We start from the raw sequence: 121896 nt of genomic DNA on the forward strand, positions 1-121896 counted from the left end.
TATTATAGTAATGTAGTATTGTTATAGTAATGTAGTATTATAGTAATATAGTATTATTATAGTAATGTAGTATTGATATAGTAATGTAGTATTATTATAGTAATGTAGTATTGTTATAAAAATGTAGTATTATAGTAATGTAGTATTGTTATAGTAATGTAGTGTTATTATAGTAATGTAGAATTGTTATAGCAATGTAGTATTACTATAGTTATGTAGTATTTTTATAGTACTGTAGTATTGTTATAGTTATGTAGTATTATAGTAGAGTAGAATTATTATAGTAATATAGTATTATTATTGTACTGTAGTATTGTTATAGTTATGTAGTATTATTATTATAGTAGTGTAGTATTGTTATAGTAATGTAGTATTGTTATAGTAATGTAGTATTATTATTATTATAGTAATGTAGTATTGTTATAGTAATGTAGTATTATAGTAATATAGTATTATTATAGTAATGTAGTATTGATATAGTAATGTAGTATTATTATAGTAATGTAGTATTGTTATAAAAATGTAGTATTATAGTAATGTAGTATTGTTATAGTAATGTAGTATTATAGTAGTGTAGTATTATTGTAGTATTGTTATAGTAGTGTAGTAGTGTTATAATAATGTAGTTTTATTATAGTAATGTAGTATTATAGTAATGTAGTATTGTTATAGTTATGTATTATTGTTATAGTAGTGTAGTAGTGTTATAGTAATGTAGTTTTATTATAGTAATGTAGTATTATAGTAATGTAGTATTATTGTAGTAATATAGTATTGTTATAGTAATGTAGTATTATTATAGTAATGTAGTAATGTTATAGTAATGTCTTATTATTATAGTACTGTAGTATTGTTATAGTTCTGTATTATTATTATTATTATTATAGTAGTGTAGTATTATTATAGTAATGTATTATTGTAGTATTGTTATAGTACTGTAGTACTGTAGTATTGTTATAGTAATGTAGCATTGTTATAGTACTGTAGTAGTATTATTATAGTAATGTAGTATTGTTATATTAATGTAGTATTATAGTATTATAGTAATGTAGTATTGTTATAGTAATGTAGTATTATAGTAGTGTAGTATTTTTATAGTAATGTAGTATTGTAGTATTGTTATAGTAATGTAGTAGTATTATTATAGTAATGTAGTATTGTTATAGTAATGTAGTATTGTTATAGTAATGTAGTATTATAGTAGTGTAGTATTATTATAGTAATGTAGTATTGTTATAGAAGTGTAGTAGTGTTATAGTAATGTAGTTTTATTATAGTAATGTAGTATTATAGTAATGTAGTATTGTTATAGTTATGTATTATTGTTATAGTAGTGTAGTAGTGTTATAGTAATGTAGTTTTATTATAGTAATGTAGTATTATAGTAATGTAGTATTATAGTAATATAGTATTGTTATAGTAATGTAGTATTATTATAGTAATGTAGTAATGTTATAGTAATGTTGTATTATTATAGTAATTTAGTATTATTATAGTAATGTAGTATTAGGCCTCATTTACACGAGCGTGTGCGTTTTGCGCGCGCAAAAAACGCTGCGTTTTGCGCGCGCAAAAGGCACTTGGCAGCTCCGTGTGTCATCCGTGTATGATGCGCGGCTGCGTGATTTTCGCGCAGCCGCCATCATATTGATGAGGCTAGTCGACGCCCGTCACTGTCCAAGGTGCTGAAAGAGTTAACTGATCGGCAGTAACTATTTCAGCACCCTCGACAGTGAATGCCGAACACAATATACACCAACCTGTGAATAAAAAAAGACTTTCATACTTACCAAGAACTTCCTGCTTCCCCCAGTCCGGGCTCCCGGCCGTTGCCTTGGTGACGCGTCCCTCTCTTGTCATCCGGCCCCACCTCCCAGGATGACGCCGCAGTCCATGAGACCGCTGCAGCCTGTGATTGGCTGCAGCCTGTGCTTGGCCTGTGATTGGCTGCAGCCTGTGCTTGGCCTGTGATTGGCTGCAGCTGTCACTTTGACTGAACTGTCATCCCGGGAGGTCGGACCGGAGTTATCGGTAAGTCAGAACGTCTTTTTTTTTTTACAGGTTCATGGATTTTCGGAGCGGAAGTCACTGTCCATGGTGCTGAACCAGTTTAACGCTTTCAGCACCGTGGACAGTGACTGTCTCCTGACGTCGCGTACCCGAACATTTTTTACCGGTTTCGGTCAAAACGAGTTTGGCCGAACCCGGTGAAGTTCGGGGCGCTCATCTCGAATTTGACACTCCGTTTGGATGTTTGTAAACAGAAAAGCACGTGGTGCTTTTCTGTTTACATTCAGGAGTTTGACAGCTCTTGCGCGAATCACGCAGTTCGCACGGAAGTGCTTCCGTGCGGCATGCGTGGTTTTCACGCACCCATTGACTTCAATGGGTGCGTGAGTGCGCGAAAAACGCACGATTATAGAACATGTCGTGAGTTTTTTTCTGCGCACACGCAATGAGCGCAATTCACGCATCGTCTAAACAGCCCCATTGACTAATATAGGTGCGTACGACATGCGTGCAAAGCACGCGCGTCGCACGCGCGTATAATACGTTCGTGTAAATGAGGCCTTATGGTAAGGTAGTATTGTTATAGTAATGTAGTATTGTTATAGTAATGTAGTTTTATTATAGTAATGTAGTATTGTTATAGTAATGTAGTAGTATTATAGTAATGTAGTATTGTTATAGTGATGTAGTATTATTATAGTAATGTAGTATTATTATAGTAATGTAGTATTGTTATAGTGATGTAGTATTATTATAGTAATGTAGTATTATAGTAATGTAGTATTATTATAGTAATGTAGTATTGTTGTAGTAATGTAGTATTGTTGTAGTAGTAGTTCAACTTCACATTTTTTCAATGTGCGGCCCTTTTCCCTGCCGAGTTTGAGACCCCTGCACTAGACCATACATTCTCAGACATTTATGACAACTTGTACTGCAACTTGGTATTTACAAGCTGATTCATGACTTTCTGGACAGTCATTGCTCAGTGTATTTTTAGCCTAAACACATGCAAGAAATAAGAGTTTTGAAATGCACTTTGCTCCTGATGAAACTGGAATAAAAACAGCAAAAGCAAACAATATAACGCCAAAGTCTCAGAATAACAGTTTGGTCAGAAATAGACATTTTCCTGAATTGGGGTCAAGTCACTTCTAAATCTGTAGACATTGCTAGTTTACAGCTGGAACCATGGGAATTACTGTCCTGACAATGACTCAGAAATCACAAGACTTTTGCAAACGGAGTGGCTCTGCCCCTGTCGCGAGGCAGCCTACAACCGCGGCGGCACCATCTACGACACTACTGTGAACTAGGCTGTTAAAGAGGCTCGGTCATGACATTATAAGTGCCCTATCTCCTACATAAGGAGATCGGCGCTATAATGTAGGTGACAGCAGTGCTTTTTATTTAAAAAAACGATCTGTTTTCACCACTTTATTAGTGATTTTAGATTTATGCTAATGAGTTGCTTAATGCCCAAGGGGGCGTGTTTTTACTTTAGACCAAGTGGGCGTTGTACAGGGGAGTGTATGACGCTGACCAATCAGTAACCAATCAGCGTCATGCACTTCTCTCCATTCATTTCCTCAGCGCATAGGGATCCTGCTAGATCCTTATGTGCTGTCTTATACTGACTCATTAACAATACTGAAGTGTTTAGACAGTGAATAGACATTCCACGGGATGTCTATTCACAATCTCTGCACTTCGTTACTCTGTCTGTGGTAGTTACAGCAGAGGACGCGTAATCTCGCGAGCTTACGCTGTAAATGACAGGTTACAACGAGATCACGCTTTCTCTGCTGTAACTACCATAGAAACAGTAACGAAGTGCAGAGATTGTGAATAGACATCCCGTGGAATGTCTATTCACTGTCTAAACACTTCAGTATTGTTAATGTGTTAGTATAAGACAGCACATACTGATCTAGCAGGATCCCTATGCGCTGAGTAAATGAATGGAGAGGAGTGTATGACGCTGATTGGTCAGCGTCATACACTCCCCTGTACAACGCCCACTTGGTCTAAAGTAAAAATACGCCCACTTGGGCATTAAGCAACTCATTACCATAAACCAAAATCGCTCCTAACGTTGTGAAAATAGATTGGTTTTTTTAATAAAAAGCACTGCTGTCATCTACATTACAGCGCCCATCTCCTTATGTAGCAGATAGGGCACTTATAATGTGGGGACAGAGCCTCTTTAATGGCTGTGCATTATTGCTGGTAAAATGGCCCTTACCTGCAAAATTGAGCGGTTATCAATTAATACACCCTTTATGGCTGCACAATTTTGCAGGAAAGGGGCGTAAAGGTTTGGACTTACGCTGACAACCAGGTTATTGGAATAAATGTATTAAGGTAAGTAACCATTTCAGGGATGCAGTTGATAAATTTGTGTTGGAGGAGCCTGCGTAGCACGGACATACCGTTAATTTTTTTTGTCATTTGAGCTGAGATTGGGACTACAGAGTTCCTTCATCCCCTGAATTGTTGTCATGTGATCAGCTAAATTCCTTGACAGTGACCAGAAATGGAAATAATTAGTTTCTAGTCACTAAAATCTTTAAAAATGTAGCTTAATTAAATATTATATTAGAGGGAAAAAAAAGTTTTTGTTTTCTGGCTTTTATATTTATACCAGACTTTGGACAAAGGTGGGGTTCATCAATAGTCCATCAATGTTAAAGCCCCGGAGAACCCATTTAAATCAATATTTTGCTTTGGTTTATGTATTAGACCCCCAGTCATAATAGAAGTACAGTAATTTCCGCTAATATACTGATGATCTGTTTGTCATATCTGAGACAGCGTTCTGAAAACAATCTATGGATTACTTTGTTTACAAAACCAAAAAGTTTGAGGCATAATCTCAATGATATCTGAATATTTGACAGTGCTCTTTATAAATATTTGTGTAGGGAAACAGTATGTCACTTTGTTAGGATCCAGACCGTAAAAAGAAATAAATAAATTGTATAAGTGTAAATAAATAAACATATATATATATATACAAATATATAAACACAGAATATATATATATATATATACACAGTATATATATATATATATATATATATATACATATATACATATATATCCTCTGTGTAAGACCATATGATGCGGCCCTTTTATTGCCAAAGGTGAAATCATCTTTTTTACTGTCTGTTGTGTGTCATAAAGAAGTGGCGTGAGTCATACACCAGCATAGATACCACTCTGTAGCAGGTTGGTGCTTATATTTTCTGTAGCAACATTCAAATTCTAGATACAATTTTTTGAAAGTTACCAGTCGTGGTCATAATGCGTTTTTTGCCGCAATTCATGGCCAAATCGTGCCATTTCGCGGCGATTTAGTTAAAATCGCGGTAAACCGATTTGCATTTTGACCGCGATGTGAGAATTTAGCCTTAATGAAGTCAATGAGCAAAATAACAGCTGTACCTGTCTGCAGGGTGTGGAATATTTAAAGAGGCTCTGTCACCAGATTTTCAAACCCCTATCTCCTATTGCAGCAGATCGGCGCTGTAATGTAGATAAGAGTAACGTTTTTTTGTTTTTTTTTAAACGAGCATTTTTGGCCAAGTTATGACCATTTTTATATTTATGCAAATGAGGCTTTCTAAAGTACAACTGGGCGTGTTTAAAGTTAAAGTACAACTGGGCGTGTATTGTGTGTACATCTGGGCGTTTTTACTTCTTTTACTAGCTGGGCGTTGTGAATAGAAGTGTATGATGCTGACGAATCGGCATCATCCACTTCTCTTCGTTAACACCCAGCTTCTGGCAGTCCACAGACACACAGCCTGTTCTCGAGAGATCACGCTGTGACGTCACTTCCTGCCCCAGGTCCTGCATCGTGTCGGACGAGCGAGGACACATCGGCACCAGAGGCTACATTTGCAGGTAAGTCGATGTAGCTACTTACCTGCAAACGCTGATGCTGCTTTAGAATCAACTGTAGCCTCTGGTGCCGATGTGTCCTCGCTCGTCCGACACGATGCAGGACCTGGGGCATAAAGTGACGTCACAGCGTGATCTCTCGAGAACACGCTGTGTCTGTGCACTGCCAGAAGCTGGGCGTTGTGAAGAGAAGTGGATGATGCTGATTCGTCAGCATCATACACTTCTATTCACAACGCCCAGCTAGTAAAAGAAGTAAAAACGCCCAGATGTACATACACAATACACGCCCAGTTGTACTTTTACTGTAAACACGCCCAGTTGTACTTTAGAAAGCCTCATTTGCATAAATATAAAAATGGTCATAACTTGGCCAAAAATGCTTGTTTTTAAAAAAACAAAACGTTACTTTTATCTACATTGCAGCGCCGATCTGCTGCAATAGGAGATAGGGGTTGCAAAATCTGGTGACAGAGCATCTTTAACTGTATAAGAGTGCTAAACGTAGATAGAACAGTGGTTATGTTATGCCTAAAGCAGGGCTAGATGGGCAAATTCATGACACAGGGATTATATGATTGGTGTTCTTTGTATCCCTGTGTCATGCACTACCCCCTCAGGCCCTGCACTAGGTAGAACAGTATATTGCCGTAGTGTTCCTTTAAAAATCTCTGTTGCATTTGTCTATTGTACATAGCCATTAGATTTAGGTATGAGCGCAATTGACTAAACACACATCTAGTCTGGGAACTATATTTATCTGAAATAAGTGATAAGGTGTTAGCTTTGTTAGTTCTAGCTAATGAGCTAAAATTTCCAATATTTAAATTTAGAAGACTGAAGTGCGGAGGATCCCAACCACTTAAATCCCATTCAACTGTGGTAGATGAGTAGGAACCATACCTTTTATATGCTACATTAAAATACGGTCCCAAGATTATAATCTTAAAAACATGCTTAGGGAGCTCCGCAGTGTAGGGGCATCGTGCCTGTATACCTCTGCCTCTAGAGCTGCACTGGCCGGACATCCTACTACCCACCACTTTGATAACATAAACATTGTGATTCTTAAGTTATTTTACCACTGAATGACAAAATAAATGAATTAGTAAAAGTAACATTTTTACTAACATATGGTATCAGCTTGCTTGTCAGTGCTCATGGTGCACTAGAACTCTTTATAGACCTCTGTAGTTAGTATCAGGGCTCGTCATGATTCTCCACATTATTTATTTCCTCCTAGCTCTCCTTCCTCAAAGCAATGTCTGATATCCCCGTGTTTCTGAATAATTATACTATAAATAACTGCATATTGTCTTTGGACATGTTATCGTGATGAGAACATTGTTACTTTATGAAAGCAAGCTGCTATCCCTTGATGTCATGTATGCTTACTTTCCTGGTTATTGTTATGTTATGTGCATGAGCTAATTTCCTAGAAACTGACAGAAATGTGATGCTTGATTCTTTGTAGGAAGTTGCTACATTGTACGACTGGAGATTTATATTGCAGACCTAATTTAAAGGTAATATATTCTTTTAGGAAAAAGCAAAACATGGATATTGTTATTTTGCTTTAGCTGTTTTGAGAAAATGTAATTTTTATTAATAGAAAAAAATAATCAGTAAATAAAGGGTAAAAAAAAAAGTGAATATAAATATTGGCTTTCTTAAAAAAGATTTAAAAAAAGGCATTCTCATCAGGCAATGAAGAAGATACATTATTACAGGTACTGTGGTGGGAGATGCACTCTGTCTAATGTATGGGTAGACAATTTAGTTCCAAGGAAAATTAATCTGCTTCAAAATATGTTTTGCTGCCCTTACACATACCAAGAATCTGAAGAGTGAGCAAATGAAAGGCGAAAAATATGCGACATGCTTCTGCATATTTTACGCATTTTTGTTTTTATTAGCCCCAACACTCCTGAGTATAAAAGCTACAGAGGTTTCCTTTCCATATACCCTCTTAGGGCATATAGATGTCATAGGGGGGTCCTTATGCGCTTCAATTGAGGGCCGCTCTGGAAGAGCAGCTCCCACTCTAGCAGACTTGAGCATCTGAATGACTGCCATGTAATACTACATTTCCCCTGCAGTGGGCATTACAGGGGAAACACTTGGCTGTCCCTTCCCATATGAAAGGGGTTGTCTGTGGTTGGAGTATATGCCAGGCTCCAGTGCCTCCTTATTCATAGATGACCCTATAAGAACCTAACCTGTGCTTGCCTTTTATTCTGCGCTTGTCTCTGCATCTGACATGCAGCTCTCATGTCCACACGTCAGATGTAGAAACTGATGTCATTGCCAACGTCAACCACTGTAAAGGGACCAGGAAGCAGACTTCATTTCATGCCAGCTTCCCTAATTTAGCTGAATCGAAGGAAATCTGAATAAGGCCTCGTTCACATCTGCTTTCAGATTTCCGTTGTTCTGCTCTTTTAGAGGAGCAGAACAACTGAAAGCTCCAGTTCCGTTACTCGATGAACACCATTGACTTTAATGGGTTCTATCGGGTATTCATCGCGTGTATGGGGTTTTACCGGAATATTGTTTCTGGCAATATTGGCCGGATCGGTGACGGAGGCCCATAACGGAGCTTTCAACGCAGATGTGAGCGAGGCCTAAGCGCTACCAGAATTTTTGGCAATATAGAAGAAATTTGGAGGGTATTTACACATTTTGAATTACGGAGCGCATTTGAAGGACGGTTAGTTTATCTAGAGGTTGCTATCTGCTCTTTTACCAGTTTCACCAACTAATTCTGATATTGTTGTGTTTAGGACGGCTGGTGCTGCAATTTATCTGATCTTACTGCCGTGAGGAAGTGTTTAATGTGCCTCTTCCTGAATGGTGAAATAGGGTCTGACATCTTAGAAAGGAGAATCTGGGCTGGTTTGTTAGATACAGAAATGTTTATGACCCTGTCTAACATAATATAACTTTCTCATAGGAAGGGAGTAGAGTTATTCCCACCAGACACAAAGCATTTTGTCTTAATACATCGCTTTAGTTTCTGGCTATATACCATGCAGAGCTACACTCTACAGACCAATGTATTGGGACACCTACACATTACACCTACAGGAGCTTCTATGATGTTCCATTCTAAATCCATGGGAATTAATATGGAGTTGTTCCCCCTTGCAGCTAAAACAGCTTCCACTCTTTAGAGAAGGCTTTCTACAAGATTTTAGAGTGTGTCTGAATTTTTTGCCATTCTTCCAGAAGAGCATTTGTGAGGTCAGACACTAATGTTGGACGAGAGGGCCTGGCTCGCAATCTCCGTTCTAGTTCATTCCAAAAGTGTTCAATGGGGTTGAGGTCAGGGCTCTGTGCGGGCCAGTCCAGTTCTTCCACACCAAACTCACCCACCCATGCCTTTATGGACCTGGCTTTGTGCACTGGGGCACAGTCATGGTGGAATAGAAAAGGGTCTTCCCCAAACTGTTTACACAAAGTTGGAAGCATACAATTGTCCAAAATGTCTTGGTATGCTGAAGAATTTAGATTTCCCTTCACTGGAGCTAAGGGGCCTAGACCAAACCCTGAAAAACAACCCCATAGCAGTATCCCTCCTCCACCAAACTTTACTGGGCCACTAAAGCTAGACCTAGCAACTTATATAGGTCAACAGTTCTTGCCATATACATCTCAGTTTTTATAATGTATATACAGTATATTACTTTTATTTAATCTCTATTATTGATAAGCTATCACGTGTGTGTTATGGACCTGCAACCATAAAGGACTCATCAACATATGACTTTGTGCTATCTATACTGAGATCTGAACAGCGGGCATACTACACTACACTAGAGCACGGTTCTCTCACCATTTTCTCTATACAGTTATACCATATCAGACACTATCTGACGTCTCCTGCGGCACCCATTCACAACATTTATGCTGTCCATACATTTACAATACCTGTTGGCCTAAACACGCGACAGTTATTACTCCGGACTCCCCCATACACATCATGCATGCTCAGCCCCTGTGTATGATACAAACTTTTTATAATTGCTCTGATCTTGATACGCCTTCTCTAGTCACGTTTGCTCATAGGCCTCAATCCTAAAATCAAAAGTAGTCAGGTTTTGGTATTTAAATACCTCTTGTATGTGATCAGTACCTGTTCGGCCCTGTTCACACTTTTCAAACTTCAAGTTTTTTGCAGAAAAAAATATTTCTTGGAAGACCTTTAGGAATTTTGTGGTAGATTTTGAACTGCCTGCGCTTTTTTCTGTGGTTAGCACCTGCGGCCATTGAAGCTAATGCAAGGACTGCGGGCAAAGAACTCCACAGAAAACGCTCGGAAACTAGCGCCGCGGGTTTTTCCCTTCCCCATTGATTCAATGGGAGGTCAGAGGCGGAAACGGTGGCAAGAAAGGACATGCCCCGTTTTTATCCCACAAGCGGACAAAAGCGGCCCAGGAAACACCTCTGCCTCCTATTGAAATTAATGAGCGGGCAATTGTGCCCATTTTTTAGCGGAAAAAAACTCTGTGTGAACAAACCCTTAGGCTGGGTTCACACGACCTATTTTCAGACGTAAACGAGGCGTATTATGCCTCGCTTTACGTCTGAAAATAGGGCTACAATACGTCGGCAAACATCTGCCCATTCATTTGAATGGGTTTGCCGACGTACTGTGCAGACGACCTGTTATTTACGCGTCGTCGTTTGACAGCTGTCAAAAGACGACGCGTAAAAATACAGCCTCTTCAAAAGAAGTGCAGGATACTTCTTTGGACGTTTCTGGAGCTGTTTTCTCATAGACTCCAATGAAAACAGCTCCAAAAACGGACGTAAAAAACGCTGCGAAAACGGCGCGAAAAACGCCACGAAAAATGCGAGTTGGTCAAAAAACGTCTGAAAAGCAGGGTCTGTTTTCCCTTGAAAACAGCTCTGGATTTTCAGACGTTTTTGGTCACTACGTGTGCACATACCCTTAGGGTATGTGCACACACAAAATCAGAAACGTCTGAAAATATGGGAGCTGTTTTCAAAGGAAAACAGCTCCTGATTTTAATCCGTTTTTTTTAGCAACTCACGTTTTTTGCTGCGTTTTTTACGGCCGTTTTTGGAGCGTTTTTTCCATAGAGAATGAAAAACAGCTCCAAAAACGGCTCAAGAAGTGACACTGAACTTTTTCCGTTTTGAAAAACGGCCACGTAAAAATGCGGCCCGTCGGAACAGAACGTAGTTTTTCCGATTGAAATCAATGGGCAGATGTTTGGAGGCGTTTTGCTTCCGATTTTTTTTAGCCGTTTTTCGGTCAGTTACAGCCTGAAAAACGTCCAAAAATAACCAGGGTGCCCATCCCTTCTCATGTGATTGAATCTGAGAGGGGACTGCGTGCGAGTGTGAGGAGATTACTGGTTTGCTCGGCTCGCTCAGGTATTTATGTGCAAAAAATCCGGCGTTTTGCGTGTGCAAAAGGCACTTAACAGCTCCGTGTGTCAGCCCTGTATGATGCGCGGCTGCTGATTTTCGAGCAGCCGCCATCATTATGACACTCCGTTTGGATGTTTGTAAACAGAATAGCACGTGGTGCTTTTCTGTTTACATTCATAGTTTGACAGCTGTTGCGCGAATCACGCTCGTCCCACGGAAGTGCTTCCATGTGGCATGCGTGATTTTCACACACCCATTGACTTCAATAGGTGCGTGATGCGCGAACAACGCAGAAATATAGGACATGTCGTGAGTTTTACGCAACGGACTCACGTTGCGCAAAAATCACGGACTGTCTGCACGGCCCTATAGACTAACATAGGTCCGTACGACACGCGTGAAAATCACGCACATTGCAGGGACGTATATCACGTTTGTGTATATAAGCCCTTAGGTATTCATGAGTATCCGGAGATGGAGCCCAGGCTCGCCACAACCCACCCTGGTCTCTTCCCTGCTTTGTTTGTCTCCTATGCTATTCTTTCCTTTTCTTCCTTGTGTCTACTCTGAGTGGTTCTTGCTCCCTGTGATGGTGCTCCCATGCTTTGGCCATTGCATCTCAGGTTATATAGGACGTTGACGTATTGCACATTGTTTGGTTCTCCTCACCATTTCCCTTTCCGTCTTACTCCTTCCCATTGTGATGCCCAGATGGCTGTAGTGTTGGGGGCTCTTCATGGGTTGTGATGTTTACCCTTTTTGTTTGGGCTGCGCCCTATTTGCCATGTTATATTATGGGGACACATTTTCTATGTATGTTTTTGTATGTGTTTGCATTAAAACTAATAAAAAACTTTGAATTGGAAAAAAAAAAAAAATAACCAGGGTGAACATACCCTAAGGCCTTATTCAGACGAACGGGAAATACGTCCGTGCAACGCGCATGATTTTCACGCGCGTTGCATGGACCTATAATAGTCTATTGGGCCGTGCAGGCATGTCCGTGATTTTTACTCAGCGTGAGTCCGCTGAAAAAAAGTCACGACATGTCCGTCCTTTGGGCGTTTTTCGCGCATCACGCACCCATTGAAGTCAATGGGTGCGTGAAAACCACGCATGTCGCACGGAAGCACTTCCGTGCGAACAGCGTGATTCGCCCAACAGCTGTCAAAAGGATGAATGAAAACAGAAAAGCACCATGTGCTTTTCTGTTTACAAACATCCAAACGGAGTGTCATAATGATGGCGGCTGCGCGAAAAGCACTCAGCCGCGCATCATACGCTGATGACACACGGAGCTGTTAAGTGCCTTTTGCGCAGGCAAAACGCCACATTTTTGCGTGCGCAAAAACGCCTCGCTCGTTTGAATCCAGCCTAAGGGTTAGAGTATCCCAGGACGTGTAAGCAGCTCTGTCTTGAGGTTATCTGTCTATTTATACATTGGAATAGATTCAGGATTTTACTACAACAGAGCCACTGGATTTCTTCTCTCTTTGCCAAGTATTGCATTTAGGACCCAACCCCTCCTCTGAGCACTGCCCGTGGGACTGGTTGCTTTTCCATTTGTTTCCTTAGATGCCGTGTTTGCTAATGCGCCTGGAATTAGTGGAGTGTTGTTGAGTGATCATTTCCATTTGGAACGATGCATTCCAGACATTCCAAGAAAATATAATGTATTATACTTATCTGATGATTTGTCAATAAAAAGTAAAAATTGTCATTATATATTGCATCCTGTGTAGTTAGTTGCTCTAGGAACTACTTTCATTGTAATTATTTAGGCTGTGGTTTAATTTAGGCTGTGGTCACACCTATTTTTATTCGTTCCATCGTGTTATAGGTGACTATGGTTATCTTCATTCTCCGTTTTTCTATCAGTTGTCCCAGTTCTTTAATGGAATGACAAAACATTTTTCACCAGTGAGGCTAATTGGAAAAACAGTCTATCAACTTAGTTTTCCCACTAAGGGACAACTAATGATCTAGCCACCAGATAGGTCATCAGTTCATGATCTGTGGGGGTCCAACACCCAGACCCCGCACAGTTACGCTGCTGTGTCTGCCTCCAGCATGTACGTCCGCTATGTGCTGTACGGAGTCAACTTCCGGCTCAGTACATAGCATAATGTGCTATAACATCCAGTGCTCGCAGGCCACCGGAGCGGCTGATCAGTGCGCGGTCCGGGTGTCGGGCTCACGCCAATGATATACTGATGACCTATACGGTGGATAAGTCATCAGTTGTTTGGTAGTGGACAACCCCTTTAAATTAAGGGTAGCCAGACGGAGCAGCCACTGTATGTCTGCGATGCACCCGAAAACCGCAGTATTGCTCCAGTTTTTGAAGGTAAAACTTATATCTACCTGCAAAAACGTGCAGTTATTAACAATCATTCAAAAACCATGCTAATTTACGTTAAAACCTCAGCCAGGCAGGGGCAGCTACAAGTGTCCCTACCGTAATGGGGCAACAGATGGAATAAAAAAAATAAAATAGAGCAATCTGTCATTTTGATCCTTCATTCTATTTATATTTAAAAAAAAAAAAACCTCACCCAACTTCTTATCACTTGCATTAGGGTATGTTCACACGTTTTAACAGATTACATCTGAAATTACGGCGCTGTTTTCAGGCGAAAACAGCTCCTGAATTAGACGTTTTTGCAAATAGTCACATTTTTCGCGGCGTCCATTACGGATGTAATTGGAGCCGTTTTTCAATGGAGTCAATGAAAAACGGCTCCAAAAACATCCAAAGAAGTGACATGCACTTTTTTGAAGCGGGCGTCTTTTTACGCGCTGTCTTTTGACAGCGGCGCATAAGGGTATGTTCACACGGCCTATTTTCGGCTGTTTCACAGGCCGTAAATGCCCGAAAAAAATCAGAAGACTATTGAAAAAAGCTCCAAAAACGGCCGTAAAAAACGCGAATAGGAACAAAAAACTTCTGAAAATCAGGAGCCGTTTTCTATTGAAAACAGCTCTGTATTTTGAGACATTTTCGAATCTGCGTGTGAACATACCCTAAAATTACACCTCGTCTGAACAGAACATCGTAAAACCCATTGCAAGCAATGGGCAGATGTTTGTAGGCGTAATGGAGAAGTTTTTTCAGGCGTAATTCGAGGCATAAAACGCCCGAATTACGTCTGAAAATAGGCCGTGCGAACATACCCTTAGGTTCTGTAGGTGCACAGACTGACACATGATTTGCTAGATTACATTTTTTATGATCTGATCTAAGAGGACAGCTCATAAATTGAGGATGCCTAGCAAAGTTAGCTTACAGAATGATGCTTGGCACTTAAAGGGTATGTTCACACGGCGAGGGTCCGTAACGGCTGAAATTACGGGGATGTTTCAGCCTGAAAACATCCCCGTAATTTCAGCCGTACCGACATGTGCAGGCGCTTGAACGCCGCGTCAATTACGGCCGTAATTAGCGCTGCTATTCATTGGAGTCAATGAATAGCGGCTCCAATTACGGCCAAAGAAGTGACAGGTCACTTCTTCTACGCGGGCGTCTATTTACGCGCCGTCATTTGACAGCGGCGCGTAAATATACGCCTCGTGTGAACAGACAAACGTCTGCCCATTGCTTTCAATGGGCAGATGTTTGTCAGCGCTATTGAGGCGCTATTTTCAGACGTAATTCGGGGCCAAAACGCCCGAATTACGTCCGTAAATAGGCCGTGTGAACATACCCAAAGGGTTATTCCCATCTCAGACATATGGCATACCCACAAGATATGCCATAAGGGTTCTGATAGATGTGGGTCCCAGTTCTGGGACCTATACCTATTTCAAGAACCAGGGTCGTCGACCCTGTCCTACCCCTGACAAGGACGATGCATTTAGGAGGAAACTCAGAGGCCAGGTGTACGGAAACAGCCTAATTTACGATGTGATGGGAATACCCCTTTAAAAAGGTACTTTCCAACAATGGAAAAACTTTTAAATGAACCGAACCAGTCAATTACTCACCACAGTAAGCGGTCAATTAGGCCTGACATACTGCATCTCATGTGCATTGCAGAGACTTGTACATACAGAATCTATGATTCCAATGTTTTTTTCTGATATTTTCTTTAGGTTATTTGCCTTTTTGGGATTATATAGAATAAAAAAAAAAAAGCTGTAGTGTTTCCAATATACAAGTAAGGTTTGACAGTAGACACCTGGTTGGTTACCATCACCTACACTGCTATATTGATTGTATTCGTTTACAGCTCCTGCACACAACAGAGATCAGGCTGTGAAAAACTATCCGAGTGTCGACCAGATTTCCCGGCCCAACCATGGTGCAGGCGAACGGGACTCCTGGCATCAGACATTTTATGATGCTAGGAGTGTCTGCTTCCCAATGGAACTGCTGTTCAGTACTGAACAAAACAATACAATACATAACAGCAGTTCAGTGGGGAGGCAGAGACTCTTAGCGTCATAAGGCGGGATTCACACGAACGGGTCGTTCCCGAGCCCGAGTGCCGGCCGGTAAAATCGGCCATTCTGCCCGGCCGGTTTGCATAAAGTTTTGCATCCGTGCCGGGCCGGGCAGATCCGGACAGTGACATCAGCGGCAACTCCTGAAGGGGAATCCCCATGTGTTGGGGGATTCCGCTTCATGAGTTTCCCCTGATGTCACTGCCCAGATATGGACAGAGACATCAAGCGCTCTGTCCAGGAGCGGAATCCCCGAAAACACGGGGATTCCGCTCCTTCAAGGAGCTAAAGTGCGGCTAGCACATAGCAGAGCGGGGAGATACCTCCCCGCTCTGCTATAGTGGCGTCGCTACGGTAGTAGCAGCCGCAGCAGCAGCTGCAGCTGCTAGCGGCGCCATCGAAGGTGTCGCCGGGCCAGGGTGCTTTTCAAGCAGGGGAAGGGAGCCAGCGCAGCGCTCCCTTCCACCTGCTGTACACCCCGGCCCTGCCACACAGTGTACAGCGATGCCATTCGTCAGAATGGCATCAACTCCTCCTCCTCACATGCACTCTGCGCTGTGAGGAGGAGATAGAGCGCAAGCGCCGGGAAACCCGGCCATCACTCGGAACACATTCCGGTGATGGCCGTGTATTACCCGGCCCCATAGACTTCTATGGGAGCTGGGCGGCCGGGTACCCGGGCGAAGATAGAGCATGTCCTATTTTTTGACGGCCGGATTTCCCAGCCGTCAAAAAATCGGTCGTGTGAATAGCCCCATTAGGGGTCTATTATTCCTAATGCAGCCGGGTGCCGGCCGATTTATAAACGGCCGGCACCCGGCCGGGAAACCCTGCCGTGTGAATGAGGCCTTAATGTCTATGATGCCAGAAGTCCCGTTCACCTGTACTGTGGTCGGGCCGGGAAATCCAGCCGACACTCAGACCGTTTTTCATGGCCTGATCTCGGTCGTGTGCAAGAGCTGTTAGACTATGTTCACACGGTTAACAAAACACGGCTGAAAATACGGAGCTGTTTTCAAGCCAAAACCGATTCTGATTTTCAGCCGTTTTTTAATCAAACTACAATTTTTCACTGCGTTTTTTTACGGCCGTTTTTCTATTGAGTCAATGAAAAATGGCTCAGGAAGTGACATGCACTTCTTTTTACGGGGCGTCTTTTGAAAATTAGTAAAAAAAAAACGCCTCGTCGGAACAGAGCGCCGTATTTCCCATTGAAATCAATGGGCAGATGTTTGTAGGCGTTCTGCTCCCGATTTTTGAATAGCCCGTGTGAACATAGCCTCAGACTCTATTCACATGACAGGGTACGGGTGTCGGCCGATAAACGTTTTGCATCCGTTGCGCTTCAGTTAACGGCAGATTGTGACCAGTTTTGCATCAGTTTTTCTCTCTCCGTTTTAAAAACAGATGAATTTCATTTGTCACATTTTTGGGTCCTAACCCTCTAAAAAAAAACACCCACAGGAAAGTCACACGATCGCCCAGTCACCATTTTCTCTTGCTTTCAGAGTAGAGAGTTTTGTCTGATCCCTCAGCTCCTTTGCATTAGTTTCTGGCATTTTCTCTGCTATTTTTTTTTTTTTTACTTACTACCGCGTCCTCACAACCATTGAACCGTGTACTGCAGCTTTGGCTGATTTCTCGGCAATTCGGACAGCAATCGCAGATGTTAATGCCTTCTGTAGATAGCGCCTGCCGTTGATGACACCCCCCCCCCCTGTAGCAGCGGAATCCCTCTGGCCGGGCATTCCGCTTCAGGAGTTGCCCCTGATGTCACTGCCCATATATGGATCGGGCTCATTCCACAAAAAATACACTCCTCACTTCACATATTTCAGTTGCCAACTTTATTTGATAACGTTGAGAAAATGAAATAAATATCCAACGCAGAGATGAAAGAAAACATTTATTGAGTCAATGTCAATACTTCTCTGTAATATCTACAAGCCAACACTGAACTGACTTTATTCAAGAATGAACACAATGTACAAAAAGTATGCTTTGTTATAAAAATATGTAAATTATTTACTTCTTATTCTCTTGATCAAAGAATGTGAAAATATTTTTTGATAAACCTGCTCTTCAGACAGATTGGTAGTAGGATGATAAAAAGCATGGCGTCTAATCCTGGCACAGTCTTCTGCCTTTCACAGAACAGTGTGTAATACCACACAATACTGAATGTATTACAACAGTTTACCAGGCTTTTGGATGTTTCACAACAGTGTAGCCAATTTGGTTGGGTGAGGTCCACTCCCCGCAGGCAGATATCTGAAGTATGAATCCCACCACTGCTTGTTCATAAGGTACTTTGATCTAGCAGGTGTATTGCAATATATTCACATTATTCATCTCCACACTCTGATAAGCCATCTATTGTGACACTTCACGGACAGGGTATGCTCGTCATACTAGTTATTATACAGAACATTTTGGCTTCATGGTTCGACAGGCATTCAGTCAGACTTACATTTACATCCCATTTATCCAATACTGTGTGTGACGGGGAGCTTAAAACTAGCCTGACATGATAGAGTCACGCTACCACCAAGCTACAACCCTTACATGATCTGAACACGGGACCAAACAACATGTATATCTGTAAACAGTGCAATATCAAAATATCTATCTTTACAATGTGTAAAAGACATACACGATTTGGAACCTGAGCAAGAGACATTTTACAGACACCGTATAAAGACACCGTCTAAAGACACCCTGTATATTAAAAGCCATTTTACCTTTTTCTTTGCCCTGGGATTTTCTCAACCACAGAGCAGCAGTCTACAATCTTATAGCTTCTAAGAAATTAAAGTGGTCCCACATGTTCTTGAAGGAGAATTCTCAAAAAGGCAATGTAAAATCCACTTTAGAGTGAAAATAGGAGAAAAAATATTTACCATTGGGGCGGAGTAAATCTTAAAGATCCAAGCACCACTGTCCACCTGGACCCAATGACCAGGCTTCGGAGATGCGATGGGAAGAACGGATGTGGATCAGTATGAAGAGGAGCGGTCTATATCCTAACTTCTGCTAAACTGGACATTGAAGTGGATCATGATTTTCACATCCATTAGAGTACCCCATGAGAAAGCGGACAGAGTGGGAGCTTAGAATTGGAAGCATTTTTACAAGGATCAGCAGAAAAGCTACAGCGCACCTTTAGGAAAGGATTTCTCAGCCTCCGGTGATGGAATACCACTTTTCACATTTGGAGAACACTATAAAATGCTTTGACATTGCCCTTTAAAGAATTCTCCTCTAAAGAACTCCAGCTATGTTTGTTAACTTAAATTAGCTTTTCTTCACACGAGGCAGAACCATGTTGGATACCCTTTGTTTTCAAAGTACCCATGTCCGTGGTAGAGACAGAGCAATTCCACCCGATTAGGTGTTATCACATTGATGAAAAAACATAAAAACGCTCTAGTTTTTACTGCGGTTTGCCATTAAACGACACACTCTCGAACCAATAATAAAACAGAGCAAAAGACCCTGCCACCAGAGCTGACCACATCAGATCTTAAAAAGACCCGCATGGTCAACTTTTTTACTACAGAAATGATAGTGGCACATATTGTTGATGTACCACCAGCACCTCCACACCCGGCATTTTGCAGAAGTTGACATTGTTCTATAAGCGATCTAAGGAAACAAATAGGGTCCAGATCAGGGATTATGATGTAATCATTTGGCAAACATTAAAATGTAAACATTGCCTAGACTAAAGTGGTTGTCCATTTTTAACACCTTTGGTGATCCATACTGTCATATGTGCTCCAACTATCACCGTGACAGATTATGCAATGTAAAACAACACCGGGTGGAAATGCTCTTTGAACGGATCATTTAACCATCTTTGAATTGAATCACTCTTGTGGGTGGTAACATTTTTATTTTATTTTTTAAAAACATTAGATGGACTTCCTTTCTTCAGGTCAAACCGCTTGTAAATGATGTGAACTATTAGAATTATAAATCTACAAGTTATATTATATTCTCATTTATAGATTTCTATATTTCAAAATTATAATCCTCTTCTTCCATCCACAGATGTTTGATTATTATGCGTGTGATTACTCCTGGGAGGGCATAATGTTAATATTGATCAGCACGTCACAGGTTTCCATGGCTAATGTATTATATTAAGAATATTTTTGAGTTTCTAGAGCGTGTGGCTTAATTCAGAGGTCTGCAAACTAGAGTAATTTGCCACCGGTTGCATGACAGACCATGCTGGTAGTTGTTCAAACGGTAGCCCCAGCCTAGTCCAGAGGGATTTTTGCCTGTACATCATATCATGTTATGGGATTCTTGCATGTAGTCCGACATGCACTAGTGGCCACCTAACTTTAGGCAGGTAAATGGGTAGGAAAGCAGGAATGGTGATTCTAGTAATTCTTTAGAACAGACAAAAGCACCAACACAACACTTTATAGGTTACTACACTGGTTTACAATCTCGAGGTCAGATCTTCCAAATAAATAGAGTGAACATTTACAACAGAATTCCTTATAATTGGAAGCGTTTTATTATTACTTATTAATAATATTATTATCATCATCATCCTTAGCGAGATCAGTTTGGGATAAACCTAAAGTGATATAGCTATACAAGGAGTCTTTACACGCATTTACTCCTGTTGCTTTAGGAGGACATTTGGCAGATACAAGTATCATCATCTTCAGCAACAGACAGTTTCCCGTTTCTAGGCCCAGCATAGGGCCACTGTACAAAGCAACATTACATAGCATGCAAGTCATCTACTTCACTGACAGTCCAAATTTCAATAAGCATTGTGCTTGACGGTCCGAGGCCTTTTCAACATCCATGAGAATAGGCCTGCATCTAGCAAATATTAACTAAAGAAAAACAACCCCCCCCCCCCAAAAAAAAAGCAGGAGCGAAAAGTATGTGGATCTGTAAAGGAAAATGATGTTGTTGCTATTTATTTTGGCGTGGACCAAATGCCCTTTTGCACTTGGCAAGACAGTCGGCACAGGTATCATCTTTTCCACGTGGGAGCACAAATGCATCATCTTGCACACAATGAAGAACACAGAAAGCAGTCACCGATGCAAAATGAGGGTGGTAAAGACAAAAGGGAGGGAGAAGTTAAGAACCATCCAGAAGACCCTAGAAAGAAAAAAATAGATGGGTTAATATTAGAAATAGGGCCTGATTGCTGTTGGTCTGGTTACTTATCGGTCACTAAGAGCAGAGCACCAGTGAAGCGTTTTACAATTGTACTATTCATTTCACACAAAGAAATAATTTGACCTCACAGAAAAGTCTGTAGTGGGTTTAAAATATACTCTCTAGGGCTTCATTCACATCTGCGTCGGGGTTCCGTTCGAGCTTTCCGTCAGGGGAACCCATGAACGGAATCCAAACGGAAACAAACGAAAACCATAGGTTTCCGCTTGTATCACAATTGATTTCAATGGTGACGGATCCGGTGCAAATGGTTTCCGTTTGTCCCTGTTGTGTAAAAGGCTGCGTCGCTTTGACAGAATGAATAGCGCAGTCGACTACGGTATTGATTCTGTAAAAATGACGGAACTCTTACAAAACGGTGGAAAACAGAAACCATTTGCACCAGATCTGTCACCATTAAAATCAATGGTGATGCAAACCTATGGTTTTCGTTTGTTTCAGTTTGGATTCCGTTCATGGGTCACCCTGACTGAACGCTCCGACGGAACCCTTGAATGGAGCCCTGATGCAGATGTGAACGAAGCCTAAGGCAATAAGTTGCATAGCTATTACAGCAGACCTGTCGTCATACTATGCTGCCCTATTTAAGGGACAGGTCCTCTGTGGGAGGAGACGGGGGAGCACTCCCCTCATAAATACACTGGATTCTGCGTTAGACTCTATTAGCCATACGACATCGTTTTTTTTGTTGTTGTTGTTCCTTTTGATCTATCAATACTGAGGACCTGACCCTTAAGCAGGGCAGCATAGTATGACGGCAGGTCTGCTTTAATATCTATGCAACGTATTGCCTTAGAAAGTTTATTTTAAACGCACTACAGACTTTTGTGTGAGGTCAAACTATTTCTGTGCGTGAAACGAATAGTACAATTGCACAATGCTTAATTGGTTCTCTGCTCTTAGTGACCGTTTTTGCTTTTTAAATCTGGAAAAACATTTTTTTTTTTTTAAAACCCTAAAACACACTTCTTTGCAGTTCAAAATTGAAAAATAAGAGACAAATATATTTACCTTAAATTTGTGTTGACGGCGCTGGACACCAGGATCCCCAGTAACTTTCTGCTGCAATGGTGATCTCACTATTGACAACACGTCACCACTTAGTCCAGTGGTAGGCTGCCACGGTCATGTGGTGCTGGACAATACATTAGTGCGCTACAAGGATTACAGGAAGCGGTGGGGGACCTTGGTGACCAGCGTTGTGTGAACGGCACCATATTTAAAAAATATATTAGGACTGTTCTTTTACATTCTAACTGGTTGCCGACCGCCGGCTGTATATAAACTGCCGGCGGTTGAGGTCCTTAAAGTGTAGCTAAACATTTGACAAACTTCTGACATGTCATAGTGACATGTCAGAAGTTTGGATTGGTGGGTGTCTGAGCACGGAGACCCTCACGAAACGATAGAATGAAGCAGCTGTGAGTGCTCAGCCGCTTCGTTTATTGGGCTTTTCCCGGAAAGCCGATGTATCGGAGTACGGGCTCATAGACTTTGTATTGAGTCCGTACACTGATACATTTATTTCCGGAAAAAGCCGAACAGACACGAAGCGGCTGAGCGCTCACACGAGTGCTTCAGCTGCTTCGTTCTAGCAATTGGTGGGGGTCACAGTGCTCAGACCTCCACCAATCCAAACTACTGACATGTCACTGACATGTCAGAAGTTTGTTAAACATTTAGCTACACTTTAAAACCTGCGCCATAGTGCATCTACGGCGTGGGTCTTAGCTGGCTGCCTGAGCAATTAGGCAGCTGAATGTCGGTTGCCCAACAGTCAGTGACTGCCGGGACCCTGAAGAGAAGATAGAAATCAGCTTTCATTGTTTCTATCTTCTCTGTTCTTTTGTACACAGCGATAAAGGAGTATAAAAAAATAAAAGTAAAATAAGGTGCAAATAAAATAAATACACAAAATACCCACCCAATAAAAACGTTCCCCATACCAATCGTTGTCGTAACGCTAGCCCTGACCCAATTACCCTAAAATACACATGTAAATATTAAAATTTACTGTAGACCATGACGATAACAAATAAAAGGTCTATTTTAGGGTAAAACTACCAGAAAAAAATAGCTGAATAGTAAAAAAAAGCATATTTTTTCACTTATTTTCAAACTATAAAAGGAAAATTCGAAAATCGCAAAAAGGATGCGTATAAAAAAAAAAAAAAAAAAGAAGAAACCTGCATGGTCTACGAAAAAAATGTCAAAAATCACATCGCTAGCCCAACAAATAAAAAAAGCTATAGCCGTTTAACGAACGCAAGCTAAAAATGGCTAAACTATGTCTGGTCCTGAAGGCTCAAATAGCCTTGAACCGGTTTAAGAGGTTCTGTCACTAGTTTAGTAATGTCCAACCTCCTAACTAATATAATAGGCGCTGTCACACTGATAATGCTACCGTTGTGTCCTAAAACGATTATTTGAAAAGTTATGAGCTTATTTCTAAATATGCAAATGAGCCTATACTAGCCAAAGGGGCGGTAACGCTGTTCTCTCTCTGTGGGGGATAATTTTGTCTGTATGACATTGTCCAGAGTCATACAGCTTCTGCCCTTCCTGCACAGCGTTATGTCAGCTTCAATCGTGAGATCACAATGTTTGCACAACTCCGGCCGCAGGTACTTCAACACATCGACTCGGCGCTCATGCAGGAAGACGGTGTTCCTGGATGAGCGATGTGGCGATGTGTTGAAGGACCTGCAGCCGGAAGTGTAAACACAGCATGCAGGGAAGGGGAGAAGCTGTAGGACGCCGATTGGACAGCGTTATACAGAAAAATAATAACGCTGCCCGGAGAGAGAACAGCGTTACCGCCCCTTTGGCTAGTATAGCCTCATTTGCAAACTTAGAAAAAAAGCTCATAACTTTTAAAATAATAAACGTTTTGGGACATTACTAAACTAGGGACAGATCCTCTAAGCCACTTTCAAATGTTTCAACCGGGGTTACATATTTTTCTCAGTTCACTTTCATTGACGATACATTAATGTTACACATACTGACCAAATAATACTAAGGTTATCCTGCTTTTGTATCTACAAGCTGCATCTGGACATTCGCGGACATGTTGCCACTGTAACCGCCCTTTGACTGCATTTGGTTTTGGATAGAACTCACCTGTAATATCAAAAATAAAACCATTACAGAGATCAGAAATTACACCTGAAATTACTGCAGAATCCTTTACAGTCCAATCCTCATGAAATGGTTAAACCTCAGACACAGGGGGTTCTGGCTTCTGCTCCAAGACATACTACCAATCCTATAATGCTTTGTGCACTAAATCTGTGCAGAAGAAAAAATAATGCAATTCTTTTATGATATTAATATTTGCTTAGCGACCAGAGCATTGGTTAAGAACAATAATAGAAAGCATAATAAGGCTCTGTTCACATCTGCGTTGGAGACTCCTTTAACCCCTTAATGACCGGGCCATTTTGCACGTTAATGACCAAGGATTATTTTTTGTTTTTCCACGGTCGCATTCCAAGAGTCGTAACTCTTTTTTTATTCCGTCGACATAGCCGTATAAGGGCTTGTTTTTTCCGGGACGAGTTGTATTTTGTAATTGTACCATTTTTAGATGCTTATAACATATTGATTAACTTTTATTAACTTTATTTTAGGAGAGAATTGAAAATAAGCAGCTATTCCAGCATTAATTTTCACGTTATAAATTTACGCCGTTTACTATGCAGCGTAAATAACATGTTAACTTTATTCTATGGGTCGGCACGATTACAGGGATACCAAATGTGTAAAGGTTTTATATGTTTTTTCTACGTTTGCACAATAAAAAGCCTTTTAGAAAAAAATTACTTGTTTTTGCATCGCCGCGTTCCAAGAGGCGTAATTTTTTTATTTTTCCGTCGATGTGGCCGTACGTGGGATTGATTTTTGCGGGACAATGTGTAGTTTTCATTAGTACTATTTTGGGGTACATAGGACTTATAGATGAACTTTTATTTTATTTTTTATGGGGGGAATGGGAGAAAAGAGAGAATTTTGCCGTTGTTTTTTGCGTTTTCTTTGGACGCCGTTCATCCGGCGGTTTAATTAATGTGTTCATTTTATTGGTCAAGTTGTTACGATCGCGGGGATACCATATATGTGTATGTGTGATTTGTTTTGACCGTTTTATTAAATAAAACCACTTTTTGGGGCAAAAAAGTAGTTTTATTTGACTTTGACTGTAATTTTTTTTATTTTTTTTTTCACAAACTTTATTTAACGGTTTTACTTTTTTTTTTTTAGTCCCACCAGGGGACTTCACTATGCGATATGCCGATCGCATATATAATGCTTTGGTATACTTCGTATACCAAAGCATTATTGCCTGTCAGTGTAAAACTGACAGGCAACCTGTTAGGTCATGCCTCTGGCATCGCCTAACAGGCAGATGCTGAAGACAGACCTGGGGGTCTTTGTTAGACCCCCGGCTGTCATGGAAACCCGACGGCGACCCGCGATTTGTTTGCGGGGGCGCCGATCGGGAGACAGAGGGAGTTCCCCCCTCTGTCAAACACATCAAAAGCCGCTGTCACTGTTGACAGCGGCATTTAATGGGTTAAACTGCCGGAATCGGCGCGTGCTTCGATTCCGGCAGTTGCAGCAGGAGCCAGGCTGTGTATAACAGCCGTGCTCCTGCCGCTGATCGCTTGGGTAAACTGTCAGTACCCGCGCGATCACAGGACGGATATATCCGTCCTCCTGCGCGAACTAGCAGCTGCTGAGGACGGATATATCCGTCCTTCGGCGTTAAGGGGTTAAAGGGCCTCGCAGATTCCACCGAAAATATTTGCTGCGCTATTATTTATGGTAAATCCAAGGACACCTCTACGAAAACCCATTAAACTCGAAGCCTTAGTCACAACTCTAGTGGTTCACACATTCTTGTAACTGGCTTAGAATACATTTATGACAGAGACCAGCACCAAATGTCTGAAAGATTTATCAATTACACCGAAGTCATTTTACAACTTCTAGGTGATGTCGTACAGCGCACGAAGTAGAAATAAGATCCGCAGATCTATTCTAGTACATTGTTAAGTGCTGTGCGATCTACTCCTTTGTCCATTGTTGGTAGTATGTCTATATGGGATGGCAATACTGTGATCATTTACACCACCGTTCAAAAGTTTAGGGTCACTTAGAAATGTCCTTATTTTTGCAAGAAAAGCAGTTTTTTTCAATGAAGATAACATTAAATTAATCAGAAATACACTCTATACATTGTTAATGTGCTAAATGACTATTCTAGCTGCAAACGTCTGGTTTTTAATGCAATATCTACATAGGTGTATAGAGGCCCATTTCCAGCAACCATCACTCCAGTGTTCTAATGGTACATTGTGTTTGCTAACTGTGTTAGAAGGCTAATGGATGATTAGAAAACACTTGAAAACCCTTGTGCAATTATGTTAGCACCGCTGTAAACAGTTTTGCTGTTTAGAGGAGCTATAAAACGGACCTTCCTTTGAGCTAGTTGAGAATCTGGAGCATTACATTTGTGGGTTCGATTAAACTCTCAAAATGGATAGAAAAAGAGAGCTTTCATGTGAAACTCGACAGTCTATTCTTGTTCTTAGAAATGAAGGCTATTCCATGCGAGAAATTGCCAAGAAACTGAAGATTTCCTACAGTGTGTACTACTCCCTTCAGAGGACAGAAAACAGGCTGTAACCAGAGTAGAAAGAGAAGTGGGAGGCCCCACTGCACGACTGAGCAACAAGACAAGTACATTAGAGTCTCTAGTTTGAGAAATAGACGCCTCACAGGTCCTCAACTGGCAGCTTCATTAAATAGTACCCGCAAAACGCCAGTGTCAACGTCTACAGTAAAGAGGCGACTCCGGGATGCTGGCCTTCAGGGCAGAGTGGCAAAGAAAAAGCCATATCTGAGACTGGCTAATAAAAGGAAAAGATTAATATGGGCAAAAGCACACAGACATTGGACAGAGGAAGATTGGAAAAAAGTGTTATGGACAGACGAATCGAAGTTTGAGGTGTTTGGATCACACAGAAGAACATTTGTGAGACGCAGAACAACTGAAAAGATGCTGGAAGAGTGCCTGACGCCATCTGTCAAGCATGGTGGAGGTAATCTGATGGTCTGGGTTTGCTTTGGTGCTGGTAAAGTGGGAGATTTGTACAAGGTAAAAGGGATTTTGAATAAGGAAGGCTATCACTCCATTTTGCAACGCCATGCCATACCCTGTGGACAGCGCTTGATTGGAGCCAATTTCATCCTACAACAGGACAATGACCCAAAGCACACCTCCAAATTATGCAAGAACTATTTAGGGAAGAAGCAGGCAGCTGGTATTCTATCTGTAATGGAGTGGCCAGCGCAGTCACCAGATCTCAACCCCATAGAGCTGTTGTGGGAGCAGCTTGACCGTATGGTACGCAAGAAGTGCTCATCAAGCCAATCCAACTTGTGGGAGGGGCTTCTGGAAGCATGGGGTGAAATTTCTCCCGAATACCTCAGCAAATTAACAGCTAGAATGCCAAAGGTCTGCAATGCTGTAATTGCTGCAAATGGAGCATTCTTTGACGAAAGCAAAGTTTGAAGGAGAAAATTATGATTTCAAATAAAAATCATTATTTCTAACCTTGTCAATGTCTTGACTATATTTTCTAGTCATTTTGCAACTCATTTGATAAATATAAGTGTGAGTTTTCATGGAAAACACAATATTGTCTGGGTGACCCCAAACTAGTGGTAGTGTATATTATAGTGCACAATGTTATTGGGCTGGGAGGAGGGTGGGTAATGACCATAGGGATGTTTTTTTTATGTTGTGTTAAATACCATTTTGTATATGAAAAATTTTCAATAAAACCATTTAATTAAAATAAATGGGATATGCAGAATCCTGTATGGTTTTCTTATGAATTTTTTTTTTTTTACCAAGTAGTAAATAGGATTTTTAACAATCCCATGGTCACAATTCGGTGTGGTAGTGTTTTTTTTTTTCTACCCTTTGAATTTTTCCATATTCATTTTAAGTCCTTGCGCCGCAGCCATTTGTTGTTTTTTTCGTTTTCTCCTCCCCACCTTCCAAACACCATAACTTTTTTATTTTTCTGTCAACGTAGCCAATTAGAGCTTGTTTTTTGCGGGATGAGTTTTTATGCTCACCATTTAAAAAAAACAACTTTATTTCCAAACTAAACATTATTCTGCAGGTCAATACTATTATGGCTTTTTTTTTTTTTTTATAGATTTCGCAAAGTTCAAGGACCCATAACTTCTTTTATTTCACAAATGGATGGAGCGGTATTAATTGTTCAGACTTTTACGGACACAGCGTCACCCATCTTGTTAGCTTTTTTAAGAAAAAATTGCATTGCTTTAGGGAAAAAAATGGGGGTACATTTTGTAGAATTTTATGTTTTTTTTTTTTTAACAAGCTGGTACAATACACTGCAATATATCGTTATCTATCTATGTATTGCAGTGTATTGTGCTATTTGCCAGCTCCTATTAACCCATTAGTGACCACCCCATAGTGTTTTTACAGCGGCCACTAACGAGCTTTATTCCGATGCAATAGCCTTTTTACGGCGTTGCATCAGAATAAATAAACAGAGCAGGGAGCCGTTAAATCTCCCTGCTCTCAGCTGCCAGATGTAGCTGAGAGCTGGGGGCATCCCTGCTCCAACGGGTGAGATCGATATTAGTATCAATCTCACCCGTTTAACCCCCTTAGCGAGCACCGCATCTGAGTTGTTTTGGAGAGAGGGAGGGAGCTCCCGCTCATCCCACCGACACCCGGTGATAAGATCGCTGAGTGTCTGTGTCTCCGATGGCAGCCGGGGGCCTAATAGAGGCCCCCAGGTCCACCTGTAGTGTATGCCTAATAGGTCATGCCTCTGGTAGCTGAGAGCAGGGAGATTTAACGGCTCCCTGCTCAGTTTACTTATTCCAATAGATGCGCCGTAAAAAGGCCTATGCATCGGAATAAAGCCCATTAGTGGCTGCAGTAAAAACACTATGGGGCGGTCACTAACGGGTTAAAAACGAGATATTGAACATTTAGTAGAGACCTTTTCAAAGAAAGTTATCAGTGTAATTCCACTTCCAATAGAAGTATCTAATAAATAAATACTTTGCTTCACCGATTTTGTGCTAATTTTCTATTTCAGGTTTATATATATATATATATATATATATATATATATATATATATATATATATATATGCTCTCCTGTCAGACATTTGACCTAAGCTTAGCTCTGTCATCTGAGCTCCTACAATGCACTTCTCCATGGTAACTATAAACCAGAAAAATTAAGAATTTTGTGTTATAAACCGGACTGTGGAGTCGGAGTCAGTTTTTGGAAAAGTCAGAAAAAAAAATGTACAGTTTCCAACTCCGACTGAAAATAAAAAGATTAAATAATGATAAAATTGCATTAATTTAGAACAGGCATAGTTTGTTGCATAGGAGTTTAGGAAAGTTGACATTTTAATCATATTAATCTAAGGCTCCTATTTATAAAAAAAAAAACAGAGCTAACTAGGATGTTCTAGCAGCAATAGAAAATCGACTATCAGCTTCCCATTGTTCTCTCCTCTCCTTTAGACTAAGTATCTTCATGCTGCTGCTCCAAGGCCTCTTTGGTAAAAATGTCTGAATCTGTGTTGCCCATGCGCAGTAGTCAAGTTCCTTCTCTGAAGACCAGGGGAGGAAGTTCAGTACTGGACGCAGGGCCGTTTTAACACTTTGCTGGGCCCAGTGCAAAAGTTTTATAAGGAGACACCCTCTTGAACAGACTGGAGTGCTGAGGGTTAATATTCTCTTTATTCCCAGAGATCAGGCTGCACGGAGGAACGTGAATACTAGGGCTGTGCTGTAGTGTTCTGTACTTATCACGCGACTTGCCACTCTGCTGTGCTATCCTTCTCCTAAATCCTCTTTCCCCTCGGAGCCCAGCCAATACACTCATCTGGTGTGGCACCGCTACGCCGCGTCAGCACTGGGATCAGAAGAAGCAGATTCTGTGCTCCTCCCTGGGTCCGATGCAGGTGCATCGTATGATCTAGGGTTATAGGATCCCTGACTGGGCATTCTGCAGTCATCTCAGAACTGCTATAGAGAGCAGGAAGACAGTCTTAAGGCAAGTACCGAATATAGCAGAACACTTTTTAAAAGTTTATTTTATTCCCAGTCAGACTGGCTGAGTCGAAGTCTGAGTTGGAGTGGGACAATTGGAAAAAAAAAAAAAAGGGAGTAGTAAATAAGGAATCCCATCTTTCACATTTTTGGCATATCTACAGGATATATCATAAATGCATAAAAGGGTGCGGGTCTCACCTCCCCCAGTGGTTATCACCGAGAAGGTGCTTTGTCTGGCCATTCACGAATGGATGGGCCACGTCCACCAGATCCCAAGCCACTTTGTGAGAGCATAGACGGGGGTTCATTGACGGGCTGTCATCCATCACTCTCAATAGGTGTGAGGTCCCATATGTGAGAACTCCATATATCAGACATTTGTGGGAAACCCCTTTAACACTGAACAGATTTGACAGAGGTGGACTTAGAGGATATTCGGTATACAACACCCAATTGTCAAAGCAAGGAATGTGAGGAGTAGAATATCCAGATTGACAAGGAAGTTCAATCATCCAAGTTTAGTAAGAAACTCTTGTGCACAAAGCGGTCATTTTTTTTTTTTTGGTGATCATTTTCAGACAGGTTTACTTACTGAATTCATTCCACTAAATACATCCCCTGATCCTACATGTGCAGTATGAACAAAATTTGTTGGTTCTCCTATCATGCTTCTGTCGATACGCCGCCTCCTTTTCTGAAATGAAAAAAAAAAATGGCAGTTATATATTTACACTGCACAGATCTTAACGTATGATTGTCTATGGAAACATATAAAACACAGTCACAAGCGGTGTAGTCCGCACACACCCAGAACGCTCTATGCCCATGTAACACTACAGTTCACAGTGCCAACTCTAGTGAAGAGGTCCTCATAGTACATTGGTTTAGGTTGTATTCTTCTATCGGCTAATAATGAACGTCCCAAGCCGCTTTCCTGCAGTTACAGTCAGCAGAATGCGGGTGTCATTTAGGGACGCCTAATCTTCCGAAAATGTGGCTTCTGCTTAGCACTCCTATTGGATTGCCTTTCCACGGTCATACTCTAATACAATTATTACTTCAGCTCTTATAGGGTGAGATTCTGATAATAACACTACATTTGGTAACAAGTTAGAAATGGTAGTGTACATTGTATACATGTCATTGCTGGATTTTGTTTTCCCATCACCTTCATACATGAGCGGCAATGTGTACACACTAGATAGGAGGCTCAGCGTTCACGTGATTAAGGAAACAAAAACGGTATAAGGATGTCCTGTTACACCAGATTAAATAAACTTGCTGGGGTCACAGAAAGTTAAAAACTCCTGCATAGTGCCAGATAACACGACCAGGCGGTAATGCAGAGAGCAGCGCCTAATAATAGCACTTTACACAGGAGGAAGACTACAACCGTCCAACAGAACTGAATGCAGGGTTATTATTAAGAAAATACTAAGACGTATGGACGAGCCACTTTGCAACTCCTCTGACCTCAAGCCATGGCCAAGACCAGAGTAATTGGTTGCTTATAGTATTTTAGGCAGTGTTTGCATAGCAAATAAACCGTCTCAAAGCTTTAGGGTGTAGTCACACGTGGCAGATATTGTTGCAGGAATATCTGCAATATATAATCTGTTCTATTCATCTGAAGCTTGCAGAAATCCATACACCTGCTGCAGAAACAACCCTATTCAGATGTAAAACAGACCGCAGAGAAGGTAAAACCATGTCATTCCCCATTTCTGCCAGCATTACTAATAACCCAGGCTTTCCCACCTTATTCAGTCATAGAATATCACAAGGATATGCCATGACTCTCCGACCCGTGAGACCCCCACCTGTCACTAGGAAAAAGGGTGTTCGGCAGTAATAAAACTGGATTTATGTGGAATTCACTTGAATGGTGAGAGAAATGCAGAAGGGGCTGCAGCTCCATTCTATAAAGTAACCTTGGGTCAGCTATGTGGAGATTAGTTTGCTGCATACCTTCCGTCTCTTTGTAATTACAGAAGCCTAAAATTTATTAATGAGCCTCAAAAACAGTCCGGACATCTTAAAGGGGTTGTCCACCTTCTGACAAGTGATGACCTATCCCCCGGATAGTATGTCATCGGTGCGGGTCTGACACCCGGACCCCGCACTGATAAGCCGATCTGGTGGCCTGCGGGCACAGGATGTTGTGGCACATAATGCTATGTACGTAGCCCGGAAGCAGTTGGCTCCGTACATAGCATAGCGGCCGTGCCGCAGAACTGCAGGTCTGCTCCGATTTACTTGAATAGGAGCAGAGCTACAGTAATACAGCTCGGCCGCTATTCCGTGGCCAGAGACAACTGCTTCTGGCTTGTACGCCGGGTGCACCGGACCAGCTGATCTATGCAGGGTTCGGGTGTCGGACCCCCACAGATCATGTACTGATGACCTATCCGGCCATCAGTTGTCAGAAGCTGGAAAACCCCTTTAAAAAGCATACTTGAATTTCCAAAAGAAAAAATCTTCCAAGTATGACTAATAAACATATGTAAATATAATGTTGAGCATGAAATACAATATGACAAGGCCCACCAGGACTGCAGACATCCATATTAATGTTCTTAGGTCACAGTACACAGTAACACTTCATACCAGAGCATAGCATCATTATGGAATAAATAATCAACCCGACAAGAATTCATACCAGCTGATCACTGCTGGCATCCTCCTCCTCCGCTTTTCAACCATACTGTTCGGGTCCATTCACACGTTGCAGTGCATTTAGAGTCGCATTGAAAAAAACGCATCTGTAAACCGCATGTGGTTTTACTGCAATTTGGTGTTTTTCGTTGCCGCTGCATTTTATTTGCGTCGCAACCACGTGGAAAAATGCACCAAATCGCTGTAAAAATGCATGCGTTTTACGATACGGTTTTAGTCAGGCAGCAACGTGTGAATGGACCCTTAGCCTGGGTTTACAATAGTTGCAATAGTGTGCTGCGCAGCCAAAAACGGTCTAGCAAAACTGGAAGATTGCTACAGTTTAAGGCCCCCATGCACACAACCGTAAAATTTGTCTGTAATTGCGGACCGTAATTACGAACTAATTCCCTTCTATTGACAACGGACACCTTCCCGTATATTGGGGAAGGTGTCCGGGCTGCAGAAAGCCTCCGCAAAAGATAGGACATGTCCTATCTTTTGCTTTTTATGGACCGTGCTCCCATACTTTATATGGGAGCACGGGCCGAAAATACAGGCGGCTGTCCGCGGCCGCCAAAGGCCGGCTATGCTCGAAATCGTGGACCGTATTTACGGGAACGGCCGTGTGCATGCGGCCTAAGGTCTCATTCACACGACCGTAAGGGTTTTTACGGTCCACAAACGCTGATGTACATCCGTAGCCGTCCGCAAAGGCGGAAGCGCCCATAGACTTTTTCCGTGTTTCACCTGAAAAAAAAATGTGTGTTTTTCTGAGTCATTTCTTTTTAAAGGGTAACTAAACTTTCAGAAAACTCCCCCCCCCCCCAAACAGATCGCTAAAACTAAGCGGCAGAAGCGCTTTGAAGTTTCTGATCGGCTTTTCTCAGTAAGCGGATGTAATGGTGTACGGGCCCATAGACTTTCTATGGAGTCCGAACACCGTTATATCGGCTTCGCGAGAAAAGTCAATCAGAAACTAAAGCAGCTCAGCAGTTTATTTTAGCGATCGGTGGGGTCTCAGTGCTCGGAACCCAACCAATCAACACTTTTGACATGTCAGAAGTTTTATGAAAGTTTAGTTAGCCTTTAAAGCTTCAGAATGTAAGAACACCGTCCAACGTATATAGTTCTCAGAAATAAGGAAAAAAAAAAGATAGCATTACCACTGTGGATGTATTTACGAGAGTGAAAATGACTGGTAAATACACCATAACCACTGGATTCTATTTGGGTGTAGAAAAGTCACCTGAATGGAGTTACACAATCCACAAAATATTCCCACAATATCACACCAGCCCCCAGGTAACATTGAATCAATACAAAAGCCTTGTGAATGGATATAGCAGAGGTAGTGTAGACGGAAGACCGTCTCTAGAAATGAAGTCTATAAAGTGAATGTCCATTTTGATAGTAACGGCAACGTTTTCTCATTTTACTATGGCTATGCATGGGATTTTGGAGCTCTGTATTCGAAAAACTGAGTTCTGACCAATATAAAAGTTTATTAAAATGTTATTCATCACAAAACGTTGGACTTAAAAATGACGGTGTTAAAAAGGTGCACATTCACTTTAAGAGAAATTATAGGAGTCACAATACAGGAGCAACTCCCATATTACACTACATTTCCACATGGGCGCTTAAAATCCCCACAATGGTTTATAGAGACAGTTGCTCTGGAGAACCTACCAGGTTCAGCTCGTAGATTTCACTGTAAACTGTGTAATGCTTCATTTTCCCTGGCGTGTCAGAGCTGGGATACGCATCTATCAGACATTTATGGCTATCCCAGAAATATTTAAGTTGGGAGTACCCCTTTAAATATAGAAAACGCCCTTAGATTGGTCACTGATAAAGCTGCAGGTTGCAGTCTGGAAGAGCAACGGAGAACATTTTAAATGCCAATGTAAGAAATTTCTGCAAAAGTAAATCTGCACTTTAAAATATGTAAGTTATATTCCAGAGCAGCATGGCGGGCCTGAAGGAGCTGCCAGGAGCGAGCTGTCTGCACGCTTGTAAATCTTCACCCGGATTTTATAAAAGGACCCGTTTTGGCATTGTCACTAAATCTGTTGGCATTTAGTATTGCAGAGCTCTGATACTTAGAGGAAACTTACGGAAAGAAGTCGGTGGTGTATGAATAGTTTGATATTTTTCCATTTCTGTTACTTTTCATTTCAGAGCCAACGCCTTAACACAACATCCTCTTCCTTTTTATTACATTGCTGGTCTCAGCGGCTAACCTGGTCATCCCTCCGGCCCACTTCAATAGGTATAGTACTTCTAGTAAGCATATATACAGGGACACAAAATTAGGAGTTTCACAAAGATGGCTATATCATGGATGGACAAAGGCCGGGTAGCAAATGGTGACCGGGTGTGCTTTCCAACATTCTACTTAATCCCAGCGCTGAATGCATGGAGTGGGACTGTTACGAACAACATCCAGCTCCATCGCTCCCAGTAAAGGTGGTCTCAGACCATGCTCCCTAGGCAGAGGGAATACAGCAGATGTCCGGTGAGGACAGCGCTGTATATGACCTCTGCCACTGATCTGTTATAGATATTAATGCATGAATAAGAAGCTTCATGCAGCAGATGCCAGCAGAGGGCACATTACAGGAGTGTGCGAGAGGGGAGTATCCTGGGGAAGGCGGGCCAGGTGTGTGTGTTCGTGGGGAGGGCCGCTTCTGTGACCACTGGTGGAAATGGGCGAGATGCTGCTTTGACAACTTGGGGAATAAATGAGTCACTGCTTTGAGAGGGGAGAAGGGAGGCATTGCTGCGACAAGTGAGGGAAGGGACACAGCTGTAACTACTAGAAACGGTGGTGTCACTGGTGGGAAAACGGAGATGTGGGGTAAGGCACATTTGGGGTCCATTACTGTAAGGCCCTCTGCACACTGCACAAAAATGCTGTAGAATTTCCGTGCAGAAAATCTGCAGAGGATGACTTTCCAGCCATGGGGATGAGATTTGAACAAATTTCATCCACATGTTGCGATACATATTCCACACGAATATCAGAGCATGCTGCGGATGTTCACAGCAGATTCCACCCTTTCAATGTAGAAGGGGTGAAATCGCGACAAAATCTGTCACATGTATGGGTACCCTTATCCCTTATGACTGGGGACAGAGAACTAACAATGCTAAGGCTAGTGTTGGGCAGACATTGTGATGACTATTATAAAACATTGCGGACGACTCTGTAGGGTTACTGCTATGTAGGAGAAGCAAAGTGACATGTAAGCCCAGGTTCTCTAATCCCAACTGTACTGTCCCCTCTCTCTCGGCCAATATTCAGACTGGTTTCAACAGTGTAGAGCAGTATCAATTTTACTTTCTACCCCTCTTTCTGATCCTATTGGTTTTTCAAAAGAAGCGGTGCACACCTAACCCAATGCCATCGAGGTGCATCAACTAAGCCTTAAAGCGTTTTCCGCCTCCTAGACCCATAGTTCCAATAAAAATCTTAAAGAAAACATATTAAAGGGATATCATAATAAAAATTCACTTATAAAAATTGTATTATTGAAGTTTCTTCCTTTAGAAGAATGAGCAATTCATGCAACGATAGGAAAGGTTTTAAATTTCCTGCCATTGCAATGCTGGCACCACTATCACCAGACTACAGGCACAGTTTAGGTACACCTCATTTTTTGCCAGTGAAAATATCTGTGACAAGATAGACGATCAGGCCTATTTGGACCTTAATGACCAAGCATTCTTTAGTTTTTCATCGTCGCAAGCCATAACGTGCTTATTTTTCCGTTGATGCAGCCAAATGTGGGCTTGTTTTTTGTGGAACGAGATTTAGTTTTCATTGGTACCATTTTGGGGAACACTAGACTTCTTCATTAACTTTTCTTGTTTTTTTTTATTGTGGGGTGGAATGGGAAAAAAGCAATTCGGCCATGGTTTCTTGCATTTTGTTTTTTTGCATGCTGTTCACGCTGTGGTTTAAATAACAAGTTAACCTTATTGTTCGCTGTGATAGAATTTATTTTTTTGACACTTTTATAAAATGAAAACCATATTTTTTTTTTTTTTTTTACTTTGTTTAATTTACTTTTTAGTCCAAGTAGAGGAATTCACAAAGCGATAATGTTTGGTATACTTCGTAAACCAAGGCATTACTGCCTGTCAATGTAAAACTGACAGGCAGTCTATTAGGCCATGCATTTGTAACGATCAAAATGGCGTACATGCAGCGTCAGACTGGCCCACCGGAGGATCCTCCGGTGGGCCCAGGCAGTGAGCTACTTTTATCCGGCAGCGGAGCAGAGAGATATTCTCTCCTTGCCCCGCTGCTTACTCTCGTAGGTAGGTCGTCTATAGCAGCCATAGCGGCTGCTACGGGGTCCGCAGCATGAGGAGACCCACGCCGCCTGGCACAGAAATTTTATGTGCCGGGCAGCACGGGCCCCCTCATGCCCGGTGTCTTCGCTATAGTATAGGCTGCAGGCAACATTAGGCCTGCAGCCTATAAGCCGCTGGGACTGAGTCCCTGCGCAGGCGGCGTGATGATGTGATTGCATCACGCTGGCCTATGAAACCTGAGACGGTGTAGCGCCACGTCAGTCATGGGAACGGGGCTAGGTAAGTACAATATTTTTTATTGGGGGGTGGCGCTATCTACAAGAGAAGGGGCAGTGTGTGGCTCTATCTACAAGAGAAGGGGCAGTGTGTGGCACTATCTACAAGAGAAGGGGCAATGTGTGGCACTATCTACAAGAGAAGGGGCAGTGTGTGGCTCTATCTACAAGAGAAGGGGCAGTGTGTGGCACTATCTACAAGAGAAGGGGCAGTGTGTGGCACTATCTACAAGAGAAGGGGCAATGTGTGGCACTATCTACAAGAGAAGGGGCAGTGTGTGGCTCTATCTACAAGAGAAGGGGCAGTTTGTGGCACTATCTACAAGAGAAGGGGCAGTGTGTGGCTCTATCTACAAGAGAAGGGGCAGTTTGTGGCACTATCTACAAGAGAAGGGGCAGTGTGTGGCACTATCTACAAGAGAAGGGGCAGTGTGTGGCACTATCTACAAGAGAAGGGGCAATGTGTGGCACTATCTACAAGATAAGGGGCGGTGTGTGGCACTATCATTATTGTGGGGCCAGAAGGGGGTACTATTATAGTGTGGGGCATGGAGGGGGCATTATTTACATCTTTGGCACTATAGATGGTGAGGGTTTTTTGGGGGGTGGCGCTATCTACAAGAGAAGGGTCAGTGTGTGGCACTATCTACAAGAGAAGGGGCAGTGTGTGGCACTATCATTACTGTGGGGCCTAAAGGGTGTACTATTATAGTGTGGGGCATGGAGGGGGCATTATTTCCATCTTTGGCACTATAGATGGTGAGGGTATTGTAGAGGGTGGAGAGGTGCTACAAAAGCGAGAAGCCAAAGATGTTTGTGTTTCAAATTCTGCAGAGGCGATTTGTAGTTGGGAGAAGGCGCCAGGGCAATCTGGGCCGGACGAAGAAGAAAAGGAAAAAAGTGAGCGACTCCAATCTGAGATGGATTCACTGGTAAGTCACTGGATTTCACTGTATTGTATTAAAGGAGTTTTCCCATCTTAGACATTTATGGCATATGCACAGGAAACACCAAAAATGTCTGATAGATGTGGGTCCCAGCTCTCGTACCCACAGATATATCTAGAACTGACCGCAGAATTGTTTTTCGGGCTTAATGCTCACTGCGGGAAAAAGCGGTTGAAAAAACGAAAAAAAAAACACTACTGATACTTACCCCATTCTTTGTAGTCATGGTGACGCGTTCCTCTGTTGTCCTCGCAGTCTAGCCTCCTGTAATGCTGCAGCAGTCACATGGGATAAAAAGTCATGGGATGGAGAGCAGAACGAAGCGCCGCTATGACAACGCCCGGTGGTAATTATGAGCTTTTTTTATTCATTTTAAAACGACAAAAAGTTTTTTTTTTCCAATTTCCTAAGTTGAGATTTTTGCTGCGGAATTGCAGCTTTTCCACATGCAAAAATTGCAAAATGTTCTATTTGTTGTGGCTTCTACCTCCCCCATTGAATTCAATGAGGAAAACCTGCAATAGAAAAGTAGCGATTCTGGAGCATGAATGGAGTTGGATTAAAAAAAACGCACTTCAGGTCAATTTATGAACGGTTTTTTTCGGCAGAACTTTCACGCAGCGGGTGGATGAGACTTGTTTAAATCTCATCCACTCTGCTGCTACTGTATTACGCTGCAGATTTTCCGCAATTTAATCCGTTGCGGAAAATCTGCAGTGTTTACGCCACATGTGAACTTACCCTTAGATATTTTTCGAGATGCCTGACGAGGGCTGTGGATTTGCGTGAAAAGGAGTGTGGTCCGATGGAAAGGGCAAGGCTTAAAATGTGACACCAAGCTCCAAAAAACTGGTATAACCTAAGCCATCTAATAGGTGGTATAAGGAAGAGAAAAGGGTCTAGCAACATGCGTCAAATTTCACATACCACGTGCACCACTTCGACAAGGCAGTCAGAAAATGCCCCAAATTGATCAAAGTTTATGCTCTCTAAAACCAAAACCGTATTTGTCCATCTGCCCCATTGTCTATTTGGAGTCTGGAGTCATTTCCTGTTTCATGCAGCTGTCCCCCCCCCCCCCCCCATGCTTTACACTGCATCTCCACCCACTAAGAATGGCTGCTGTATAGAAGATTAAGCCTATTAAAAACAAAGCAAGTAGTCTGTGAATGGAAAAGCAATTTCTTTTACAATAGTATTACAATAATTATAAACTACAGGCAACTAAACCATAAGTGGGAAGAAAAAAAAAAAGGTAAAAAAATGATATGAGCAAAAGAAGTTCTTAAACACGTAGAATGATCTCAAACATTTTTGGGGTAACTATTAAGTTTAGCTTCATTTTTCTATTAATCGGTCTTCTACTAACTGCGACAAACCTGGCCTGATGTAAATGAATGGCGGAGATTAAGCTGCAGGAGTAGTTCATCAATACCTTTTCCTTCCCAATAGTCAAGACTCCGTTTTTTGTGGCGGATGTTTTTTTTTTTGGTGGGATAGCTATTGGGAAAGGTGGTGGTCATTTTTAGCCCTGCAATCATAGGCAATACGACCAATACGACATGATATGGGCAACTTTAGAACAAAGTGTCCAATGCACACAATGATTTTATGGACTAGCACGGTTCCTCTGCTTTACACAACTCTGTTCACTCATTTTTATTATTAATAACCAGACCATCTTCATACCACCCATGTAGCAGGTGTTCGTGGTGTTTGCAGTACTCATACAGCTGGTGGAAATTTACTGCAAACATTTTGCCGGAGGTTTGTCCGCTGCCCTTTTTATGCCACTGGTGAGGCATGTCCTGAAGACCTGATACACAACGTGCGCATAGGATGTTCTTTTATACATTGAAAAACAGAAAATGGGCCAGCAGAGGTAACGTGAGAAAACGAGATGTGTCGTTGACCTTGTGCAGAGGTATTTCCTCCTACAGGAGGTTCTGCTAGAAGAGACCACGCTCATAAGCACTGCTGCCAAAGATAAAAAGGATATACTTTTACAGAAGAGTTTCTATTACCACATGACAATGTTTTTCCAAGGTTAATAGCGGAACATAATTCACCATGCTTTCCCAGTGAGCCGTCACATGCAGGAATCTATCCGCAGTGACTGCTTTAGTTCCTCCGGCCGAGTTCTATAGGTGGTTCATTCACTAAACCGGTAGTAGTAACGCTTTGCTTATGAAATCTACTACTCCATGGAAGACGCACACTATTTGACATATCGTGTAAAATAGACATTGAGAAATACCTGTGATGTAATCCTAATAAATAAAATGTGGAAGCTACTTACAGGCTGCGGTTGTTCTGCAATGCAGCAGTTGAAACACAACCAGAATTCACTCATTGCTAATAGTCCAAAAGTTATAGTGCAGACAAAATGGTGAGAGTCCCGCTCTACAACCCCAGCGGAAAGTACTTGGGGTAGCTACGTGAATCCGATAAAAACGAGTAAATATCCGACACGATGTCAGGTGCTCTGCGAAGCCGTATCCTCAGAGAGTTGCGCCTGCATCGAGGAGAGTTCCCTTTTCACTGCGCAGATGGAAACCTAAACAAACCAAAAAAACATTCGTCAATATAAAAGTTAATCAGCATTTTTTCTGTCAAGTATTGAGATAGACGGGCAATGTGAAGTTCAAAATCTCTAAATTCTTGAGGGAAACTCAAACAAATGGAATGGACAAGATTGATCATAGTACCTGAACATCAGTAAATGGACAATGTCACACAACAAAAATCACATCAGTGAGGATTATCAGGTTTTATTTATAAGGGCACATGTTAATGGCGTTCTCCACTTTGGACAATTCCTACTTGTCGCTTGACAATAAAGTGTAATGTCACAAAGTGTCCCCCTGCTGGGACCCTCAGCATTTAAGCTGTAATTTGTAGAGAAACCTAGCAGAAAGCATTTAATTTCTCAGCAGCGCCACCACAGGGCAAAGTAAGCATTACACAGTGCCCATTCAAATCAATGGGTCGTCTGTGTAAAGCAGGACTGGACAGGTCCTGCAGGGCGAGAAACGCTCGTTGTAACCACTCTCCACTCTGGCCCATATAACTCAGAATTCCCTAATCGGGTAGATTTATTTAATTTTTGCTATTGCTTATATAGTGCCAACATATCCCACAGCGCTGTACAGAAGTTGTCATCACTCATAATCTGAATTCTCTATCCGTATGTTTTTGACGTATATGAAAATGGGTTTAAGTCCTTTAACCCCTTCCCGACATTTGACGTAGCCACACGCCAAAATCGGGTAGGGGAAGTATGGAGCGGGCTCACGGAGTGACCCCGCTCCAAACGATCCCGCTCGTTTAAGTCGTTAAATGCTGTGGTCAATAGCGACCTCAGCATTTAAATCGTTAGAAAGAGGGGGGCGACCCCCTCTAAACAGGTCATCGGCGCCCCCCTGCAATGCAATCGCAGGGGGGGGGGCGATGGATGCTATGGCTGCCTGGGGGCCTAATGAAGGCCCCCAGGTCCGCCATCTTTGTGCACCTATTAAGCACCAGGGCTTAATATTTGCCTGTCAGAATCACGATATACTGCAATACATTAGTATTGCAGTATATCGTGCAATCGATCTAACGATCGCTGGTTGAAGTCCCCTAGGGGGACTAATAAAAAATGTAAAAAAAGTAAAAATGAGTTAAAGTTTTTTTTCCGCTTACTAGAGCATAGTAAAAAAAAATATAAATAAACATAATTGGTATCACTGTGTCCGTAAAAGTCTGAACTATTACAATATATCATTATTTAACCCACACGGTGAACGCCGTAAAAAATTAATAAATTGTAAAATGCCAGAATCTCTATTTTTTGGTCACCCAATCTCCCACAAAAAATGAAATAAAAAGTGATCAAACCTTCGCATTTACATCAAAATGGTATTATTAAAAACGACAGCTTATCCCGCAAAAAATAAGCCCTCATACCACTTAATCGACGGAAAAATAAAAAAGTTATGGCTCTCGGAATTTGGCGACACAAAATACATTTTCTTTTTTACACTTAGGTTTTTACTTGCAAAAGTAGTAAAATATAGAAAAAACTATATATATTTGGCATCGCCGTAATCGTATTGACCCACAGAATAAAGTTAACATGTTGTTTTAATTGCACAGTAAATTCCGTAAAAACGGCACGCAAAAAACCATGGAGGAATCGCTGTTTTTTCATTTTCTACCCCACAAATAATTTTTTTCCTGTTTCCTAGTACATTATACGGCAAAATAAATGGTGCTACGAAAAACTACAACTCGTCCTGTAAAATCAAGCCCTCATAGGACTATATCGACGGAAAAATAAAGACGTTATGGCTTCTGGGAGGTGGGGAGGAAAAAACGAAAATGAAAATCTGAAAAAGGGCTGCGGCGGGAAGGGGTTAAAATTATTGTTGGAGGACCCTAATGGAGACTTTCCTTCTATTACTAGATGCCAGAGCGGCATCACAAGTGGTTTATGGCTCTGGAGAACCATTGGCATAGGACCTGAAGTCTGATAGAAAAGTTGCCCAAAATAGAGAAGTGGCTACACAAACTGCTGTAAATTTCACGACAAAACTAAAGCAAATAATAATAATAATAATAAAATCATCCGTGTTCTAGAGACCAGCAGATATGAAACCACTGCTGTATTTTATAGGGTGAAGATATGAACACACAGCACAAACCCATGTGGCTTGTAGTGGGTAACCTCACCGGATAAAGTATGCTGGATTCCCATGCGTGTGGCACTGGTACAGTTTTGCTATAAAAGAGCTGAAGTGACCTGATGTAACCCCATGTTTGCAGCCAAATTTTTACGTTACAACAGTGAAATGCGCTATGAAATACCAAGGTTAAAATCAATTGATCATTACCAAGGAGAAATCATCTTTAATTGTTCCACATTTCATACCTCACTGCGCAAATAATAATAACCCTTCAGATTACCAAGAATGAACTATGCAGTCAAGTTCACACACACACACAGATTTGATGAAGTTTTTGGCTCCGTTTTTTAAGCCAACGCCAGAAGTGAATCCATAAGGAAGGAAAGGTATAAAGAGAAGACAGAAACATCTTTCTTTTGTGTCTTCTCCTGTGCTTGGGTCAAAAAAACTGAGCCAAAAACAGCATCAAAACGGTGTGTGTGATCCTGGCCCTACATAGATTCACTTGTCACATGTTAGTGGTAGGTTACTAAACTCTGAAGACATTAATCCAGCAAGGAATTTCTAAAGTTTACAGAATTGTGAACGCAGCTCTGGACTACAAGGGTAAGAAAAGACATGGCGGCTATTTTTCACTGCGGGGTTACATGCAGATTTTGCGGCGGAATTGCCAGAATGAGAATGCGATGGATTTGAAAATCTGCAGCATGACTGAATTCCGTGCAGATTTTTTTTGTGCTACATGTGTATGGGGTTTTGAAAATCTCATCCACATGTATTGTACTGTAATATTTTTGGTGCAGAATCCACAATTCTGCCATATCTGGACTCACCCTTATACATAGTGGACTTTAAGGCTATGTTCACACGGAGTATTTTGGGGGAGGAATATCTGCCTCAAAATTCCGTTTGGAACTTTGAGGCAGATATTCCTCTCCCTGCACGCCGATTTTCGCGGCAATTATCGCGCCGTTTTTCGCCCGCGGCCATTGAGCGCCGCGGGCATAAAACAGCGAGAAATACGCTTTCTCCTGCCTCCCATTGAAGTCAATGGGAGGTCAGAGGCGGAAGCGCCCGAAGATAGGGCATGTCGCTTTTTCCCGCGAGGCAGTTTTACTGCTCGCGGGAAAAAGACGCCGACGCCTCCCATTGAAATCAATGGGAGGCGTTCTCGGGCCGTTTCTGCTGAGTTTTGCGACGCGGTTTCCGCGTCAAAAAACTCGGCAAAATACCCCGTGTGAACATAGCCTAACAAGACCAAAGCATGATAAGTAAGGCTTCGTTCACGTCTGCGCAAGGGCTCCGTTCCGTCTTAGCTTTCCGCTGGAACAGAGCCCTGACTAACACAAACTGAAACCAAAGGTTTCCGTTTCCATCATCATTGATTTCAATGGGGACTGATCCGGCGCCAATTGTTTTAGTTTTCTCCGTTGTGCAAGGGTTCCGTCATTTTGACGCGATGAATAGCGTAGTCAATAGCGGTATTGATTCTGTCAAAACAACGGAGACAAACTGAAACCATTGGCACTGGACCCGTCAACATTGAAAACTTCCGACGGAACGTAGCCCTGACGCAGAGGTGAATATAGCCTAATACAATTTATTAACCAAGCGCAAGTTTGGTAGTAGATCATATCTAGCTATCCACATGCACACGTGTATATACACTCACACACACACTGTAAATTGGCGTTCATGGGTGGACATACACTATTTTTTAAAAAAAAGTTAGCTCATGTCAAGAAATCAATGTAGATTTCAATGCTGAATACCACCACCTATGCTCCTCACCAGTGAGTGGCAGCCTTGTTGGACAAAGCAGAGTCCAGACAGCTAAACTGGAACTGCTTATGGGAGAAAGTGCAAGCAGAGACTTCAAGTCAACACTAGTTCAGGCTTGCAGAGTGCCTTAAAACTAAGAGGAGAGAGAAGAGAGAAGAGAGAAGAGAGAAGAGAGAAGAGAGAAGAGAGAAGAGAGAAGGGAGAAGAGAGAAGAGAGAAGAGAGAAGAGAGAAGAGAGAAGAGAGAAGAGAGAAGAGAGAAGAGAGAAGAGAGAAGGGAAGAGAGAAGAGAAGAGAGAGAGAAGAGAGAGAGAGAAGAGAAGAGGAGAGAGAAGAGAGAGAGAAGAGAGAAGAGAAGAGAGAAGAGAGAGGAGAGAGGAGAGAGGAGAGAGGAGAGAGGAGAGAGAGAATCACAATGACACCAAAAAAGGTTACAAATGGACACAGATAGGTCAGAAACGCTGATGAAGGAGAGTGAGCAGGTGCATTAAATAATAATACCCACTCGTCTTGAGGGGAGTGTCGTGTGGTGCATGGGATGTGTAGTAAAAAATAATAAATGAATAGTGTATGTGCAAGTGATAATAATAGGGGTGAAATATAGGGGGCAGTAATGCGTAAAGTGCATAAAGGTAAATGAATAACGGGGTGCCAGTGTGTGAAACATGGAGGGATACCCGTCTCCCTCTCCTTCATCAGCGTTTCTCACCTGGTTGTGTCCATTTGTAAGTAAGGCCTTTTTCTGTGTTTTTGTGTTATATGTCCCCTTGTTTTTATCTGTTTGGTTTGTGTATCAGGAACATTAACCCCTTAATGACCGGGCCATTTTGCACATTAACCCCTTCCCGCTCCTTGACGTACTATTACGTCATGGCAGCTCTATCGTTCGCGCTCCATGCCGTAATAGTACGTCTTGCAGTTAGAACAGCGGTGCGCGCGCCCGGCGCGTTCATGCGCTGTGATAGCTGCTGTTTCTGACAGCAGGCTATCACGGCATAATGGGACGGGACCATTTACTATGGTCCCGCCTCGCCGATCGCCGCTATTGGCTAGTCAGTGAGTAACTAGCCAATAGCAGCGATCGGTCTCATTCAGCACAGCAGTGCTCGAGCCCGGCGTTCCTGAGCTGTGATAGCTGCTGTTTCTGACAGCATGCTATCACAGCATAATGGGCCGGGACCATTTACTATGGTCCCGCCTCGCCGATCGCCGCTATTGGCTAGTCAGTGAGTAACTAGCCAATAGCAGCGATCATTCTCGTCACTTCCTCTCTCTGACCTCACATCCTGCTGCAACCGCCCTGAACGCCCTGTTGGAGTTAGCGAGGCGTTGAGATCGGTTGTGAGCAGAGAGTCAGAGAGAAAAGAAGTGAAAAAAAGTGAAAAAAAGTTTCTAAAACAACGTTTTTTTTGCTTCCCACCACCCCATCCACTACCCACTCCTGTTCCCTTCCTCTTTGAGTTCTACCCACGTTTTTTGGTCAGTGATCTCCTATCACTGACCACTTTTCAGTCTTCAGGACCACATTTCTTGGTCCCTGGGGATTTTTTTTTCATTTTTTTCTATATAAAACATAAAACAAAAAAAAAAATATAAAAAGAAAAAAAAGGAACAAAAAAAAATAGTTAGTTTAGCCAATTTTGAAAATTTAACTGGTTAGTTTAGTATTAGGGTTAGTTAGTGTCAGGGAACCGTCAAAAAGCGTAGTTAGGTATAGTGTCAGGGAATTTAGCGTCAGGAATCGGTCACCGTAGATAGGCTTAGCGTTAGGGATCCATCACCGTAGTTAGGTTTAGCGTCAGGGAAGCTCGGAATAATTAGATAGGTTTAGTGTCAGGCACCCGTCACCGTAGTTAGGTTTAGTGTCAGGGAAGCTTGAAATAATCTAGATAGGTTTAGTGTCAGGGAATCGTCGCCGTAGTTAGGTTTAGCGTTAGGGAAGTCCACATAAAATTTAGTTAGGTTTAGTGTTAGGAACCCTCGCCCTAGTTAGCTTTAGTGTCAGGGAAGTCCACTTGCTCTCTAAAAACAAAACACACATTTGTGCTAGTTGTGCTATCCTATTGCTCCCAGTTAGGGATTTATTTTTTTGCAGTATATAAATTTTGTCTTCGCACAACAAGCATGTCCCAACGGACATTTACTGCTGAAGAGGCGTATGCATTTCTGGCCTCCGACACAGACTCGTCGGATGGCGATACACTATTTTATTTGTCTACCTCCTCATCCAGCGATGAAGAGGAGGGACCCCCTAGGAGACGCCCCAGGACCACCACCATAGTAGAAATCCCTGAGAGAAGTGACCCCACAACAAGTGATACCCCTGAGCGAAGTGACCCCATTTGGACGCCCACACCAGACCATTATGAACCCCAAATCCCTGAGTACACGGGCAGCCCAGGCATCAAATTTAACACGGCAGGGTTCAGTGAGATGGACTTTTTCAAGTTCTTCTTCACTGATAACTTTATAGAGCTAATGGTCACCCAGACTAATTTATATGCCCAACAGTATATCACCAAGAACCCCAACTCATTTTATGCCCAATCCCAGAGGTGGACTCCTGTAAACGCAGCAGAGTTGGGCAAGTTCTGGGGACTGCTCTTGAACATGGGGCTTCTAAAAAAGCCATCCATTAGGACCTACTGGAGCACGGACATCCTATACCACACCCCGATGTACCGTATGGCCATGTCCAGGATGCGTTATGAGGCAATACTTCGCTTCCTACATTATGCCGATAATGAGCAGTGCCCACCCCGAGATGACCCCAGTTTTGACCGTTTATATAAACTGAGACCCCTATTAGACCATTTCAGTGCCCGGTTTGCCCAAGCATACACCCCCGAGAAGTGTATTTCCATTGATGAGTCCCTGGTACATTTTAAAGGGAGGCTTCAATTCCGCCAATACCTGCCAAGTAAGAGGGCAAGGTATGGCGTGAAGTTGTATAAGCTGTGCGAGAGTGCATCAGGGTATACATATAAATTCAGGATATATGAAGGGAAGGACAGCAGTATTCAGCCCCCAGAATGCCCCCCCTTACTGGGAATTAACGCAAAAATTGTGTGGGATTTGGTGCACCCACTGCTGGACCAGGGTTACCACCTCTACCTGGATAATTTTTATACCAGCGTCCCGCTCTTCAAGTGCCTCGCTTCCAGAAGGACTGCGGCATGCGGCACTGCTAGAAAAAATCTTAGAGGCCTCCCTAAAACACTGCTTGGGCAAACACTCAGAAGGGGTGAGAGCAGGGCACATTCTAGTAGCAACATATTGTGTGTCAAGTACAAGGACAAGAGAGATGTCCTTGTATTGACAACAATACATGGCCACACCAGTACCCATGTACCTGTACGAGGTACCAGTACAGAGACCCCCAAACCAGATTGCATCCTGGACTACAATAGGTACATGGGAGGGGTGGACTTGTCAGATCAAGTCCTGAAGCCCTACAGCGCTACGCGGAAATCGAGGGTGTGGTATAAGAAGCTGGCCGTGCACATCATACAGATGGCATTGTACAATGCGTACGTGCTACGTCGATGTGCAGGCCAGAGGGGAACTTTCCTGGAATTTCAAGAGGTGGTTATAAAGAACCTAATTTTTGGCGACCAGGAAGGAGGGGCACCCAGTACTTCTGGAAGCGAGGCCACACGCATCGTACCAGGGCAACACTTTCCAGGAGAAGTTCCCCAAACTGGCAAGAAGGGAAAAAGTCAAAAGAGGTGCAAAGTGTGCTATAAGAGGGGGATAAGGAAGGACACAACATACCAATGCGACACGTGTCCCGAAAAACCAGGGCTCTGTATGAAAGATTGTTTTAAAATTTACCATACATCCCTTGATTTTTAATTTACCCTGATGCACTCCGCACAGCTTATCCCCCTCATCTTTCCCTTTTGAGCCCTGCCATGTGCCCAAGCAGCAAATAACAGCCACATGTAGGGTATTGCCGTACCCGGGAGAACCCACATTACAATTTATGGGGTGTATGTCTCCGGTGGCACATGCTGGGCACAATATATCGGACACTGAAATGACATATATGTATAGGAAATTGCAAATCTCACTTTGCACCATCTACTGCGCATTACCTTTTACACAATAACTGTTGGGTCAAAATGCTCACTACACTCTAGATGAATGTCTTAAGGGGTGTAGTTTTTAAAATGGGTTCACTTCTCGGGGGTTTCAACTGTACTGGTACCTCAGGGGTTCTGCCTACATGACTTAGCACCAGAAAAGCTCCAGTAGGCTAAATGGTGGTCCTTCCCTTCTGAGCCCTGTCGTGTGCCCAGGCAGCTAATAACAGCCACATGTAGGGTATTGCCGTACCCGGGAGAACCCACATTACAATTTATGGGGTGTATGTCTCCAGTGGCACATGCTGGGCACAATATATCAGACACTGAAATGGCATATATGCATAGGAAATTGCAAATCTCACTTTGCACCATCTGCTGCGCATTACCTTTTACACAATAACTGTGGGGTCAAAATGCTCACTACACCACTAGATGAATGTCTTAAGGGGTGTAGTTTTTAAAATGGGGTCACTTCTCGGGGGTTTCAACTGTACTGGTACCTCAGGGGTTCTGCCTACATGACTTAGCACCAGAAAAGCTCCAGTAGGCTAAATGGTGGTCCTTCCCTTCTGAGCCCTGTCGTGTGCCCAGGCAGCTAATAACAGCCACATGTAGGGTATTGCCGTACCCGGGAGAACCCACTTTACAATTTATGGGGTGTATGTCTCCAGTGGCACATGCTGGGCACAATATATCAGACACTGAAATGGCATATATGCATAGGAAATTGCAAATCTCACTTTGCACCATCTGCTGCGCATTACCTTTTACACAATAACTGTGGGGTCAAAATGCTCACTACACCACTAGATGAATGTCTTAAGGGGTGTAGTTTTTAAAATGGGGTCACTTCTCGGGGGTTTCAACTGTACTGGTACCTCAGGGGTTCTGCCTACATGACTTAGCACCAGAAAAGCTCCAGTAGGCTAAATGGTGGTCCTTCCCTTCTGAGCCCTGTCGTGTGCCCAGGCAGCTAATAACAGCCACATGTAGGGTATTGCCGTACCCGGGAGAACCCACTTTACAATTTATGGGGTGTATGTCTCCAGTGGCACATGCTGGGCACAATATATCAGACACTGAAATGGCATATATGCATAGGAAATTGCAAATCTCACTTTGCACCATCTGCTGCGCATTACCTTTTACACAATAACTGTGGGGTCAAAATGCTCACTACACCACTAGATGAATGTCTTAAGGGGTGTAGTTTTTAAAATGGGGTCACTTCTCGGGGGTTTCAACTGTACTGGTACCTCAGGGGTTCTGCCTACATGACTTAGCACCAGAAAAGCTCCAGTAGGCTAAATGGTGGTCCTTCCCTTCTGAGCCCTGTCGTGTGCCCAGGCAGCTAATAACAGCCACATGTAGGGTATTGCCGTACCCGGGAGAACCCACTTTACAATTTATGGGGTGTATGTCTCCAGTGGCACATGCTGGGCACAATATATCAGACACTGAAATGGCATATATGCATAGGAAATTGCAAATCTCACTTTGCACCATCTGCTGCGCATTACCTTTTACACAATAACTGTGGGGTCAAAATGCTCACTACACCACTAGATGAATGTCTTAAGGGGTGTAGTTTTTAAAATGGGGTCACTTCTCGGGGGTTTCAACTGTACTGGTACCTCAGGGGTTCTGCCTACATGACTTAGCACCAGAAAAGCTCCAGTAGGCTAAATGGTGGTCCTTCCCTTCTGAGCCCTGTCGTGTGCCCAGGCAGCTAATAACAGCCACATGTAGGGTATTGCCGTACCCGGGAGAACCCACTTTACAATTTATGGGGTGTATGTCTCCAGTGGCACATGCTGGGCACAATATATCAGACACTGAAATGGCATATATGCATAGGAAATTGCAAATCTCACTTTGCACCATCTGCTGCGCATTACCTTTTACACAATAACTGTGGGGTCAAAATGCTCACTACACCACTAGATGAATGTCTTAAGGGGTGTAGTTTTTAAAATGGGGTCACTTCTCGGGGGTTTTAACTGTACTGGTACCTCAGGGGCTTCTGCATACATGACTTAGCACAAGAAAAGCTCCAGTAGGCCAAATGGTGGTCCTTTCCTTCTGAGTCCTGCCATGGGCCCAAACATCAGTTTATCACCACAAATGGGGTATTGCCGCACTCAGGACAAATTGGGCAACAAAATGGGGTGTTTTATTCCTTGTGAAAATAAGAAATTTTGAACAAAAATTACATCTTAATGGAAAAAAATATCATTTTTTTAATTCACAGCCCAATTCAAATAGGTGCTGTGAAAAAACGGTGTGGTCAAAATGATAACAACAACCATAAATGAATTCCTTGAGGGGTCTAGTTTCCAAAATGGGGTCACTTCTGGTGGGTTTCCATTGCTTTCATACCTCTGGGGCTCTGCAAATGCGACATGGAACCCGAAAACCAATCCAGCAAAATCTGGACTCCAACAAACACATAGCGCTCCTTTCCTTCTGAGTCCTCCCATGGGCCCAAACGGCAGTTTATCACCACAAATGGGGTATTGCCGCACTAAGGACAAATTGGGCAACAAAATGGGGTGTTTTATTCCTTGTGAAAATAAGAAATTTTGAACAAAAATTACATCTTAATGGAAAAAATATCATTTTTTTAATTTCACAGCCCAATTCAAATAGGTGCTGTGAAAAAACGGTGTGGTCAAAATGATAACAACAACCATAAATGAATTCCTTGAGGTGTCTAGTTTCCAAAATGGGGTCACTTCTGGTGGGTTTCCATTGCTTTCATACCTCAACACCTCTTCAAACCTGGCATGCTGCCTAAAATATATTCTAATAAAAAAGAGGCCTCAAAATGCACTAGGTGCTCCTTTGTTTCTGAGGCTTGTGTTTTATTCCACGAGCGCACTAGAGCCACATGTGGGACATTTCTAAAAACTGCAGAATCTGGACAATACATATTTAGTAGTATTTCTCTGGTAAAATCTTCTGTGTTACAGAAAAAAATGGAATAATATTGAAATTCAGCAAGAAAAATGAAATTTGCAAATTTCACCTCCACATTGCTTTAATTCCTGTGAAATGCCTGAAGGGTTAAAAAACTTTCTAAATGCTGTTTTGAATACTTTGAGGGGTCTAGTTTTTAAAATGGGGTGTTTTATGGGGGTTTCTAATACATAGGCCCCTCAAAGCCACTTCAGAACTCAAGAGGTACCTTAAAAAAAAGGCTTTTGAAATTTTCTTAAAAATATGAGAAATTGCTGTTTATGTTCTAAGCCTTGTAACGTCCAAGAAAAATAAAAGAATGTTAAAAAAACGATGCCAATCTAAAGTAGACATATGGGAAATGTGAACTAGTAACTATTTTGGGTGGTATAACCGTCTGTTTTACAAGCAGATGCATTTAAATTCTGAAAAATGCAATTTTTTCAAAATTTTCTCTAAATTTTGCAATTTTTCACCAATAAACACTGAATATATCGACCAAATTTTACCACGAACATGAAGCCCAAAGTGTCACGAGAAAACAATCTCAGAATCGCTTGGATAGGTTTAAGCATTCCGACGTTATTACCACATAAAGTGAAATATGTCAGATTTGAAAAATGGGCTCTGAGCCTTAAGGCCCAAACTAGGCTGCGTCCTTAAGGGGTTAATGACCAAGGATTATTTTTTGTTTTTTCATGGTCTCATTCCAAGAGTCGTAATTTTTTTTTTATTCCGTCGACATAGCCGTATAAGGGCTTGTTTTTTGCGCGACGAGTTGTATTTTGTAATTGTACAATTTTTAGATGCTTATAACATATCGATTAACTTTTATTAACTTTATTTTAGGAGAGAATTGAAAATAAGTAGCTATTCCAGCATTGATTTTCACGTTACAAATTTATGCCGTTTACTATGCAGCATAAATAACATGTTAACTTTATTCTATGGGTCGGCACGATTACGGGGATACCAAATATGTAAACGTTTTATATGTTTTCCTACGTTTGCACAATAAAAAGCCTTTTAGAAAAAAATTACTTGATTTTGCATCGCCGCATTCCAAGAGCCGTAACGTTTTTATTTTTCTGTCGATGTGGCCGTATGTGGGCTTGATTTTTGCGGGCCAATGTGTAGTTTTCATTAGTACTATTTTGGGGAACATAGGACTTATAGATTAATTTTTATTTAATTTTTTATCGGGGGAATGGGAGAAAAGAGCGAATTTTGCCGTGGTTTTTTGTGTTTTTTTTGGACGCCTTTCATCCGGCGGTTTAATTAATGTGTTCATTTTAATGGTCACGTTTTTACGATCGCGGGGATACCATATATGTGTATGTGTGATTTGTTTTGACACTTTTACTAAATAAAACCACTTTTTGGGCAAAAAAAGTAGTTTTATTTGATTTTCACTGTAATTTTTAATTTTTTTTTTCCACCAACTTTATTTAACTGATTGACATTTTTTTTTTTAGTCCCACCAGGGGACTTCACTATGCGATGTGCCGATCGCATATATAATGCTTTGGTATACTTAGTATACCAAAGCATTATTGCCTGTCAGTGTAAAACTGACAGGCAATCTATTAGGTCATGCCTCCGACATCGCCTAACAGGCAGATGCTGAAGACAGACCTGGTGGTCTTTGTTAGACCGCCGCTGCCATGGAAACCCGACGGCGACCCGCGGTTTCTTTGCGGGGGCGCCGATGGGGTGACAGAGGGAGCTCCCTCCCTCTGTCAAACACATTAGATGCCGCTGTCACTATTGAGCGCGCTTCAATTCCGGCAGTTGCAGCAGGAGCCAGGCTGTGTAGAACAGCCGTGCTCCTGCCGCTGATCGCGTGGGTACCCGCGCCATCACAGGACGGATATATCCGTCCTCCTGCGCGAACTAGCAGCTGCTGAGGACTGATATATCCGTCCTTCGGCGTTAAGAGGTTAAGTTCCAGTTAGGGACTCGCAAGACTGGGGATCCTTGTCGTGGATTGCGAGCTTGCGTCCTTTTGGCCAAAATGATTACTAATACCCCAGGTATTTTTCATTCTTATTTATATTCGCTTCTCTTGGACACAGCCGGGTCTTTGATGCTGGGAGAGTATGGTGTGTTGTCGTTTGGCTTAGCAAGCAGGGTAGCCTGCTCTATCAACTATCAAGGCGTCACAAATAGGCTTTTACCTGGCTATACACGTTGTGCCTCATGATGTACACACTATCCCTCCATGTTTCACACACTTGCACCCCATTATCCATTTATATATGCACTTTACTCATTACTGCCCTCTATATTTCACTTAGAATATTATCACTTGCACATACACTATTCATTTATTATTTTTTACTACACATTTTATGCACCACACGCCACTCCCCTCAAGACTAGTGGGAGTGGCTATTATTATTTAAAGCACCTGCTCGCTCTCCTTCATCAGCGTTTCTGACCTGTCTGTCCATTTGTAAGTATGGCCTTTTTCGGTGTTTTTGTATATATGTCCCCTTGTGTTTATCGGTTTGGATAATAGATCACAATGGCTAAATTATTCTATTTCGTAGGAACAGCTTTCTGTGGAACTTCGGAACATGCATATTCACTTTGTAAACCAATGAGCAGGGCTATGCCCTCCCAGCTAATATAAAGAACTATAATAAGTCTCGTTGACATCTCACCCACTAACTGGCATTCTGTGATGCCAGTAAGCACATGCACTGAATCCGCACGAGCCACCTCAGGCTATACAGAGCGACATTCACACCCCATAAGAATATGAATAAGACAGACAGGAGGTACATAAAAGAAGCTTACGCCACGTATTGTGTGACAAAGATTGCACGATGATCTGTTCTCATCAGCCATCATTTAATGGGGTCTTCTATTGACAGATCTGCTTTCATAGAAAAGATGAAACATTCCCCATGTATTTTACACTTTGTGCACTAAATATCAAAGTACATCGAAATGTATGACTAAGAAAAAAAAACAATATAGTTCTAACTTGTGACAGCTGCTTCAAACAAACAGGCTATATGTACAGTGTGAACTGAACACACAACACACCCTGGATTCGCCCATTACTGGAAATTCAATAACTCTTACAGAACCATATTGCCAAGGGCCAAGGTAATGACAATCTGCCCCTTTTTTCTCAAACCAACAACAATCTAGAGTAAGGAACAAAAGTATCTATTATAAAAGCAGATCTAAGGTTTTATTTGTCGTAGATAAAACAGGGAAACGCCACAAAAAAAAATCAAAGTAACGCTGAAAATTCTTCAAGCTTCTCTGCTATTAGAGAAAAGTCCCTGGATCCACAAGGGCTTCACGGAAATATGAACTGCTTGGATTTCACCTTCTCTGCAGGTTATTTCTTGTTAAGAATTGTCAGACAATTAGAATTATTGGACGTCATAAAAGGACTTTGAATATAAACTCTTCTGCCTTTTATTAAAAAGTAGTAGTAGCAGCAGCAGCTTCCCCAGGCCTAATACACTGGACAGCATTCCTGTGGTGTACTCTTTTTATGAAGTTTGCCCCCCTCATGTGTCGCGTTTAACCCGTTGATGAGCGCCCACCGTCTATTGACGTCAGGCGGTGCAGGGGCTTCGTCTACAGCGATGTCTTTTTTTGCATCGCTGTAGAGGCAGCTGATGAGCACCCTGTGAGCGCTCGTCCTTTAAGCAGGAGTTGTAACTAACAGCTCCTGATCTTAGAGCAGCCTCCTGAACACAGCTGGGGGTCGGAAAACATTCCAACCCCAGCTGTTTAACCCTTTGATCGTTGCGGTCCGTGACCACGGCGTCATCAATAGGAACGCCCCTCTTCGATCGAGTCACTGGTATTCCGGTGACGTGATCGAAGACCAAGGAATCCCTCTGCAGTTGGCCGTGGGGAACTAGAAAGGACCCCAGGGCAGCCTGTTCAGTTTACCTGCTGTTAGGTCGCACTATGTGCTGCCCTAACAGAAGCCTGTGTCATAGTGACACAGTATAATGTATTAGCATACAGGAGTATGCGAATACAATATAAGTAAAAAATAAAAGTTTTAAATAAAGTTATCCCTTCATGGCATTAAAAAAAAACAACAAAAAAAAAAAGTTAGGATTTTGCATTCATATATATTTTATTGCCCATACATTACATAAAAACAAAGAGACTACACATATTCGGCATCAACACGACCGTAATAACCTGAAGAATTAATTTAACAGGTTAATTAGCGTGAAACATGAACTGGATCAAAAGCGATCGCTGCATCTAGATGGCTTCTAGCTGGTCGGCTACCCTGCAACAGTCGCAGGGATGCCATGGCAACTGGAGGCCTAACAATTACATAAGCTTTTTAGGCCCTGATGGGGGCCCGATGCGGGTCCTAAAAGGCTTGCTATCAGGGCCAAGAAGATGGTGCAGGCTTAGAAGCTGAGCCATCAGCCGCGGTTGTCAGCTGTTTGTCACAGCTGACACCCTGCTGTAACGGCCAGGACCGGAGCTGGCCTCCGATCTGGCCGATTAACCCCTAAGATGCAGCAATCAAAAGCGATCGCTGCATCTAGGTGGTTAGATCGCACCCGATGGTTGCTATGGCAACTATCGGCACCCACGGGGTTGCCGATGGCTGCTCTGCCCTAGCAATTTCCTCCTGGTCTGCCTCATAGGCTTGCTGTAAGTGAATAGCTGACAGCTCTAATACACTGCACTATGTAGGTAGTGCAGTGTATTAAAATAACTATCAGGGAAAAAAAAAAAGTACAAAGTTAATAAAAAAAACAAAAAAGAAATAACGCCTATTTCCCCATAATAAGTAATTTATTATAGGAAAAAACTGAGCACATTTAAAAAAAAGTACACATATCTGGTATCGCCGCTTCCGTAATGACCCGAACTATAAAAATATCACATTATTTTACCCACACTGAACAGCGTAAAAAAAAAACAAAAAAAAACACAATTCCAGAATCGCTGTTTTTTGATCACCACCCCTCCCAAAACAATAAAAAAAAGTGATCAAAAAGTCACGTGTACTCCAAAATAGTACTAATAAAAACTACAGCCCGTCCCGCAAAAACAAGGCCTCCCACAGTTTTGACGAAAAAAAGAAAAAAAGTTATGACTCAGAATATGGTGGCACAAAAAAAAAATTTTAAAAAAACAAAACTTGATTTTATTGTGCAAACGCCAAAAAAAAAAGCTATATATATATATATATATATATATATATAGCAGAATAAAAGTAAAATGTAATTTATAGCACATGGTAAACGTTGAAAAAATAAATGCTTTGAGGGGTGTAGTGTCCAAAATGGGGTCACTTCTCAGGTTTTCCACGGTAGTCTGATACAGAAGGGAGCTCTGCAAATACAAAATGGCGCCCGAACACCAATCCAGAAAAATATGTGCTCTAAAAGCCAAAAGGCGCTCCTTCCATTTTGAGCTCTGCCATGTGCCCAAACAGCAGTTTAGGGCCACACATGGGGTATTGCTGTACTCGGGAGAAATTGAGTAACAAATTGTGTGTTTTTTTTTATCCTATTACCCCTTGTGAAAATAAAAAGTTTGGAGCTAAAACTACATATGTTTGCAAAAAATGATTTTTTTTAATTTTCACTACCTAATTCTAATAAAATATTTGAGCCACCTCCGGGGTTAAAATGCTCACTACACGCCTAGATGAATGCCCTGAGGGGTATAGTTTCCAAAATGGAATCACTTCTCAGGAGGTTTCTACTGTACTGGTACCTCAGGGACTCTGCAAATGCGACATGGCGCCCAAAAACCAATCAAGCAAAATCTGCATGCCAAGTAGAACTCCTGCCATTCTGAGCCCTGCAGTGTGTCAACACTGCAATTTATGACAACACACGGGGTATTGCCGTACTCAGGAGAAATTGCATTACAAGCGTTGGGTGCTTTTTCTCCTTTTTTCCTTGTGAAAATGAAAAAATGTAACATTTTAGTGAACAAAAATGTAGATATTAATTTTCACTGCCTAATTCCAATAAATTTTGCAAAAAAATTGTAGGTTCAAAATGTTCACTATACCGCTAGATGAATTCCTTGTCGGGTGCGTTCTTTAAAAAACAATGCCAACAAAGTAGACATATGGTAATTTTTTTAAATGTCTTATAAGCAAATACAAATACATAAAAAATAGATTAGAAAAATGCAAAATTTTTGCAAATTTTCCCTGAATTTTGGTGTTTTTCACAAATAAACACAGACTTTAATCAACCAAATTTTACACACTAACAAAGTACAATGTGTCACGAGAAGACAATCTCAGAATCGCTTGGATACATAAAAGCATTCCCAAGTTATCACCACATAAAAGGAAACGTCAGATTTGAAAAAATTGGCTGTGTCCTTAAAGAGGCTCTGTCACCACATTATAAGTGCCCTATCTCCTACATAAGGAGATGGGCGCTATAATGTAGGTGACAGCAGTGCTTTTTATTTAAAAAAAACTATCTGTTTTAAACCACTTTATGAGCGATTTTAGATTTATGCTAATGAGTTGCTTAAGGCCCAAGTGGGCATGTTTTTACTTTAGATCAAGTGGGCGTTGTACAGAGGAGTGTATGATGCTGACCATGTGCTGTCTTATACTAACACATTAACAATACTGAAGTGTTTAGACAGTGAATAGACATTCCACGGGATATCTATTCACAATCTCTGCACTTCGTTAGTCTGTCTGTGGTAGTTACAGCAGAGGAAGCGTAATCTCGCGAGATTACGCTGTAGATGACAGGTTACAACGAGATTACGCTTCCTCTGCTGTAACTACCACAGAAACAGTAACGAAGTGCAGAGATTGTGAATAGACATCCCGTGGAATGTCTATTCACGGTCTAAACACTTCAGTATTGTTAATGTGTTAGGGTATGTGCACACGTAGTGACCAAAAACGTCTGAAAATCCAGAGCTGTTTTCAAGGGAAAACAGACCCTGCTTTTCAGACGTTTTTTGACCAACTCGCATTTTTCGCGCCGTTTTCTACGTCCGTTTTTGGAGCCGTTTTCATTGGAGTCTATGAGAAAACAGCTCCAAAAACGTCCAAAGAAGTGTCCTGCACTTCTTTTGACGAGGCTGTATTTTTACGCGTCGTCGTTTGACAGCTGTCAAACGACGACGCGTAAATAACAGGTCGTCTGCACAGTACGTCGGCAAACCCATTCAAATGAATGGGCAGTTGTTTGCCGACGTATTGTAGCCCTATTTTCAGACGTAAAACGAGGCATAATACGCCTCGTTTACGTCTGAAAATAGGTCGTGTGAACCCAGCCTTAGTATAAGACAGCACATACTGATCTCAAAGGATCCCTATGCGCTGACTAAATGAATGGAGAGGAGTGCATGATGCGGATTGGTCAGCGTCATGCACTCCTCTGTACAACGGCCACTTGGTCTAAAGTAAAAACAAGCCCACTTGGGCATTAAGACACTCATTAGCATAAATCTAAAATCGCTAATAAAGTGATTTAAAACAGATCGTTTTTTTTAAATAAAAAGCACTGCTGTCACCTACATTATAGCGCCCATCTCCTTATGTAGGAGACAGGGCACTTATAATGTGGTGACAGAGCCTCTTTAAAGAGGCTCTGTCACCAGATTTTGCAACCCCTATCTGCTATTGCAGCAGATAGGCGCTGCAATGTAGATTACAGTAACGTTTTTATTTTAAAAAAACGAGCATTTTTGGCCAAGTTATGACCATTTTTGTATTTATGCAAATGAGGCTTGCAAAAGTACAACTGGGCGTGTTGAAAAGTAAAAGTACAACTGGGCGTGTATTATGTGCGTACATCGGGGCGTGTTTACTACTTTTACTAGCTGGGCGTTGTGTATAGAAGTGTCATCCACTTCTCTTCACAACGCCCAGCTTCTGGCAGTGCAGACACAGCCGTGTTCTCCAGAGATCACGCTGTGACGTCACTCACAGGTCCTGCATCGTGTCAGACGAGCGAGGACACATCGGCACCAGAGGCTACAGTTGATTCTGCAGCAGCATCGGCGTTTGCAGGTAAGTCGATGTAGCTACTTACCTGCAAACGCTGATGCTGCTGCAGAATCAACTGTAGCCTCTGGTGCCGACACGATGCAGGACCTGTGAGTGACGTCACAGCGTGATCTGGCAGAAGCTGGGCGTTCTGAAGAGAAGTGGATGATACTTCTCATCAGAACGCCCAGCTAGTAAAAGTAGTAAACACGCCCCGATGTAGGCACATAATACACGCCCACTTGGAATTTTACTTTTCAACACGCCCAGTTGTACTTTTGCAAGCCTCATTTGCATAAATACGAAAATGGTCATAACTTGGCCAAAAATTCTCGTTTTTTAAAAATAAAAACGTTACTGTAATCTACATTGCAGCGCCGATCTGCTGCAATAGCAGATAGGGGTTGCAAAATCTGGTGACAGAGCCTCTTTAAGGTCAAAACAGGCTGCGTCCTGAAGGGGTTAATGTAGAGGACAACAACATAGGAAGAAATGTAGAGAATAGGGAAATGTGTTTATGTTGTGTCAATCTATGTTGTGGTTCACTTGTATTTAGTAGGTCATTATATGCTACATTTTATTTTTTTCCATTTTTTCTTCTCATGCAATACACATCTGTCCAAAAGTAATATTACTGTTAATTTACACCAGATATCCATAGACACATTTTTAGGTCTATAGACATACCCCCCTCCCTGCCGCAGTGAAAAAAAAAAAAAGATCATGTTACAAAAAGTTATTTTCTTGTTAATAGGCAAAAAATTACTCCAAGGATTCCCACTTTTCCAAAAATGTCTTTAGATGTTAGGCCCCATGCACACGACTGTAAAAAAAAAAATCTCCATAATTGCGGTCCGTAATACGGTCTGCAATTACGGACCCATTCAGTTCTATTGGCCGTGGACGCCTTTCCGTATCGCTACGGATAGGTGTCCGTGCTGTAGACGTGTACCTCAAAAGATAGAACATGTCCTATCTTTTGCGTTTTACGGACGGTGCTCCCATACTTTGTATGGGAGGAAGGGCCGAAAATGTGGGCTGCGGCCGTCGACGGCCGGCCATGCCCACAGTCACGGGCCGTGATTAAGGGCACGGACATGTGCATGAGGCCTTATATGCTACATTCACACGAGCGTAGCAGATTTACTCCGTCTGGCCAGGCTGTGATAGGCTCTCCCACTCATAAGCCTGCCATCCTGAGTGGTGGAAGATGGAGTCAGTCTCACAGACATAGAAGCAGGTGCAGACTGATTACCTATGGGCGCGGATACAGAAGCTGTGCCTGGCAGATCCTTTACAACATGCAGTGAGTTTCACGCAACAGACTCACATGTGTGAATAGCCCCATTGGAATCAATGGGGCCTTGTGCTGTGCATTGTTTCAACGCACAGCACACGGATCAGATTCACGTCCGCGTGAATGGGCCCTAAGACACATTCAATTCTATTTGAAGGACTGCAACTTATATTAAAGGAGTTATCCAGAATTAGAAAAACATGGCTGCTTTCTTCCAGAAACAGCGCCACACTTGTCCATGGATTGTATCTGATATTGAAGCAAATTACGCGGAGTAGTAATGACACTCACAACCAGTGGACACGTGTGGCGCAGTGTTTGGCAGAAAGCAGCCATGTTCTTCTAATTCTGGTATAAGTATATTAAGCATGATGATCACATCAATAATACACTAAAAAGTAACGGCCGGTACGTACATGCCCTTGAATTGGCCATTCAGCTATTTCTTACTTCTGGATCTGTGGAAGTTGGGTGACAACACATATGACAACCATCACTCTAGATGTCATCAGGTTTTCCTAGTCTTCTCAAACTGAAACATCAATGCATAAATGGGCAGGCGTGCCATTCTGAAGCCTAGACAAGGAGGACAACCTTGGCGACTGGAATGGCAGTCATCTGGGTGGTCATCCAGCTCTCTCAGAAAAAATAGATAGAAGAAACCACAAATATAATTTTTTAACAATTTGACAGAAGAGAGGAGGACAACTCAAGGACTGTACGGGTGTCCATCTTCATTTTATGAGGAAATTATCTGAAAGGAGAGTCTATGAGGAGCGTCACCAACAAATAAAACCTCCAGCGTGCATTTTCTGGCACTTCTTTGCGCCATTTATTGATGCCTGTGTGCATAAGCCCGAGGTTGGGGGTAGACAGGGAATTCATCTTCTACTTCTTATATAAGATGAATATCTAGACGCTGTTGCCTCTAGCTCTGTATAATGAGTATGTGCTTATGAAAAACGCTGACATATGGGTTCATAGAATTCACGCCGTCTTACACACGGCCAAAATGAATAATAAACCCTTCGAAATGTGGTTCAGTACATTGTGTAAATGTAATAATGAATAAACGATGCTGAATTTCTGAGGAACGGCTTATACCACACTTGGTGTCTTATTTGTATATTCTCTGCAATAGACAAGAACTGTGATATTATATTTTATGGTCTTCCGGTTACACCCTTGTACCTTGGAAAATAGGTGACAGCCCAGACACGGCAGACATACTCCCAACATACACACGATCAGAACCGCAACTCGAGCAGACTGCTGAACTAGTCCAACACAGCACGTCATCTCCCAGCGCCCCACTCACTCACATTATTATTCATTCACTCCAGGGACAAAGAACTAAGAAGTCAGGACTACGGCTATTACTAGAACTGAAGTGCCCAGCCATATCGGGAATATAACTGGATGAGCTCTGCCAGAGAGGACATCGTATGTACAGCGCTATGGACTATGATGCTGCTATAAAAGTTCATATGTGCTTGATGTAAAGTGCCATCTAACCTCAAAATATTCTCTTTATCTACTGTACAGATAAATACAATCTATTTTTCCCTATTATCAGCCATTACAAGCTGGGGGGGGGGGGGGTATGCCCACATTATAGATTCACTATCTCATATCACCAGTTCTGTGAGCCTCTGAGGTAGGAGGTGGAGATAGAGATAAGTGAGACTTGTCTTAGGGTCCTCTTACACGGCCAACATGTGAACGGGCACCAATCAACAAGACAGCGAGTTGATCGGCGCTCTTTTGCTCCTTTCACAAGGAGCTAGTATGGGGACGAGTGCTTGTTACTACGATCGCTCGTCCCCACACATTATTATCATGTCGGCAGCACGTCTCCCGTTTTACACAGGGAGCTGTGCTGCCGACCACGATAACAGTTTTCGGCATATAAAAGCCTTTTACACTGGCCAATTGTTGGGCAAACGAACTTTCAAAGAACTCTCGTTCCCGATAATTGCCCTGTGTAAACAGAGCAACGATGAGCAGATGAAGAGCAAACTGTCAGTCATTGGCTGATTGCAGAATTTTAAACGTCCAAAATATTATCGTGGTCGCCGCTGCCGACATGATAAATATGTATGGGGACGAGCGATCGGAGTATCGAGCGCTCGTCCCCATACTAGCTCCTCATTACTGTCCCATTGATCGGTGCTAGTTCATGCAGCCCAGGTCAGGCCATGTAATACCAGCTTAAAACGATACAATCAGCCGATGAACGAGCGTTTGCTCGTTCATCGGCTGATCGTTGACCTGTTTACACTGGGAAATTATTTGGAAAGGGCTGTCTGTGAACAGTCGTTTGCCTGATAATTGGCTGGTGTAAAAGGGCCCCTAACCAAACATCAGAGATGGGAACACTATGAATATGCGTATTCCATGTACTCACAGGAAAGAGGAGAATCAATATTAGTGGTGAGGGTAGAAAGTAAGAATGGAGAGAACCTGGCACAAAAGCCTGCCATTCATTTAGCATTAAATAGACTACCAGGTGGTGAGGGTGTACACACACACACACACACACATATATATATATATATATATATATATATATACATACATACATACACACACACATATATACACATACAGAAGTCTTCTCATACTAGAGATGTACGGAGCCATGTGTATCACGCACACAGGCTGTATATTTAATGCGGAGTGTGGGTGCTGTGTGATGTTTCGCACCATTCTCGCTATGAAGCATTTCCCTTGCTAGTTTCCTCTATAAAGGAAGCAGAATCTGAATTGTTGCTGGGATCAGATAGATCACCTCAAGTTATAGCTCACCGGGGAACCGGTTCTAATGAGACACTGACTGCCGCCTCCACTGAAGAACAACACTCGCCTCATTTATTCTAGGGCTATACAGGACGAAGTGTGGTCACCAGGGAGCTCTCCATGCCCTCTTTTTATGAGAGGAGACGACGACAAGGTTCATGTGGGGTCAGTGCAGCAATAGACTGGAACAAGGCAAGGCAATATAGCATACATGTAAATGATACTCTTATGATCACAAATGGTTAAGTACAGTATTGTTCCCTGTTATCAGTCATTTCAGGCTGGGGAGATCCGGACTGTCGTTTTCCTCAAAAGCATGACTGAGGCCTCATGCATATGGGAGCACGGCCCGTAAAATACGAAAAATAGGACATGCTCCGTAATTCCTGGCACAGCTCTACAACTAAGACACCTATCCGTAGCGATACGGAAAGGTGTCCACGGCCAATAGAACTGAATGGTTACGTAATTGCGGACCGTCTTACGGTCCGCAATTAAGGAGATTTTTTACTTTCGCGTGCATGGGGCCTAAAGGCCTGTTTACACTGGCAAATCACTGTCACAAATTCATGATTTCTGAGCAGGTGAAGATCATTAATTGATCAGGTTAACATTAAAAAGCAACAAGAAAACAAAAACAACTTAACCCCTTCCCGCCGCAGCCATTTATTCGGATTTTTACTTTCGTTTTTTCCTCCCCACCTTCTAAACGCCATATCTTTTTTATTTGTCGATCAATATTGCCATATGAGGGATTTTTTTTGCGGAACGATTTATTGTACCATACATTGTAGAGGGAAACTGGAAAAAAAAAATATTTGTAGGGTGGAATAAGAAAACAGCAGCGTTACCTTTTTTTTTGGGGCGGGGGTGTTGTTTTTAATGGCATTCACCGTGCAATAAAAACAGCATGTTCGCTTTATTCTGCGGGTCAATATGATTACAGCATTACCAGATTTATGTTTTACTAACTCTACAAGGAAAAAACGGATTGTTAAAAATAAAGTTTTGTCGCCATTATTCTGAGGGCCATAACTTTTTTATTTTATTTCTGTTGATTGAGTGGTATGGGGGCTTATTTTTTGCTGGGCGAGCTGTAGTTTATATTGGTACTGTTTTGGGGTACATGACACTTTTTGATCCACTTTTTATTCCATTTTTTGTGGGAGATGAAGTGACCAAAAAACAGCAATACTGGTGTTTTCATGGCATTCAACGTGCGGGTTAAATAATGATATACTGTAATAGTTCAGACTTTTATGGATGCGTCGATACCAGTTATGTTAATTTTTTTACATTATGCTTGAGAGAAAATGGGAAAAGCGTTTTTTAAAAAAAAATCAGAATATATATTTTTTTTAATTAAAAAAAACGTTATTTTTCATTTTTTTTTTTACTTGTCCCCTAGGGGACTTGAACCAGCAATCCCCTGCTCTGATTTCACTACAAAAACCGTATCAGGGCCAAAAAAAATGGCCCAGATCACCCACCCCCATTGAAATGGGAGGCAGAGGCCTATGGCCGCTCGCAGGGGAAGAAAAAAAAAGCAACATGTTCTTTCCGCAAAAAAGTTTCTGTGCGTATTTTTGCAGTGTTTTTTGCCTGTGGTCCTTGCATTAGATCCAAGGGCCGCGGGGAAAAAGCGCAGCGAAAAACGCGGGGAAAAAAACCCAGCAGTGTTAAAAAACGTTTGCGGTTCAAAATGGAGGCAGATTTTTTTCTGACTACAAAATACTCTGCGTGAACTTTTACTTACTTGTTCAGAAGACCAAAAAAAAAAAACAAAAAAAAACGACTAGAAGCTTTCTATTTTAGAAACACAGTCCTGGGAATGGGTTTCTATAGGTGCTTCTATGAAAAAGATATGTTTTTACAGACCGCTTTCATTTCTAACAAGCTCTACAACACATAGGGCATGCCTAAAAAAGAAAAATGAAGCGTGCCCTGATAACCGTACGATTTTTTTTACCACATTGTGTAAATCCCATTCACTCCGAGAACACCTTGTTATAGCAAACAGCGCAAGTATAAATCATATCTTCATTACAGAGAGTGTGCAAAACATTCCCGAATGAAAAATTACAATTGGAATCTCCAGGTTTTCTCTTTTAACTGGTTGCCGACACACGACGAGTATTCTCGTCCTGAGCGGCGAGCACTTCGCGCATTAGGACGAGTATGCTCGTCCTGTGTGACAGCCGTCTGTGCGCGCGATCGAGAGCGGGGCAACGGCTGTAATAGACAGCCACGGCCCCGCTCTGACAGCGGAGAGAAGAGAAACATCTTCTCTCCACTGTTAACCCAGCTTTCATCGCGGCGTTCAAAGAGAGGGGACTGCACATTGATCGCGTCACAGAAAATAACTGTGACGCGATCAAAGCCCATAACTCATATGGCCAGACAGCCCAGGGTCCAGTGAAGGACCCCAGGGCTGTCTGAACATATATTTCCTGTTGTTAGGGCATACTGAGGTATGCCCTAACAACTGCCTGTGTACGATCAGTAACAGGCTAATGTACTGGCATATAGATCTATGCCAGTACATTATAGTTACAAAATAAAAATCAAAATGATAAATCCCTTTATGGGATTAACAAAAAAAGTTAAATGAATGTAAAAAAAAATAATGGTAAATAAATAAATAAATAAAAAGTAAATAAAATACACAGAAACACACATTTTTTTATAATAAATCAACTTTTTAAAATATAAGTCCCAAAACATGAAATAATATAGACATATTTGGTATCGCCACGACCGTAACAACCTGTACAACAAATGTATAACATTATTTATGATGATCGGTGTATGGTGTAAAAAAAATAATATTAAAACTGCTGCGCAACTGCTTTTTCTCTGCATTTTAATCTAATTAAACATTTATAGAAATTAAACGATAATGTATTTGTACCAAAAAATGGTACGTACATAAAGCACAACTCATCCCACAAAAAACAAAGTCTCATACAACTATGTCGTACAAAAAATAAAAGCGTTATGAGCGTCGGGATGCAAAGAGGGAAATGTAAAAAAAATTGCTCTGTCCTCAAGGCCAAAATTGGCCGTGTCCTTAAGGGGTTAAGCCCAGAGATGCTTGAAACTTGAAATGGAGTTAAAAAGTGGATTTCTGAAGTTTACAGAGACCCTATGTAAAGCAGGATTCTCGTGAGACTCACCAAGTGCTGACTGCGGGATCCTTCATGTTATCGCTGAGATGAGCGAAGTCTATCTGCTGCATTAATATTTCAGTAAAAAAAGCGTTCATCCTCTTGTGACTCTGCCCTGTTTTTATCATAAAATAACCGAATATTAAGAAATTTGGTTTACTATGCTATTACTTAATAAAGGAATGTTTGGAAAGAACTAGGACCTGGAAGTGAACCACAATAGGGTTGCAGCCGCCTGGACATTTCTGGACTGATACAGGTGAGTCATTCAGAGCAGGAAACACAGAAGCCAAGAATTATTCAGAAGTTCCCACTCTGCTCCGCAACATACGGAGAACGAAAAGCAAAACATTACTCAGCTTTCCAGTGTAGCGCAAGGCTGGACTGAGAACTTCTGCTGTATCTGCCTTAGGCCTCATTCACACGGCAGGGTTTCCCGGCCGGGTGCCGGCCGTTCATAAATCGGCCGGCACCCGGCTGCATTAGAAATAATAGACACCTAATGGGGCTATTCACACGACCGATTTTTTGACGGCCGGGAAAACCGCCCGTCAAAAAATAGGACATGCTCTATTTTCGGCCGGGTACCCGGCCGCCCGGCTCCCATAGAAGTCTATGGGGCCGGGTAATACCCGGCCATCACCGGGATGTGTCCCGAGTGACGGCCGGGTTTTCCGGCTCTTGCGCTCTATCTCCTCCTCCTCACAGCGCAGAGTGCATGTGAGGAGGAGGAGTTGATGCCATTCTGACGAATGGCATCGCTGTACACGGTGTGGCAGGGCCGGGGTGTACAGCAGGTGGAAGGGAGCGCTGCGCTGGCTCCCTTCTCCTGTTTGTTTTAAAAGCGCCCTGGCCCGGCGACACCTTTGATGGCGCCGCTAGTAGCAGCAGCAGCTGCGGCTGCTACTACTGTAGCGACGCCACTATAGCAGAGCGGGGAGGTATCTCCCCGCTCTGCTATGTGCTAGCCGCACTTTAGCTCCTTGAAGGAGCGGAATCCCCGTGTGTTCGGGGATTCCGCTCCTGGACAGAGCGCTTGATGTCTCTGTCCATATCTGGGCAGTGACATCAGGGGAAACTCCTGAAGCGGAATCCCCGAACACATGGGGATTCCCCTTCAGGAGTTGCCGCTGATGTCACTGTCCGGATCTGCCCGGCACGGATGCATAACTTTATGCAAACCGGCCGGGCAGAATGGCCGATTTTACCGGCCGGCACTCGGGCTCGGACCCGACCCTTCCTGCTCTGTCTATGTAATGATGAAGAACACCGATCCCACAGAGAAGAGGGATAACGGTCCTGTAATGGACAAGATGAACCCAGCGAGCTTCCCATACAAAGGAGCACAATTCATACGGGTTGAGGGTTTTGTCAGACATGAAGACCATACTGAGCAGAGCATATGGTTTTCATATCCTATATATATTATATATATAAAAAAATAAATATAAAAGAGGACACAACATAGAATAATGCTAATTCTGTTACCAACAGAAATGCCACAAACTCAATCATAAAAACCGACAAGGAAAGTAAAAAAGGAAATTAAATGAGACAATTTTTACTAGATGTGGGCCAAATTCGCAAAGTATGGCGCATGGACATACTTACCCACCAAAGCCAGAAATGTAGCACAAATGTCACAAAATTAATGAAATTTCACATCTAACATTTCTGCTCTGTAGAATCCCCCCATCTACAATATCCACCTAGTCTAACCTAACCATAAACTAACATTTTAAATCATACCCCCAAAACGGTCTTATATAAGAATGGCACACATATAGGTGCAATTTTATACTACTAAATATTTTCTGCGACTGAAAATCAGTTCCATTCATCAGCAAGTGCATGTATTTCTTCAAGTTCCATTCATACAAATGGAAGTGATTTTCAGTCATGTGCTGCGTGCGACTGCACCTTTAGGGTATGTTCACACGGCTTATTTTCAGCCATTTTTCGGGCCGTAAGCGCCCCCGAAAAACGACTGAAAAAAACTAAGTTGAACGCCTCCAAACATCTGCCCATTGATTTAAATAGGAAAAACGTCAGTTCGTTTCAACAGGGCGTTTTTTTACACGGCTGTTTGGAAAATCAACCCATAAAAAAAACGCCTTGTAAAAAGAAGTGCATGTCAGTCACTCCTTGAGCCGTTTTTTGAGCAGTTTTTCATTGGCTCAATAGAAAAACAGCTCCAAGAGCGGTCGCAAAAACGCATAAAAAAACGGCTGAAAATCAGAAGCGGTTATCCCTTGAAAACAGCCGTTTTTTGTTAAGCGTGTAGATATACCCTTGCACACGTTGCGTTATTTTGTGCAGAAAATCCGCAGGTAGTTCTGCAGGTAAAATCCTCACTTAATGGTGCGTTTTTTACATTTTGAATGTGGAAACCGGTGCAGATTTTATGCTGCGAATTTTAGTGCATATACATATTATATACAGAATATATATATATATATATATACACACACACACATAGACACACACAGTGGAGGAAATAATTATTTGATCCCTTGCTGATTTTGTAAGTTTGCCCACTGTCAAAGACATGAACAGTCTAGAATTTTTAGGCTAGGTTAATTTTACCAGTGAGAGATAGATTATATAAAAAAAAAACTGAAAATCACATAGTCAAAATGATATATATTTATTTGCATTGTGCACAGAGAAATAAGTATTTGATCCCCTACCAACCATTAAGAGTTCAGCCTCCTCCAGACCAGTTACACGCTCCAAATCAACTTGGTGCCTGCATTAAAGACAGCTGTCTTACATGGTCACCTGTATAAAAGACTCCTGTCCACAGACTCAATTAATCAGTCTGACTCTAACCTCTACAACATGGGCAAGACCAAAGAGCTTTCTAAGGATGTCAGGGACAAGATCATAGACCTGCACAAGGCTGGAATGGGCTACAAAACCATAAGTAAGGCGCTGGGTGAGAAGGAGACAACTGTTTGTGCAATAGTAAGAAAATGGAAGACATACCAAATGACTGTCAATCGACATCGATCTGGGGCTCCATGGAAAATCTCACCTCGTGGGATATCCTTGATCCTGAGGAAGGTGAGAGCTCAGCCGAAAACTACACGGGGGGAACTTGTTAATGATCTCAAGGCAGCTGGGACCACAGTCACCAAGAAAACCATTGGTAACACATTACACCGTAATGGATTAAAATCCTGCAGTGCCCGCAAGGTCCCCCTGCTCAAGAAGGCACATGTACAGGCCCGTCTGAAGTTTGCAAATGAACATCTGGATGATTCTGAGAGTGATTGGGAGAAGGTGCTGTGGTCAGATGAGACTAAAATTGAGCTCTTTGGCATTAACTCAACTCGCCGTGTTTGGAGGAAGAGAAATGCTGCCTATGACCCAAAGAACACCGTCCCCACTGTCAAGCATGGAGGTGGAAACATTATGTTTTGGGGGTGTTTCTCTGCTAAGGGCACAGGACTACTTCACCGCATCAATGGGAGAATGGATGGAGCCATGTACCGTCAAATCCTGAGTGACAACCTCCTTCCCTCCACCAGGACATTAAAAATGGCTCGTGGCTGGGTCTTCCAGCACGACAATGACCCGAAACATACAGCCAAGGCAACAAAGGAGTGGCTCAAAAAGAAGCTCATTAAGGTCATAGAGTGGCCTAGCCAGTCTCCAGACCTTAATCCCATCGAAAACTTATGGAGGGAGCTGAAGATCCGAGTTGCCAAGCGACAGCCTCGAAATCTTAATGATTTGCAGATGATCTGCAAAGAGGAGTGGGCCAAAATTCCATCTAACATGTGTGCAAACCTCATCATCAACTACTAAAAATGTCTGACTGCTGTGCTTGCCAACAAGGGTTTTGCCACCAAGTATTAAGTCTTGTTTGCCAAAGGGATCAAATACTTATTTCTCTGTGCACAATGCAAATAAATATATATATTTTGACAATGTGATTTTCATTTTTTATTTTTTTTTATATAATCTATCTCTTACTGGTAAAATTAACCTAGCCTAAAAATTCTAGACTGTTCATGTCTTTGACAGTGGGCAAACTTACAAAATCAGCAAGGGATCAAATACTTAATTTCCTTCACTGTATATACATACATACACACATATACACACACACACACACACACACACACACACACACACACACACATTAAAAAATGGCGACAGCACACTGCGAACACCAATGCCACCTAAACCAAAATATAAACACAAATATGTGTTGCTGCTGAATCTGCTTTCAACAGGGGAGTTTCTTAGTGCACATTTTTCATTTTTATCAAATTGTGTGAGCCCACCTGCCACGACAAGGCGACCTCTATGAGGTGGGAACCTACGCTGCACATACACCCAGAACTGGGACTAAACCTAAATATATCTGGGGATGGTAGGAACCAGCATTAAACTAATTAAATATGTATAGAATAAACCCAAAAGCACTCCAAGGACACTTGACTATATTAATTTTCAAGGAAGAATTCTTTATTTTCATTCATGCCAAATGATATTTTTCAGAACAGAATTTTATAAGGCAAGCGATAGGCGTTTATAACGTTTCGGCCCAACCAAGGCCTTTCTCACAATCGCTGTAAAGAAAATAAAAAATACAAAATCATGTATATCATAATTGTATGGAACAGAAATAAATGTTAAAGATTGTACCAATGATAAATTCTAAAATTTAAGTTTGAAATCTCAAAAAGAATCCAGATGAGTTACAGAGATCAACATATATATGCAAATTAGATATCATACACAATGGACAAAACAGGTTTCAACAATAAGCGCACATGGCCATTATGATCAGGTGTATATATAAATTCATACATTAGTAGTGATTATCCTTCGTAAACAAAGATACATAGGATTTCTCAGGGAACATACGGTGGAGACACACAAAAATATGTAAATCACAGTATATAAAATATGCATGGTCAAAACATATATGCAGGAACTTGTTGGAGAGGTATTAATAAAATACCCCTCTGGACCATACCATAAAGTACCGGCAAAAAAGAGGAATTGTGATTTTAGCTTTATGCTAATGACTTTCTTAATGCCCAACTGGGCGGTTTTACTTTTGACCAAGTGGGCGTTGTACAGAGGAGTGTATGACGCTGACCAATCAGTGTCATACACGTCTCTCCATTCATTTACACAGCACATAGTGATCTTACTAGATATAGGCATCACCTCCAGCCAGGACGGAATGTCTATTCAGAATCCTGACACTTCGGTAACGTTTGTGTGGGATTTACAGCAAGGCAAGCGTAATCTCGCGAGATTACGCTGTAAACTGTCATTTAAAACGAGATTACGCTTGCCTTGCTGTAAATCTCACACAAACGTTAGTGAAGTGTTAGGATTCTGAATAGACATCCTGTCCTGGCTGGTAGTTATGTATATTCACTGTCAGGACACTTGAGTGACGTTAATGTGTGTGTAAGTGACTGCACATGGTGAGCTAGTAAGATCACTATGTGCTGTGTAAATGAATGGAGAGAAGTGTATGACGCCGATTGGTCAGCGTCATACACTTCTCTGTACAAAGCCCACTTGGTCAAAAAGTAAAACACGCCCAGTTGATTAAGAAAAAGTAATTAGCATAAAGCTAAAATAGGTCATAACTGTCAAAAATGATAGTTTTTCTAAATAAAAAACACTGGTGTAATCTACATTACAGCGCCGATCATATTATGTACAAGAGAGGCCACTTATAATGTGGCGACAGAGCCTCATTAAGCAAACTGTTAATAAATGTGGTGCACAGCATGTACATCAGAAATCTGTCTCAGTTTGAGACACAATTCTGGCGCATTTTGAATAGCAAATCTGCCCCATTTTATTCTCATATTACAAGGTCACCCATTCATTTGAGTGAGAGTGGTGTCGTATAAGGGTATGTTCACACGATTAACAAAAATACGTCTGAAAATACGAAGCTGTTTTCAAGGGAAAACAGCTTCGTATTTTCAGACATTTTATGAGCAACTCGCGTTTTTTACGGCCGCTTTTGGAGCTGTTTTCACTAGAGTCTGAGACAACGGCTCCAAGAACGTCCCAAGAAGTTTCCTGCACTTCTTTTGACGAGCCGTATTTTGACAGCGACGCATAAAATGACAGCTCGTCTGCACAGAACATCGTAAGACCCATTGCAAGCAATGGGCAGATGTTTGCCAACGTATTGGAGCCGTCTTTTCAGGCGTAATTCGAGGCATAAAACGCCTCCATTACGTCTGAAAAGAGGTCGCGTGCACATACCCTTACACTCCCCCCCCCCCCCCTGCAATTGAAATTAGCTGCCAACCCCAGCGTCCCTCAGTGTGAACAGCTGATCAACAGGAATTGTGAAGAAAGACATCATTTTAATAAGAAACCTATAATCGGACAACCCCTTTAGATCGACCAGATTATGTGGATTTAAGTGTTTAACCTTTGCAATTTTCTGACCTCGGCATTGTTCAATTCTTAGTCTAGAAACAAACGCCAATGTGACAGGATGGCGTGTAGTTTTATTAACAGTTCATTATACAAAACATACAGTGGATAAAAAAAATACATGAGCAGAATTTATAAAAAGGTTCACGCCAGTTTAATGCCATTAAAAAGTCACAAATTATGGCGAATACTATATTTGCGCAATAATTTGTGAGATTTTGCAGTTTTAACAAAAATGGCCAGGGGTAAGGGATGGGGCTACCTGCAGTCTGACGCATTTACTATAATTTATGACAGAAATTGGCATAAAATATAGCAGAGATCTACACCAGCTTGTAGCCAGCGTAGATGTCACTTCCTGGTACAGCACACGATGTGACTAATTTATTAAGAATAGTGTGCTTCTTAATAAATCAGTCGCATCCTACTCCTGCGGGCCTCAGGCTGACTGGCGTATACAATGAACTATCCTTAGAATAGGTCAGCAATATCAGATCGGTGGGGGTGCCGGGATTCGGACCCCCACAAATCAGCTGACTGAATGGGCCATGGCCTTCATCACCGCAGCATCTTCAGCGTTTACCAGGCACAGCGCCGTACACTTCGGTAGCGGCTGTGCCTGATGCTCAGTCTCATTCACTTGAATGGGACCGGAACTGCAATCCCACAGTGTTGAACAGCATTATGTGTGCGAGACCTAAGTAGAACCACAAGACTTTTAGAAAGCTGCATCACGTGACCCGTGGACAAAACGGGGTAAATTTAAATTTTTTTAGACTCCTGCTCGTGTGAACCCAGCCTGTTACGTCCATAAAGGACGGAACGTATTTCGGCCGCAAGTCCCGGACCGAACACAGTGCAGGGAGCCGGGCTCCTACCATCAGTTATGTACGATGCTAGGAGTCCCTGCCTCGCTGCGGGACAACTGTCCCGTACTGTAATCATGTTTTCAGTACGGGACAGTAGTTCCACGGAGAGGCAGGGACTCCTAGCATCGCACATAACTATGATGCTAGGAGCCCGGCTCCCTGCACTGTGTTCAGTCCGGGACTTCCGGCCGAAATACGTTCCGTCCATTACGGACCGAACATGCTCGTGTGAATCCAGCCTCACTGTAAATTAGTGAAGTGCTTTATTACTGTTGAATGGCTGATTGCAAGCCGATTTTTTTTTGTCATCAGACAACCCTTTTAACCTAAGGACACGTTAAGCGTGTACATCTGGAGGTATCCTAGAGAACATACTAATTGTAAGGGGGGGTGGGGGAGAGTAATCTATGCACTCAAGTAAGTATCCGAGTATCTCCTCCCTATCTTCTATTTGTAAGTAAGGTCTGGCATGTCATTGTCAGGATGTGTGCCGTGAATGAATCTGACGGATTAATGTGCCTGGCTGCAGGCAGAGCTATGCTTTGTGTTTGGAAGTGTGCCCTACTTCTTTCTCCCAAGGTCTTGTTGCCAGGGATGCAGCTGCACAGTCCACTAGAATGCATGTTCTGATAGGGCACAAAGACATTCATTATGTGACTGCGGGCACCATGGCATCTCCCATCTCTCTGCTACACACCACTCGGCCCAAAAAAACAAAAAGGACATGACAATGGCAAAACCCCCATTATTAAAGATTCTGTCGCTAGTTTAGTAATGCCCTATCTCCTAGCTAATCTAATATTCGCTGTCACACTGATAATACTAGTGAAAATTGTGTCCCAAAACGTTTATTTTAAAAGTTAGGAGCTTTTTTTTTCAATTATGCAAATGAGGCTATACTAAACAAGTGGGCGTAAACACCAGCGATTCTCCTGAGGTGGAGCTAACTCACAGCCTCTGACGCTGTCCTATCAGCATGAAGTTGCTTCACACAGTGTGAGAGACTGAGGCTGGAGGGAGGGGGGATCAGTTCAAATAGTCATATCTCCGGCTGTGGTCCACCTAGAACAGTAGCATATGAAAGATAAGATTCTAATCTGTCATATGGCACCAGGATCGCAGTTCTAGCGGTGATCAACTGGCGATATTACCAGTTAAAGACACAGTCGGGAGTGGAAGCTGTATAATATATGTTCACACTGTGTTGCTGGGCTGGGAAGAGAACTGTATAATGCTTACTGGACTAGGGTTGTCACGATACCAAAATTTGGACTTCGATACCGATACTTTGTGTAGTATTGAGATTTGATACCAACACGATACTTTGCCAACAGTAATAATAAAAAAAATAAGTTCTTCCATTTTCTGATGTGGGGCACGTGGTGTGATGAATTTTGAACGTGCCTCACATTAATAGTAATTAACCCCATCATGTTTCTCAGTCATAATGGACTACATTGGGTTAATGTGTAAGGTACATGATGGGGTTAATTACGATTAATGTGAGGCACATGGAGGTTAAATTCATCACACCTCGTGCCTTGCATTAATAAGAAAGAAAATGTAATTTTTTTTTTATAGAATACACATCATAAATGACGCAAAAAAATAGTTGTGCAGGTTATTACGGCGGCACCAATACAGAATGTGTATGAGACTAATTTTAATGTTTATTGTAAAAAACGTGTATGAGTTTTGTTTTTTTTATTTAACATTACTATGTTTTTACTTTTTTAATTTTTAAACTTTAATGTACTGGTATATATCTATATGCCAGTACATTTGTCTGTGTACGGATATTACACAGGCAGTTGTTAGGACATACCCAATTATGCCCTAACAGCAAATATGGTAGGACAGCCCAGGGGTCCTTCAATGGCCCTGGGCTGTCTGCCCATATATGGTATGTCCCTCAATCGCGTCACAGGGATTTCAGTAGGGCCGGACGTGATGGATTTTCTGCGGATTACATTACAAGTGGTCGTGTTTTTCAAAAGCCCATCATCTACATGTACCAGATAAATTCTGCACTGAAATCAGAGCATGCTTATTCTGTTGCGGAAAAGCCACAGATTTTCACCTTTTGCAATGCATATAGTGAAATCCATAGCAAATCCACAACTAAATCCATGGTGGAAATGATCTGGACCCAGTCTGTCACTTTGCAATTTTATCAGTCTATATTTGCATAACCGTTTGTCATCATTTTACAGAGAATCTAATTCGAAGACATCAACCATTCTGGCATCTTTTCCTGTTACATATAAAAATAACTTTGGAAACTGGATTGCGGGGGAGGTTTGAGCTCCCCTACTGCGTTCAGCTGAGTAACTACACATTTTCATGCAAGAGAACTGGAGGTAAAATAAAGCATGACTAGTCACTGACTGAAATCAATAGGAATCCACTGCTTTTTAAAGGGTGCTGGAAGCCCCCAGACCCAATAGCGCCACTTGACACGGCTGTTATCTATGGCTTATAGAGGAGTGGGACTAATTGGTGTATACCCCCTCGGACAGCTCAGCATGCCTTAAAATGGGCAGATTATAAGAGAAACTTCAGCAAAGTCCAATGGTGGCATCATGCAGACGCAGAGTACCCCAGCCAGATACTCTCCATTATAAAGTACCTGGCTGTAGTGTCATACCAATTCACAGGTCTTTGTTCTCCGTTTCTTTCATGTGTATTAAATCCCATAATGACACTGTCCTAACAATGAAAGAACACATTTACCTTTCTCAGAAGGAAACCCTATACTTTCTAATGTGGATGCAGTGGAGGATCAGGGTCACAACGAAAATGTATTTATCTTCACAGCTCGGTTCAGAGAACTTTATCCTTCAGAAGTCATTCAATCATTATTACATCACGCACATATTACACCTTTAATATGCCATTTAGAAGTACCCATTTGACCTACTAAATCTTTACTCTGGCTTGCACTTCCCTTACCTTCCTGCAATTACTACATAGGGACAATCTATATTTGAGGGTACATTTACGGCATTTCACATTACCAATAAATCGGCTTTTATGTTCCAATGAAGAATAAAGGCCGAAACCGATCTATCCATGGATGAGTGTAGACTTTTTACAGAGTGCTACATTGAGGAGAACAATTTACATATTCCACTCAGGGAAACTTGTCTGAAGACCCCCTAAGGAGAGTCAATATTGCACGGAGGTCACACCTTCACCAGTAATCTCGTTTGCCACGTCATCTCCAACATAAGCTTGGGTACACGATTTGTGGGAGATGTGTTGAGATTTTGAGCAGTGTAGACGCAAGCACTGTTCCACCCCAATACACCGCCTGGCATTTTTGTAAGTTGTTATCTAGGTAAGGAACGTTCCAGAGATGTGAAGCTTCGTTTCCAGTCTGCTGCCTCTCAGCATTTCACAGATTTGTGTCACGGATGCAATTTCTCCAGAGCTGTGAGCCTGACATGAAGAGCAAATCACTCAATTGTTGCTGACAGCTCTATCTCAGGTGTCAGGCAGGTAGCATGGAGCGGCTGGTCTTATCAATTACACTTGTTATTCTTGTGATTGCCATTTACATATTACACATACCAGAAAACCGCAGCCACTGCAAAAGGAAAAAACAATAACGAATATATATACACATATATACATACATACACACCTCTATACTAGGATTTCAGCTGCTTTATGTAATATTACTGTAGCACAGATCATAGGCATAAATATATACTTTACATCACATGATTAGTATGCATACCTGTATAATCTTCTGGGAAAGGGTACTTTGCCAGCCTCTGACCACACCCATAATAATATCTAGGTCATAAGTGAACAGAACTTGTGTGCCAGAGAGTATAATGTGCCATGCTTTTAAAGCCTACCACTTATCTCATTTCCTGTTTTTGTCTTCCAAACTGAACTCATGATCACAAATAGCGCTGCCCCTGGCCCCGTACTAGGTCATCTCTCAGGTGGTAGGCTGAAAACTTTCAGATCTTGGATCGTTAGAAGATCTATATATTACTAAACCCTTATTTACACATAGCAGCTTTTGACAACTAGTGCACAATGTGATGCCAGGCACACATACAGTGAATACAAGGGAGTATGCCAGCTGTTAATGAAGAATTCCAGCCCAATGTTATTGGTTTCCAATAAGCCATCCTCCTCTGAAACAGCAGCACTGCTGGATATCTATGGATGCTAGGCACGGCTATTATCAAGAATGAAAACACTGCCCCTAATATTCATTTGCGTCTTCCCTCCCACTTAAAGAACTTAATAAGATTTTATTAGGAACCACCAAAAATAATAATAATAATAATAATAATAATAATAATAATAATAATAATAATAATAATAATAATAATGGTCCTCATATCATGCCCTTAGTATGTTAAGGCCACGCTCCACATCCAGGCGGTGCTCGGATTTAACCTCTGTACCGGTAATCCAGTCACAGGGAAGAGAATAAATAAATCTCCAACACTCGTCATTAGTGAAGGAGTGCTAGATATTATTTTTCTATTCCCCATTAGCAAAGCAGCGAACTAGAATTAATCTAAATTCACATCTCGTTTTCAATGTACGTCTGACGTGTACGTTTTTACATGAAAAGGACAGTGTCAAAACGTGTACCACAGCGCTTGTGCGACGCCTTAATAGTGTCGTTTGCGGATATGTTTTGTGTGCTTACGTTCTAGTCTTTTTTTTTTACTCATGTCCTTAAAATCATAATCTACTACGCTTCTCAATACTTCACCACACGTATATGTTTTATTTGTATTGAAGTCAATGGCGACGTGTGGACGACGTATGCAATGTTAAACCCTACATTTGCATGCGTAAAACGTATACGTTTTTGTCACCATATATGGGAAATCTTGACTTTACAAAGCTCAAGAACAAGAAAAGGTAAACGTTTTTAGAAGAACGGATGCAAACATAATAAAATGGTATACGACGTATACTACAAAAAAACGTAAGCATGTTACAAATGCATACGTTTTTTAAACTTTAAAAACGTATACGTCGTCGTATACCACAAACGTGTGCACAAAACGAGATGTGAAGTGAGCCTTAGCAATACATTTATAATAATAGCGGTTTCTTACCCCTTATGCACCAATTTTCAGTGACATCATAAAGTCTTAAAGAGGCTCTGTCACCACATTATAAGTGGCCTCTCTTGTACATGATGTGATAGGCCCCGTAATGTAGATTACAGCAGTGTTTTTTATTTAGAAAAACTATTTTCACCAAGTTATGACCTATTTTAGCTTTATGCTAATGAGTTTCTCAATGAACAACTGGGCGTGTTTTACTATATGACCAAGTAGGCGTTGTACAGAGGAGTGTATGACGCTGACCAATCAGTGACCAATCAGCGTCATACACTTCTCTCCATTCATTTACACTGCACATAAATAAAAAACACTGCTGTCACCTACATTACAGCGCCGATCACATTATGTACAATATAGGCCACTTATAATGTGGTGACAGAGCCTCCTTAAGCTGCCATTTACCCAACAGCTATCGACTCCCCGAAGAACATACCCAGATCTGTGGAACCCGCAGCTGAAATAGTGAGGAGATTCACACGTGATTATTATTACAAGTGCACATTACAGAAATAGTCATTGTGTCACTGGCAAACCAGTTTCTAAAGTTTTACAATGAATCCTCTGCTCTCAGAAGTAACGGAGAACTCAATTGTGGTAATGCAACAGACCAACTTCCTAAAAGCACAACTTCCACCATGCTCTGCACTACAACCCTCAACAATTAAAATGGCTCAAGTGTAACATTTGTTGCATAAGAGGATGTACCGTGCAGTAATCACATAGTAAGCTCATGGTGGATTTAGAGCTGGTAATATACTGCCCGCAACAGCAAGTCATTGATATTGTGGTTTTTAAAAGGGTAGAGCCTTAGGCTGTGTTCACACATCGTGGTCAATTTCAACTTTTTGACGCAAATTTTGGGACAACTGCAGCAAAAACCATGCACATTAACAGCGATGTGTTAACACTAATCACAAAACGTGGCTCATGAAGCCTCTCAAACCTGTTGAATGAACTTTAACACCTATTTTTTAAGTTTTTCCATCGTCTCACTCCAAGAGCTATAACTTTCTTATTTTTGCGTCGACATAGCTGTATAAGGGCTTGTTTTTTGCAGGACAAGTTGTTATTTTTAATAGCACCATTTTGGGGTACATATCAATAAATTCTATTAACTTTTTTTTGGGGGGGGGGGGGGGAATACAAAAAACCCCAGCAATTTAGACACTTTTTTGAGTCCTAAATTACGCCGTTTACCGTGTGGTATAAATAACACAATAACTTTATTCAGCGGGTTGTTGCGATTGCAACGATACCAAATTTATATCGATTTTGTATATTTACTAATTTTACACAGTAAAAACGTGTTTTTTTTTTTACTTTTTTACTAGTCCCACTAGGGGACTTCACTATGCGATCCTCTGATCGCATTTAGAATACACTACAATACTTCTATATTGTAGTGTATTCATGCCTGTCTGTGTAAAACGGACAGGCATCTGCTAGGACATGCCACCGGCATAGCCTAGCAGGCATTCACTACAGGCAGACCTGGGGGTCTTTATTAGGCCCCCCCGGCTGCCATAGAAGATACGTTTGCACCATTTCCATCAACCTCTAAATGCATCCTGATCATTTTCCCCAATAGAATACAGATCTAAAGCATGTTAAGTAAATGAAATGTATAACTCTTAGGGCTTGTCCACACGTATTTTGCTGCGTTTTTCTCAATGCTGGGGATGGTGATATCGCTTTTGAAAAACGCAGCAATTCAGTCCACTTTCCGCAGCAGGAATTGACATGTTGCGGTACGAAAAATACTCACCACAGGTGAATTTCTGGTCAGAATTAAAAGACAAAGTGTGGGATTTGTTAAGTCTCACCCACACTGCTGCTACTGTATTCTGCTGTGAATTCTCAGTCCGCAAATTCGTACGGAAAATACGCAGCGATTCCGCTACGTGTGGATAAGTCCTTAACTCCAAGCTTCAGAACAAAAGTGGCAAAAGGAAAACCGACAATGGGGATAGTCCCTGTTACTTCTGCTGAAGAGAATAGAATTGTGGGCCGCACGCGGAAAGAAAAAAAAAAAAAGCGACATGTTCTTTCGTCAAGTAACGGGAAAGGAGTGCAGGCAGGTCAAAATCTGACTGCAAAAAACTCAGTGTGCCTTAGGCCTTAGAAGTGCAGAAATGTAACACAAAACAGGACAGGACAGCAGATAGATCCATTATAAGGCCCTGTTCACACAGAGTTTTTTTGCAGGCGGAAACCTATTGAGCGTCGTGGGCAAAAAACGAAGCGAAAACCGCTTTATTTACCTCCCATTGATGTAAAAAACAGCGCCAAAATACTCTGTGAACATACCCTAAGAGATACCAGTGAAGTGGTGCTGTAAATCTAGCAGGGGAGGGGGGAGAAAAGCAGATCTTCCAGATGAGAGGAAAATAAAAACACCAAATCAATGTTTTGTCATCTTGCAGCATTACAGGGACAATTTAGCGCTTCTCAAGTACGTGACATGGTCTCTATAAAAGCAATTCAAGTGGCTGCAAAAACCGATAAACTTCTCAAAAAAGTACAATCCAATTCAGTGTAATAATGATCCTGTGGTCACGAGCTGGGACATCTTACAAGAACAACACATTTACAAACAAACAGAGCCTTGTTTGTCAGTGGAAACAACTAGAGACACTAAACGTTGTGCAAATGTCTTCTAGGTCAACGTCATGGCCATGTGCAATGAATACCCACACTACTGTAACGCTACACAATCGTCCAAACACAACCGCCTCGGAGAGCACATACTTTGGTGGCTTTTCGAGTAGTGGGCTTTCTACTGGTTTCTTTCAGAACTGCACCCAGGATGTAAAACAAAAACTGGACCGTGTCCCTAAGGCGTGCACCCTCCTACTTGTACTTATGTCTTTCGAGCTGGTGCTGCCGATATCCACTGAACAGGATGTAAGAAATATGAACAAAATCTTACAAACCTAAAATACCAAAATGGATAACCATAATAATAAAGTAGATATGATAAACTCTGTTCAGTCTACTTACTTTACCAATTATCTTCCATTCCGTCACTGCCCCTTTCTCTGGTATCCCCAAAGCTACTGTAGGTCATGACGTGCCATCTATAGTTACATGTGGTCACGTGAGGTTTTGTCCCTGAACACGCTGCTTCCTGCAGCATTAAAGGACCAATGAACTCACTTGGCGGACCGCACGCTAGGACATAGCTTTGTTCCCTTAGTTGCCCTAAAGCGTGTTTACAGACTAAAATTGGTAATGTTAGCCAAAATCAAAAATAGCCGAAAATAACCTAACCACATATGCTAATCAGATTTCTTTTATAAAATGACCCATTTATGATCATTACGGAATGTACAGACATTCTTCAGTTACATCAGAAAAGGCTCAAATCGGAGTGGCTTTGGACACGGCACCTCAATACATGTGCGGAACAGAGCTTGAGCATGTCCCACATCCAGTCAATGGCCATGAATCCAAAAACTACTCATCTCCATGGGATCTGCATAGACAAATACATTAGTGGAGATTTGTTAAAACTAGAGGAATTGCTCAGAGCAATCAGATTAGTGTCAGTATCTCAGACCTAGTATGGAAAAATCGTATTAGTTGGTATGGGCACTTTTTGACTCCTGCTTTAAAAAACGCTTTTACTCATGAGAACAACAACTCTCCAATTGCAGGCAATTGTTTTCAAAACCAACCTAACTCCACATTTTTGGGCAAGAAAAAGGGTAAGGTCTCATGCACACAGCCGTGCCTGTAATCACGGCCTGCAATTGCGAGCACGGTCAGACGCCGACGGACACATTTTTCGTGCCGTGCTCCCATACAAAGTATGAGAGCACGGCCCGTAAAATCTAAAAGTAGGACATGCTCCATAATTCCCGGCACTGTTCTACGGCACGGACACCCTTTCATAGCGATACAGAAAGGTGTCTGCGGCCAATAGAACCGGTCGGGTCCGTAATTGCGGACCGCATTGTGGTCATGTGCATGGGGCCTAACACACTTTTTCCAGACAAATAAAAAGAAAAGAATCCTTGGGTCAATAATTAATTCATAATCGTCAGATGATTACTGGTTTATAATCCTTCACTGACGGGTAGGAGGCCACAGACCAATAGAAAGGGTATATTTAGTGGGCCTTCCAGCTGGTTTATGCGGCTCTATCTGCAGTATGTCAAAATGAAAAACAATCAGCCTGTCCCTTTTCTCTATTAGAAAAATCTAAATATCTGTGTAGCCAATCTGACACAGGTTGGACTGGAAATAACCGACTGGTGCGCAAGAAAGTTATCCAGCTTAAAGGGGTTGTCCAGTCCCTAAAAATGTATGACCTATCCTCAGGATAGGCCATCAATATCTGATTGTCTGGGTCAGACTCCTGGCACCCCCACCGACCAGCTGTTTTGAAGGGACTGTCACGCTCATACGCATCCCCTTCACTGCTCACACGGAATCGCCGACACACTTGTAGCAGTGGTTCACAGTATTACGGCCTTCTCCCATTGAAGTGAATGGTAGAAGGCTGTAATACTGAGAACCACTGCTACAAGTGTCTCGGTGAATCAATGTTCGTAAGAGTGCTGCGGACCCTTCAAAATAGCTGATCCGCGGGGGTCCCGGTAGTCAGAACCTGACCGATCAGATATTGATGGCCTATCCGGAGTATTGGCCATCAATTTTTAGGGACTGGAAAACCCCTTTAAGAATTAACTGGACTTGCGGTGTACTTAATTGCATAGCACACTAATGTTTTTTTTGTTTTTTATTTTACACAGAAATAGTTTGGGATTTTCTAATAAAATGAATAAATTAACCTGCCCAGCATTCCTTCCTCTGTAACACAATGCCCTAAAGGAGTTGACAGGTCCACTATAAATGTGCCATCACAAATAGTCAGAGGTTCCTGTCCGTGAAGAAAAATACCACCAGTTTCCGAAGCCACAGACTGCACTTGAGCTACAGTGGGCTAATGGGGATATTATAGGTGAAACATGCTCACTAAATATAGAATGAAGGACAGGCAGATGAAGGAGCACATTGTACTGGTACTTCACTTTGGCCACCTACACCTTAAACTAGACAATATACTGCAAGTCAATACAGTCACAAAGTGTCAAAGTCAAAGGCTGTTCATATTGAGGACTATGAATGCAGCATTATATATGTAACGAACAATGAATGCTCTGTTCTTTTCCTGGCAATAAAAGACAAATCATTTAGTAGGCTCTAGCAAGACAAAACAATCTTATTGCATGCGAGTGACATAATGAAGGTTGTTTTTTTTAATATCTTAGCATCCAATTAAAACGTATTCGACCATAGAATTAGGCATCGCTCACATCTGTGTTGGGACTCCGTTCATGGGTTCCGTTGGACCTTTCCGTCAAAGGAACCCATGAACGGCATCCAAACAAACGGAAACCATAAGCTTCCATTTGCATGATTGATTTCAATGGTGACGGATCCGGTGCAAATGGTTCCCGTTTGTCTCCGTTGTGCAAGGGTTCCGTAGTTTTGATGGAATCAATAGCGTAGTCGATTAGGCTATGTAACGTCTATGGCCACGGCCCGTCGTCCTGGACTCCCGACCTGTGTGCAGCGTCGTCCTCCCGTGAGGCGCCGGCACTCACTTTCGGATGAGACTGTCTCCGGAGTGCGCGCGCGCCCGGTCTTAAAGGGCCAGTGCGCGCATATTGCAGGAAGTCTGCAATCTAGCCCAGGATGCTCTGGGCTATAAAAAGGGCTCTGCCCTCTTGTTCTTTGCCAGAGCGTTGTTTGTTACCCAAAGTTTGTCGTGCTAATGGTCCCCTAGTGTCTTCCAGTTTCCCAGTGTACCCTGTTCCTGTATCTTGTTTCCGTGCTACCCTGTTCTAGTGCAGTGTTGAGCGGTTGCCAGATTGGACTACATTCCACGCCTGTTTCGCTACACCACAGTTGACGTTTATACGCCGCCTGGTCCCAGTCGTGCCTGCCTTTCTACTGTCTACGTTGCCTCAGGTATCCTCTCTGAACTATTGACTCTGTACGTTACCCGTTTGGCCAGCTGCCAACCCGCTACGCGGTACGGCCCAGTGGGTCCCCACCCCGCATCGTGACATGCTATTTATTCTATCAAAACGACGGAACCCTTGCACAACGGAGACCACTTCTTTGCATTATTTTTGGTAAAGGATTGGTGTTCATCAGTAACACAAGCTCAGTGCTTCACCATGGACTGGGCAGCTCCCTATACTTGTTGCGTTGACCAAGGGCTGCTGATGTGCCACCATGTCCCTGTGCCGAGCACCCAGAAAAGTGGATTACTACAGCAGCTGTGCTGTGACATTACAGATGCTGCATTACTAAAGCGGTGCACCTTTTATCGGCAGTAGCTCTAGAAACTAACATGATGAAATAAAATAAAAATATTGTCTGTATGAATTAATGTGATCACTTTGATGACAGAATTACGCAAGTAGCACCATTTTCCTCTGAGGACATTGAAGAATAGCTTGTGTGGAGGACGAGTGTAGTACTGGTTGTAGTGTTGCCCTCACTGCCTCCCACACTACATATTGCCATGGATACATGACGTCCTGCTGATCTGAATTCACAGCACTATCTTTGCTCTTGCTCATTTCTCTTGACATGAGGAGCGTAAAAATAGAAACACAATGTAATTCAGCGAATGCAAGCACGCGCCAATTAGTGATGAGCCAGCTCAGAGCATGGGCAAACACGGCTCTTCACATAAAACTGCTTCACACTGTGCCCATATCAAACTGCCCAAGCCACCATAAAACCGAACATAAAAGGCCCAAATTGATCAAAAGTGGCCTCATTCTAGCCAAAGTCTAAAGGTAGAGTTATATTTTATATGGTTTCTAGAAGTTATATGGTCGAAGTTAAAGTTGTTTTATTGACTGCATCTGCCCTATTAGATAAGTCTGTCACAACATACATCACTACCATTAACTTTCACACCGGCTAAACATTTTCTACACCAGGATATGTGTAGGGTAGAGATGCAAGTTAAAAAAAAACAAAAAAAAAACATATGTAGAAATCCTGGTCAAGCAGTAAGCCACACCCACTTCACGCCACTTTGCATGCGGAGTAAAATGTGCCAAAAATATGGGCAAATGCATTGATAAAATGTGGGCCATAGTTTCTAGCTTCAGAGGGAATAACCAGCTTCTGAATATGCAGACTAGGGATGTCACGATACCAGAATTTGGACTTCGATACCGATACTTCGTTTAGTATTGCGATTTCGATACCAAAACGATACTTTGCCAACAGTAATAAAAAAAAATTAAAAAAAAGTTCTTCCGTTTTTTGATGTGAGGTGTGATGAATTTTGAATGTGCCTCACATGAATAGTAACTAACCCCATCATGTTTCTCAGTCATAATGGGTTAATGTGTGAGGTACATGATGGGGTTAATTACTATTTATGTGAGGCACATGGAGGTTAAATTCATCACACCTCGTGCCCCACAATAAGTAAAAGAAAGAAGTTTATATTTTTTTACAGCGTACACAACATAAATGATGCAAAAAAATGGTTGTGCAGGTTATTACGGCCGCGCCAATACCGAATGTGTGAATATTTTATGTATTGAGACTTATTTTAATGTTTATTGTAAAAAAGGTGTATGTGTATGTTTTTAATTTAACATTACTTTATGTTTTTACTTTATTTTTAAACTTTAATGTACTGGTATATATCAGATATATTACAGTACATCAGCCTGTGTACTGACAGGTACTAAGTGCACTAAGTATGCCCTAACAGGAAATATGGTAGGACAGCCCTGGGGTCCCGTGTCACAGGGATTCCGGTGATGCAATCCAAGGGGCTTCCCCCCTTTTCACTTCCTCTTGAACGCTGCAGTCTGCTTTGATCGCAGCATTCGGGGGAATAGCGGCGGAGAGGAGGAGTTTCCCTGATATCCGCCATTCTAGAGCGGGGCTGCGGTTGTATAATACAGGCATTGCCCCGCTCCTGACATTAAGTGCGTGCGCGGTCAGCATGAGGTGATCCGACCGGCACTGCACTAATAAGCGGCGGCGCAGGGACTGAGGACAGAACATGGGGGTTTTTTGTAGCGCGCCCACCATGTTCGGTCTTCAGAGCCGCCGCTCATTAGTGCAGCGCTGGCTGCATCGCATCATCCTGACGGCGCGCACATGTCAGGACTCAGGAGCGGGGCAATGACTGTATTACACAGCCGCAGCCCCGCTCTCATACATTCATGTATTACTATACAAATGCGTGCGGCCACACAGCTAAGTATCGAAATACATGAAATAACGGTATCGAATAGTTTGGGGGTGCACGGTATCGAAACAGTACCGAAGTTTCGATGCATCGTGAATCCCTAATGCAGAGGGAATAACCGGCTTCTGAATATGCAGTTACAGTATAGCAGTTGTGGATAAATGCAACACAGAAAGAATGCTTTCAAAAATAGAAGTGTTAATAGTTGTTTTTTTTATCAATTAGAAAAATCCAAAGTGAATGAACAGAATAGAAATCTAAATTAAATCAATATTTGGTGTGACCACCCTTTGCCTACAAAACAGCATCAATTCTTCTGGGTACACTTGCTCAAAGTCATGGATTTTGTAGGATTATAGTCAAGTGTACGAATAACCAATTATACCGAACAGGTGATAATGATCATCATTTTCATATGTAGGTTGAAACACATTCATTAACTGTACAGAATCAGTCGTGTAGGAGGCTTAAAACTGGATGAGGAACAGACAAACTCTGCTACAAAAGGTGAGGTTGTGGAAGACAGTTTCAGATCACCGGTCAACCATGGCAAGACCGAGCAAAGCAACAAGGCACAAGATAATTAGGCTTGCGACTGCCGTTTTTAGAACAATTAAGTTCTATGGGTGTATTCACACGGCCTTTTTTTTTCTTTTTTGTAACAGCCTGTGAATACCAGCCGTCAAAAAAATAGGACATGTCCTATTTTTGGCCGTTTTCATGGCCAGACGGCTCCCATAAAAGTCAATGGAGTCCCCGGCCAGAGAAACGCAAGATCTCCCGGAAAAGAGCGCCACTGTAGCTGCCTGTAGGAGCGGAATCTCCGACGGCCAGACCCTGCTCTGCCTGGGGAATCCGCTCCTGGAGAAGACCCCGGCGTCACTATCCAAATATGGACAGCAACGTCAAGGGGTTACGCCGGGAGCGGAATCCCCGGCCAGGGGATCCGCTCTTAGAGAGAGCCTCTGATGTCATTGTCCATATAAGGACAGAGACGTCAGGTGCTCCGTCTACGAGTGGAATCCCCAGCCAGAGGGATTTCGCTCCTACAGGGAGTGTCGATATCTACAAGGGGGGGGGGGGTGCTAGCTACGAGGGGGGGGGGTTCTATCTACAAGGGCACTGTGGCACTATATGGGAGGTGTGACACTATCTACAGGGGACACTAGAACTATCTACATGGGCATTGTGGCAATAGGGGGCACTGTGGCAATAGGTATAGTGGGCACTGGAACTTTATATGTGGGAACTATTGCACTTCACAGTGGCACCATCTACACTGGGCACTGGCCCCATGTGGGCATTATCTACAGTCCCTACTATCTACAGGGACGTTGCAGGACTATCTACATGGGCACTGTGGTGTTTTCTGGGGGGTTGGGACAAAAAAAATTAAAATAAAACCCTGACAAATGAAATCCATTTTTTTTATTATTTTTTTAACGCCCATAAAAAATGGACAGACGGACTGGAAATGGATGAAAATTTGGAGACACTGATACAAAACGGCCATGAAAAACTGACAGTTGATCATGTGCACACGCTAGCTTCCTTTTACGTCTGAAAAGACAGACTGTTTTCAGGAGAAAACAGCTGCCTCATTTCAGACGTAAATGCTCCTCCTCGTAATATGCGAGGCGTCTGTGACGCTCGTAAATCTTGAGCTGCCCTTCATTGACTTCAATGAAGAACGGCTCAAATTACGTTGCAAAGAAGTGCCCTGCACTTCTTTGCCGAGGCAGTCATTTTACACGTCGCGTAAATGACAGGTCGTCGGCACAGTACGTCGGCAAACCCATTCAAATGAATGGGAAGATGTTTGCCGACGTATTGGAGCCCTATTTTCAGACGTAAATCTAGGCATTATACGCCTCGTTTACGTCTGAAAATAGGTCGTGTGAACCCAGCCTTACAGTTTGTCCACACGTAACGGAGTTGCTGCGTGTTTTCCATCCAGAATTGTGGATGGAAAATACTCAGCGGATTACAGTAGCAGCAAAGTGGGTGAGATTTAACAAACCTCATCCACACGCTACGTAAAATTTTCGAGCAGAAATTCACTTGCGTCGAGTATTTTTCGGACCGCAGCAAGTTAATTCCTGCTGTGGAAAGTGTACAGCATTGCTGCGTTTTTTCAGAAGCGATGTCACCATCTCCCAACATTTAAAAATTCGCGGCAAAATACGCACCATTTTCTGCAATCAAAAATGCAGGAAATGGTGTGTTTTTTCCTCAACAGAGCGTCTGCTACTTTCAACGGAATTGCTGCAGAAATTTTCTGCAGCAATTCCGTTACGTGTGGACAAACCCTTATACTGCATCAGCAATGTCTCTCCCATGCAAAGATTTCAAAGCAGACTGGTGTTTCAAGATGTGATGTTCAAGCTCTTTTGAAGGAACACAAAGAAACGGGCATTGTTGAGGACCGTAGACACAGCGTTCGGCCGAGAAAACATGAAGCAGATCAAAGACACATCATGCTTACTTTCCTTTGAAATCGGAAGATGTCCAGCAGTGCCATCAGCTCAGAACTTGAAGAAACCAGTGGGACCCAGGTACACTCACTGTACACTGTTAAGAGAAGTCTGGCCAGAAGTGGTCTTCATGGAAGAATTGCGGCCAAAACGCCATACCTTCTACGTGGAAACAAGGCCAAACATAGGAACTGGGGTGCAGAAAAACGGTAGCAGGTGCTCTGGACTGATGAGTCAAAATATGAAACGTTTGGACTTCTTCATTCTGCGGCTCAATATTATTACTGTGATACCAAATTTATAGAGGTTTTTTAGATTTTACTACTTTTACTAAGAAAAAACTATTTGTTACCAAAAAAAAGGTGTTTTGTATCACCACATTCTGAGCTGTAAATCTTTTTTTTTTTCATCATTTGAGGGGTATGAGGGCTTATTTTTCTGCTGGAAGAGCTGTATTTTTCATTGGTACCATTTTTTATATCACTTTTTTCTACATATTTGGTGACCAAAGAACAAAGATGATGTTTTAAAATTATTTTTTTTTACGCCATTCACTGTGCGGTTTAAATAATGGTATATTATAATAATTCTGACTTTTACTGACACGGCGATACCAATGGGAAAGTTTTTTTGTTTTTTTTTACACTCCTGAAAAATGTATTTAGCTTTTTACACTTTGTATTAGTCCCCCAAGGGGATTTGAACCTAACTAATGTATTGCAGTATATTGCCATTTTTACAGGCTTCCGGTAGGGCTTAGCAGAGGCAGACAGAAGGCAGACCTTGGGGCCTTCAGTAGACCCCCAGGCTGCCATGACAACCATAGTAACCCCTGCGATCGCCTCCTAACAGTTTAAATGCCGCGGTCACCATTGACCGCTTCATTTAAAGGAACAGTGTCACCACAATTTTTTTTTTAATATGTTAAAGATGTTAGTGCTTTATTAAAAACGTTTGGATTAATTTGTCTGTTTGTGTGTTACTTTTTCTTATTTTTACACTTTTTCTTCCCTATGGGGGCTGCCATTTTTTTTTCCATTTCTGTATGTGTCGATTAACGACACATACAGACATGGAATACGGCAGCTCCAGTCCCATAGGGACTGCGAACGGGGCCCGTTCCATCCACTAACATGTACGTCGCTGTGTGGGAACGGCGCATGCGCCGCTCCCACACAGTTCAATTTGAAATGCGCGCCGTCCGGCGCCATTTTCCTGTGGACCGGAAGTCGCGGCCGGACAGTAAGATTACTACTTCCGGTCGCGGCTTCCGGACTTGTGCACATGGAGCAGCGGCAGCAGACGGAGCGGATGGACCGGAGGGAGCGGCGGCGACTGGAGCAGGTAAGGGATTTATATGTAGGTTTGTGTTTCAGTGTGTGTTTACTACTGTATGTAAACCTTCTACACTGTGTTAGCTCAAAAAATGGCGACACAGTGTAGGAGGTTAGACCGTTCAAACCCCTCGTTTCTCCCGGCACTAGCCAGGATAAAGGAGGGGGGGATGCTGAGAGCTCACTAGAGCGAGGGCTTTTTACCCGATTTTGCAGCATAAAGCAATGTGGTTGCTTTACCACATGCAATGCTGCAATTTTGGGAATGGCTCCATCTAGTGACCAGCAATGGGAAATATTATAAATTAGAATCCAATTTATAATATTTCCTGACTCGTGAAAAAAAAAAAAAAAAATTAGACCAATGTTTAATCACCTATACACTAATTGTTTAACTAAAAAAAAAAAAGCATGTTTTGCTGGTAACACATTCCCTTTAACTAGTTAACCGGCCAGGAACAGCGAGATCTCTGTCCCTAGCCGTCAGAGAAGCATGTCAGCCGTGATACACAACAGACACCTGCAGCGTATGGAGCGGGCTAAGTGCGTCAAATGAGGGGGTAAAGGGTTATCTTCAGCGTAAAGAAGAACAAGGAGACCTGGAAGTGATGATATGGCCACCGCATCTCAACATCGAGTCGGTCTGGGATTACATGAACAGACAGAAGGATTTGAGGAAGCAACATCAATAGAAGATCTGTGGTTAGTTCTCCAAGAGGTTTGGAACAACTTCCCTGCCGAGTTCCTTCAAAAACTGTGCGTGCAAGTGTACCTAAAAGAACTGATGCAGTTATGAAGGCAAAGGGTGGTCACACCAAATATTGATTTCGTTTAGTTTTCTCTTCTGTTCACTCACTTTGTACTTTGCGAATTGATTAAAAAAAAATAAAAATGAAACATTTTTGAAAGCATTCTTATGGCTTGTCCACACACAACGGAATTGGTGCAGAAAATTTCTGAAGCAATTCCATTGAAAAACGCACCATTTCCTGCAGTTCATACGGCAAAAAATGGTACGTATTTTGCTGCGTTTTTCACAATGTTAGGAAATTGTGACATCTCTTCTGAAAAATGCAGCAATTCAGTCCACTTTCCGCAGCAGGAATTGACATCCGGCGGTCCAATAAATATGCACCGCAGTTTCTGCTTGGAATTTTTACACAGCGTGTGGGTGAGATTTGTTAAAGTTCATCCACTATGCTGCTACTGTATTCTGCTGTGTTTTTTACGTCCGAAATTCCGGCCGGATAAAACACGGCAATTCCGCAGTGTGTGGACGAGCCCTTAGGGCTTTGTCCACATGTAATGGAATTGCTGTGTATTTTCCGACCGGAATTGCGGAGGGGAAAATAAGCAGAAGAATACAGCAGCAGAAAAGTGGGTGAGAGCTGACAAGTCCCACCCACAACACTGCGTAAAATTTCCAAGCAGAAATTCACCTGCTGTGCATATTTATTGGACCGCCGCATGTCAATTCCTGCTGCGGAAAGTGGACGTTTTTCAGAGGAGATATCACCATCTCCCAGCATTTTTTTTTAAAAACGCCGCAAAATCCGCACCATTTTCTGCAGTAAACAACGCAGGGAGTGGTGCGGTTTTTCCGCAGCAGAATTTCTGAAAATTCTGAAAATTTCTGCAGCAATTCTGTTACGTGTGGACAAACCCTTAGGCTGGGTTCACACAACCTATTTTCAGACGTAAACGAGGCGTATTAATGTCTCGTTTTACGCCTGAAAATAGGGCTACAATACGTCGGCAAACATCTGCCCATTCATTTGAATGGGTTTGCCGACGTATTGTGCAGACGACCTGTAATTTACGCGTCGTCGTTTGACAGCTGTCAAACGACGACGCGTAAATGGACTGCCTCGGCAAAGAAGTGCAGGGCACTTCTTTGCCACGTAATTTGAGCCGTTCTTCATTGAACTCAATGAAGCACAGCTCAAGATTTACGAGCGTCTCAGACGCCTCGCATAATACGAGGAGGAGCATTTACGTCTGAAACGAGGCAGCTGTTAACAGTCTGTCTTTTCACACGTAAATGCCTCTCATCGTGTGAACATACCCTTAGGCATAATTTACACGAGCGTGTGCATTTGGCGCGCACAAAAAACGTGGCGTTTTGCACGCGCAAAAGTTCAGTGTGGCATCTGTATATGGTGCGTGATTTTCGCGCAGCCAGCATCATTATTGTTTTTATGTTTACAAACATAAAAGCAGGAGGTGCTTTTCTGTTTCGATTATTTATTTATTTTTACTACTGTAGCGCGAATCACGCGCGTCACCCGGAAGTGCTTCCGTGTGCCGAGCACAATTTGCACGCACCCATTGACTTCAATGGGTGCGTGCTGCGCGAAACACGGGCAAGTATAGGACATGTCGTGAGTTTTACACAGCGGACATACGCTGCGCGAAAATCACGACCTGTCAGAACGGCCCCATTGACTTACATAAGTCTGTGCGACGCGCGTGATTTCCACGCGCGTAGCACGGACATAATACACGCTCGTGTAAATAAGGCCTTACTGTGTAGCATTTTTCCACAACTGCCTAAAACTTTTGACCAGTACTGTATGATGCAGTTATTGACTAGATTTCCATCCACAAACGGCCCTGTGTGAACGCCACCTAAAAAGGTCAGTCACAAAGTGAGATTTACAAAGCAAAATGCACCAGAATTTTGTCTCACACCGCGCTAAGAGCTACCGTACATGCTGTGCAGCAAATTTATTATGTATTTTATACACTTTTTCAAATGTTTTAAAAAAGGTCTAGAAACAGATGCTCATAGCCCTAATTAAAAGCAATCCCACTCCGTGACTTTCACAACACACAAGTTTTACATCTCAAAACATACCATGAAATCACTAAAGAGGTTGTACCAGAATCCACTGTATAGCGAGAACCCCCTGCCAGTAAAGAGGAGCTTGAATAGAGGGGCAGTTGAGAACGCGCCCGCCGCTCCATTAAATTTCTATGGGACTGAGGGAACCCGCCAAGCGCACAACCCCTTTAATACATTCCCAAGCAGGAGCAGTCCTGACCAGATATTGAGGAGTAACACTAATGTGAATGTCTTAACCACAATAGGGTATCTATATACAGATAATGCCGAGTATTTCTACTGTTGTGACCTACACATGAGGAGTTTAGGACGGGCAATCAGTATACAGGGAATGACGTCACAATGCAGAATACCAGGGCTTTGAATTTTTCGATGGTGGAGGGGGAAAAAAAAAGTGGCTGGAGGGCAGAGGAATCGGACTAGTACTTTCCTGGCCATGTCTGAATTCAGAACACAGATGGATCATTCTGGACCACATAGCTTGCCACAATACATTTCACAAATGGGTTCTGACACATTGATTCATATTTACAGCATTTCCTTTGCATGAGCTAAATGGAATCAGATCAATGTGTATATGGAACGTGCCATCCTGCATGACATTGAGGGGGGGGAGGCTGTTTGCAATTTCACGGACAGCTTGAAGCCCTAGATGTATCCAATATATTGAACTCACAAGCCTCCCATCTATTCATAGCGGCCTAATTTAGCTATTTGCCAGAAACCAGGCCATTGTGCATTATGACACAGAGATAAGAGATCCCAGCACACGTCCTCACCAGCGCTATGATACCGCAGCTCGGGTTTCCACAGTCTATTCTTTGCATAAGAAGCAGAAAGACAGAAGTGGCTAGATTGAGTTGGCAGCAGATGGGTGTCACTGTACCAATACAGCTGGTAAACCCCCATGACCTGTAAATCCCTATTATACACCATCACGTAATTCCAATGCTGTAGGTAATGGGAGGGAAGCTCAAATGAAAGGCAGCGGTAATTTGCTTGTATCATACACGATCAGTATGTAATGGGAATATAGTAAAAAGCCTTTGACTAATGCTTCTTAATATGTTATGCACTTTGTTACTTTCCATTTGGAAACTACTAGTGGCTGATGGCTCACACATCATGTGCTATCCCAAAATAACTGCAGCCAGACCATCACTTTCTGTACCCATCATGCATGATCTCTTATACAATATGGAATGTAGTATCCCTGCTTGCTTTTACGGTGTTATACCTTATGTAGTGGACTTGGTAATACCACGCCAGCCCCTATCATTGGTTTATGTCAATACTATATAGAGGTTTATTTAGGAAAGCTAATTTTTCAGGTAACATGATATTCAGTAAAGCCTGCCCCCATGACGACTACCTTATCCAGAAAATGTACACATACATTGCTGTGGATAATCGCTTGAAGTGAATGCCTCTGGAAACCACTGACAAAAGAAGCCAATTGCTCCATGCTGCCACAATTGTAAACTAAAGGCCCTTTTACACCAGCCAAAGATCGGGCAAACGGGCGTTCATAATAAAGCTCGTTCATCGGCAGATCGTTGGTCTGTTTACACTGGGCAAACGCTTATTCATCAGCTGATCGGATCGTGTAGGCAGCATAAAACATCACTGTCAGCAGCACATCTCCGTGTAAACAGGGAGATGTGCTGCTGACATGATGGAAATGTATGGGGACGAGTGGTCGCGGGATGATTGCTCATCCCCATACATTGCTGATCATAGCTCCTTGTGAAAGCGCCGATCAATGAGCTGTCGTGTTGATCAGCACTCATTTTCATTGCTCATATTGGCTTGTGTAAAAGGACCATAAAACTGTAAGGAGTAATTGCAATCTGTTTCCACATGGAGCAGAGCAATGAGATATACCTATCCACCTGATAGGTCAACAGTACATTATATGTGGGGGTTCGACACCGGGACCCCGCACCGATCAGCCACTCCGGTGGCCTGTGGGCACCAGATGTTATTGCCCATTATGCGATGCACGGAGCCGGAAGCAGTTGGCTCCGTACATCGCATAGCGGCCGTGCTGCCGATCTGCACTTTACTTCACTTGAACGGGAGCAGAGCTGCAGTACTGCAGCTCGGCCGCTATTCCGTGGCTGGAGCCAACTGCTTCCGGCGTGGACGTCCGGTGCAGGGTCCGGGTGTCGGACCCCCACAGATCATGTACTGATGACCTATCCGATGGATAGGTCGTCAGTTGTCCAGTAGTGGACAACCCCTTTTTTTCTCTAGAAATATTGCCACTCTTGTCTATGAGCGGTGTCTGGTATTACAGTTCATCCCTATTCAAGTGAATGGGGCCGAGCTGCAATACCAGGAAATCCGCAGCGTAATACAGTGCCAGCAAAGTAAACAAGACTTCAAGAAATCTCATCTACACATTGCAGATTTTTTCAGCATGTAAATCAACTCGCAGTGCGTATTTTAAAATCCGCAGCATGTCAATTTATCTTGCGTTTCCGCTTGCAAAATATATCTGACTAGTTTGCACCAAAACCCGCAGAATAGAATAGCACCTATTTCCGCACCAGAATGTAAAAAAATGCACCTAAAAAAACTATGCGGATTTTACCTGCGGTTTTGATGCTGATTTTCTGGACCTAATTCCGCAACGTGTGCACATAGCCTTAATAGGGAGAGAAGGAAAAAAATTACAGTTTTTATCACATTTTATTTTTAATCTAGTATGCTTTGTGCCTCAAAATCCTCACCGCCATGTTCACATACTGACAGAATCCGCTAACATTCCACTGCAACGCATGTGAGTGTGGTATATTATACTCCATCCACACGTTTAGGAGTACATCCATGCCGAATAATGAACACCCGATTTTAAAATCCACAACATGTTCATTATTGCTGCAGATTCCGTGCTGAAAAGTCACCAATTAGCGCCATTGAATTCAGTTATAGCGGTGGATCTCTGCAACGGATTTTCCTAAAAAAAATATGTAAATCCATGGCGGCGTTGTGTAAACATGGCCCAAGACTAGGGCTACACACCGACTTTTCGTAGCAAGACTTTTTTTCCACGGACTAATCCGGACATGAATAATATATCACAGCAAACTACTAGGACAGAGATTTATGCTACTGCTGTATTTAGCGAACACAAGAAGGAACATTGTATCCATCAGCAAAAAGCAGGACTAGGTCTTGTAAGGCTCTGTTCAGACTCGTCAAGATTTGCCTCTAGCAAATCCGACACATATTTACTAGAGGACCAGAAATCTGAGGCGGACATGTAGACAGGGAGTGAGATATTGCCGTTACCTGCAGTCATGCATGAATTTTCAAGTTAAAAGTGGAAATGGAATGTATAGGAGATCAACGCTTCATATACCATCAGCAAGAACCACACATTACTGAATAGATAAAAACACACAAGAATTTAGCAGGCAGCCAGAGATTTCAAGAACATATTCATTAGGCATTATTCACACCAACATAGAATACGTCCGTGTGACAGCCGTTAAAACAACGGCTGTCACACGGACACATGTATTTCAATGGGGCCGTTCACGCGGCCGTTGTTTCAATGGACCGCGTGAAGGGTCAGTTGAAAAATAGAACACGTGCTATTTTTTTCCGCTTTCACGGATCCCTCGATAGACTCAATCAATGGGGATCCGTGAAAACAGGAAACGCATGGGTGCAAATCAGACGTGAAAAACGGCAGCTTTTCACGTCCGAGTTTGCACTCGTTCACGTGAATCTGGCCTTACATGGCTACTTCCTTCAGTAAATGCCTTCGACATATCCAAATAACATTCTTTTTGTGTATACATTCATAAAGTATTTAAGACTTCATAGTAAAAGTGTCCCACTGTCATTACAGCGCATTCACGGTTGAGAAATCCATTATGAGGCATAGACATTACCCATAAAGCCGTAGCGGACATTAATGGGGGAGCCAATGACTGCCACTTCTCTTCCGGACAGACTAGATTCCTTTCCAGCAATGTATCACCACAGCTACTGTAATAACTGGTAAACCATTCTGTTCGTATACTTTACATAAGAAGCTACAACATCCGCTGTACTGTTGGAAACAAACATTTTCTAATTTTAGGCATTGAGCTCTGCACCGGCAAATTGTAAGACATCCACTACCCCAGCCTTATGAACAATGCCATTCCAGCCTTGGAAGTCTATGGCTATTTCCTTGGGAATAATTGCCGTACATTAGAAGTATTAGACATGTAATGGCTTTGTCTTCACACAAAGGCAGGAAAATACAGGTGAACGGTCTGCAGTAAAATACAGAGGCTTGTTAAAGAAGATCTACAGCGGATTTTATACAGGGATTACTGTATATTGGCAAAACAATATTGGGTTTTTTTCATTAACCCCTTAATGACCGCCGATACGTCTTTTTACGGCGGTCATTAGTGGGCTCTATTCTAGAGCGCCGCCAAACTACGTCGGCGCTTTAGAATGAGATCGCGCTGCAATCAGCGCGTATATCTCCAAGCCTCAGCTGTTAGCTGACAGCGGAGGCTTGCAGACAATGTTAGGGGAACCTCTGATAGGAGGAGGTGACCGCTGTGAACAGCCTATCACAGCGATCACCACCCGCTGTTAGTGTAAACAGCGGGCTCTCTCCTCTGCTCTCCGTCTCTCCTGTCAGTTGTGGTTTTGTGACAGGAGAGACAGAGACCTGTGAAAACGAAACGAACAAATCGTTACAGTCAAGAAACATCACATTATATTGTAACAACTCCCCCCCCTGTTTTTTTAGTTGCTTTTATTTAAATTTTTATAGTAAAACTCATAAAAAGCAAAAAAAAAAAAAATTATAATTTTTTGGAAAAAAAAAAATTTTGTTACAAAAAAACTGTTACTATTAGAGAGGAAACCTATTAGAATGGCGCGCAAACTTTATAGCGCAGAGCAAGCTTATGCTATTTTGTGCCCTGATTCAGGCAGTGACACAGGAACCGCATCAGAAGGGGAAATATGCTATGATGAAACTACAAGTACTGCTTCGGACGCTTCCGCAACAACTCCCCCTATGGAAGATGCCGCTGTTGCCGAATCCACAGGCGCAACTGCGGGAACTAGTAATCCAATAGTACCGCAAATTTTTTGGGATCCTGCAGCAAACTTTATCCCTCAGGTGCCCCAATTTATGTCAACTCCGGGCATAAACCTTGACACCACGAATTTTGCCCCACACAATTTTTTTCATATTTTTTTTACGGATGAGCTGTTACAATTAATTGTGGACCAGACGAACCTTTTTGCAAGGCAGTTTTTGACGGAAAAGCCTGCATGTGGTTATGCAAGGGTCTGGGTTCCTACCAATGTCCGCGAGATAAAAAATTTTTTAGGGCTCATTCTGAATATGGGCATTGTAAAAAAACCGTCCACCCGTTCTTACTGGGCAGCAAGTCCTATTCATGTAACCCCAGTTTTTTCATCAATAATGTCCCGGAGCAGGTATGAGGTATTAATGCGTTTCCTGCATTTTAGTAACAATTTAGAAAGCCTGCCAAGAAGTGATCCCGGGCACGATCGCCTTCACAAGCTGAGGCCCTTTATTACTGCGCTAAAAGACTCATTCCTAAAATCCTACACTCCTGACATGAACTTGAGTGTGGATGAATCCCTAGTAAATTTTAAGGGGAGATTGTGTTTCAGGCAATACATACCATCAAAGAGAGCGAGATATGGCGTAAAGCTATATAAAATATGCGAGAGTAAGACCGGTTACACATGCGGCTTCAATATATATGAGGGCAAAGACCGTGAAATAAATCCCCCAGGATGCCCACAAAACCTTGGTGTCAGTGGAAAAATCGTCTATGACCTTATGCAGCCGTTCCTTCAAAAAGGCTACAGAGTATACACGGACAATTTTTATTCTAGTGTGCCACTTTTCAAAAGTCTTCACGCTGACAAAACAGGGGCCTGTGGGACGGTTCGCAGAAACCGCAAAGGATTGCCACCACAACTTCTCTCAATGCGCCTGGCAAAGGGGGAATCCATTGCTTTCGCAAGTGATGAACTTCTTACACTTAAGTGCAATGATCGGAGAGAGGTTTTTATGCTGAGCACTATACACACTGACACCAAGGTCACTATCAGAGAGAGAGGCGCTACTGCGAACAGACAGAAACCGCTCTGTATTACAGAGTACAACAGGTTCATGGGTGGCGTCGACTTTTCAGACCAGGCTCTCCAACCTTATTTGATCAAAAGGAAAACTAGAGCCTGGTACAAGAAAGTGGCAATATATCTGATGCAGGTTTCTACTTTCAATTCCTATATAATATTCAAAAAGGCCCAGGGAACCATGACATATCTGGAATTCCAAGAAAAAATTATTGAACATCTTTTATTTGAAGGAGGGGAAGTAGGACACCATGAATCAGAAAATGTCAAGAGACTCACGGAGCGTCACTTCTTACATCCTATCCCTGCCACTAAGACGCAAAAGTATCGGCAGAAGAGATGCAAAGTTTGCCGAAAACATGGCCGAAGAAGAGATTCACGTTTTTATTGCCCCTTTTGCCCTTCAAAACCAGGACTGTGTAATTACCCATGCTTTGAGACCTACCATACAGTAGCACATTACTGAATTACCAAAAGCCAAAATAGGGAGGGATTCCTTATGCAAAAGTGAAACTGTCAATGATAATTCTGGGTGGGGGGGGTCTTTATATCTGTGGGGTCTTCTTTCCCAGATTGGGTAATTTTTAAGTTTATTTTTATTTTCCGACACCACAGGGCCTCTGCAAAGACTCTCTGGTGCCTAAAAATCAGCTTTGGAAACAGTCATCCTTAGGCCAAATTGGACACCTTTAGTTTGAGGCCTTGCCAAGTGCCCGTGAGATAACAAACACCAACATATTTGGTATCCAAGTAATCAGAACAAACTCAGAAATAAATCTAGAGGCATGCAAAAGTAAAAACATTATTTATTTAAAAAATGTTACACAATAAATTGAAGAAAACATATTTTTTGTCTACATTTTTTTGCATTTTTGTAAAATTTAAAAAAAAAACAAAGAAGAAAACCTATAGTATAAACCACCAAAAGAAAGCCCTGTTTCTGCTGAAAAAAACCATACCAAATTTGTAGGGATACATTTGATTCCTACAACGTTATAACCAATTAAATAAAGACCTAGTGAAACTGCTAATTTTGCTTTGGTCATTAAGGCCCAGAATGCATGCAGGGGGAAGGGGTTAAAAAAACAAAACCCCCAAAAAAAAACAACAAACACATACATATGCAATTTCAAGCCACCATGCCAATTTCACCCACCACAACATTGCTGCACCTAGAAACAGTCACGTCAGTGCAAATTTTTTTACCATTCACTTCAATTCGATTTTACGACCATCTACTCAGGAGAGCAGCTACGGAGAGGGAAATCATAGAACCTGTCCTATTCTGGTCAGTAATTACGGCAAGGACTCTCCCATAGAAGCCTATGGGCGCTTCTGTAAACACGGATCCGTATACACGGGTGGAATACAGATGCAATACGGACCGTATTTATGAACAGCCTTCGGTATATACGGAGGAAATATGGATGCCTACGCATCCGTATTTATGGACAGTATTTCGGGATAGATGAAAATACGTATGTGTGCATGGGGCCTGAAAACAGAATTATCCTGAAGCCTGGCAATATGCCTGGGCTGCAATCATGTCATAGAGACAACTCTGATCACTCATAACCCCTGCCCAAAAGGAGTGGGATCTAATGTGAAAACGGATGAGACGTCTGAATAATGTCTGCGCGCCTGCAAGTCAGATGTTTTTCAGCATTTTAAAGGCATATTAAGAGGACATTTTTGGCAGGAACTAGTATAAACGTGCTTGGCATTGGCAGAGCTTCAGAGGTTAGAAGTCTCTATGGAGGAACAGGGCAGACATTTCTCTGAACTTACAAAACTACTGGTGTACTAAAGACATGAACTTGAAGGTCACGGACTGCTCCAAGGGTAATAAGTGATTCATTCAGCATAATCACCTGATGAGTATCAAAACAAGGATTGGTTGGGATATTGATCCCATAAACACCTAGCTCAATGCCTGTTGCTTTTGGAATCCCCTACACACTGAAATTTTGTTGCGTTTTTAGCTGCGTTTTTTTTGTTTTGTTTACTGAACTCCCTTCGAGAGACATGGAAGTTTACCTACCAAAAGAAAAAATACAAAAAATAAAGAACGCACAGTGTGAACCCAGTAGGATACTGAATCTCCATGGAAATTTCAATAAGACCAACGCCCTAGGGGCCTGTTCACATCAGCGTGGGTCTTTTGGTTGAGGGGTTCAATTGGAGATTTCCGTCGGGGTAACCCCTCAACGGAAAGGCAAACTGAAACCATAGCTTTCTTTGCATCACCATTAATCTGAATGGTGACGGATACTTTGCTAATGGTTTCCGATTGTCACCGTTGTGACAGGGTTCAGTTTTTTTTTTTTTTACAAAATCGACTGCACTATTGATTCCGGAAAAAAAAACCAGAACCCTCTATCAGCCTATGACTGCTAAAAGTAGTTCAACTGTTCCAGCATAGTAATATACTTCGTGATTCAATATGGTTACACAATAAAGCATGGGAAAGACGTTGGGTGGTAAATACTTTTATGGTATCATCTCTCTTTCTACCATATAAGTGCACTTTATTCACCTCCCACTCTGCTTTTGGGTAGTACAGTGATGTGCAATGAATCAGAATATGCCCATTCACAAAAGGAACAGTGTATGGACTACCAAGACTAAAGCAAATGCTTTCTGTAAGGCCCCGTGCATACGGCCGTGCCCGTAATCACGGCCTGCAATTGCGGGCATGGCCCACATTTTCAGGCCGTGCTCCCATACGAAGTATGGGAGCACGGCCTGTAAAATGCAAAGCAACGGACATGTTCCATTATTTTCGGAACATTTTTACGATGCGGACACCTATCCGTAGCGATACGGAAGTGTGTCTGTGGCCAATAGACCTGAATGGGTTCGTAATTGCGGGCCGTATTACGGTCCGCAGTTACGGAGAATTTTTATGGTCGTGTGCAAGGTGTCTAAGGGTGTATTCATATGTTGCGGTACAGTTAAAACCGCATAAACACCGCATCCAAAAAATGCATGCGGTTTTACCACAATTTGTTGTGTTTTTCGATGTGGTAAAAAACGCAACTGCACCTCAACGTATGAACACACCCCAAGTCTACTGGGAAACACACACACTTTTTATTATCAGCAGCTCACCAGCAGGTTTTTCAGGCGGAATGTGCTGAGGGTTCGAAGGTCAGATACGCTGTGTGCTTTTACGCAGCGTATCCAACCCGTGTGAACCCGGCCTTAGTGTTGAGCAATGTAGTTTTTTCCAAGCCAGCCTTAAAGAGGCTCTGTCACCACATTGTGCAACCCCTATCTGCTATTGCAGCAGATCGGCGCTGCAATGTAGATTACAGTAACGTTTTTATTTTTAAAAAACGAGCATTTTTGGCCAAGTTATGACCATTTTCGTATTTATGCAAATGAGGCTTGCAAAAGTACAACTGGGCGTGTTGAAAAGTAAAAGTACAACTGGGCGTGTATTATGTGCGTACATCGGGGCGTGTTTACTACTTTTACTAGCTGGGCTTTCTGAAGAGAAGTATCATCCACTTCTCTTCAGAACGCCCAGCTTCTGGCAGTGCAGATCTGTGACGTCACTCACAGGTCCTGCATCGTGTCGGCACCAGAGGCTACACTTGATTCTGCAGCAGCATCGGCGTTTGCAGGTAAGTAGCTACATCGACTTACCTGCAAACGCCGATGCTGCTGCAGAATCATCTGTAGCCTCTGGTGCCGACACGATGCAGGACCTGTGAGTGACGTCACAGATCTGCACTGCCAGAAGCTGGGCGTTCTGAAGAGAAGTGGATGATACTTCTCTTCAGAAAGCCCAGCTAGTAAAAGTAGTAAACACGCCCCGATGTACGCACATAATACACGCCCACTTGTACTTTTACTTTTCAACACGCCCAGTTGTACTTTTGCAAGCCTCATTTGCATAAATACGAAAATGGTCATAACTTGGCCAAAAATGCTCGTTTTTTTTAAAATAAAAACGTTACTGTAATCTACATTGCCGCGCCTATCTGCTGCAATAGCAGATAGGGGTTGCACAATGTGGTGACAGAGCCTCTTTAAGGGTACGTTCACACAGAGTTTTTTGCAGGCTGAAAATTCTGATTTTGATCTGCCTGCACGCCATTTGCCACATTTTTCACCCGTGGCCATTGAGCACTGCGGGCAAAGACGCACCAAAAGACGCTTTCACTACCTCCCATTGATGTCAATGGGAGGTCAGAAATGTAAACGCCCAAAGATAGGGCATGTCGCTTCTTTTTCCCGCGAGCCGGTTTTACCGCTTGCAGGAGAAAAAAAAATGCCTCCCATTGAAGTCAATGGGAGGCGTTTTTGGCCATTTTTTGGCTTGTTTTCCGATGCGGTTTCCGTGTGAACAGGGCCTAAGAATGCCCCAGTCAATGTTTGCACTAAAAGTGAAAAAAAACACAAGGCATTCCAGCATTATATACATGTGTAACCCATTTACATGTTTAATACAACATTCCTTTCATGGTATTTATACACATGTCAAATGGGAGAAATAGCATGGCAAATTTTTCACAGTGCATTAGCGAGAACATCAAGAGATTCGGCATTGCATGCATTTTACTCTAGATGTCGACATAGATAGACCTCCACTATCAACAGAATAAATATTCGCACACTGAAAAAGGGAAAGCTATACGCTCAGATACATTAGACCTTGTTTTAGAATAATAATATTATTATTAAAGAAGAAGATGATGTTACCTCATGAACCAATCAGATAATTCCTTCCATTAGGCTTGGGCTAAACTGATCACCCAAAATATTTTTGGGTGGTTTTGGTTACAGATTATCGTTGCCACGATGCTAAAGCCACCAGCTATAACCAAAAAAGCAAACTACTAAAAAAAAAAAAAACTACAAAACTGGAATTGCGCATGATATAACAGAGATACAATTGTTACGTCATAAACGCTTATTTCAAGTAAATCAGACAAGTCATATCAATGGAGGCCTGAAAACTAGCACCTCCCCCGATCTAAAGAATAAAAGAATATAGGCGACGGAGTAGCCTATAAGCCAAATCACGCATACCTTGTAGCTTGGTGGTAGTAACTATGTACCAGGGATTAGATCTGCTTGGCATATACACAGGATGTTCAATAAATGTCTGATCGGTGCAGGTCCCAGAGGTGGAACCTGCATCTATCTAGAGAACTGGGGTGCCCCGATTCCGTTCCAGCCTGGTGTTAGTGGCCTCTGGCTGCCGCATCCAGGCAGTGAAAGTGGTCGGGGATATACCATAAATACCTGTTGTAAGACAACCCAGTTACGATTGCTGCGGGTTCACCAACAATCTGAATAAGTCATATTTGAAACGGCAAAACTCTTCCAACACAAACGAAAAACAAAAAAAAAAAGTTTGCAGACACTGGGGCTCACAACCTTGTAAATAGTGTAGGATGAGCCATATTTCTCACCACGGCACACACTACAGTACAACGCCAGTTTTACCTTAACGGAAGTTAAAAGGTTATTCCCATCTAAGATATTCATGGTATATCCATAAGTTATGCCATAAATGTCTGATAGATGCGGGTCCCAGCTTTGGGACTCACACTAATGCGGCAGCACGGATGGTTGGGGGACCCCATCCTCGACAGGTCGGTGTTCAAGCTAAAAAAAAAAAAAAATATCTCCCCAATTTTTTCTTCTCGTTTGAATTTAGCAATCTTGTTATTAACTCAAATGCCAATGTGTGGAAAGCTACAAACTATGCCAATGGCAGTCAAGTTATAGAATGAAATGCTACAGAACGCATAACTTGTAGTCACGGAAATGATTAATACCTTGAAAATCCCAATAAACAATTACAAAGTTTATGTGGCTTACCATTACTCTAGTTTTCTTATGGCTTATGAAGTGCTGCAGAGAAATCCCTCCATATTCTGCATACCAAGCTAAAGTTATAAGCGAGCTGTAAAACACACCCAATATCTGTAAACGAGACAAAGCTGAATCACGTATGACCTGATGTACTTCATTCACTGCCTTACAATGACATACACGAGGTCCTACCCGGAATAGCTTAGTCTGCTCCCTTACTCGTTTCGCTCTTAACGTGTGCTTTCTAAAGTGACATACGCTCGCATGACTTTTTTTGTTTGGTTTCTTTTTATCTTCCATTAGTAATAGGCCTCAAATTCTCCACTTACGGAGAACCTAACCCCAAGATGCTCTTTCATAGAAGGGTCATATGTCTAGCGAATATTAACATATGCCCATGTATTTTTTAGTAGGTCTGTCAAGTGGTTAATAGAGATAAACTGCCTATATCTGGTAGAGCCTGGGTAACCTATTAGAAGAAAAAAATATAGTAAATACACAAAAAATAAAAAACACAATCCCAACAGTTATGCCTTATAGTCCATCCTTTCCTGTGATCCTATTTGGTCTCATATTGCAATCCAAACTGAAAAATCTATGAAGCATTCTTCTACATGGCAGCTCCTAATTCACACTATGCTCTAAAAAAAAAAATCAAAGTACATGCATCACACGGTTTCCATAGCAGCAAGGAGAAGATGAGCACTTTATTGGAGAAATTGACCTTCGGACATAAGATCTATAGAAAAGAAGAGAAAAAAAAAAAAACACCCGGCGCACATCGTACATGTTTCTTTGCATGATGAAGAGATCGGTCCGATCTCGTAACGCGTAGCATTCTTATCCATTAAACATATATCTTATTTAAACTTCTTGCCTTGGATTGAATCCTTCAATTCCACAACAATTGGACAGCGCTGGAGAATTTTATCCACTTTTTTCTCCATTTATCTCTTCGGACATGAGAGGCTCAGTGCGTATACCCGGTTTTGCCTCGGTCACTTGACATTCCACTAAGACCTTATTCAGATGAACGGGTGTCAAATCAGCTGTGAAAAACGACTGTTTTTTCACGGCCGATTTGCACCCGTGTGGGACCCATTTTTATGGATCCCTCATAGGCTTGAGCACACACTCGTGTGAATCCGGCCTAAGTCTTATGAACTCAGGTCGTCCATCTTAATAGCTGCCAGGTATAATACAATTGTCTAGCTGGCCCCAGATTCCCCTGGAAAAAAATCAGCTGTTTGCTGAGGTCTGGAGAGCTAGACTTATTGCCATCAGCTGATTGCAGATCCTATATTAAAGGGGGATTCTGTGATGACAACCCATTTAAGGGCCTATTCACATCAGCGTTGCCCTTCCATTGAGGGGTTCCTCAACAGAAAGGCAAACAGGAACCTTAGCTTCCGTTACCCTCACCATTGATCTCAATGGTGACGGAAACGTTGTTAACGGTTTCTGTTGGTCACCGTTGTGACAGGGTTCCGTTGTTTTGACGGAACCAATAGCGCAGTCGACTGTCACGCATCCCTCCAAAGACTCTAGTCTATGGGGGATCCGTTACAATGCATCCTGCACGGGTGCACCTCGGGTGTGAAAAACGTCCATTTTTCACGTCCTTGGTTATCTACGCTAGTCTGAATGTAGCCTAAAAAAAAATTTATATATATATATATATATATATATATATATATATATACATACACACACAAAAAAAAAAAAAAGGGCACAGCAAAAGACTCATTGTACAATATAATAATTGCAAATTCAGTGTGCAAAGCCTAGGCTATACTATGGATATGCTAAATTGGGAATACTCCAGGACACCACTACAGCATATGCTGTAAACAAGCCCTATCCCTACAATTCTGCATCACATTTCCACCCAACATTAGTTATATAATAGTCTCTGAAATAGCTTGGTGACAGCTAATATGGTCATTATCGCAGCTCCCACAAGGAATGCTACCCAGCCTCCCAAATATACCTAGTAATCCATCCCGCACCCCTTACCTTTAGGTACATTTCCCAGAGAAAGTGTACAAGAATTTAAGAGATTAGGCAGAATCTTGAGGACTGGAATTTCATTTTACTTTCGCTCTTTAACTTGCAACACCACAAAGGAGGGGGGGGGGGTTCAACAATGTTTGTACGCCAGTTCTCTGGCGTAAAGATTTCTTACAGCTGTTGAAATGTCGCCAAAATTTGGGTAGTTTATACCGGTTTCATTTTAAAATTTGAGTACCCGGGGCTTAGCTAAACGGGCATAGTCATTTACAGCCCGACACATTTTGCATAATTTACACCAGAAACAGAAGATGCAATAATTTCATTAAGAGGGGCGTGCCTCTTGATAAATTTGTCGCATCCTATTCCAGCTTGATACTTATTAAGACTGGCGCAGCCTTAACACAATATTCCCCCAAGTGTAAGAAAGATCACCGGCAGTCTCCTATGGCATCACCAAGTATTTCAGACATTTTAACAAATTCTCCCGATATGTCAAATGTCCAATAGATGGAGGTCCCACCTCTGGGACCTACACCCATATCTGAAACGGGGCCCTCTGACACCCCGCCCGCCCCCCCTTCTGCCACCGGTTTGCTATGCTATTTGCGGAACTTCCATAGAAGTGAATAGAAGTTACGGAAACCGTGTAGGACATGGCATGGAGTACATGCATTCCAGACCATGTGACACATACTTGTGTATTATGGCCTAGTTGGGTGCCCATAAACACCACATCAGCAGCCACACCTTATGACAACACTTCCAGCAGGTTTCTGTTTGTTCCTTTTACACTGGCAATTGTTTAACAGGCAGCAATGTGTGACAGGCTTTTACTACCAGATCGCAAACACATATATTAGTGTTTATTCCAGGAAAGGGGATGTAAACTATCCTTACAATGGCAATGTAATAATTACCGTTTTCATGATGCCCGATGAGGCACGGAGTCTTCGTTACTCAAGGTGTCAATGGCAACTAACTTTTGGGGCTCTCGGACACTGGCACAAAGCCTGTACAGCAGAGCAAAGAGCCAGTGCGGTTGCTTTATGATGGAGCCAGACAGCCTATGCGTGTATGAAACGGAGCCATAATCCAGCCATATGAATGAGACCCTATAAACATTTATATGCTATTAATTATATAATATTAAAAGATACAAGCAAAAGGTTTCCATTTGTCCTTCGTAGATTTTGGCTAATGGGCGTCACAAAATATAAAGCGATATGGAAGTTCTCCTAATGCTCAGCAATTCTGGAAAGTGTGATGCCACACAAACGTCATGCTTTTAGGTGCACAACAATGTACACTGGGAGTAGCAGCGATTGTGAAGTGTCCGTACTGCTGAATAAAAGCTATGTTCACATGTGGCAGATTTGTTGCAGAAATTTCTGCGACTGAAAATCTGCTCCATACAGGTTCATATATTCAGACGAAAGGGACAGTAGATGAAATGTTGGCAACAAAATCTGCCACGTGTGAACGTACCCTATTACTGTCCCCCCCCCCCCCCCCCCCCGGCCTGACCAGTGATATGGCCTGGCTTGTTCAGAACATATCACGTAGTTCATGGTTCTTTACATATTTAAGCCTCATGCACACGTCCGTGCAGTATTTTCGGTCCGTCAGTAAAAAGTATAGGAGCACGGTCCGTAAATGGAATGAATAGGACATGTCCTATATTTTACGGGTCATTTCTACAGCCCGGACACACACCCATAAATATATACGGGAAGGTGTCCGTGGCCGATAAAATACTGACCCATTCATTTCTATCTGCAATTACCAAACCGTAATTGTGGATAAAAATTACAGTCGTGTGCATGAGGCCCAACTCTTACCAGCTCATAGTGATATTTATCCATCCTGGTTTTCTTTACTGTTGCTATTCAAAACTATGTATCCTATTTGTATGCTTTTGCCATTGTTCATACATTGTGTGGTTGTTTCCTGGGGATTCACTAACTTTTTTTCTTCTTCATTTGGATGAATGAAGAAATCCGCTCTCCCATGTGTCTTTTACATCAAAGGGTGAATCGGATCTCAGTACAAGGGGGAGAGGGGAAACATTTCCTAATGTTTCTTTAAGGAGGGTTTTACCCGCTTTCTACCATATTTCAATCCTGCCTTTAACCTTAAAAAAAAAAAAAAAGTATATATATATATATATACACACATGCAAGATCTGTTCTTTCAAAAGCAGGAGGCCTCACATTGTGTTTCCGTACTTTGGCGTATATTTTATTTTTAAGACTCAAATACCCAAAGGAGGTTATACAGTGGCGCACCAAGTTCACGAAGACTCTGTACTAAGGAACGTCGGGAGAACCCGTGCGCTGCCATATATGGGAGAATACCTCTGTAATACAAACATCCAAACGGAGTGTCATAATGATGGCGGCTGCACAAAAAGCACGCAGCCGCGCATCATATGCTGATGACACACGGAGCTGTTAAGTGCCTTTTGCGCAGGCAAAACGCCGCGTTTTTTGCAAGCACAAAACGCACACGCTCGTGTGAACCCAGCCTAAGTGTGAATTTTCATCGCTATGGGTTAACAGACCTTTCTCAAACAGGTACAAGCTCTGCAGCAAGTCGGACATATCAAACACTGCAAGGCAAATTCTGGATTAGACATTTTTGAATGTGTCATACACCTGTCACTTACAAACCACACCTCGGAATTGCCCCGTTTGAAAGAAATGCAAGATCCGAACAATTTTCCAGCGGTTTGTTAAATAGGGAGCGAAGTGGTAAGATTTCAGGAGGGTCTTCGAGTACATTCACAGTACAAGTACATTTTACAAACCAGTGACATCATCCTACAGACCAGCGCAGGCACGAATATACCCAGGCTGCCATTATCCCACAGATTTACACCACCACAGACAAACTTTCTTCAGTTGATGGATCTCCAATAAGGGTATGTGCACACACACTAATTACGTCCGTAATATACGGACGTATTTCGGCCGCAAGTTCCGGACCGAACTCAGTGCAGGGAGCCTGGCTCCTAGCATCATACTTATGTACGACGCTAGGAGTCCCTGCCTCTCTGCCGGACAACTGTCCCGTACTGTAATCATGTTTTCAGTACGGGACAGTTGTCCTGCAGCGAGGCAGGGACTCCTAGCATCATACATAAGTATGATGCTAGGAGCCCGGCTCCCTGCACTGAGTTCGGTCCGGTACTTGCGGCCGAAATACTCGTGAAAGGTGCAGGAGTGAATGCAGCAAGAATACAAGGGACTATACTGAGCGTACAAGATGTCGGTCTGTCCTGGGACATATATATATATATAATATACTGCTGTCAGGCCACACTGACCCGTATGTTCACGCATGGCATTTTCTGTGTGTTCTTATATTTGAGGATTTTCATTTGTGATTTTTTTTATTACAGGACAAAATCTTTCCAGTAATTTTTTTTATGAAAAAGACGCGTTAAAAACGTCCCGTGTGAACATACCCTGACATATGTTCACACAATCGCAGCAATTCTGCCGCAAAAGAAGCTTATATTTACAACCTGGGCGTTGTCACGACGACGCTTTCTTCTGTTCTGCACTGCTTTTCGCAACACATGACATGAACAGTCGCTATTTAGATGCGTACACTCATTACATACAGTAAAAAATTATACCTATGCACTAACTATACATTTACAGAATTTTGCACACACACAATAACACTGACACACAGATATAATGTCTTTCCAAATGGGGGAAGAGATACACAGTATACAGAGCGCAGGGAAGCTGGGCAGTAGTATTATACGTCACACACAGAGACGCTCATTAGTTGTCACTTCTAATACTACTTCGCTAACAGTACGGAATGGCTGCGCGGTGTACACATAGGTCTGCATTTACTGCAGAAGCCGGTATCGTAGGGGTGGAGCATAATTCAATTTTACGTTTAATGGAAAAAAAAAACTGAATCGTAGCGCACTAAAAGGGTAAATTGATCAAATTAAGACGGCTAACCGCCCAGCCCTTCTGTCGGCACCCGTTTAGCTGTATTTACATGGAGCAATCATCGGTACTGTATGTGACAGAACGATTGTTAGTGTGATTGCTCGGGCACATACAGTTGTATTTTTGTCGGAAGTACATCCCAGTTTACACGGGTACATGCCGATTTTTATGCCCACAGAAAAGACGCGATCAACTGACAAACTAGGGTTTGCTTGTTTGTTGGACATGTTTGCAGGGCCATCGATTTGTAACGAGCGTTTTAAAGTGCGCTCGTTCGACGATCATCTGTCCATGGAAAATGGTAGATCCAATTCGGTCTTTAGTTATTGAGTGGTATCAAACCAGTTGATAAATAGGTGTATGGTTTTAGGATCCTCTGTGTCCACATTTTTTAATTCTTACATTTATTCAACTTATATAGTTTCTATAAAACAAAAACGCAGGCAGTCTGCAATGATAAAATGGCATCAGAAGCGGCCTACGCAGAGGCCATGTAGAAACCAAAAATTGGTTAAAATACATAGGTCCACTTTTTAAATGAACCCCTTCACGACAACCATGAAAAACGGACAGTTGATCCGTTGTTAACTGCCTTTTTTTTCATGTCATGAATATAGCTTTATAGCCCTCTTCCCTCACAGCGATCCAGGCTGATGGAGAGAGAAGAAGACAAATACACACACACACAAATAATTTTCACATTTTTAGTGATTTGTCTGCTCATAATAAAAAAAACAAACATGGAATTAAAGTAATCTAGAAAATGAAAGCCTCATAAGTCTTATAAAAAAAAAACAAAGTAATAGTTGTTAAACAAGTGCATATAAAAAATATGTCCTGGACACAGGGGCATTAATGACCCTTGAACATGAAAGGGTTAACTACACAATCATGAATCCACCCTGCGGCTTCTCTGCATGATGCAGCAAAAGTGAATGTAAGGCCTTGCCAGATAAGAGAAGAACATGGCCGCACCATGGTAGAAGTATCCATTTCACTGATGCAGGAACAGGTTATGGAAAGCGGCTGCACATAAACCTTGTAAACGCGTATTTGCAGTCCTTTCCAGTCATTTATTAGAGAGACAAATTATTGTAAAGGCTCATTCAGACGAACGTGTAATACCTCCGTGCAACGCGCATGATTTTCACGCGGGTCGCACGGACCTATGTTAGTCTATGGGGCCGTGCAGACAGTCAGATTTTTACGCAGCGTGTGTCCGCTGCGTAAAACTCACGACAGGTCCTATATTTGTGCGTTGTTCGCGCATCTCACACCCATTTAAGTCAATGGGTGCGTGAAAATCACGCGCAGCACACGGAAGCACTTCCGTGGGACGCGCGGGATTCGCGCAAAAACAGTCAAAACTGTGAATGAAAACAGAAAAGCACCACGTGCTTTTCTGTTTACAAACATACAAACGGAGTGTCATAATGATGGCGGCTGCGCGAAAATCACGCAGCCGCGCACCAGATGGTGATGACACACGGAGCTGTTAAGTACCTTTTGCGCGCGCAAAACGCACACGCTCATGTAAATCCGGCCTAAGGGTGAGATGCTGGGTTAGAACAGCAGACTGCTGAAAGCATGTTTTCAGCAGGAAATCGTCTTCATATTAAATACTATGACATTTCTTTGAGAACAAGTAGGATAACACTGATTTTTCATACCCATGAATAAGATACTATTTGCTTAAGCGGACATTTACGTGCGGTGGGATCACTAGAGAAAACATGCAACTCTGCCCTCTCCGCCTGTTATTACCAATAAAGTGTAAGCTCTTGGAAGCAGAATTGCCCCTGGATTGAGGTCTTTAAAGGCTATGTACACCTTTGAAATCTTTTTTTAATAAAAAAATATCTATGCGTTTGGTGCAACTTTTAAAATACTTATTAAAAATTATTTTTACTTTTTGAGATACAGCTGCTTGGTATCCTGTATACAGAGCAGCTGTATCGTACACTAAAATCTGAATCCGTCAGGTCCGCGGGACTGACAAGGTCAGTGGAAGTGGGTCCTGCGGTCCACCTGTAATCGATCACATCTGAGATATGAACTTAGATGTGACCGATAGCAGCTCGATCCTGCCTGTCAGATACACACAGGAGCCGCTGACACTGAACCCGTCAGTCCCACGGACTTGACAGGTACAGCTGCTCTTTATACAGGATACAAAGCAGCTGTATCTCAAAGAGTGAAGATTAAAAAAAAAGGATTTTGAAAGTTGCACCAAAATCACAAAAAAAAAAAAATACAAAAAAAAAAAATCTCAAAAGGTGTACATAGCGTTTAGATTTATGTATGATAATCGGTCACCTGTTCGTTCAGTGAGGTACTGGATTTAAAAATAACAAAAATGAAGAGAGAATGCTTTTATAAGGGGAAGTCCAGTGTAAACCCTCTGACTATAGGCCCTTTTACACAGGCCAATTATAGGGCACACACTCGTTCCCGATAATTGCCCTGTGCAAACGCTCGTTCATCTGCTGGTCGTATCGTTTTATAAAACTAAAATATTGTTGTCGGCAGCACATCTCCCTGTGTAAACAGGGAGACGCGCTGCCAACATGATAATAATGTATTGGGATGAGGGATCGGAGTAACGACCGCTCGTCCCCATCCATAGCTCCGTGGGACAGGAGCAAACGAGCGCCGATCAACGAGCTGTCTCATTGATCGTGCTCGTTGCACCAGGCAAAAGTCTCTCTGTTGGGAGCCCTAACAATCAGCTATTAGCGGTGAGGGTACAGCAGTGCTAATGTTGGGTGCCTGATCCAGTCAATTTTGTCAGAGCTAGACAACAGCCTTCGTGTCCATGGGTCACTTTAGAATAATATCTGGAATGGTCTTTTGTTTTGGTACTAACCTAGGTATTTACGGACGGAAAATCCACAGCGGAATACAGTAGCTGGGAAGTGGATAAGATTTTAACAAATCCGCAGCATTTCAATTCCGGTCACGGAACGAGCACAGATTTTTTGCGCATTTTCCACAATGAAGAAGTTAAAATCCACAAACAAAATCCGCAATGCTAAGATTTGAATGTGTTTTTTTTGTTTGTTTTGACTCGCCTTACCAATCCAGTCGAGCCAAGCGTTCAACCCTTCTACTCCACCGGAGGTTCCTGTCGTCCCTGAACTCGCCAGAGCTGACACTCTTGTGGTGACACTACGCTGGTCACCCGCCAGCCTGTTTACCAGCATCCAATCACAGGCTTCAGCAGTCACGTGTTGACGCGCCATCGCGGGAGTCAGGTGAAGAGTCCGGCAAGGGACCAGGGAAGCGTCACCACAAGAGTGCCAGGGGATTGGTAAGTATATGGTTTGTTTTTGTCACAAACGGGAAATCCGCAAGCAAATCCCCAAAATTTGGCATGGATTTTCTGCTGCAGATTTCCTGAGGTAAATCCATTACGTGTGAACTTCTGGTGATATTTTGCAGTGTCATTAGGACATATGGGTCATCAATAGAACAAAGCGTATGACGGTGTAAGAGACCACTACCAAGGCCATAGGGAAATCTGCCCATATTGTCAAGTTTAACTTTCAACATTTTTAATAGAAAAACAGCCCAAAAACGTCTTAACACCATGGCTACCGAATTCTTGGGATTTGTGAGCATTTCTATTAGGCCACTTTGACACGGCAGTATTTTGAATCAGTATTTGTAGGTAAAAAAAACAGGAGTAGAACCTTCAGAGAAAACGGATTTGCACCTCTTCTATGTTTTAGACAAACTTCTAATTTTCGCTTCCAAATGCTGATTTAAAATATTGACCAAAATGAATGAGGCCTAAGCTGTATATTTAGAGCCAAAAAAAAATTAAAATCCAGTCACGTGTAATGAAGAAAGCCTTTGCCAATTGCCATAGCATCGTCCATGGGCTTTATGCCATGATCTCTAGGAGAATTTCTCTCAGAGAAGGAGAAGCCATCATCATCTCTGCAGGTAAAAAGTGAATTTCTCTGCCCACTAAACATTATCATTTCCATTCTGCAAATTTGCGGCGGAAAAACTCTGCTACCCCTGGACCTGCGCAGCCCTAAGGGTTCATGCAGACAATATAGAAATCTATTTGCCACGCATAAATCTGTGGCTCCATACTGTACCTATTTAGGTCTCCAATTTCATAAAGAGGCATACAGAAGTTTTAACTCACAAATTCATACAAAATCCTCAAGTAAAAAATGGTGTCAGGTTTCATAACATGCCGTGTTATGGAGGTATTCTACCCTAGATATATTTCTTGTAGGGGAGAATTGGGTGCCACATAAAGTGTCCACAGCACTGTAATACAGAATCATAGGGTATCCGAGTACAGGCTCCATTGATAGAGGCAGTACATGGCCTTGTTTTTCTGCTCTATCAATACAATTGTAACATGTCAAAAATGGTCGTACAGAAGCAGCAAAAAAAAAAATTTAAACAAAATTGGTGGGTCAGAACCATCATGTGCACATTAAATCAGCGGGATGTGTCGCATTATAGGGAAAAATACAAAGCATGAACCAGTCAGGCGGCCAGTTTCACATGAGAATGTTATGGGCCCATTATCATGGCCACAAATCCCAGCCCGATTATGGGTCTAATAACCCAAACTAATTCAGGTCATTGGACCCACATCCGGGCCAGGATTTGTGGCCATAATACAGGTGCAAACAGGCAGCCATATCCCGCTCGTAACATTGTGCTTAGATGCGACTACTAGGAGTGTGATTTTCTTTATAGCATTGATCATATTCTGTCATTCCGATACAGACAAGTAAAAGACTCCCGCTTACACGCCATGATCCGCACAACAGGCTGGTCTGACGACACAAACCAACTACAATGGCAGCGATTATCATCAGCTAACAACAATCATTAGGTCATTTCTAGCAATGAATGACAGGACAGACATAGTGCTAAACACCACACAGGGGAAGGAAGATTTACTCAATCCAGAACTTAGAAAAATGGCAGGTAATGAAGGGAGCGGATCATAGTCAATCAAGGAATGTGCTCCAGGCTCACACCACAGTGGTAAGTGACCAGTGAATAAAACATCCCTGATATGTGTAGGGCCTGCACAGGACTGACGGTCTGTCTGCAGCAGCTGGAGGAGGTACAGGTGGTACAGATACATAGTACTGCACCCCCATAAGCAAGGCACCAGACGACCATATATATATATATATATACACACTCCAGTAGTAATCACTTTCCCAGCTGCTTTCCACCCAGAAGCCATCTCTGACATGAATGGAAGAGAGATCCAGAATGATGAGCCATTTTGACACAAACATGGTAGGGAGCGTAGAACATGACATAAAGCCGGCAGGCTCCAGTGGTCTGTGCGCGCCTCCACAGCTGTATGGGCGACAAGTCCTCCGAGCAGAGCCGGCTATGTCACACAGTAATGTAGCGATGAGCAGGATGATGCTCCGCCGCCCCCAGCACACACGGATTCATTCCCAGGGCTGCCGCTTGTGAGGGGTTAATCGTTAGCATTAGCTGCTGCCATGGACTCACCGGTTTGCCCCGTTGCTGTCCTCTCGTCACCCCGCTATCCTGCGCCTCAGTACCCCCCGGTGCTGCTTGGATAGATGTACGGGGATTCCCTTTGCTGCTCCAGCTCCTCTGACTTCAAAAATCCGGGACACCTCCTGCCCTGCCAGTCATCCAAGACAGATATAAGCGGCGAGCAGAGCCGGCCGCACTCTCCTAGGGCACGGCGAGGAGAAGGAGGGCAGATATTATTGATATGTAGCGGGAGGAATGAGGAGAGGAAGTGAAGATGGCTGCTGAAGAGGAATTGAATGGCTTCACATCTCCCCCCTCCCTCGGCTTGTGAGTCAGTGTGTGAGTGATCAGGGCTGCAGAGCTGCTGGGAGGAGGAGACAAAGCACAGGCTGGGGCCCGGGCACCTCACACCGAGCGGCCACAGGTGGTGGCACAAGGGCAGCGCAGCGAATAACATGGGGACCACTTCCCATCCCCCACTGTTCTATGTGTGACCCTACAAATGCAATTAAAGAGGGATATCTAGTCATATCTTTCATGTCGCCGTCCATCCAGCAGAGTGAAGCTGGTCAGTCATCTCATGGATCCACTTTAGGTTATATTAACATATTCATTTCTCATTATAAAAGCTCTGTTCACACTTAGGGCTTATTTACACGAACGTTGTATAAGTCCATGTGACGGCCATTAACAGACCGTGTGAAGGTTCTGTGGAAAAATAGGACATGGCCTATTTTCTTCAGTTTTTACGGATCCTTCAAGTCCATGAGGGATCCGTGAAAACAGGTCCTGCACGGGTGCAACTCGGACGTGAAAAACTGCAGCACTAGCAGCCGGGGGCGTCACTAAGGCTGGGTTCACACACACTATTTACAGACGTAATTCGGGCGTTTTAGCCCCGAATTACGTCCGAAAATGTGGCTCAAAAGTGTTGGCAAACATCTGCCCATTCATTAGAATGGGTCTTACGATGTTCTGTGGCGACGGTCATTTTTTTTACGCGCCGCGTCAAAGAACTGCCTGTCACTTCTTCAGACGTAAATGGAGCCGTTTTCCATGGAAAAACAGCTCCAATTACGTCCGTAATGGACGCAGCGAAAGACGCCCGCACATGTCTTTACGGCTGAAATTACGGTGCTGTTTTCTCCTGAAAACGGCACCGTAATTTCAGCCGTAACGGACGCTGCCGTGTAAACATACCCTCAGGGCTTGAAATGTTTGGGGAAATAGCCCCAATACATATGTGTCCGCCCCCAAAAAAATGTGTGTATAGGAGACAGCATAGCATATCTATAGCACTACGACCCTATAAACTATGGATAGGATTAGATACAGTGGCTCAGCAGACAGTATCACACATGATAGGATTAGATACAGTGGCTCAGCAGACAGTATCACACATGATAGGATTAGATACAGTGGCTGAGCAGACAGTATCACACATGATAGGAATAGAGATAGGGCACAGCAGACAGTATCACACATGATAGGATTAGATACAGTGGCCCAGCAGACAGTATCACACATGATAGGATTAGATACAATGACTCAGCAGACAGTATCACACATGATAGGATTAGAGATAGGGCCCAGCAGACAGTATCACACATGATAGGATTAGATACAGTGGCCCAGCAGACAGTATCACACATGCTAGGATTAGATACAGCAGCTCAGCAGACAGTATTACACATGATAGGATTAGATACAGTGGCTCAGCAGACAGTATCACACATGATTGGATTAGATATAGGGCCCAGCAGACAGTATCACACATGATCGGATTAGATACAGGACTCAGCTCGCTGACATTGCGGCTCCAGCGCTGGACCCAGGAAAGGTAAGAATAATAATTTTGCTTCTTTATGTGTTACTGATTATTTTTGTGTGTTTGTGTTTTTTTACAGGTTCGGTTGTTGGACTTCGGATTCGAGGACTTCAATGACGGCGTTTTTTTATTCTCAATAAAATGGTTAATGGGATTGTGTTTTTTTATTTCAATAAAATATTTTTTCTATGTGCTTGTATCCTTTTAAGCTTTATTATCACCGCCTTAGTAATGGCCGCTGGCTGATTGACAACCTCCATTACTAAGGCAGGGCTTAATGTTAGCCGGTGCAAAGGCCAACACTAACCCCCATTATTACCCCGGTACCCACCGCCAACAGGGGTGCCGGGAAGAGCTGGGTACGAACCAGTACCCGACCATCTGTAGTGACAGGCAGGCTTCGGGGCGGCCGCAGGCTGGTAGTATAAGGCTGGGGAAGGCCAAAAACAGTGGCCCTTCCCACCCTGGTATTGCTGCCTGCTGCTGCTGTTTTGTATCAGGCTGGTTATGAAAATTGGGGGGGGGGGGACCCCACATCGTTCTTTCCAATAATTTTTTTTAAATGACGTGGGGTCCCCCCCATTTTTCATAACCAGCCAGATACAATAAAGCAGCAGCAGCCTAGCATTACCAGGGTGGGAAGGGCCACTGTTATTGGCCTTTCCCCTCCTGATAATACCAGCTTGCGGCCACCCCAGTGCCCGACCATCACTACAGATGGTCAAGTACTGGATGGTACCTGGCTCTTCCCAGCACCCCTGGTGGCGGTGGGTACCGGGGTAATAAAGGGGGGTTAGTGTTCGCCACTGCACCGGCTAACACTAAGCCCCGCCTTAGCAATGGATGCTGTCAATCAGCCGGCGGCCATTACTAAGGCGGTAGTAATATAGTTTAAAAAAAAACACAAAGACATAGAAAAAATATTTTATTGAAATTAAAAAAAAAAAACACACAACCCTCATTAACCATTTTATTGATAATTAAAAAAAAGCCGTCATCGAAGTAGTCCTAGAATCCGACGTAGTCCAACGACCGAACCTGTAAGAAAACACACAAAAAAAACGATTAGTAACACGTGTTAGGCTTAGATACAGGGCCCATGTGTGATACTGTCTGCGGGACCCTGTATCTAAGCCTACCACAAGGTAGGCTTAGATACAGGGTCCAGCAGACAGTAATCTTATACAGTATAAGATTACTGTGTGCTGGGGCCCTGTATCTAAGCCTACAGTGTGGTACGCTTATATACAGGGCCCATCAGACAGGATCACACATGGGCCATGTATCTAAGCCTACCATGTGATTGGCTTAGATACAGGGCCCAGCAGACAGGATCGCACAATCTGTGATCCTGTCTAATGGGCCCTCTAAGCCTGCAACATCGTAGGCTTAAAGGGGTTGTGCAGTCCCTAAACATTGTCGGGGTCCGTCTCCCGGGACCCGCCAATCAGCTGTTTTGAAGGGCCCGCAGCACTCGTACGAGAGCTGCTTCCCCTTCATTTCACTACTCGCTCACACTGTGAATCGCCGACACCGATTCACAGTGTGACCGGAATGAAGGTGAAGCAGTTCTCGTACGAGTGCTGCGGCCCCTTCAAAACAGCTTATTGGCAGGTACCGGAAGTCGGACCCCGCCAGTTAGGGCTACTAATCTTACCTTCCTCTTCAGCAGCGGCGGAAGTTCTGTCCTCTCGATGTTGTGCGCGGCGCATAGCGCTGTGACGTCATGCGCTGCGCACAGCACTTGACGTCAGGACCTCCGCTGCGATCCGGAACCAGGAAGGTAAGTACAGTCTGTTACTATAGTAACAGGGGCCCGCGGCCCGAGTTACTATAGTAACTTTTTATTGATGTGGTGCGGGGGGCTGTGGGCCCCCCTGGCTTCGGGGCCCGGTCGCAATTGCGACCGCTGCGACCCCTATAGCTACGCCAGTGGTGGGGGTGATGTATACATGGGTACTGTGTGGCAGGACCGGGGTGTACAGCAGGGGGAAGGGGGCGCTGCGCTGGCTCCCTTCGCCTGCTTGTTTTAAAAGCGCCCTTGCCCGGCGAATCAGCAGCCGCCTTTCCGCCCGGGCACGTCTTCAGGCATCGCTACCGCTATAGCAGCCATAGCGGCTGCTAGCGGCGACACCTCCCATGGCCGATGGCGCCGCTAGCATCTGCTGCGGCTGCTACTGCTGTAGCGATGCCACTATAGCAGAGCAGGGAGGTATCGCTCTGCGCTAGCCCTACTT

General features: G+C 42.6%; 1 protein-coding gene across 1 annotated transcript; it reads right to left on the reverse strand.

The window, feature by feature from the left end:
* Positions 1-17652: 17652 nt before the first annotated feature.
* On the reverse strand, positions 17653-118251 carry CDC42SE2 (CDC42 small effector 2). The gene is made up of 5 exons (XM_075828860.1): positions 117841-118251; positions 40609-40866; positions 30699-30800; positions 23986-24099; positions 17653-20895 (listed from the first exon to the last, which is right to left on the reverse strand). The coding sequence occupies exons 2-4, from the start codon at positions 40660-40662 to the stop codon at positions 24001-24003; spliced, it is 255 nt and encodes an 84-aa protein (XP_075684975.1). The 5' UTR covers positions 40663-40866; positions 117841-118251; the 3' UTR covers positions 17653-20895; positions 23986-24000.
* Between the last annotated feature and the right edge of the window lie 3645 nt (positions 118252-121896).

This window comes from Rhinoderma darwinii, chromosome 1, assembly GCF_050947455.1.
Source record: "Rhinoderma darwinii isolate aRhiDar2 chromosome 1, aRhiDar2.hap1, whole genome shotgun sequence".
Lineage (NCBI taxonomy): Eukaryota > Metazoa > Chordata > Amphibia > Anura > Rhinodermatidae > Rhinoderma > Rhinoderma darwinii.

What these genes read in the sequence shown, in the direction of transcription:
- CDC42SE2 (XM_075828860.1), bottom strand. Translation starts at nt 40,662, where the DNA reads ATGAGTGAATTCTGGTTGTGTTTCAACTGCTGCATTGCAGAACAACCG. An exon ending in TTGCAGAACAACCGCAGCCT is followed by an intron (nt 30,801 to 40,608) that starts GTAAGTAGCTTC and finishes TTTTCATTTCAG; the next exon opens with AAAAGGAGGCGGCGTATCGA. An exon ending in TATTTAGTGGAATGAATTCA is followed by an intron (nt 24,100 to 30,698) that starts GTAAGTAAACCT and finishes TTGATATTACAG; the next exon opens with GTGAGTTCTATCCAAAACCA.